The sequence below is a fragment of the Sus scrofa genome, chromosome Y (assembly GCF_000003025.6).
Source record: "Sus scrofa isolate TJ Tabasco breed Duroc chromosome Y, Sscrofa11.1, whole genome shotgun sequence".
Lineage (NCBI taxonomy): Eukaryota > Metazoa > Chordata > Mammalia > Artiodactyla > Suidae > Sus > Sus scrofa.
In genome coordinates, this window is record NC_010462.3 from 9,822,329 (window position 1) to 9,966,507 (window position 144,179).

The 144,179-nt window shown below is 37.7% G+C and overlaps 2 protein-coding genes across 16 annotated transcripts; both read left to right on the forward strand.

Moving 5' to 3' along the window:
- Positions 5,183-25,465, forward strand: LOC100624149 (eukaryotic translation initiation factor 2 subunit 3). Of its 2 annotated transcripts, XM_005657947.3 has the most exons (13): positions 5,183-5,206; positions 5,296-5,468; positions 6,413-6,476; positions 7,365-7,492; positions 7,585-7,706; positions 11,345-11,439; positions 12,858-13,016; positions 14,178-14,312; positions 15,366-15,460; positions 15,702-15,846; positions 17,367-17,536; positions 19,784-19,956; positions 25,035-25,462. In XM_005657947.3, the coding sequence occupies exons 2-13, from the start codon at positions 5,400-5,402 to the stop codon at positions 25,096-25,098; spliced, it is 1,419 nt and encodes a 472-aa protein (XP_005658004.1). In that variant the 5' UTR covers positions 5,183-5,206; positions 5,296-5,399; the 3' UTR covers positions 25,099-25,462. The 2 variants fall into 2 exon arrangements, with proteins under 2 accessions (XP_005658004.1, XP_020936588.1); XM_021080929.1 differs by lacking the exon at positions 5,183-5,206 and having other exon boundaries at positions 5,319-5,468; positions 15,366-15,499; positions 25,035-25,465.
- LOC100624329 (zinc finger X-chromosomal protein) lies at positions 51,720-113,028 on the forward strand. Of its 14 annotated transcripts, none has more exons than XM_021080934.1 (9): positions 52,257-52,638; positions 55,464-55,599; positions 88,622-88,710; positions 94,304-94,864; positions 106,604-106,753; positions 107,072-107,215; positions 107,584-107,739; positions 108,197-108,337; positions 109,314-113,028. In XM_021080934.1, the coding sequence occupies exons 3-9, from the start codon at positions 88,650-88,652 to the stop codon at positions 110,495-110,497; spliced, it is 2,397 nt and encodes a 798-aa protein (XP_020936593.1). In that variant the 5' UTR covers positions 52,257-52,638; positions 55,464-55,599; positions 88,622-88,649; the 3' UTR covers positions 110,498-113,028. The 14 variants fall into 14 exon arrangements, with proteins under 14 accessions (XP_013846511.2, XP_020936595.1, XP_020936590.1 ...); XM_021080935.1 differs by having other exon boundaries at positions 55,464-55,579; XM_021080939.1 differs by lacking the exon at positions 55,464-55,599 and adding an exon at positions 89,267-92,513.

Consider the following 144,179-nt stretch of genomic DNA (forward strand, 5'->3'; position numbering starts at 1 on the left):
ATTTCTACTGGTTGGGCATTCTTTGCTCTTCCTATTTTTCCTCCTATGGCCCAGACTTCTGGGTCAATATCTACTTCCATAAAGGTAGGCATAAACCTTGATTAGGCTCCATTGCCATCTGCTTTTTTTTTTTTTTTAGGGCTGCACCTGTGGCATATGGAGGTTCCCAGGCTAGGGGTTCAATTGGAGCTACAGCTGCTGGCCTATACCACAGCCACAGCAACACAGGATCCAAGCCACATCTGTGATCTACAGCTCAGTTCACAGCAACACTGGATCCTTAACCCACTGAGCAAAGCCAGGGATTGAACCTGCAACCTTATGGTTCCTAGTCAGATTTGTTTCCATGGTGCCGTGATGGGAAGTCCTCCATAGCTATGTGAATGGAGGCTTTAACCTCTTATAAAATATCTCTTTCTAAAAGAGGAGTTGGGCTCTCTGGAACAATCAGAAAGGCATGAGAGAAGAAAATGGATTCCTTGTCACAACTCAAAGGGTGTGTAAAGAATTTTGCAACCGGTTTGCCAGAAATACCACAAATAGTGGCAGATTTATTTGAGGGGGGTCCAGGGTTAGAGAGGAGGACTGAAAAGGTGGCTTCCATATCCAGGAGGAAGTGGATAGGCTGTCCTCCTACATTTAGAGTCACCTGGGGCTCCTGGGTGGTGATGAGGACAGGAGCCAATATGGACAGGCCTGGGTTCCATCAGTCTTGAACCTGGAAGTGAGGGTTCAACCCCAGGGATCTTCACCTTTTCTAGTGATCTCCATGACATATAGGACATAGTCTAGGTGCTGGGGTCTGAGCCTTGGGGCATTCCCATTTAAAGGGTCCCTCTTTTCCACAGAGGAAACAGTCTCCAGGCTTAGGTCTCTGCCCTAGTCCTCTCACCTTGGAAGCTGCCAGGTTGACTCCCTGTAGTGCCATTAACTGGAGCCTCAGCCTTTTCTCTATCTCTCCTCTTGTTCTCCTTTCATGCTTCCTGGCCTGATTATAATATACTCAAGTTGCTACCTTAAGGAGGTGCTCCAGGTCCAGATCAGGGCCAAAAGCCAACTTTTGGTGCTTTCTCCATATATCTGGCACTGTTGAAGCTATGAATTTATCCTTAAGAATTACTCAGCCCTTCATTGTTTCTGGGTTCCTTGGTGTATGTTTTCTCAAGGCCTTTCTAAGTCTTCCTAAGAAAGCTGGTGGACGCTCTTGTTCCCCTAGTTAACCTCTGATAGTTTGGAGTAGTTAACAGGCTTTACTTGTGTGGTTTTTAGTCTCTCAACTATACAAGTAATAAAATGATTTCCATGCCAATAGTCATTATCTCCCTCATCAGCAGACCAATTGCAATGCTCATAGGAAATGCCTGACACCATGTGGAGAATCTTGTTTGTTCCTCTCCTGACCTGCCTCTAGCATTTACAGCATACCATTCATCTCTGCAGTTTTGAGCAGTTTCTAAGACTTTATTTTTTTCACTTATTGTCAATATCTGTTCTAGTAATAACATGACATCCTTCTAGGCTAACTTAAAGGACTGCATGAGACCCTGAAAGACCTCAATATGTCTATCTGGGTATTCAGCAAATTTCCCCAAATCTGTTCTCATCTGTCTTAAGGCCTGAAGTGAAAAAGGCATATGGACCTGTATTGGTCCCCATTCTCCATTTGCTATTTCTTGTAAAGGGAGCAGAGAGGGATATAATTTTGGCACTGGATGGGGAAGAGGAGGAGCCTTGGGCAGTATTGGAGAAAGCTGATTAACTCCTGGAGGGTCTGGCCCAGTTGGGCTAGGATATGGTGAGCATCTAGGTCCTGAGGGAATTGGCATAATGTACTAAGAAAGTCCACAAGCCTTCCTCAGTGTAGTGTCTTTCCTCATTGTAAAGATCTGAACATAAGGCACCTCTAACCATTTCCCTTCTCGTCTACCAAATAGGTCTAATTGGAGAATAGTATTATAATCTAGAGCGCCTTCAGATGGCCATTGCTCTGCATTCGACAAGTTATATAACAGCCAGGCTTTTGTGCAAAAGAAAATTAAATGTTTCTTTTTCAGAGTCTCAGGGTCAAACTTTTTCCAGTTCTTCAAGGCACATGTCAGGAGAGTTGCTATTGAGATGTGCACCAGGCTCAAGGATGTGGTTCCCCTCTGAAAAAGAGAAAAGACCAGCATGCAGCTCCTATTGTGGGGGGTGTGGGGGGCGTCCCCTCTCCTATGGAGTGAATAGACATTAGTGGTCAAATGTTCCATCTGAGCTCAGGCTGACTGGAATTAACCATTCTTTACCACCACAGCCTCTCTTCCCATTGTCTCTGCCCATTGCCTGTCTCTGGACAGAGGTGAAGAAAACCCAGGCATACAGGCCCTGCCCTGAATTTCAAATCCTAAGATGCTTGTTCTGACATGCCCGCTATTAATATTAGGAAAGTTCCTAGGCCACAGTTAACAGGTAAATTGGATGAACCAGCCATCAATTTCTCCAAACAGGGGGAAAGTAAATAGCAAAAAGCACAACTGACTATGCCTAGGCTCTGAGGCTAAACACTTAGCCTAACTTGGATGAATACTAGGTAATAACTCCTTTTCCCCCATAGGAATGGTAACTTCTCAGGGTGATCTTAACATCTAGAGGTCTGTTTCCTTTGCTCCCACAGCTCTATTTGAGGTAACAGCAAAGGAAATAACAAAAGATCAGGTTAGTCTTTCACCATTATCTCCAGAAAATTCTTTTGAAATCTTTGCTTGGATTTCTGGGTTAGGTCCCACCCTGTGTGCCTGCCCTGCATTGGTGTCACAGACAAAACAAGGGGGGGGTGCCCCCTTCTCAGAAGGTGGCCATTCAGATGTCCCCCACCCCCACATTTAGGTGCCTATTAGCAATTGGCTGGTTTGTAAAAGCCCAGAACTTGAACTGAACTCACAGGGAGGGAAGACAACCCTCAGAGTCTGCTACAGTTATAAGCCGTATGAGGTCACCATGGAACTGGTTAGGACCCACTCAGACTCCGTAACCACTAAGGCCGAGGAGCCACAAGCTCAAACCTGAAGTGCAAGGGAATCAGGCCACACATTCACTCATTTGCACACTAAGAAGTTATGACAGTGCCTCCCACTGCAGTTTATCACCCTTTAAAATTCACAAAAACAACATTTTGTTTCTCACATCTTTTAACAATTGCTAACCTTCAGGAATACAGTAACTGCAATTTCCCAAATATTTTACAAAGGCTATAGTACACAGAGAGAGGAGACTTCAGAGTAGGGGGAATGGGAAGGAAAGTTTGCCCCATAAGGCATCCATGTCTGCCCAGCCATACACTCATTCACACATTTACCCTCCTTTTAGAGACAAATGAAACTGAAAAAATGTAGAAAGTGCAAGCTTGCTGCTGCTTACCTTGTGAGCCCACATGTATTGGATCAGGTCCTGGATGAGCCCCCAAAAAGATGATGCTGGAAATATGGTACCAGAATCCAGGTTCTTGTTCACGGTGCTTAAAGAATGAACTCCATGAACACACAGGCAGCAAGTAAGCAAAGTTGTTGTTGTTGTTGTTTTTGTCTTTTTGCCTTTACTAGAGCCGCTACCGAGGCATATGGAAGTTTCCAGGCTAGAGGTCTAATCAGAGCTGTAGCCACCAGCCTACACCAGAGCCACAGCAACACAGGATCCAAGCCACGTCTGTTACATATACCACAGCTCATGGCAATGCCAGATCCTTAATCCACCGAACAAGGCCAGGGATTGAACCCTCAAACTCATGGTTCCTAGTCAGATTTGTTAACCACTGAGCCATGACAGGAACTTCCAAAGTTTTTATTAAAGGAAAGCAGATAGCCTCCAGGGTTACTGGGAGGCGGGAGAAGAGCCCCCACTTCTCTATTGTTCTCACTTTCTTCAGAGTTGAAATATCTTCCATTTTAATTTGACAAACTATAATAAACTTGCCAATTCTAGTGAAAAACTGCAGGCCGTTTTCCCACTAACCCAGTGCAACCCTAATCAGTATCTTTCAACTGAGCACCCTTCCCAAAGTTTCAACAGGGGGTAAACCACTAAGTGTATAATCTAAGCAAAAAATTTCTTGTGTCTTTTCAACTGAGGATAATCCAAGTACCTCCTGGAAATTAAGTTTCAAGATAATCTACTCCTCTACAGAGGAGTTTAAGAGCACTGAATTTTAGGATCATTAGCCAATAACAGCAGCCCCCAGAGCCAGGAAGAACTCAGACAAATTCATCTGGATTCTCCAAGGAGGCAAGTGGGCACAAGAGGCCCCTGCTGATACAGATTCCAGATCCTCATAGAGTTCAGGTGGATGGAATCTGCTCTGGACCCTTAGTGGCAAAAACAAACAAACAAAAAGTCAACTGGAAAAAAAATCGCACAAGCTAAAAGTTAAGAAATAGATTTTTATTTGGCACATATGCCACGGACTTAAGGCACCTCTAAGAGCTATGAAGGACTGCTCTAAAGACATAAGTAAGTAGCAGGGTACACAAAAATGTAGTTGGATAGATAACTGTAAACTAAAGAGAGTTAAGGAATTTAGCCCTTTTCTCTGTATGGGACAATGCAAGAGTGTAGATTCAGTGAAATCATTCCTTCCACATACATCTTAACTACCTTGGACCAGTAGACAGTTTTTTCAACCCTAAGACGGCTCGGGGTTTAACTGTTTATTTTTAAGCCTCTCTGGGTGCACTCTAAGGCCACCCCAAACTCTTAGAGTTCTCCCCTGCAGAGAACTCTAAGAAAAAGCCACAGATTTCCTTTTGGCCACAAGTTGGCCATTGAACCATTCAGTGTACTTATCCAGGAGGGTTCCCCTCTGTCTTCCATCTGTAATTCACCTTTTAACAAAACTCAACACACTGTGTCTTAAGCAAAAGCAGCTTAGAGCAGCAAAGCTGGGTCAAAACGGCCAGACTTTAAAAGACCTAACGTTATTAAGTTATGGGAATTGGTAAAGAACTCCATTTACACTGCAAGAGCCATGCGAAAAACAAAAACAAAAATGTTTCCTCAGCTTTGGGAAACTCTACCAGCTAAAAATGCCAGAAGCCTACTTCTTTGCTAGCAAGATGCTGGTTGACATTACTCTCCCAGCGAGGGTCCTTTACTGGGGCTGCCCTCAATGTTGCCTGCATAAATATCCAACAAGTTCGCTTCCGCTAGATCCTTAGAGTCGGTCTCGCGTTTTACGGTAAGCCTGTCTGCAAACACGGTGTAATCTCAGGTGGGAAGAAGTCCACGGAGCCATTCTCTGACGCACCTATCATCTTCCTTTCCCAGGCGTGAGCCTTAGTGGACCCTCTGGCCCTTACCGCCCCGCCTCTCCACGAAAGGACCTGCGTTCAGTCAGGCAGCTACGGAAACTTCTTTCTTTTCACCGCAAGATGGCGGCGGGAGAGGCTGGTGTGACCCTAGGACAGCCTCATCTTTCTCGCCAGGATCTCACTACCTTGGTAAGGTTTCTCTCTAGAGTGTGCCCAGAAGTGATGATAACTTTGCCTCCGAGGAGGTACTGAGTAGCGGCAAACCCACGCTGTCGGGACCGTGGGTTACGACGAAGGCCTGGAGCGCGGCGCCCTGAGCAGGGTGGGGGTGTTAGATCATGGCACCGCAAACTCCCAGAGGTTTCCGCTGGAAAATCGTGTTAAGTGATAGGTCTACCCCCCCAATACCTGGGAGAAGAGTGGGTGATCCCTTTTGGATCTAGGAAGAGACTGTTTTACTTTTCATGGTAATTCTAAAATTGGGGGTTTCGGCCCTCCGAATCTTCTAGAGTTAATGGGAATAAGAGTGTATAGGGAGTTGGCGCGGTGCGGCGGGAGACGGGGGTTTAGTAAGAATCCGGCTTTGTCTCAGCAAAGGCTTAGGAGGGTGCAGAGGCGATGGGGGTCCATCCCTGGCTAGGGAAGGGGAACTTATGTATGGCCTTGGTGCAGACAGAAAAAAAATTTTTTTTTAAATGTAAAAGAACCTTTACAACTTGTAAGCTCCAAGATTATGAGTTTGCAAAAAAGGGTTCCTAAAAGGAAAGAACACTTTATTTTTTTGCTTTTTAGGGCGAAGTTCCTAGGCTAGAGGTCAAATCCGAGCTACAGCAGCCAGTCTACACCACAGCCACAGCAACCCCAGATCTCAGCTGCATCTGCAGCCTGCATACACGACAGCTCACAGCAACATCAGATCATTAACTTACTGAGCAAGGCCAGGGATGAAACCCCATCCTTATGGATCCTTGTTAGGATTGTTAACTACTGAGCCACTAAGGGAACTTCTGGAGGAACACTGTTTTTCAAAACAAGAGAGAGCTAAATAGGTGGTGGCAAGCCGCATATGCAAAATAATCAGAGTTCTGGTTTGTCCTGAGTGCTTCAGTTTAAACTAAAATGTTTCATTGCAGGATGTTACCAGGTTGACGCCACTCTCACATGAAGTTATTAGCAGACAAGCCACAATTAATATAGGTGAGAATATTGCATGCAGTTCCCATGACTTGGCTGCTCTCTCATATGATTTTTAATACCTTCTTGTGCATTTCAAATTCAGAGGAGGATTCAAATTCGTAAAGAATACGTTTGAGCCCTTCTGAGCAAATCACCTGCTGTATTTCTCGCAACATTTCTCTCCATTCCTGTCTTAAGGAGTAGGTGGAGTGGAATGACAACTATACATAGAGAGACAATGTGCTATATGTGTACCTAGCAGAAGATTAAAGAGATGAAAACTCTTGTTACACAGCATTAAGAACTCAGTTATTAACAAGCCATGAAAAATCTTAATGCTGTTTAATCTTAGAATATTAGGATAATTTATCTGTTGTTTCTTAATTGAGACTTTAAATTTAGAGAAGTTGATTGACTATAAACCTCATATTTTTTATTCTATACCAGCAGTAAAATCTAAAAAAAATTCAGGTATGAAGAATTTATAAAACATTACTCTTAATGTGTACTTAATTACTATAAACTGGGGTTTTCATGAATTCCTCTTATTTATTTTTGGTATGGTATTTTCAGGTATGTTTACCTCCGTCAGAATACTGAAAAGTTTCTTAGAGTGCTAAATTTGTGTTTCTCATGAATCTTTATTTCAACTAGTATTTTGTGAGATTAAGAAGTCAAAATAGTGTTCTACTAGTATTTTTTATATGTCTCTAGGTGCATGAAAAGTAATCTGGTCATGTTTCAGAGAAAGTTTTGTGATGAAAAGGGTATGTAGAGGGTGGAAAATGAAATCACTATTGGTTGAGGATTGAAATATTTACAGTGAGTTATACTTTTGATTTTTCTAATTGTAGTAGAATGTTTGGTGAAGTGGGATGCATAAATACATGTATTTTTTGGTCTTTGTAGGTACAATTGGTCATGTTGCCCATGGGAAATCTACTGTTGTAAAAGCTATATCTGGAGTTCATACTGTTAGATTCAAAAATGAACTAGAAAGAAATATTACAATCAAGCTTGGATATGCTAATGCTAAGGTATGTAGAATTCGGTGGAAGGAGACACCATTTTACTTGAATTGTCAAATAATTCAGATGACTGATTTGATTTTTTTCACTGAAACTTTTAGATTTACAAACTTGATGATGCAAGTTGTCCTCGGCCAGAATGCTATAGATCTTGTGGAAGTAGTACACCTGATGAGTTTCCTACAGACATTCCAGGAACCAAAGGGAACTTCAAACTAGTCAGGTGATCATTCTTGTGCTAAATATACTTTTTTAACATCTTTTGCGTGTTGAACTATTTAACAGAGTAAACAGTGATTAAAACCTGAGTTTAAAGTGAATGTAGTTTGCTAAAACATTTTCTGGCTAAGAGATTTTCAGTTGACTGTATTTGCTAATAACTTTTCCTATTCACTAATGTGGAATATCTCTTTGTTTAGTTCTTTGGCTTCCTTCATCAGAATTTGGCAGTTTTCCTCATAAAGACCTTATAAGTATTTCGTTAGATTTATATATACCCAAGTATATTCTTCTTAGGGATAATGTAAATGACTTGTATTTTTATTATATAAAATTTTTTGTTCATGCCCATGGCATGTGAAAGTTTTGGGGCCAGGGATCACATCTGCACCAAGCAGTGACAATGCTGGTTTCTTGACCCACGGAGTCACCAGGAAACTCCTATGATTTGTGTTTTTAATTTCAAATTCCACTTGTCCATTGCTTCCCTTTAGGAAAGTGATTGACTTTTGTATTAATTAATTAATTTCGAATCTTTCCTTAATCACTTACTGGTTCCAAGAGTTTTTGGTTGCCTCCAGTTTTTCCACTTTAGGTCATTTCCTTTGCAAACAAAAACAGTTTTATTTCTTCAGTTCCAATTCGAATACCCTTTTTTCTTTTTCTTGTTTTTATTTTATTAGCTATGACTTCATTACAGTGTTCAGAAACAGTGGTTAAAAAGGCCATCTTTGCTTTTTCCCAATCTTAGTGGAGACCATTTAGTTTCTCACCATTAATCATTGCATTAGCTGTAGGATTTTGTTAGGTACTCTTTTTTTTGTTTGAGAAGGTGACCCTCTGTGAGTAAGAGGAGATAACTGTTTTTATGATTGGGTGTTGGATCTGCTCTTTCTGCATCTGTTGATATAAAATATAAGATTTTACTTTAATCTGTTTATATGATGGGTTAGTTCATATATTAATTCATATTCAGATACTGCATCAGCCTTGCATACCTGAGTTAAATCCTACTTGGTTGTAGCATGTGATTATTTTATACATTATTGAATTAAATCTGTGCTAACACTTTGTCCCACAGAGTGAGGAAGTATTTCATCTGCTATTATATAGTGCTTCCTGTTTGGGAAGATTATTAATAATTGAATTTTTGATATTGATATAAACCTATTCAGATTGCCCAGATTGGTTTGCAGTTATAATGCAGTTCTTCTCCGAATCAGCAAGGTTTTGTGTGTGTGTGTGTAAATAAAATTGTTTTAAGTAGAGATAATAAGGAGGTCCTGTTGTGGCTCACCAATTAAGGAACCCAACTAGGATTCATGAGGATGCAGGTTTGACCCCTGGCCTTGCTCAGTGGGTTACGGATCCCATGAGCTGTGGTATAGGTCACAGACACAGCTCAGATCTTGTGTGGCTGTGGATGTAGCATAAGCTGGTGGCTGTAGCTCTGATTCAACCCCTAGCCTGGGAACTTCCATATCCTCTGGGTGTGGCCGTAAAAAGCAAAAAAAAAAAAAAAAAGAAGAAGAGAGAAACAATAAAAGGCATGCAGATTGGAAAGAAGAAAGTCTTGTTTCATTTACAGGTGTGCAAGCTACAGGGTTAACACACAAAAGTTAGTTGCATTTTTGTATACTAGCAGTGAACACATATATTAACCAAAATTTCAAATACTCTACTTAAATCTCAAAAATATGAAATACTTAGATCTCAAACATAGTCTCTTTAGAAAATTGAAACAGACAGAATACTTCCTCATTCCCTGAGGCAAGCTTTACTCTATCCCCAAACCAAATAAAGACATTGCAAAAAGGGGAAGATATCTCCCATCAATACGTATGCAGAAATCTGTGAAAATTACACAGTTCTGAAAGGAGTCAAAGAAAATCTAGATAGATACATTCTGTTCACAGATAACTCAGTAAAGATGCTGATTCTGTTTAGACTGATACACAAGTTTAATGCAATTCTTATCAAAATCTAAGCAAGTTTTTTTGTTAATATAGATTAAATATTTTAAAATGTATTTCAAAAGATGAACTGAAGTAGCCACAAGAACTTTGAAAAGTGAATAGCAAAAAATTAGTCTATGTGACTTCAAGGTGTTTGTAGCTACAATGACAAAGATTGTATTGCTGGGTGAAGGGAGGCATTGAATAGTGGAAAAAAATTAGAGAACCCAAAAAAGACCTGGGAGTTCCCATCATGACGCAGTGGTTAACGAATCCGACTAGGAACCATGAGGTTGCGGGTTCGGTCCCTGCCCTTGCTCAGTGGGTTAACGATCCGGCGTTGCTGTGAGCTGTGGTGTAGGTTGCAGACGGGGCTCGGATCCCTGCTTTGCTGTGGCTCTGGCGTAGGCCAGTGGCTACAGCTCCGATTCGACCCCTAGTCTGGGAGCCTCCATATGCCGAGGGAGCGGCCCAAAGAAATAGCAAAAAGACAAAAAAACAAAAAACAAAAAAGACCCAATTATTTCCATCCAACTGATTTTTGGCAAAGTATGAAAAGTAGTTCAGCAGAGAAGAATCGGCTCTTCACCAAACAGGTACTGGAGCAATTGAATGCCTAAAGGCAAAAAAATTAATCTACATTTAAATCTAATGCTTTGCATTTGTAATGTACACTTTCTTTTGACATTTGCCTGTACTCACGCATTTTGATTGCATATTCAAAATATGCACACATTGGAGTATTAAACTAAAATCTTCTAGAAGAAAATATAGACAAAATTTTAGGGCCTGGGGTTTGTTGAGATGTTCATCAAAATTGAGGTGATTATATAAAATTAAAAGTGATCTACAGGAGTTCCTGTCGGTGGCTCAGTGGTTAACAAATCCAATAGGAACCGTGAGGTTGCAGGTTTGATCCCTGGCCTTGATGGGTGGGTTAAGGATCTAGCATCGCCATGAGCTGTGGATTAGGCCGGCAGCTACAGGTCCAATTAGACCCCTAGCCTGGGAACCCCATATGCTGTGGTGAGGCCCCAGAAAAGACAAAAAGACAACAAACAAAGTTATTTTTTAAAAAGTGATCTACGGGAGTTCCCAGTCGTGGCGCAGTGGTTAACCAATCCGAGTAGGAACCATGAGGTTGCAGGTTCGATCCCTGCCCTTGCTCAGTGGGTTAAGGATCCAGCGTTGCCATGAGCTGTGGTGTAGGTCGCAGACACGGCTCGGATCCCACGTTGCTGTGGCTCTGGCGTAGGGCAGTGGCTACAGCTCCAATTTGACCTCTAACCTGGGAACCTCCGTATGCCGTGGGAGTGGCCCAAGAAATGGCAAAAAGACCAAAAAAAAAAAAAGTGATCTACAAAGATCTGCTAGAAGGGTGGAAAGACAGACTGCTGACCCAGAGATAATATATCTCAACAATGTGTGTGTTTTCTCAAGCTTAATAAAGCCTGTTTTTGGATAAGTTATGTGTGTATGTAGCTAATTTTATCTGTTTTGTAATGGATCTTCGGTCACTTAAATTAAAACAGTCTCATTTCAAAATTCTGGAAGCATCAGTGTTATAGCCACTTTATTTTTCAACCAGATTAAATTATTTCAGAGTGATTAAATTTATAGAAGCATGTGACTTGTGTGTTTAAGTGTTAAATGATCTTAAAGCTGGTTGTTATTTCTTGGTTATTAGACATGTTTCCTTTGTTGACTGTCCTGGTCATGATATTTTGATGGCTACTATGCTGAATGGTGCAGCAGTGATGGATGCAGCTCTTCTGTTAATAGGTAATTGATACCAGAAATGGGTTAATATAGTCACTGTGGAGCCAGGCCAGGATGGAAAACTTAAAGGAGAACCTGAGGCTAATGATATCTTACCAGAATTCTTAGTGGTATGGGGGGAAAATTACTTTTTAAAGACAGTGGTGCATTTTCTTACTGTCTTATATAGAATTTTTTTTTTCTTTTTTTTTTGGTGTGGTAGTATGTGGAGAACATGGGAAATGTATTTTTCAAATATCCCTGAGCTAGTCACTGCAGTACTAACATACAGGGACTTTTAAGACAAGAACCTCATTTATGTGAAATGAAGTCAAGGGCTGTGTGGAAGTTTTCAGTACTAGAGTTGTGCTTTCTTACATGAGGTTTTGTTATTGGAATCTTATGTGAATTTTAGAGTCAGATGTTTTAGAGGTCCCTGTGTCCACTCAAGACCACTTTTGCTTCTGACACACAACTACAAATTCAAGGAATTCTCTAAATCGTCAAGTTTGATAATTAGATTTTGAAATCTCACTGAACGATGTTATACTTACAGTTTATTACAGGAAAAAGTATAAAATTAAGGCGAGCCAAAGAGAGAGGCACATAGGGCAGAGTCCAAGAGGGTTCTGAACTTGAAACTTCTATTGTCTTCTTTGGAAGCAGAGATTACTTTTACGGCGTCACTGTATAACATTGCATGGAAAATACTGCTGATCAAAAAAAAACTCAAATCAGTTTTGGTGTTCAGTTCAGGTTCCATAATGAGTGTTATCTATCAGCAGAAACTACAGTTATTTAAAGACCTGTCTGAAGCTAGAGTCCAATTTTTTTAAAGTTTTCTCTGGCCTTGGTTTCTCTTCATGTGGGTCTCCATAAGTTTCCCATCAGTCCTTATGATATAATAGCTCTTTTGAGAGAGACAAAGAGCTTCCAGTTATGAAACGAGTCTTTGTAACCTAACCTGATAGGATGATCCATCCCTTTTGCAGTTTTCTCTTTGTTAGATGTCATTAGATCCCTTCCATTAGATCCTTTAAAAGGGAGAGTTTCACAGGGGTGTGAATGCCAGAAGATGGGTATCATTGAGCCATCTTTGTGGTTGTCTGTATTTGTGGTTGGATAATTACAAATCATAGACTACATTAAGCAACTTTTCTATTCTTCAGTATTCTGGAGCTGGACAGAATCAGAGGGTAATGTGTCATACCTGAATAAATACCTTGCATAGACTGAAAGAAGCCAAATTAATTGACTTTAAGCGTGGTGCTTAAGGCCAGGAAGAGGAAGAAGTCAATCATGGAATTTAAATGGGCACACAAAAAGACTTGGCAGTGGTGTCCAAGAATTTGCTTTAAGATATCCAGAAGTCTCTTTTTTAAGTGCTGACTGATTCTTATTACTCATCTTGTTTGTGTTTTAATTCTTTGTCATCAATTTAGCTGGTAATGAATCCTGTCCTCAACCTCAGACTTCTGAACACTTGGCTGCCATAGAAATTATGAAGCTGAAACACATATTGATTCTACAAAATAAAATTGATTTGGTAAAAGAAAGTCAGGCTAAAGAACAGTATGAACAGATTCTTGCATTTGTACAAGGTAACATGTTGTAGTATTCAAGAAATGTATGAAACAACCTTTGAGAAGCATTTAATCTCTTTGTTAATATAATTATTTTGATACTAATTACAAATAATAACAAAGTATATGTATGGATTGTAAGTCCACTTTTCCTCAGTGCTTACTTAATGCTTTTGCTAGTTTTAGCCTGATGATAGAGGTAGTAAATATGAGTTTGATACACTGAAAACATGTGTTATGTAGAAGAGAAGTTACATGCTATGAATGTTCCAGTTGGGTTTCTTCCAAATGGAAACACATTCCTTGTTGTTGTTGTTTTTAACTCTATAAAAATTACTTGTCACAGTAGTAAAAACATGGAACATTTTAGTTTGAGTGTCATCTTTACATGGAAACTATATTAATATTCCCTGAATCAGTACAATATCTAGTATATATGCTGCCAAGGTGAGCACCAGTCAGATGTTTAAAAAATTATTTCCCAGGTGGTAGTAAAATGAATGAAAGCATCTTTTTTGTAAGTTTATTTTCTAATTATTCAGAGTCAAATCTTTGTATCTGTTTCCAGGATTGCAACTAAAAGTGACTTCTTTCATCTTTAGTGTCCCTTTTTCTAGAACATTGTTTTCTTTATGTTCATTTTCAGCAAGACATGATGCTTTTTTTTCTGTTCTTTTCCTTTTTTTAAGGGCTGTCCTCACCCACATGGAGGTTCCCAGGCTAGGGTTCGAATCAGAGCTGCAACTGCCAGCCTATACCACAGCCACAGCAGTGCAGGATCCTTAACCCACTGAGCAAGGCCAGGGATTGAACCTGTGTCCTCATGGATACTAGTTGGGTTCATTAACTGCTGATCCATGATGGGACTCCCTGATGTATATTGTTTTTGATATTTTACTTTCTTACTTGTTAGAAAGCTGGCTTTATTAGCCAGATTTTCTGATGTAGAACAGGAAGAGTTATGCCAAGCAACTATTAGGTCAGTTTTATATAAATCTTGTCTGAGATTTAATTAGAGGGCAAAAAAAAAATTGTAATCCTTCTAGACAGGATGATAGCGCTCCATAGTTTTCTCACATTTGTGTAGGGATGCCAGTATCTATTTTAGTAATCTCTGGTGATGTATAGAACAGATTCTTTAAAAGTGATGAATTTTATCTTTTGAATTTTGTCATGTAGGTACAGTAGCAGAAGGCGCGCCTATTATTCCAATTTCTGCTCAGTTGAAATATAATATTGAAGTTGTCTGTGAGTATATTGTAAAGAAAATTCCAGTACCTCTAAGAGACTTTACTTCAGAACCTCGACTTATTGGTAAGGACTTAAACTATTGCCTTTTAATTGCTGACTCAGTCTTTTTTCAAAATGTTTGTAATTTGCTTTTAAGGGTATTTTTTATTATTTGTTGTTTGCACAAAGATGATAAATTATAATCTTGTGTTTGGATTTTTAAATAAGGAATGAGTTTATGAGAACCAGGGCAGCATTCCATTTCAGTAGAATTGAAAGTTTATGTATTATAAGATAGATTGGGAGTTCCCATTGTGGCTCAGCAGTTAAGCAACCTGTCTGGTATCCCCGAGGATGTGGGTTCGACCCCTACCCTTGCTCAGTGAGTTGCAGATTCAGCATTGTCATGAGCCATGATGTACGTCACAGGTGGAGCTCAGATCATACATGGGAACCTCCATGTGCTGTGGTTGTGGCTCTAAAAGACCACAAAAAAAGACAGATTGAGTCTAAGATTATATTGGCAGTGCTAGGTTGGTTGAAGAATAGAATTCTATATAAAAGAGGAACATTTATTTCTTTTTTTTTGCTTTATATATGATATGTGATCAAGATTAAGGTGGTATAGTGTTGTTTATGGGGAGGTAGTAAAGATTTTCATGTTCCTTTTATCTTAAGTTTTACAATACCAACATTAATAAAATTAAGTTTATGGTTCTTTTACACCAGTTCATTAAAAATATCAGCCTTTCTGGGCACTCATCTGGGTCTTGTGTGTGTTTTATGGAAAGTTTTTGAGTGATTGGGAAGCACAGTCTCTGTTAGGTGTCACTGTACTTCTTGCAGGTCACATAGTCCAAGAATTATTTTGCAGTTTTAAAACTAAATTTTTATTACATAAATTTAATATAAAAGTATATAAAAGAAAAATTCAGTCCTATAGCACTGATGACATATGTTTTTCCAAACATCTCTTTGTTCCCATAAGCACATAAGCAGATAATATTTGTACAGTCTTTTAAATGACTGGTTTTTTTTCTTAGGTGGAAAAAACCCCCAAAACCTAACTTAAATAAATGCCCTGTTTAAGTTAACAGGATGAGCTTTATGGTTTCTTTTCTTTCTTCCCCATCCCAGTTATTAGGTCCTTTGATGTCAACAAACCTGGCTGTGAGGTTGATGATCTTAAAGGTGGTGTGGCCGGTGGTAGTATTTTAAAAGGAGTATTAAAGGTGAACTTGATTTTGACACTTCTGAATCAGAAAAGTATGGTAAAAATGAAATCTCAAAGTTAACTTTTAAAACAAATTTTCTTTACTATTTTATATTTTAAATGTTTTTTAATCATACTTATGTTGTAGGTTACTGCTAGATAATTGAGTGGTGGTTGTATTTAGCAATTTACCAATTAGAATTCTTTACCTATAAATGGTAATTGTGTTTTCCCACATGTTTTAATTACTCATGTTTCAGGTGGGCCAGGAGATAGAAGTCAGACCTGGTATCGTTTCCAAAGATTGTGAAGGAAAACTCATGTGTAAACCAATCTTTTCAAAAATTGTCTCACTTTTTGCGGAACACAATGATCTTCAGTATGCTGCTCCAGGGGGTCTTATTGGTAAGGGTTTCACTTACATCTGTAAGATTTTGTTAGTACCTGTTCATGTCACTTCCATGTGAAATGGATTTTCTAAGAGTTCATATCTCTGGTTAGATATTTTAACAGAATATGAAGGAGTGGGGTGGTCATGTGTGCATGTGGTTGAATTGTTTATTATAGATTATAAAGTATTATATGTTTATTAAAAATATTTTATACATAAAGAACATTTTAGGTTCATGCATAGGAAAAGTTTGGTAACAGTTTTATGAGTTAACATAAAATGTTTTATTTGTAGTGTTCTCAGTTGCTTTTTATGTGAATTCTTCAAGTGGGAAATTGCTCACAGGTTTATTATTTTCCTTCTCTTTTTCTTTTTTTGTCTTTGTCTTCTCTTTATAGAGCCGTACACACAGCATATGGAGGTTCCCAGGCTAGGGGTCTAATCAGAACTGCAGCCGCCGGCCTACACCAGAGCCACAGCAATGCAGGATCTGAGCCAAGTCTGCAATCTACACCACAAGCTCATGGCAACGATGGCTCCTTAACCCTCTGAGGGAGGCCTGGGATCAACCCTGAAACCTCATGGTTCCTCCTTGGATTCGTTAACCACTGAGCTACCAGAACTCCCTGTTATTTTCTATATATGATTTTGGGGGGCGGTTTATTTGTTTTTTTGATTTTTGATTTGTCTTTCTTTTCTAGGGCCACATCCGCAGCATGTGGAGATTCCCCAGCTAGTGGTCTAATCAGAGCTGTAGCTGCCCACTTACTCCACAGCCACAGCAACGCCAGATCCGAGCTGCATCTTTGACCTACATGGCAATGCTGGATACTTAATCCACTGAGCGAGGCCAGGGATCAATCCCACAGCCTCATGATTCCTAGTCACATTCGTTTTCACTGCGCCACTACAGGAACTCCGGTTTACTTTTTTATGGACAAGGAAATTTAGAAAACATTTTCTGTAACTTTTTATTATACCAGTGTATAAACATATAATTAGAATAGTGTAATGGCATCCCTATATACCTGCCATCCACTATTAACAATTATCCGTCTGTCTTCTACAAAGTACATAGTCACTATGAACTTTGTACTTTTAAATCTTTATACATGCTATTTTAAATAAAATTCATTTGCCTTTATTTATAATTTTAAATTAAGAGGATCTTACTCTTTTTAAATTTCCAGCAACATTTGTTTCCATTGTTCCCTTTTTTTTTTTTTTTTTAAGATAAAACAATTTTAATTGGAATTGTATGGGATTTTGATTATGTAGCTGTTACATGGCATGGGTAAACTGGGTTAAAATGTATATGTGTGCTGGTGGGGCAGTCTTATCTTTGCAGGCTTTTTAAGAAATAACAACTTGGAGAGTTTTCTTACGGTGTTAAAGTCTAGCATGTGTCACCAGAGCAGCTTGGGTCACTGCTGTGGCACAGGTTTGATCCCTGCCCGGGGAACCTTGATGTGCCAAGGACATAGCCAAAAAGAAAGAACAAATTAGAGTTTGTAATATTTATATCTTATATTAGGAGTTGGAACAAAAATTGACCCCACTTTGTGCCGGGCTGACAGAATGGTGGGACAGGTGCTTGGTGCAGTTGGAGCTTTACCAGAGATCTTCACAGAATTGGAAATTTCCTATTTCCTACTTAGACGGCTTCTTGGTGTACGTACTGAAGGAGACAAAAAAGCAGCAAAGGTAAATGCTTTTTGATACTGAAAAACACAGACAACATATCACATTTCAACTAGTTTTAATTACAGTCTATTGTAGTGACAGTGGAATTACATGAAAAAGGGAAATATGTAGCAATCAGCAATAAACCAAGCCAGAGTTTCATTTTTTTTTTAATGGAAAAAATGATTGTGGCATATATGGCAAAGATGTAATACTTCTAGTATACAAATGAATTTAAAAAAGTAGTAGTTCCTGCTGTGGCTCAGCGGTTAATGAACTCGGCTAGTGTCCATGAAGACAAAGGTTCGATCCCCGGCCTTGCTCTGTAGGTTAAGGATCTTGTATTGCCATCAGCTATGGTGTAGGTTGAAGACATTGCTCAGATCTTGCATTGCTGTGGCTGTGGTGTTGGGCCAGCAGCTACAGCTCTGATTGGACCCCCTATCCTGGGAACCTCCCTATGCTGCTAGTGTGGCACTAAAAAGACAAAAAAAAAAAAAAAAAAAAGTAAGGTTTTGTTGGCAGAGATACACTGGAGTAAGCCCTTAATACTTTTCGAGAAAGTATAAATTGGTAAACACTGAGCAGTTTCACTTTTCAGAGTTGTTATCTTAAGTTATTTTCATATTGTTACAGGAAAAATGACAAAAAGGAATGGGGTGTATAATGTGTATTTTGACGTTAAGAGATCTGAAGATAGACTAAGCTTGGTGAGAGAAACAGCAAAATTCTGTGGAATTCTATACTGACTTTTTTTTTTTTTTTGGTGGCATCCAGGGCATGTAGAAGTTCTTGGGCCAGAGATGGAACCCGCACCATAGCTGTAACCAGAGCTACAGCTGTGACAGTGCTGGATCCTTAACTCACTCTGCCACAGGGAATTCAATATGGACATTTTAACATTGCTTTTTATAGTAACAAAGTCTCCTTTGTGTGGCATTATCATTGTGGGATTCTATTCTCTACTTTTTCTTTAGACCTTATTATTGGTTGATTTTGTGCTTAAAATTTCACATTTCTTTTTTTGAGCATATTCCCATTATAGTACTTAAAATTGTGTGTGTGTGTGTATATATGTGGTCATAAATTTTTTTTTTTTTTTGTCTTTTCTAGGACTGCAACTGCAGCATATGGAGGTTCCCAGGCTAGAGATAGAATTGGTGTTGTAGCTGCCAGCCTACCCGACAGCCACAGCAACGTGGGATCCAGGCCACATCTGTGACCCATACCACAGCTCATGGCAACACCCGATCCTTAACCCTTTGAGCATGGCTCATGGTTCCTAGTCGGATTCGTTAACCACGGAGCCATGACAGGAACTCCTGGTCATAAGTTTTTTTTTATGTTAGGAAAAAAGTACGGTCATGAGAAAAGCAGTAGGAAAGAGATTGATTTGAATGTGTGCTTATAAATTTGTATTTGTCATTTTTTTGGAGTTGCTTTAATATTTATTTTCCTTAGTAATTTAAGGAAACATAAAGTCTTTAAAAACACTTATCTGAATTTTGATCTGAGGTCGTAAATGTAGACAGCAGCAAACGGCAGTATAACGGCCAATAATTAGGTAGTAGGTGTTATCCATTTTTACAGAGGCCAGGAAGTTTAAGTACCTAGTTATATTACATGAACCAAATTAGATCTTCAGAAACCAGTTAGCTATGTATTGTGTTTTTGTCTTGCTGCCCTTTTTAGGAAATTTTGTAAATTATTTTTGCCATAAGTTCTTTAGAATTTTAAGTTTCATTGATCTGTGCCATGCTAAGTAGCTTAGAATTAGACTTTGTGTATGTTAGGTAAATGCTAAATAATTATTTAACACTTGTATATGTATATAGTTCAAATTATAATGTAATTTCTGCAGAATTTTTTTTCCTTCATAGCTTACTTATCTCCAGAAGTTATTTTGTAAATTCTCACTGTATTTATTTATTTATTTATTTTTTGTCTTTTTGCCATTTCTTGGGACGCTCCCTCAGCATATGGAAATTCCCAGGCCTAGGGGTCTAATCAGAGCCGGAGCCACCAGCCTATGCCAGAGCCACAGCAATGCAGAATCCGAGCCGCGTCTGTGACCTACACCACAGCTCACAGCAATGCTGCTGGATCCCCAACCCACTGAGCAAGGCCAGGGATTGAACCTGCAACCTCATGGTTCCTAGTCAGATTTGTTAACCACTGAGCCACGATAGGAACTCTCCAATTCTCACTGTACTTTGCAAAGCATTTTCTTAATTTAAGTGTTTATTCTTTCTTAATCTATTTCCATAGGTGCAGAAGCTGTCTAAGAATGAAGTGCTTATGGTGAACATAGGATCCCTCTCAACAGGTGGAAGAGTTAGTGCAGTCAAGGCTGATTTGGGCAAAATAGTTCTCACTAATCCTGTGTGCACAGAAGTGGGAGAAAAAATAGCCCTAAGCCGAAGAGTTGAGAAACATTGGCGGTAAGTTGGTTGGCTTTGCTGCTTTTAATTTAAGAGGAATGTCATATTTACTTGTGGTGCACTAGTTCTTGATAATGCACATACAAACACAAACATACTTTGAATTCAGTGCTTAAGGCTTTAATTCTCAGCTCTGTATTTGGATAACTAAAACCTGTGTTTCCAACTCTTGATTTGTAAAGCTTACTTTTTTACTCCATGTATTGCAGCTGGCTTTCACTTTAGTTTAAGACAGAATCTATATAAAATCAAATGATTCAGAAATAGTATTTCAGTTTTCTTTGACTTTTTATATACATACACTATTCATACTATTTATTACATGTGCACATGTATAAGCATACACATTTATTTTTTCTAAGCCACTGAGTAGTTTGCATAATCTAGAGTTCTTAATGTTTCAGAGTTTGTTTTCCTAGAATAAGAATACCCTCTTATAGAAATAACTCAAGAAACTTAACATTGATAAAATCCAAAACCCGATCTCCTCATTCCAATTTTGATACCCATCTCAACATTGTCACTCATTCAGTTCCTTCATTCATTCATTCTCGTTTTAGGACCACACCCACAGCATGTGGAGGTTCCCAGGCTAGGGATCCAATCAGAGCTGTAGACGCCAGCACGGGATCTGAGCCACATCTGCGACCTACACCACAGCTCACAGCAATGCCAGGTCCTTAACCCACTGAGTGAGGCCAGGGATCAAACCCACTTCCTCATGGATCCTAGTTGGATTCATTTCTGCTGTGCCACAACAGGAACTCCAACGTTGTCCTTTATTACATTTTGTTTGCTCCAACCCAGGATAACACATTTCACTTCCTTTTCATGTTCCTATGGTCTCTTTATTATGGTAGATAGATTTTTAACCTTTTTGTTTTAACATGAACTAAAATTTGAACTAGCCAGTTAATTTATAGAATCTTCTTCAGTTTGAGTTTGATATTTTTATTAGATTTTTATTATGGACTAGAATGCTAAATAGTTTGTGTTGTGTCACTATCAGCAATCACCAGTGCATACAGAACCTGGCTACATCTAATTGGTGAGGCCAATTTTGTTTATATAATCAAGGCATGTGATTTTTCTCTTATGAAGTTTCTTTTTATGCTTGCACTAATAAACAAGTCTATGGGGAAACAGTCTTGACTGCAAGTAGCCTGCTTCTTATTGAATTGCCCTTACCCCTTTCTCACTTGATTTTTTGTACTTGAATTGATCTTCACTTTGGGGATAGCATAAGTTTACATTTATCATTCAGCATTTCTTCTTTTCATATTATTTACTTATTTAGATATTGTAATGCACACTCAAAAATATTTACTTAGTTGATTATGAACATTACTGATTGTATTTATTTTGATGCTCATGATCCATATTGGCCAAGGTTTTCTTCACCCTTATTCCTGTGTTCTTTTGAAATCACCACATCATTTTCTTTCGTGTGTTTCCTTACTTTTTTAAAATTTAATTTTTTTAATTTGGCCACCTCAGGGCATATGATGTTCCCATATGTTAGGGATCAGATCCCATCCATGGCTGTAGCAATGCCACATCTTTTACCACTCTGCTGGCCAGGGATTGACCCTGTATCCTCGTGCTCTGGAGGTGCCCCTGATCCAATTGCACCACAGCAGGAATTCCTTTTGTGTATTTTCTATATATTTGTTGTTGTTATCACGGGATTACATATTATATTTTAGCATTAAAACATTCTATTTAAAACTAGTAACAGCTTGACTTAAGTACAGTAATAGCTTACTCTTTAAATTTATTCATGCATTTACTGCTATCAATAAACAAATTACATCTTTGCATATTGTGTATCTTCTTGTATAGATTTGTCATTACTTCCTGTGTTTTTGTCATTTTTCTCCTATGCAACAAAATTAAATACTACAGGTTACTAACATTTCTGTGGATTTTACTTTAACAAGTATTATATTTTCATAGGGCTTTATTTTGCTGTGTATTACCTTTTCAATTCAACTTAAAGGATTATCTGTAGTATCTCTTTAAAAGGAGGGGTAGGGATAATGAATTTGCTCAGCTTTTATCTCTGGAAGTCTTCATTTTTTCCTTTTTTTCTTTTTTCCGTGTGTGTGTGTGTGTGTGTGTGTGTGTGTGTGTGTGTGTGTGTGAGAGAGAGAGAGAGAGAGAGAGAGAGAGATGGAAGTTCCCAGCCAGGGATCTATTCAGAGCCACAACTGTGATAGCACTGGATCCTTAACCCACTGTGCCACAGAGGGAGCTCCAAAAGCAATTTTTTAAGTAAAATTTCTAGATTGATGTGCAAAAAATTTCCTTCATTTTGAATATATCATCCCACTGTCCTTTGGCCTGCTAGTATCTGCTAAGAAGACCATTGATGATTTTATGAAAGTTCTGTTATAATTTTTTTTTTCTCGTGCTATTTTTAAGTCTATCCTTCTCTTTGACTTGCATAGTTAGATCACAGTGTCTCTTTATATGGTTCTCTTTGGGTTATGCTAGTTGAAGCTTTAGCTTTTTGAATACATTCATAAACTTTCTGAGCCATTGTTTATTCAAATAATCTCTGCCTTGTCTTCTCCTTTCCCCCCAATACATGTATTGATCCTCCTGGTGTCTGTAACTTCTTCAGTTGATGTTTTCTTTTTTTTTTTTCCCCCTGTCTTGCCTTTTCTAGGGCCGCTCCCACAGCATATGGAGGTTCCCAGCTAGGGGTCTAATCGGAGCTGTAGCTGCCGGCCTACTCCACAGCCACAGCAACGCCAGATCTGACACGCATCTGCAACCTACACCACAGCTCATGGCAATTCCAGATCCTTAAACACTGAGCAAGGCCAGGGATCCAACCTGCCACTCATGGTTCCTAGTCAGCTTTGCTAACCACTGAGCCATGATGGGAACTCCGATGTTTAGTTTTCTTCATTGTTTTTTCTTTTTTTTTCAAGACTCAGTAATTTCAGATGACCTGTCTTCAGGATTTGTTATCTGTTTGTGGATAATTTGCAATCTGCTATTTATTAATCTAGTGAATTTTACTATTGTCCTTGTATTTTTCAGCTTCATCATTTCTCTTTAGTTTTTTCATAAATTCTCTTTAATTCTTATTTTGTTCGTATGTCATCTTCCTTATTTATATCTTTATTTCTCCTGCATTTTAGCTCTTTGAAAGTATTTAAAACAGTTCTCTTAAAGTTTTTCTCAATTGAGTATGAGGCCTCTGAATCTATAGGTTGGGTACATAGGTATTTCAGTCTCTTATGGACCACGTTCATGTTCCACTTTTTCTTTATAAGTCTTGTGATCTTTTATTTAAAATTGGGTATTTAGGGAGTTCCCATTGTAGTGCAGTGGAAACAAATCTTGACTAGTGTCCATGAGGATGCAGGTTCGATCCCTGGCCTTGCTCAGTGGGTTAAGGATCCGGTGTTGGCCTGAGCTGTGACATAGGTCAAAGATGAGGCTTGGCTGCAGCTCCATTTTGACCTGTAGCCTGGGAAACCTCCATGTGCCCTGGGTGCAGCCCTAAAAATCACACTGTCAGTCAACCAATCAAATTGTGTATTTAAAGGAAAAAACGAAAGAGCCATTTTTCCCAGTCTTTTGAACACTGGCTTCACTTAGAAGACCTTCACTGATCAATCCAGTATGAAAGGTTGTGGTCTTCTGAGGCCTTCCTGGGTATGCATTTTCCCTGGAACTGTGTCCTTTTGTTCAGTTTTCCTATATACACAATTATTTTATATATCTTAGTTTACTCTTGTGACCCCATTTTACTGTATCCCTCTGCTCAGTCAGCCTCAGTGTATAGTCCCTCTGAAGCTTTTACTCACCTGGTCTCACATTGCTGCTTTGAGCAATCTTAAACCTGTTATGCAACCATGCTTCAGTTCTCCAGGTATTCTTTAGTCAGGCAAGACAGAAACCAGTCCCTTGTGCAGCCCTCAAACAAGCCAGAACTTTGAAAACAAGTTCTAGTCCTTTCCTTTTGTCCAATGGAAAGAGTTGGACATTGGTTGACTTTCTCTTGCTTGTACTCACTGGATGAGTAGGGCCACAAAACTTCCTTCAATTATGAGACTAGCTTTTTTTTGTTTAGCATTTGCTAGGCTACTGCAGATCCATAAAACTGCTTTAGTCAGATGTCATGTTCCTAATAGTTCTGTAGTAAAGCAGGAGTGGAATCTTCAGCCAACCCATTTTTGCTAACCTTCTTCTTCCCTTACATTCTTTAGAATTGTAGTTTTTACCCATATTTACTGTGTTGTGTTTTATAACGTAAAGTTGAAATATCCAGTCTGGTCATTCTCTGAGAAAAGTATTTTTAACTATCTGTTCTATTTCTTCACTTCTTTCTCTCCACCTTTTTCCCTTCAAAGCCATTATAATATGAGTTACTGTCAAAGAAATTTTTCTCAAGGAAAAAAAGGATTTATAATGAGGTGTGTGGGTTTTTTGTTTTGTTTTTGTTATTTTTAAATTAAGTTGATGTGTTTTGTCCATTGATATCATTCCTTAGCGGACCCAAAGTGCTTTTATTTGAGGTTCTCAATGGGTAGGTATTATATTATTTTTTTAGAGAAATGTGAGCATGTTTATGATATGCTTTTCTTTGCCTTTCTTGTAATTTGGGCTAGCCAAATCCAAGTATAAGGCTCTAAAATCTAAGAAAGCAATACAGACTTCTTTTATAAAAGACCATGTTGTGGACACAAGTTTGACTGTAAGAGGAAAGAGTAGTAAAATCAGTTATGTCAAGATTTTGGTGAGTTCCCGTCATGGCACAGTGGTTAACGAATCCGACTAGGAACCATGAGGTTGCAGGTTTGATCCCTACCCTTGCTCAGTGGGTTAACGATCCGGCGTTGCCGTAAGCTGTGGTGTAGGTCGCAGATGCGGCTCGGATCCTGCGTTGCTGTAGCTGTGGTGTAGGCTGGTGGCTACAGCTCCAATTAGACCCCTAGCCTGGGAACCTCCATATGCTGCTGGAGAGCGGCCCTAGAAAAGACAAAAAAAAAAAAAGATTTTGTATTAATGCTAATGAAATGGATTTAAAATTCATGATATATTTTATTTTCATTTTGCAGTTTAATTGGTTGGGGTCAGATAAGAAGAGGAGTAACCATCAAGCCAACAGTAGATGATGACTGAAGATTATCAGTTACATAATACAGTTGGATAAAGTCAGAATTTTTCTTTAACAACCTGGGGATATAATGTCAGAGTAATACTGGAGAAGCTGTTGTTAGAAGCTGTAAAGTTATTTTCATTTTCTTCTGATGAAAATTAGCCTCTATTATTAAAGTAATTAATAGGTCTATAATAAATGTCAGGATTGGTATATTGATGGATTTAATCCACATTTTAGCAGAAATTGATCATTGATTGGTAAACAGTTTCACATTTATGCCTTAATTCAGATTTGAAATGTGACTGCTGTTACAACTAAGTTTTGCTATATAGCATACATAACCATTGAACATGTTTGAAATAAAATTTTTCTCTTATTTTTTCATGATTTGTCTGAGTGTTTCTGGGCCTGGAAGTTTATTTTACCAGTCAAAACCTGAAGACACAAAGTCTCCTCGAAAACCAGATTTCCTTTTTACTCTACATATTATGTTGACTTCTCAAAATTTAGAATGAAAATTAATAGGTTCAAATTAAATTACCCTTTTAGAGCGTATGCTCATTTACACGAACAGAACTTTCCACTTACTCCGTTCCTAGACCTAAGAAAGAAACTTAAGTCAGTTTTACTTAACCTCTCTCTTACAATGCCCTGTATTTGTTTTTCATTCATTCATTCTAAACCCAGCAGTCATTCTCAACCAGAAAATACTGTTTTACCAAATAATCCTACGTAACTAACAAAGAAGTTTCGGATCCTTACTTTATGTTATATCCTAGTTCAGTTAATGTAATATGGATTCTAATAGTAATTTTTTCTATCAAGTAGCAAGTATTTTTTTCTCTAAAATCTTCGTTAGAAATTATTAATATTAATAGTTGTACAAATGCTGGAGAGGGTGTGGAGAAAAACCCTCCTGCACTGTTGGTGGGAATGTAAGCTGGTACAGCCACTATGGAGAACCGTTTGGCGATACCTTAGAAATCTATACATAGAACTTCCATATGACCCCGCAATCCCACTCTTGGGCATATATGCGGACAAAACTCTACTTAAAAGAGACACATGTACCTGCATGTTCATTGCAGCACTATTCACAATATCCAAGACATGTAAACAACCCAAATGTCCATCGACAGATGATTGGATTAGGAAGAAGTACATATACACTATGGAATACTACTCAGCCATAAAAAAGAAAGACAATACCATTTATAGCAACATGGATGGAACTAGAGACTCTCATACTCAGTGAAATAAGTCAAAGAGAAAGACAAAAACCATATGATTTCACTTATAACTGGAATCTAATATATAGCACAAATGAGCATTTACACAGAAAAGAAAATCATGGACTTGGAGAATAGTCTTGTGGCCACCCCAGGGGAGAGAGAGGGAGTGGAAGGGATTGGGAGCTTGGGGTTATCGGATACCACTTGGAATGGATTTACAATGAGATCCTGCTGAGTAGCATTGAGAACTGTCTAGATAACTAGATTGTGACAGAACAAATGGTGGGAAAAAATGTGTACATGTAAGTGTAACTTGGCCCCCATGCCACACAGTGGAAAAAATAGATTTAAAAAAGTAAATGTAGAATTATTAAATATTTTTTTAAAAAATAAATTATTAATAGTTGTAAAATTTGGCATATTGATGATTTTAAACCACATGTGAAAAAGATAAGAGCTTGCAGAAGACAAGATACTAGAGTTCCCATTGTGGCTCATCAGTTTAAGAACCTGACCTTATCTCCATGAGGATGCAGTTTCGATCCCTGGGCCTCACTCGGGGGTAAACATCCAGGGTTCCCACAAGCTGTGGCATGAGATGCAGGTGAAGCTTGGATCCAGAGTTGTGCTGTGGTGTAGGCCTGGAGCTGCAGCTCCAACTCAGTCCCTAGCCTGGGAACTCCAATATGCTACACATGTAATGAGGCTCTAAAAACAAAAAAGACAAGGTACTGATAACATACTGTAAGTTATGTAATTTTACTTAGCTCTCATACATTGAATTGATTTGCTCAATAGCCAGTCATGTTTAAAAAAGTGACCATTTTATGAGTTCCTGTCATGGTGCACTGGTTAATGAATCCAACTAGGAACCATGAGGTTGTGGGTTCGATCCCTGCCTGGCCTTGCTCAGTGGGTTAAGGATCCAATGTTTCCGTGAGCCTGTGGGGTAGATCACAGATGCGGCTCTGATCCCACATTGCTGTGACTGGCATAGGCTGGTGGCTGCAGCTCTGATTAGACAGACCCCTGGCCAGGGAACATCCATATGCTGAGGGAGCGGCCCTAGAAAAGGCAAAAAAAAAAAAAAAAAAAAAAAGACAAAACAAACAAAAAAACCATTTGAGATATCATAGGTTGGGACACTTAAATATTGATTTTTTAAAAGTATTAAGTCTATTACTATTTAGGCTGTTGGAGAGTATAGGTCATAAATTTAAGAACAAAACAGTTAACTCCCCCAAAAAATTCATTTAAGTCTTAAGTTTTCCGTAGCCTCACAATGCCACTGGAGCCTTTCATAAATTTCATATTAAGAATTCCTATAATCTGGGATTTCCTGTTGTGGCTCAGTGGTAACAAACTGGACCAGTATGCAAGAGGACTCAGGTTCGATCCCTGACCTCACTCAGTAGGATAAGGATCCACCGTTGCCATGATCTGTGGTGTAGGTCACAGATGCAGGTTGGATCCCACATGCATGTGTCTGTGGCATAGGTCACAATTTGACCCCTAACCTGGGAACTTCCATATGCTGAGGGTGCAGCACAGCCACAGTAACACCGGATCTGAGCTGTATCTGTGACCTGCACCACAGCTTGCCACAACTTTGGGTCCTTAACCCACCAAGCCACAATGGGAACTCCTGTATTAATTTGCCTCAAAATCCCGCTTAGCTGGGTACTGTTATTCCCACTTTACCACTGAGGAAACTGAAGCACAAGGAAGATAAGAAATTTGTCCAAGTCTCGTAGCTAATAAATAATAGAATTAGAATTCAAACCTAGGTACTCTAGCTCAGAGTTTATGCCCTTTACCATAAAATTACACACCTCTTGGCATATTTTCCTGTTACGGAATGATATTGCTTAGATTTGCCAGTGAGAGAAAATTTCAACTTTGTCATTCAAATTTGTTTCATACATTTTTTCTCTGTTCCTTTTATTCTTATTTTTACCTGCTTGTTATAGTAATGCTCTTTCTATTGCTATTGAGATCTCCTTCCAGGTGTTACCACTATGGCTTAGCAGTAACAAACTTGACTAGTATGCATGAGGATGCTGGTTCGATCCCTGCCCTTGCTCAGTGGGTTAATGATACCACATTGCTATGGCTGTAGTGTAGTCTAGCAGCTGCAGTTCCAATTTGACCCCTTGCCTGGGAACTTCCATATGCCGAGGGTATGGCCCCAAAAAGATTTTAAAAAAAGAAGGAATTCCTGTCATGGGTCACCAGAAATAAATCTGATTAGTATCCATGAGGACTCAGGTTCAATCCCTGGCCTCCCTTAGTGGGTTAAGGATCCGGCCTTTCCATGAACTATGGTGTAAGTCGCAGATGCCTCAGATTTGGTGATGCTGTCTGTGGCTTTGGGGTAGACCAGTGGCCACAACTCTTTTTCCACCCCTAGCCTGTGAACTTCTATATGCCAAAGGTGCAGCCCTAAAAAGACAAATAAAAGATCTTTAATGGAGGAATCCTTGGTTTCCTTTTCTGCTTATCGGTCTTGGTTTTACATGTATTGAGAGTAAGTGGACTAAGGGCATTTTTCAGCTTAAGGAAATAACTTAATATAACTTAATATATAAATGTCTGTTATAAAACTTAAACCTATTGTTGGTATAGCTACCCTAGCATAATCTTGATTAGTATCTACCTCAAGTATCTTTTCATCTTTGGCCTTTGATTTCAACTGTAATTTTAGGCAGAAGTAAAGCATTTGGGAATTTTTGTTTCTTTTACTTCCATAGGTGACAATATTTTCCTTTGTGTGAGAAAAAAAATAAGATGAGCAAAAACACTTGTAAGTTTGGTTTCTATAGCATAACTAGGTCATAGCCTATTGGTTCTTTACCAACAAATCACAGACACTGTATAAATCATAAGTTCCATATTTAAAGTAATACTTGGCCTATAGTAAGGTCATTGGGAGGATATATAGAGCTTTTTTGAAATAAACTTTCCTAAACATTTAGTTTAGAATTTAGTATGAATTATTTTTTTGATTTTTTTGGAAGGACTTATACAGTTGAAATATGGGAAGTAGAAGCTCAACTGTTTGTTCTGTGTGGATATTACCAAGTATCTAAATCTTTAAAACTGGGTTAAAAGGAGATGGTGATTCCAAAGGATAATCAAGAAGGGAAAAATAGTAGCTTTTTCTATTGTTTTTTTCTTTAACATTTTCTCTGAAAAGTCATCAATGGTGAAAACAGTACTTTGGATAATGATTTCTTCTGTATTTGCCATTGGCTTGTTTGAGTCTAATTATTCAGAATAATAAAATTTCATAAAAAAGGGCCTCCTTCTTCCTTCCTTTCTTTCTTTTCCTTGTCTTTTCTTTTCTAGGGCTGCACCCACAGCATATGGAGGTTCCCAGGCCAGGGGTTTAATCAGAGCTGTAGCTGCTGGCCTACACCAGAGCCACAGCCACACCAGATCTGAGCCGCGTCTGCAACCTCCACCATAGCTCATGGCAACACTAGATCCTTAACCCACTGAGCAAGGCCAGGGGTTGAACCGCCATCCTCATGGATACTAGTTGGATTCATTTCTGCTGAGCCCCAAAAGGAACTCCAGGGACTCTTTATTTCACTTTACTCTTTTTTTTTTTTTTTTTTCTTTTTGCCATTTCTAGGGCCGCTCTCAAGGCATATGAAGGTTTCCTGGCTAGGGGTCAAATCAGAGCTGTAGCTGCCAGCTTATGCCAGAGCCACAGCAACGCGGGATCCGAGCCGCGTCTGCAACCTACACCACAGGTCATGGCAATGCTGGATCGTTAACCCACTGAGCAAGGGCAGGGATCGAACCTGCAACCTCATGGTTCCTAATCGGATTCATCAACCACTGTGCCATGATGGGAACTCCAATTTCACTTTACTCTTAAATGAGTCTAAAACACTAGATTTTAGACCTGGGAGTGGAAAAAAATAAAGGTAAAAAGTTTATAAAATCTTACCTTACTCTACATTTAGGGGTGGCGATTTTTAAAATGCTTATTCAGGAGTTCCCTGGTGGCCTAAGTTTTAAGGCTCTGGCATTGTCACTGCTGTAGCACAAGTTAGATCCCTGGCCTGGAAATGTCTGCATGCCTCAGGTGTGGCCAAAAAAAAAAAAAAAAAAAAAAAGTCTTATTCATGTGTGTGTTCACACTATAGTTAATATTTATATTCTTTTACAGAAAAAGATCATATCCAAAGGACTATAAGCATTTGTTTATGCAGATGTATTAATTGAATACATTTAATCAAGGAACAAGATCTTCAAAATAAATATATCCTGGGAAAATGTGCTTTTGTAGAGTGTGGAAAACTAGGTCGAATTTTGCAGTTCTTTTTTTGTTTGTTTGTTTTTGCCTTTTGTCTTTTTAGGACTGTACCTGTGGCATATGGAGGTTCCCAGGCGAGGGGTCTAACTGGGGCTACGGCTGCTGGCCTATGCTATAGACACAGCAATGCAGGATCAAAGCCAAGTCTGCGACCTACACCACAGCTAACAGCAGCGCCGGATCCTTAACCCACTGAGTGAGGCCAGGGATTGAACCCGCAACTTCATGGTTCCTAGTTGGATTCGTTTCCATTGCGCCACGACGGGAACTCCGAATTTTGAAGTATTGATGAAAGGTGCGAAGAGATCAGAATTAAATTTTAGGTTTTAAACTCATTTGAGTTAATTTTGTGTGTGTGATATGATTCTTTTTCTTTGGACAACCAGATATCTCAGCATCATTTGTTGGGATATGATACTGTTATACTGTTACACTGTTTGGGCTAGTAAAAACAGCATGTAGATGTCCACATGGTACTTTGTCCTCAGATCTTTCCTCTGTGTCTGTGCATCCCTAGTATTTATTTGTCTAAATTTCCTGTTCTTACAAGAATACCAGGCAGCAGAGTTCCCGTCCTAGCTCAGCAGAAACAAATCTGACTGGTATCCATGAGGATACATGTTCTATCCCTGGCTTCGCTCAGTGGGTTAAGGATCAGGTGTTGCTGTGAGCTGTGGAATAGGTTGCAGGGCACATCCAATCTGGCATAGCTGTGGCTGTGATGTAGGCTGGCAGCCACACCTCCATTTCAACCCCTAGCCTGGGAACTTCCATATACTACAGGTGCAGCCCTGAAAAGTAAAAAAAAAGTAATAATAATAATAACTGTCAGATAAATTTAGGTCCCACCCAATGGCCTTATTTCACTTTAATCACCTCTTTAAAGGCCCTTTATTTCCAAAGTCAGTCACATTCTGAGGTTGAGGGGTAGGGACATAAATTCACCGCAAAACAATGTGGTATGTTACATTGATTTATTATCATACTTTGATCCATCCTTAGATTCCTTGATTAATACCAGTTGATCTTGTGTACAATCATTTTAATGTGCTGGCTGGATTAGGTTTGTTGAGGTTATTGGCTTTGGTAATCCTGAGGGATATTGATTTATCATTTTCTTGTGATGTCTGTTTGGTTTAGATATCATGGTAATGCTGGCATTGTGGTATGAATTATGAAGTGCTTCCTTTTCATTTTTTGGAAAAATTGAAGAAGAGTTTAGTAATGTCCCCATTTTCTTTGCTGCTGTAGTCATTTGAGGCTTCTTTTTTTTTTAATAAGGCCACTTAAAATTTTGTAAATTTTACTCATCTTTCAAAGGAACAATTTTTGATTTAAATGATTTTCTCTATTTTTCTGCTCTATCTTGGGCTGTCCGCTTTGGGGTTGATTTGTTCTTCCCTTTTTTAATTTTCTTTGAGGTGTAAAGTTAGAGTACTGATTTGAGGGTTTTTTTTTTTTTTTTCCTGATTGTACCCAAGGCACACAGAAATTCCCAAGCCAGGGATTGCACTTGCACCACAGCAGTGATCCGAGTCTCTGTAGTGACAAAACTATATCCTAGACCCACTGTGCCACATGGAAACTCTTTTGAGAAATTTTTTTAAATGTAGGATTTTATGGCTATAAATTTCCCTTGATCACTGCCTTTGCTGCATTCTATATTTTTTTTTCTAAAAATAGAACATGAACATACACGAAGCAAAACTGACAATAATGAAGGAAGAAATCATTGAAAAATAAATAACATTTGCAGACTTTAGTACCTCACTTTCAGTAAGGAGTAGAACAAGTAGACAGAAAATCAATAAAGAAACAGCACATGTGAAAAATACTATAAGCCAAAGACACTGCTGGAACACATTGCCCAACATCAGAATATGCATTCTTGTCAAGTGCATATCAGACATTCTCTAGGGCATAACTTGAGCTAGGCTACCAAAAAAATTTAAAAAATAGCAGTTCCCTCTGTTTTGTACCACAACTCTTTGCTGCAGTGCATTAAAAATCTATAGCAGGAGTTCCCGTCGTGGAGCAGTGGTTAACGATTCAGACTAGGAACCATGAGGTTCCAGGTTTTGTCCCTGGCCTTGCTCAATGGGTTAACGATCTGGCGTTGCCCTGAGCGTGGTGTAGGTTGCAGACGGCTCGGATCCAGCATTGCTGCGGCTGTGGCGTAGGCCAGCGGCTACAGCTCCGATTTGACCCCTAGCCTGGGAACCTCCATATGCCTTGGGAGTGGCCCTAGAAAAGGCAAAAAGACAAAAACAAAAAACAAAAACAAAAAACAAACAAACAAAAAATCTACAGCAGCCTAACGTCACAGCAAAGGCATGGGTTTAATCCAGTTGCAGTGTGTTAAGGCATCCTGCATTTCCACAACTGCAGCATGGGTTGCAGCTGCAGCTTGGTTTCAGTCCCTGGCTCAGACACTTACATGTGCCATGGATGCAGCCTAAAAGAAAAAAAGAAAAATTTAAAAATAAAATAAATTAAGTAGTTCTACTTTTGTGCCGCAGGTTAAGGATCTGACATTGTCATTACAGCGGCTTGGGTCACTGCTGTGGTGCAGGTTTGAATCCTGGCCCAGGAACTTGCAAATGCCATAGGCTTTAATTTTTAAAAATTTAATAAAAGTAGGTAAATTTAAAGGAATCGAAATTAAAAAACATGTTCTTTTTACCACAATAGAATGAAACCACTCTATGTTATTGTTTAAGAAAAAATTCTTATGTTTCACTATTGTAAAATTTTTGTTTTATTGTGTGTCTAGCACATATTCTAATCAAATGTTCATTGTTCCATTGAGAAGAATGTCTGTTCTGCTGTTTGGACATGTGTTCTATATGCAGCTTTAGATCTAGTTGGTTTTATGTTTTTGTTCAGGTCTGTTTGCTTGTTGATCTTCATTGTGTTCTATCCACTACGGTAAATAGGATATTGTAGTTACCAACTGTTATTGTAAAATGTCAATTCCCTTCATTTCAAACATTTTTCTTCATCAGTTTGAAGCCTCTGTTGATAGGTTTAAGTTAATAATATTTATATATTCATGATTTATTGACTGTTACCCTCATACATAATATCCTTCAACTCATGTAACAGTCTTTCACATAATCTATATTGTCTAACATGCATATTACCACTCTAATTCTTTTCTGTTTTTTCCTGTTCTTTTATGCTCAACCTATTTGACTGAAAGTGAGTTTCGGATAGACAGCGTATGAGTGTATTCATTCTGCTCATCAGCTCATAGCTGCTTTTTTTTTTTTTTTTTTTTCATCTTTTTTTTTCTTTTTAGGGCCCTTCCGCAGCATATGGAGGTTCCCAGGAGAGGGGTCAAATCAGAGCTGTAGCTGCCAGCCTACACCACAGCCACAGCAATGCTAGATCCTTAACCCACTGAGCAAGGCCAGGGATCGAACCTCACAGTTTCTAGTCGGATTTGTTAACCACTCCACCACAACCCGAACTCCGTTCATCACTGCTTTTTAACTAGAAAGTTTAATTTATCTACATTTAATTTATCTAAATTTAATTACCAATTAAAAAGGGCTTACTTCTGCCATTCTATCTGTTTTCTATATGCCTTATTATGCCTTTTTTGTTACTCAGTTTTTCGATTACTGCCTTCTTTTAGTTTAGTTTACTTTTTTAAATTAAGTTTTTGTGATGTTCTAATTTATATATAAATTTTGTGATGGTTATTTTGGGGATTAGAATTAACATTTTAAATTTACAATACTCTTAAATGGTTTATCAGTTTATACAAAACTTTTTATAAACACCTCTACTTCTGCTATGCCATTATGCTATTATTATCACAAATTATATCTTTATACATTGATTTTAACATAGATTTATGATTACTGTTTCATGCACTTGTTTTTAAGTCCTAGGAAAAAAAATGGAAGAGTCACAAATAATATATTCAGTACTACTGATAATGATATATTGATATAGCTACCTTTACCAGTATTCTCTATTTCTTTGAATGGCTTCAGATTACTTGATAGTATCCTTTTATTAGAGACTGATTGGCTTCTCTTAGCATTTCTTGTAGGATAGGCCTGCTAGGATTGAGTTCCTCCTTCATTTTCAGCAATGGTTACTGGTTATAAAATCCACCATTGACATTTTAATTTTTTTCCAACACTCTAAAAATACCATCTCACTACCATGTAGCCTAAAGTTTTTCTGATTAGAAATGGGCTGTTAATCTTACTGGAGAGTCTTGTAACTCAAGAGTTGCTTCTGTTTTTCTGTCTTCAATATTTGCTTTGGCTTATATAATTTCATTATAATATATTTGGTGAAGAACTATTTTATTCTGATGCTTTTTGAGTTTCTTTAATTTGTAAATTTCCACCTTTAATCACATGTTAGGTTTTTTCCAGCCTACTTCTTCAAATATAATTTCTTCCCTTTTTTTCCTCCTCTCTTCCTAGACTCTAGACTCTCATTACGTGCAATGTGTGTGTTTGCTGTTTCACAGGCTTCTTGAATATCTTTCTGCTCCTTGAATTGTCTTTTTTTATATCTATATTTTTTCATTTAAAAATTTTTTATTTTAAGTGAGAATTGCAATGATTTTTAATTTTTTATTTATATATTTATTTATTTATATATTTTTGCTTTTTTTTTTTTTTTTAGGGCCACACCCACAGTGTATGGAAGTTACCAGGCTAGGGGGCAAATCAGAGTTATACCCGCCAGCCTACACCACTGCCACAGCAATGCAGAATCCGGGCCTCATTGTGAACTATACCACAGCTCATGGCAATTTTGGATCCTTAGCCCACTGGGCAAGGCCAAGGATCAAACTCACAACCTCATGGTTCCTAGTCGGATTTGTTTCTGCTTCACCATGACAGGAACTCCTCCTTGAATCTTCTTTCTGCTCCTCACACTGAATAATTTCAACTGACCTACTCTCCAGTTCAGCAGCACTTCTGTTGAACCATCTAGGTAATTTTTCAGTTAATACTCTTTTTTTTTTCCTCTTAAATAAACTGTATTTTATAGAGTTGTTTTGTGTTCACAGAAAAATTTTTATTTTTGCTTTTTTGCTTTTAGGGCTGCACCTGCTTCATGCGGAAGTTCCCAAGCTAGGGGTCGAAACAGAGCTCCAGCTGCTGGCCTATACCACAACCACAGCAATTCCAAGCTTGTTTGACCTACACCACAGCATGTAGCAACACCAGAGCCTCAACCCACTGAGCGGGGTCAGGGATCAAACCCACATCCTCATGGATTCCAGTTGGGTTTGTTACTGCTATGCCACAACAGGAATTCCCTCTTAGTAAAATTAAGAAAAAGGTACAGAGATTCCCACATGCACAGCCTCCCCCACTATCAACATCCCACAGCAGATGGTACATTTATTACAAGTGATGAGCCTACATTGACATGTCATCATTACCCAAAGTATACATTTTTTAATAGGAATTACACTTGCTGTTTTGCATTCTATATGGGTTTTACAAGTATAATAACATGTATTCACTATTTTTTAAATACAAATTTTATCTTTAGCAAATGGAAGCCTCTTCTTACTGGGTTATGACATCTTTAGAAACAATCTGATTTTTACATTTTTTTTCCTTAATTTTGTATTACAAGATGTCCTCACCAGTGAATTGCCACTCCAAGGGAATCTGTTTTCTTTTTGTGGAAAATGATATATAAAAGCCTTAATCTGAGTAATGTGGTACTTATTGCCACTGGTCATTTTCTAGGCTTCCTATATTGATTTTTACCTATTTAGTTGTGCTAATTTGCCATCTTTTGTGACCTATAACCATAAATTATAGTTCAGCTGGTGATGATTTTCAGAAATTAATTAAACAATATCTATTTAAGAAGTGTGAAAATACTGCTTGAAAGTCACCTAATTGGCAGTCATTATTTTAAACTAATTTTATTCATAGAGTAAGTGTCTCTTAAATATGCAGGTTAAAATTGATACTTGATATTGTTTTACAAATTCAAAAGTTACAACACAATATGAACTTCACCCACTGTTTAATAATAAACTTTTGCTAGACACAGAGTGATGGTTAATTTAGATGTCAATTCATCTAAGACAAAGTACTCAGATACTTAGTCCAGCAGTATTTGACATTTTTCTGTGAAAGTGTTTTTTAAAATGAGATTATTTTTAGGAAAGCAGATTACCATCTATAATGTGAATGGGCTTTTGTCAATCAGTTAAAAAGATTGCATTCAGACTCAAACCATAGCATTAACTTTCTCTTATTCTTCAGCCTACTGGCCTACCCTGTACATTTTGGATTTACCATGTCTCTCATTCTCCTAGGACAATTCCTTAAATTGTCTTTCTCTATCTCTGTCTCTTTCTCTCATACTCTTTTTTTTCATTCTCCTCCTTCTCCCTCTCCCTCTCCTTCTCTTTCTTACTCTTCTTTTGCCACACCCTTGGATTATGAAATTTCCCTGGCCAGGAATTGAAACTATACCATAGTAGCAACTTGAGCTGCTGTAGTGCTTCATTTGCCTGATTCTTAACCTGCTGAGTCACAGGGATCTCCTTATTTTTCTTTTTAATGTATAAAAAATGAAATGGAGATGGCATACCAGAAGCGAGCTCTCACACTCTAAGGATGAAGAGCCCAAGAGGAAGAAGAAAGTGTCCTCTTCTTTCCTGGCAAGGACGCACCTGGTGAAGAGCTCTGTGTTTATTGCATCTTCCTTTTCTTGTCTACAAAAGTCTCCTCTTGGTGTGGCGGATCTTTTCATGGCTTGCCTACGTGGTTCCAGATCATGAATTTCTATTCTCTGCTGATTTTGAATAAAACAATATTTGCCAGGGAAAAAAACTGGCAGTCTACTTTGGGAGAAGGGGTGCATGGTGTCAACATTTTGGTGGGCTACATGGAGACCAGGGAAGAACCCCCCCCCCCGCCCCGACAGCCCTCAGTGGTTCTGATAGGGATGGAGTAGGCACAGGTAGTTGTAGAAGTCCTAATAAAGGACCATAGTTAAAGAAGGAAACTTAAGGGACATTAGGAGATCACTGTAACTTAATAACTGCTCAAGAAAGCCATCAGAACAAGGCAGGCTTTCTTGATTAATGGAGGTCTGAGAATTGCCTGAGCTCATTGGTGGGATGCAATGGGGTGGGGGATGGGGGGTGAGGCCTGCATTCACATTCAGACAAAGGGCAGGAATTTGAGAGCCACCCTCCTGAAGATCTGAATACCCATCTTACTGGTTACTAAGGAGGAGCTACTACTCCCAGAAAGGAAGAGGCTGGCTTTTCCCACCCCCACTCCCCTTGGAAGATAAAACTGTAGCCCACTGAATCCTCAGGGCAGAGCTTCCTTGCCTGCCCACTTGCATCTCTCATAAGCATCCTATGCTAATAAATTTATTTATGCCTATCACCTGTCTCACTGATTTCCTTCTGCGTGGAGGCATAAAGAACCCGAACCTCGGAAAGTCCAGATACTGGTTGAGTGATTCTAATTTAAAACCATGTGTTCAAGTCCCAATCTGGGTTTTGCCTGGGTTCAAGTCCCAGTATTTGGGTTCCTGTTCTGGCTAGGTTCAGGCTGTTAGTATTGTCCATTTCAGCTCCAGGACTCAGTGACTAAGTAGGAACATTGAATCCATTACAGCCTACTTCTTTTTTTGCCAGCCTCGAGTTTGAAGGTATGTCTATCTCCTGGATTTGAACTAATGTACCCTTGCTTTTCAGCCTTTATTCAGGATCTATTTTAAAGTTTTGTCCTTTCTGGTTAAAGCTTGTTCTGCCTGCAAGTACTCCCTTGTTACTTTGGTATAATTTTGAAATCAGGCTTGCATACGAATTCCACTGGTTCAACTTTCAGTCCACTCCTTTTGGAATAGGGGTTGTTCTGTGGTAACTGAACTGAGAAGCCTTCATCTTGGTTCTTCCGGTACACATGACTGATATTAAGCCTGCAGTTTGATTGAAATAGTTGAACTATTCAAGCTGTTTGACTTGTAAGCTCTCTGGAATATATGAGTTTTTTGAGGTGTTCAAATAAGGTGTTCAAATAAGGTGTTTTTTGAATTGTTTGAATTCTAAGCTGTTTGAGCTGTAAGCTCTTTGAATTATATAGACTGTTGGAAAGTTATTCTTACTCTAGAGAAAAACATTTGAGAAATGGGATCCCAGATGTCTGAATATTTTGAGGGTATCTCCCTCCATTACAACTGCCAACTTGATGTTTAAAAACTTCAGTTCTTCCTCCTTTATATTTATATAAGTGGATTGACATAACCAAAAGCAATTTGGAATATCAGTGGCCATTAGGGACAGCATTTGAAGTTTTTAAACTTACTTTTCTTAAAACTGAATTGGACTACAATAACTCCAAAATTTTCAGAACTGAGTGGAATCTCTATTTCAATTGATATTTTGAGGTTTCCAAAAGTTTTCGGGAGCCTAAGATTTCCTCTGTGCAAAAAAAAAAAAAAAAAAAAAAAAAAAAAGAGTGTAAGATTACCTGAAGCAAACAAACAATAAAGAAAGACAAAATGGCTCCCCAAGCCTTGGCTCCTCTTCCTTGGCTTCTTTGCCTCAGGTTCTGCTTCTGGTTCTGTCTTCCTCCTTTCCTTCCACACCTACCTGTGCCTCAAATCTGCACTCAGATTCCCTATACTAATATTCTCCCCAATTTAATTTTTCCCTGAAACTCTCCTCACCCTCTTTTCCTCTGTACCTATCAGAACCTGCCCCTTTAAAATTAAGTCTTTTGAGGATCCAGAGGCTAACTCTTTAATTTCTTTCTTTCTTTCTTTCTTTTTTTAAGAACCACAGCCACAGCATATACAAGTTCCAGGCGGGAAGTTGAATCACAGTTGCAGCTATAGGCCTACACTTCAGCCCCAGCAATGCTGGATCCAAGACATATATGCAAACTTGACTGTAGCTTTCAGCAACATCAGATCCTTAACCCACTAAGCGAGGCCAGGAATCAAACCCACATCTTGACAGACCCCTGTCAGGTTCTTAACCCAATGAGCCACAGTGGAAATTCCTAAACCTTTAATTTCTTACTGTCCCTGAACTAAGGCTGAATTGCAAGCCATGGTCAAAGATTTTCTGTTTAACTAAACATTCTTAGGTTTGGTAAGAACTTAATATATTCATTCAAATTTATCAATCTGGTTTCTCTGACTTAAATCAGTTATTCATATGCTGTGAAGGCCAACCTAGCAACAGATGAAAACTGATAATTGCCAAAGTTTGAAAGGTCTTTATACATACAACTGGGGGTGTGGGGTGGGGAGTATTTTAACATTACGTGAATAGGTTCAAATAATAAGTAAACAAATTCACGGAGAAATTCATAGGGCTTTTCCAAAGCCTGCTGATTGGAGCAAAATTCAGGTTTACTTACAAAAAATCTGATGAACCCATCATTACAATTGGCTTCAGATGGTTTTTAAAGAAAATTCTATTTTTTATTTATCTATTTTTTATTTACCCTTATTTCCATGAGGGTAGATGATAACTCTATGTTTACTAGTGGACTGAACTAGGATTTTTTTCCTTCCTAGTAAAAAAGAAAAGGATGAAGGTGCCATGGTGGTGCAGCATAAATCTAAATAGTATGTATGAGGACTTAGGTTCAATCCCTGGCCTCTCAGTATCTGTGAGGCATTGCCATGAGCTGCAGTGTAGGTTACAGACAGGGCTTCCATGTCTCCTGCATTGCTTTGGCTATGGCATAGGCTGGCAGCTGCAGCTCTGTTTTGACATCTAGCCTGGGACCATCCATATGCCACATATTTGGCCCTAAAAATAAAAAACAAAACCAAAAACATTAAAAACAGGATGGTAGGGGAAATTATATCCACCCAGATTTAGTTAATCTGGTAAACCATTTCTCTTGATCTCCAGGTAAATCATCTAAAGGAAGTTTGCTAAAATCCTTAATTTATAACTACATGAAATGAAGGCATCTGAGTGAAACAAAAACACTTCTAGTTTCAACTATTATTGCAAAGATCCAGGACATTTGAAATTATTAAAAATTAAGTGCTGAGACACCTCAGCCCTGTAAGCAGCATTCCCAAAATCCTCCCACTTCTCAACCATGGGGTTCCAAAGAACAAGGGGCTCTTCCCAATATTCCCTCTTAAGCAGCTTGGGGAAACACTTTCTAGAAACACCTTCTAAAAAGACTAAGTCTCTTCCAGTCATAACTGACAGTGAGACCACATTCTTGGTGTTCAATTGCACTGGTATAAATAAAAACCCCTACCCTGGAGTACTAAACCATTCAAATAGTGTGAACTCTAAAGAACCTCAAGAGGTTCCTCCTCTGAATTTGTTCCCTTTGTTAACACTCTTTGAGAAGCATATGATGTGCTATTTTCTTTTCTCCTTCACTCTTCCACTTCTGTTTATTAGTCTGAAACTTCATAGATAAGTATTTTGCTAGAATGTCCTTCTCCCCAAAAGGAAGCATAATCCTATATATATATTATTTATTTTTTTATTTTTTTTGTCTTTTTGCCTTTTCTAGAGCCACACCCGCAGCATGTGGAGGTTCCTCGGCTGGGGTCTCATCGGAGTTGTAGCTGCCAAGCCTATGCCAGAGCCACAGCAACGTGGGATTCGAGCTGCATCTGCAACCTACATCACAGCTCACGGCAATGATGGATTCTTTAACCCACAGAGCGAGGCCAGGGATCAAACCTACAACCTCATGGTTCTTAGTCAGATTCATTAACCAACGAGCCACCACAGGAACTCCAGAATAATTCTATATTTAGACTGTAGTAGTGAAAGTAACAAACCAGATGAATTAAATGCCCCTTCAACGTCTTGTATTTGCTCCATCTCTGAAGGTACTATAGTTAATTCTGGAAAGCTAATCATTTGTCCCTATTGAATCAGCTATCACCTTCCTGTGGGCAAAATCTCAAATTGTTATTGCCAAATTCCATAGCATACCACTCATCAAGGTTCAAACAGACCCCTCAAGATCTCTTCCCCAAATTAGTCAATATTCTATGAGTAAAGAACCCATCAAGTCCTAAAGATGATTACAGAATCAAGGTTTCATTATCCATTTTTCTAACCTCTATAACTCTCCTATTTTATCAGTGAGAAAACCCAAGGGCTGAGATTGAAGTTTAGTCCCGGACCTCATAGCAATAAAAACGTTGTTATACTTGACAACCATCATGTATTACTAACATCCATTCTGAGGCAAAGAGAGTCCCTTACTGTAACTGAGTTATGCAGTACCTTCTGTAGTATTCCAGTTAAAGAACTAGCCTTCACTTGGGAAGAAAACAATTCAACTGACAGTAATGACTTGGGGTTTTACCGAGTAGTGGAAGTTCCCGTGTGGCACAGTAGGTTAAAGATCCAGTGTTGCCACAGCTGTGGTATAGCTGAAGCACATGTTCCATCCCTGGTCCAGGAACTTCCACATGTGGGGGTGTGGCCAAAAAATAAAAAAGTGAAAAGTTTTTCCAAATTCTTATTTCTCACAGATCCTGGAGGCTGATCTGGATGGTTGATAGAAAGTTCCCTAGAACCGCTTTATTGAAATATGTGGCTGAATCACTTTATCTCCTTCTCAAGCCTCCTCATAGGAAGACAGCATACTTGCTAAGGCTTTTAGCCTTAAAGAGATACAAGATTGCCAAAGAAAAATTGCAGTTACTCAAACAAAATTTTGATATTTAGGACCTCTGATATTGGAACAAAGGCTACACATAACCCAGGTAGACTTCATGGTACCCCAAGTTTCCCAAAACCCAAGACTTTGTGGTAATTATGAGTCTCTCTTGGACTAGTTGGTAACTGCTGAAAATGGATTCTAAATTTCTCTTTTATGGGTAAATGTCTATGAAGGAATAACAGCAATTCAATTAAGAGAGTTTGATGAATCCATCTCCCCTTGGGAATCCCAACTACTCTTTTAGTGTTTAAAAAGGAGGGAATGCACTTGGAATATTCACCCAAAAAACACAAGACTAGCATGGACCCAGCTATACCCAGCAATTCGAATTGTGGCATGAAGATAACCTCTGGAGTTTAAAATAACTACTCCCTTTACTTTTTTGGTAAAGACCACTAAGAAATATTTCTAGAATTTCCCTTAACTAATTTTTTACCTCAGGCATTCTCCAGAATTCTCATCACACTGCATTTCTTGATTGCTTTACTGCCAATGTAGTCTTGTCCTTTTGGTAAGTCTTCACTTGTTTAGATTTTGCTTGTTATATAAGTCTTCTATGTTGTAATAGCTTTAATCTGTTCCTTTTTTTGTTTTCCTTTTTTTGTCTTTTTGCCTTTCTCTAGGGCCGCACCTGCAGCAAATGGAGGTTCCCAGGCTAGGGGTCAATTCGGAGCTGTAGCCATCAGCAATGCCACATATGAGCGGCGTCTGTGATCTACACCACAGCTCACAGCAATGCCAGATCCTAAACCCACTGAGCGAGGCCAGGGATTGAACCCGAAACCTCATGGTTCCTAGTTTTATTTGTAACCACTGAGCCATGATGGGAACTCCTAATCTGCTCCTTTTTATCCTCCCTTACTAAGTCCCTCAATGCTGATAACTGCTGACTCCTTATGATGATTAAGGAAATTCTATTGGGTGACACTAATTTCTCCTGCGGCAGTGTTGGGTTTTCTTTATTCTTTCTTTCTGTTTTTTTAAGGGCCACACCCATAGCATATGGAAGTTCCCAGGTTAGGGGTTGAACGGGAGCTACCGCTGCTTGCCTTCACCATAGCCACAGCCACAGCAATGTGGGATCTGATCTGAAACGCTGGATCCTTAACCCACTGAGCAAGGCCAGGGACTGAAACCACAGTCTCATGGATACTAGTCACATTTGTTTCCACTGCGCCACAATGAGAACTCCTCAGAGTTGGTTTTTACTTAAAAGTTGACAATGGCAGATATTGTGCTGGGTGTACTATTGCAACTACTTTTTATGTTCTTGAAGCAGCAACTTTATCTATAGCTACTTCAGACCAACAAGCTGAATTGTGTGGTCTTACATAAGGACAAACCTGCCAATATTTACACTGGTAGATATACCTTTGGAGAAGTACATGATTGTGGGATCAACATAATTTCTTTCCTTACAGTGGAAGTAAAATTTCAAATGGACTCTATGTCCAAGAATTACTGAATGCCATATTTTACTTGCTGCTGTGGCTATTAAGATTCAAGGGCATTCTAAACCTGCTCTCTGGAATATAAGGTAAAGCACCTGTTGGTATTTTCATAGGGAGTGCTTTCCTTAAAGGGACCTACAGCAGCCAGGTATCGCTTATGGTTCAAAGGAATATTTCCCTAAATAATAACTTAGAAAAACTCACATGAAAAGTTTCAGAAATTGCCCTCAGAAAAAGAAAAATAGGATTGGAAATTTAACATTTGTTGATTTGATTTAAAAAAATAGAAGGCTCTATAGAATTATAGAGACATCTGTAAAATTCTCACTCCTTACCACTGTACATGCATTAAACCAGTGGTCTACTAATAAAAATGATAACATTCACAAACAAATGTTTGTGGAGAAACATTAACAAGTTCACAAAGAGTCTAGCTTACTTGTCTAATTTGTCTGAAATACAACCAAGGAGAGGAGCCTGATTATAATGCTCACAGATATTTTAACTTCCTTATTGACCACTCAAGATCTGGTAAATGGATTTTATATAACTTCCTCTATCTTGTGGAAATAAATATATTTCAGTAATGGTCTATATTTTTTTAAAATAGTGTGAAGTTTCCCCTGTAGATAGACTCCTGCCTCTTCTGTGGGAAAGATCATCTTTCCCTGGGAAACTCCTCTTGAACTTCATAGAACCAAGAAACTCATTTTACTCATTGGGTGCTGGTACAAGTCTGTGCTACTTGGCTGGCTTTGCAATAGGTATGTAGTGCCTACAACCACAACTACAATCCTTCCTTCTAGTTGAGCATACTAATGAGATTATTAAGACTCAATTGGCAAAATTTGGAGAGTCTTCTCAAATACTTTAGCCAAAAACATTGCTACAGGTCCCTTTAAAGCTCATATCAGTACCCTTGTTAGTACTCATAAACTCTAACCTTTTAAGGTAGTCACAGAGTGCATAATTCTCTTGACTTCTGCTTCTTTTGATCTACAACCAGCAAAAGCAGAAATGCTACAACACTGTGAAGGTCTAGTTGTTTCTATTTTAAAAAGCTGTGCGTTTTTCTGTCTTTCTTTCTTTTCTTTTTTTTTTTTTTTTTTTTTGTCTTTTTGCCATTTCTTGGGCTGCTCCTGCGGCATATGGAGGTTCCCTGGCTAGGGGTCTAATCGGAGCTGTAGCCGCCAGCCTACACCAGGCCACAGCAACACCTGATCCGAGCAACGCCGGATCGTTAACCCACTGAGCAAGGGCAGGGACCGAACCTGCAACTTCATGGTTCCTAGTCGGATTAGTTAACCACTGCGCCACGACGGGAACTCCCAAAAAGCTGTGTTTTTTTAGAGAAATCTTTTCACAGTGTACTCAAGGAAGGTACACACCACATCTTGCAACTTGGAGATTTTTTCCATTGGAAAAGACACCTTCAGAAAGACTCTCTTCAACTAAATGGTAAGGCCTCTATCAGGTACGTGTAAGCCATCATGTGACATCAATCTCCAGGGAATAGACCCTTGGATTCATGAGCACAAAAAAAAAAAAAGCACGATTTAAAAAAAAGAACCAAACCCTGCATACCAAATGGTGACCTGAAAGTGAGGATTTCCCAGACTCGAAGGGGATGATATCTGATGAGACAGCTTTCTGAAGACATCCAGATCAGACCTAAAGTAATTTTGCCACTAAGCCTCTGATGGTGACAGAATACTTCAGATGGTCTACAGTGTCTATGAGCTAGGTTAACGTATAAGCTTTGAATAAAAACTGGCTGAGAGTTCTTCTTCCTACCCCTCCTTGTTGCTGGAATATGACCTCAATGTTTTCCAACTGGTACCCCCTCTCTGATATTAAAAAAACAAAACAAACAAACAAACAAACAAAAACAAAAAACACCCAGAAAAGAAGTTTCCTAATGCAGAGGGTCAAAAACCACAGTAACTAGGAAAGCTGCCTCTTGATCTTCAATGTTTGGGTGAAAAATGTTGATCAAAAGAGGGAAATGTGGGAGTTCCCGTCATGGCGCAGTGGTTAACGAATCCGACTAGGAACCATGAGGTTGCGGGTTCGGTCCCTGCCCTTGCTCAGTGGGTTAAGGATCCGGCGTTGCCGTGAGCTGTGGTGTAGGTTGCAGACGCGGCTCGGATCCCGCGTTGCTGTGGCTCTGGCGTGGGCCAGTGGCTACAGCTCCGATTCAGCCCCTGGCCTGGGAACCTCCATATGCCGCGGGAGCAGCCCAAGAAATAGCAACAACAACAACAACAACAACAACAAAAGACAAAAGACAAAAAGACCAAAAAAAAAAAAAAAAAAAAAAAAGGGAAATGTGAGGAGTTCCCCTTCTGGCTCATCAGGTTAAGAACTTCATGTGGTTTCTGTGAGGATGCAGGTTTAAGGATCTGGCATTACTCCAAGCTGTGGCATAGGCTGCAGATGTGGGTTGGATCTGGTGTTGCCGTGGCTGTGGTGTAGGCTGGCATGTGTAGGTCTGATTCCACCCCTAGCCCAGGAACTCCCATATGCTGCAGGTGTGAACTTAAAAACTAAAAAAAAAAAAACGTTGGGGGGAGATGTGAAATTTTAGTAAATAGAAACTGAATAAAATGAAATTGGGAGACCAAAATGAGGAGCTCTCACATTCTGCCCAGATAGTAGTCCCAAACAGGAAGAGGAAAGAGTCCTCTTCTGTCCTGGTAAGAACTCAGCTGATGTAAAGTCACAGATTCTTTGTTTACTCTCTCTCTCTTTTTTATTCCCCTCTCTATAAAATCAATCTCCTTTTCTTGTACTGGGATTGTGTATGGCCCACTATGACTGCAGACTGTGAATAGCAGTTCTCTGCTGATCTGCAGAAAATCCCCCTATTTTCATCCCCCACCTCTGTTACATGCATAACGTCCTAGGCCAGGGGTCAAATCTGTGCCACAACTGTAACCAGAACCACAGCAGTGACAATGCCACACTAAGTCATGAGGGAATTCCTCCTCTTTTATTTTCTGTAGGAATAACTGGTAGTCTATTTGTTGTAGGTCCAAACGGGGGAACATGGGAGAGTTCCTGCTGTGGCTCGACAGGTTAAGAATCCAATGAATATCTATGAGGATGTGCATTTGATCCTTGGCCACACTCAGTGGGTTAAGGATCTGGCATTGCAGCAAGCTGCAACTCTGATTCAACACTTAGTCTGGAAACTTCCATATGCTACAGGTGCAGTCATTAAAACAAAACACTGGAGAACACTGACTAATAAAGATTTTGGGTATTGAGAAGTGGGGTGCTGCTGTAACAAATACTTAAAAATGTGAAAGTGTCTTTTGAACTGGATACTGAGTAGAAGCTAAAAAAATCTTCAAGACTAAGATAAGATTCCTATATTTTAAATCATGTGTACTTCTGGTACAATGATTTGTCATATACTGGTATTTCCTTACTGCTATCCATAAATCTATTTGAAATACAAGTGAATTCAATTTTTAAAAAGCTGCTGTAATATAGTTCACTTCATCTGTATAGTCATCTATAGAATAATCTTTCTTGAATTCTAATAAAAGTTTATCTAACAAATTAGGCCATCCTTTACTTGAATCCTATCAAAAGTTAAGTCTCTTTAAAAAAATTTTTATTGGAGTATAGTTGACTTAAAATGTATTAGTTTTAGATGTTCAGAAAAGTGAATCAGTTATGCATATATGTATGCCCATTCTTTTTTCCTGTATAGATTATTACAAACTATTGAGTAGATTTCCCTGTGCTATACAGGAGATTATCTTTATTTAATACATGTTATTATTAAATGTAATATGTTATCGTATATGTTATTCCTATCCTCCCAATTCTTCCTTTCCCCTATAATTTCCCCCCCGGTAATCCTAAGATTGGTTTTGAAAACTGTGCATTTGTTTTTATTTATATTTATAAATAGTTCTTTTGTATCATTTTTTACTAGATACTATGCATAAGTGAAGTCATATGATATTTGTCTCTTTCCAACTCTCTTTACTTAGTATGATAATTTGTAGGTCCACCCATGCTGTGCAAATGACATTATTTCATTCTTTTTTTACTGCTGAGTAGTAGTCCATTGTATATATGTACCACAACTTCTTTATAAATCCCTCTGTTGATGGTCATTTAGGTTGCTTCCATGTCTTGGCTATTGTAAATAGTGCTGCAGTGAACATTGGGTTATAAGTATGTTTTCAAATTATGGTTTTCTTTGGGTAGAGGCCCAGGAGTAGTATCTCTGTATCATATGCTAGCTCTATATTCAGTTTTTTTAAGGAAACTCCATACTATTCTCCGTAGTGTTTATAACAACCTACATTCCAACCAACAGTGTAGGAAGGTTCCCTCTTCTCCACACCCTCTCCAGGGTTTATTTTTTGTAGATTTTTTGATATGGCCTTTCTTACTTGTGTAAAGGGATACCTTATTGTACTTTTGATGTGTACTTCTCTAATAATGAGTGATGCTGGGAATTTTTTCAAATGCTTTTGGCTATCCATCTTCTTTGGGGAAATGGCTATTTAAATCTTCTGACCATTTTTTATTGAGCCGTTTGTTTTTTTGGTATGAAACTGTACATGCAATGTTTGTGTATTTTGGCGATGAATCCTTTGTTGATTTATTCCATTTCCAAAGATTTTCTCTCATTCTGTAGGGTGTCTTCTTCTTTTTTTAATTGTTTCCTCAGAAGTTCCCATCCGGGCATAGCTGAAATGAATCCGACTAGGAACCACGAGGTTGCAGGTTTGATCTGTGGCCTCTTTCAGGGGGTTAAGGATCCACTCCAATTGGACCCCTAGTCTGGGAACCTCCATATGCCACAGGTACGACACTAAAAGGACAAGACAAAAAAAAAAAATTGTTTCCTTTGCTGTGCAAAAGCATTTAAGTTTAATTAGGTCCCATTAGTTTGATTTTTATTTTTATCTCTCTAGGAGGTAGATCCAAAAAGATATTGTTGCAATTTATGCCAAAGAGATTTTTTTTTTTTTTTTTTAATTTTTAGGGCTGCATCAGGGCATACGGAGATTTCCAGGCTAGGGGTCCATTTGGAGCCACAGCTGCTGGCCTACACCACAACCACAGCTATGCAGAATTTGAGCTGCCTCTGTGACCTACACCACAGCTCATGGCAACGCTGGATCCTTAATCCACTGTGTGAGGCCAGGGATCGGACCTGAAACCTCATCGTTCCTAGCTGGATTTGTTTCCGCTGCACCCACGGCATGAACTCCTAGAGGGTGTTCTAATTTCATTCTTTTACCTTGTAGCTGTCCAGTTTCCCCAGCACTATTTTATTGAAGGGGCTGTCTTTTCTCCATTGTATATCCTTGCCTCCTTTGTTGTAGATTAATCAACCACAGGTGTTGGGTTTATTTCTGGGCTTTCTATTCTGTTCCATTGATCTTTATTTCTGTTTTTGTGCCAGTACCATACTGTTTTGATAATTGTAGCTTTGTAGTATAGTCTGAAGTCAGTGAGCCTGATTCCTCCAGTTCCATTTTTTTCTTTTTCAAGGTTGCCTTGGCTATTTGGGATCTTTTGTGTTTCCCTACAAATTTTAAAATATTTTGTTCTAGTTCTGTGAAGAATATCATTTGTAATTTGATAGGGATTGCATTGAATCTAAGCATTGCCTTGGGTGGTATAGTCATTTTGACTATATGTATTCTTCTAATCCAAGAGCATGGTATATCTTTCCTTGTATTTGTGGCATCACTGATTTCTCTTATCAGTGTCTTATAGTTTTCAGAGGATTGCTCTTTTGTCTTTTAGGTCAGTTTATTCCTAGGCATTTTATTTTCTTTCATGGCATGGTAAATGGGACTATTTCCCTAATTTCTCTTTCTGATCTTTCCTTGTGAGACTACAGAAACACAAGAGATTAAATTAAATGTATTCATTTAATTTATTTAAAAAAATTTGTTTTTTTGTCTTTTTTAGAGCTGCATCTGCGGTATATGGAGGTTCCCAGGCTAGGGGTCCAATTGGAACTGTAGCTATTGGCTTACACTAGAGTCACAGCAAAGCCAGATCTGAGCTGTGTCTGCGACCTACACCAAAGCTCATGGCAATGCTGGATCCCTAACCCACTAGGCGAGGCCAGGTGTCAGACCCGCAACCTCATGGTTCCTAGGTTGGATTCATTTCCCCTGCGCCTTGACGGGAACTCTGTATGTGTATTAATTTTATATTCTGCAACTTTACCAAACTCATTGATGAGCTCTGACAGTTTTCTGGTAATGTCATTATTAGGGTCATCTGCAAACTGATAGTTTACTTCATCTTTTCCATTTTGGGTTTCTTTCTTTTTCTTCTCTGATTGCTGCGGCTAGGATTTACAAAACTATGATGAATAATAGTGGTGAGAGTGTACATCCTTTTCTTGTTCCTTTAGCATAAATTCTTTCAGCTTTTTACAACTGAGAACGATGTTAGCTGTGGGCTTGTCATATGTGGCTTTTATACTAATGTAGGTTCTCTCTCTATGCTCACTTTCTGAAGAGTTTTTATCAAAAGTGGGTGTTGAATTTTGTCATAAGTTTTTCTGTGTCTACTGTATATTATGTATTGTCAATTTCCAGAGGCTCTTCTTAAAACATCACTATCTAAACTACTTCTCATCTTTGCAATGAGGAAATATCTTTTTATTATGTGGCCACTCTTTCCTAGTGCCTTATACGATGGTCTTACTAGCATATTTTGTAATCATGGGAGATCTAACAATAATACTGACATGGTGCTAGAGTTGTAAGGGTGATGTCAGGCCCATTCAATGTAGAGCACAATATAAAACAAGGCCTTAGAAAATATTTAAACATTTATTTTGAAATTACATTAATTATATTTGAGCTTAAGCTAGTTCTTTTTTACTTGAAAAGTATTTGTTTTATTCACCTCGTGAAATATATTCCAGCACAGACTTTTGTAATTTTCTATAAAGACATGTTGTCTTTTGTGATTTCTGAAAAAAAAAATCTAGTTACCTAGGAAAAAAAAAGCTGAAAATTGAGAGGAAGTTCTCATCAAGAGACTTCTCAGAGGTTATTTTTACTATACATTTATCTTTCCTTTTTAAAATAAAATCTCATTATATTTGATTATTTTATTTTTTGGCTTTTTAGGGCTGCACTCCCAGCATATGGAGGTTCCCAGGCTAGGGGTCTAATTGTAGCTACAGCGCTGGCCTATGCCACAGCAATACCACATCTGAGCTGAGTCTTCTAACCACGCCTCAGCTCACTGCAATGCCATATCCCCAACCCCCTGAGCAAGGCCAGGGATCAAACCTACAACCTCAGAGTTCCTAGTCAGATTGTTCCACTGTGCCACGATAGGAACTCCTATCTTTCCTTTTCTAAAGCATTTCATGATTTTAAGGTGTATGAAGGAAGAACACACATTCTGGGAGTTCTGATAGTGTGTATGATAGGAAACTAAAATATATTTGTCCTCTACATAAAAAGAGATTTGTATACCAGTATTGTATTGGTTCTCTTGCTCCCTTGCTCTCTTCTTTATATTTTGCCTAGGTCCACAGCTTGTGGAAATTTTAGTAGGAATGATGGAACCTGAACCACAGCAGTGAAAATCATGGGATCCTTAACTTGTCAAGCCACTAGTGAATTCCTTAGGTCTACAATTTTTGTATTCTTTGTAATTTAAACTGTCGTTTACTACTTAGTCATACTGAGAAAGTATAGCATGTCAGTTTCCAGATTAATGTAGATTTAAAGCCACTTTTTGCCTTTTAACTAGTATCTTTCAAAGGAAGTTTGGATCCCAAGTTCAGAATGGAGCATAGCATAGAAATTTAAAATAATGAAAGCACAAAATAATGTATTTTTGGAACTTATGTTAACTGTTTAATCAAATATATTTTCCTTTTTGTCTCTTAGACCTTTTTAACTTTTAAAGAACGGTTTATGCAGTTGCTAAAAAATAAAAAAAAATTCCCAATTCTATCTGTATATGCAGAAAAATCATTATTTATGAAATAAGTACACAAGACTTACCTTTCAGCGGGCTCCCAAATCCTCAAACACAAGCTACCTCTAATAGTCATTGTCCACCACTTTAATGTATTGCACCATTACGTTCAAAACAATTAAGGATTCCATTATTTAAAAAAAAATTAAAGTTCGTTGTAAAATAACTCTTCTTTTCCTCTCGCCCACAGCATCCTAGTGCAAGGTTATTTTCACTTTGTTTCAGATTTTTTTTTCTTTCTTCTTTAAATGAAGGCAGGTACGGAGGGGGTTACTAAAATTTCTTCTGCAGCTGCAGGGATGCAGAACACACATATACTGTAAGCAGAATTCTGACGGCTTGCAAATAACTCGAATAGGCACCTTGGTCAGGACCCGGCGCGGAGACCCACCAGGTGCAAACCGCCTCCCTCTCTGCGGGATCGACAGAACGCGGCCCCGCGCGGACTTTACGACCGAGGTAGCGGCAGTGGCGCGTGAGCGGCGGCAGCGGGCGGGAGCGGGGAGGAGGGGAAAAGAACGTTGTAACTCGGGCCGCCGGAGACCCCACCGCAGCGAGGCCAGTGGGCTTCTGGGTGGCGGGCCCTGCGCGCTTTCGGCACGAGGCGCCTCGGGATCCACGGGGCAGAGGAGGGGACCTATCTACCCTTCCGGATTTTCCTGGGTCTCTCTCCCGGGTGGTGACGTGACGTGCTGACGGCAGGCCCGTGCCGGGGAGCTGGGCCGTTTTTGTTAGCTCCGAGCTCGGCCCCTCCTCCCTCCCTCCGCCCGCCCCACCAGCCGGAGCCCGGCCCAACGCTCCAGAGAAAGGCCGGCTTGCAGCACCCGTCACCGTCGCTGACCGCCCGCACCCGGGTCTGGTGAGTCTGGGGTGCGGCCGCGGCCGTGAGGCCTGGTGCGAGCAGGGTGGCCTGATCTCGGCCTGGTGGGCGGCCTGCGTGGAGCCTTTCCGCGGTAGGCCGGGCGGTGTGGCGCGAGGCGCTGAGCAGGCCCCAAGGAGGCCGCAGTTAGGCCTGGGGAGGAGCCCGGGTGCCCCGAGCGGCGGCTGAGACAAGCTCAACAAACGGGCGGGGGTTGGGGGAGGGTCGCCCGGTGGCCTGAAAGGCGGCTAAGGGGTCTCGGGTTGGCGTAGCTGCCGGCCTGGGGCACCGAGCGGGGGTGAGGCCTGGCACATAGGCGAAGGCTGCAGGCGTAAGGTGAAGGCCGTAGGCCTGCCGGGCCGTTTTGCGCTATGTAAATATGAGCGAGCGGGGGAGGGACGGGGGACGACATGGCGGCGGACTTACGCCCGCTGCAGGGTACCATTGGGAGGGGTTGCCGGGAGGGGGAGCCGCCATCTTGAAGGCGGTGTCTGAAGAAAAAATTCCGCTACAACCCGTGAGGGGGTGTCGGAGAGGGGAAGGCGGCACCACTGGCGGATCTGGTGTGGGGCTCGTAGGCCGGGCGCGACATCCTGTGCGCGCGGAGGGGGGGGGGTGTTTCCTCCCCACAGTGGCCGTTACCCTCGCCGCCATCATGGGCGCTTGGGCTCATGGCGCTCGTAGGCAGCGCCACCTGCCTGCCTGCTGCAGCCCGGTAACTGGCTGCTGCTGCTGCTGCGTTTTTGAGCTGTCGCACTGGGTCGATCAGTGTCTTATTCCTCCGAGTTTATAATCTCCCGACATTCTTGGGGCCACTAGAGTTCCAGGCACGTGGCCTCACTATGCAAGTAGAGCCATCAGAAATATTATATTTTTACTTACGTTAAGTCATAAGGTACCTTCCATGCCTTTGTTTTCCAGGAATTTCCTCCCTATCTCAATAGGAAATATTTGGTGGGAAACAAATTCCTACAACCCGTTTGTTTTACAAGCTAAAAACTGCTCAAAAGCGGAGATAAAAACTTTAAGTCTTTTTTCCTTATGTGGAGAAACTTTTAAACCTACGTTTAAGTAATTTAGTGATCATTTTATACCGTATATTGAAAGATGGAAGTGTGGTTTCGTATCGAAGTACAGTAAAATGGGATACATTATTGATTAATTTTTGTACCTTAGTGCTGGTTAGATTTTGTCTTACTTGTAACGTGTTAAAGTACAGCCTTATTCCTTAGAGGGCTTGAGGTTATATATTATTCCGCTTTGCTGAACTCGGAAGCCTGTGTGAGATTTTGTTCCTAAAATCAGGTTAAGCCTTTCCTAAGTTCAGTTCTAGGGTTTGACAGGCATGAGAGGTTTCCATCTGGAGCTTTAGGAAAGAGTCAGGAGTAGGTAGCATTTGAAGAAGGTCCTTATTGAAAATATGTGGGATTTCATTGAATAGAAAGAGGTGGACAAAGGTTATATTGTAAGGGTGAAGTTGCTTCAGAATACAGCAGATGTTTACAGTTTCATTAAAGTGGATGGTATACGTACAGGAGTAGTGGGAAAAGACAGATTCTGAAAGTAAGTGAAGGAAGAGAGCTGTGCTTCGTATTTTTTGGAGTTCTGGGTCCAGGAAAAGTTTAACGTTGAGAAGCAATTAAAACAAGTAGTAAATTCAGCAGTATTTCATTACTATTAGAAATCGTATCAGGAGTTATTGGTGCTTTTTATTTTTATTTTTTTGGTCTGTTTAGGGCGAAACATGTGGCATATGAAATTCCCAGGCTAAGGGTAGAATCGGAGTTGAAGCTGCTGGCCTAAGCCACAGCAATGCCTGATCCAAGCCGAATCTGCAACTTATACTGCAGCTCACTGCAACCCTAGATCCTTAACCCACTGAGCGAGGCCAGGGATCAAACCTGCATTCTCATGGATACTAGTCAGATTAGTTTCTGCTGCACCACCGCATGAACTCTGTTTGCTGCTTTTTTGAATGACTCATATTTCCTTGACAGCTGCTTTTTTTTTTTTTTTTGTATCTGAAGTTCTCACGCCAAATAATTTGCTTAGAAGTTTTAAGCTTCTAACACTGAATGAAATTTTTGCTTAACCATAGTTGGAAGTAATCTAAAGGTTTGAAAAAATAGCTTTGAAGAATAATTCCTGGGAGTTCCCGTCGTGGCTTAGTGGTTAAGGAATCCAACTAGGAACCATGAGGTTGAGGGTTCCATCCTTGGCTTGCTCAGTGGGTTAAGGATCCGGCGTTGCTGTGAGCTGTGGTGTAGGCTGCAGATGCTGCTCTGATTTGACCCCTAGCCTGGGAACCTCCATGTGCCGCAGGAGCGGCCCAAGAAATGGCAAAAAGACAAAGAAAAAAAAAAAAAAAGAGTAAGTCCTGAAAAGTATGAATGGCTTTCAGGGTCTTTTCACCCTGGTGAAAGTAACCCCCTCATGAGAATAATCTAAATACTCTTCTCTAAGCCAAACTTTAAAACTTTTTTTGATGGTGGGGGCCCTGTGTAAAATCCCATGCTGGGGATCAAACCTTTGCCATAGCAGTGACCTGAGCTGCTGCAGTGACAACTTGGGATCCTTAACCTACTTCTCTACAAGGGAGCCCCTTAGCTTATATTTTGAAAATATGTGAATGTCCAACATGCACATTTCAGAAAACATGTTTCAACAGTGATGTTCCATGAGTAAGAGTCTCATGAGGGTTGTGTTTAGAAAACTTTTAGAAACTGGATTGAAGGAGACAGATGAAAAGCAAATTGCTAATTCAACTTAGTTTGAAATGTTAAGGGTAAACAAAATGTAGAAGAAGTTGCTTTATATTTTGACAGCTGGGAAAGACAAAGAGTACTAAGAAGATAGAATTGTGTGCTGCTCAGTAAAGCAGCAGCGTATGTTCCAGTACAGCAACAATGGATGTTCAAGATTAAGATTATGTTAGACTCAGGTGTGTAATTAAGAAGACAGGTAAGTGTATAATGTTAAAGCATCTCCATTAGAAACAGCGAAGCATAAAATGTTTTTTGTGAACGGATAGATCTTAACTATAGGTATAATACTTTATTAGCCTGTTAGTTTTTATTTTGTGTATTTTTTAAGTAGATGCAGTTTTTCTATTCCGAAAACCATACAGTGCTTTTTGTAAATGCTTTCTGTGACCCTTTTTATGTTTGTATTTTCACTAATTAAGCCTTTTTGTGTTATTTGTGTTTGCAAGTACAATTACAAACCTTTTTACATTTTTCAATTTTAATTTTTATTCTTTGTCTTTTTAGGGCCACAGCCATGGCATATGGACGTTCCCAGGCTAGAGGTTGAATTGGAGCTGCAGCTGCTGGCCCACACCACAGTCATAGCAACCTGAGATACGAGCCTTGTCTGTAACCCATAGGTAATGGCAGTGCTGTGATCCTCAATACACTCAGCAGGGCCAGTGATCACATCTGCATCTTCATGGACAGTAATCAGGCCCATCAACTGATGAAGCACAACCAGATCTCCACAAATCCTTTTTTTAAAAAATTCTCTTCTCAACCCCAGTCTTTGAAGTCTTTTATTCTTTTACTAAGAAAGGTAGATGATAATCTGATGTAAATGTTTGTTTTCTTCATTTTCATGCTTTCCCTCTTCCTAGCTAGGCTTTCCTCCATTTTCTTTTGCTGCAGTGTTCTAAGCCCTAAGTTCTGCATAAGCACTTCCCTGACAGTCTGCTGGCTTATCTCTCTCTCATTATAATTAACTTAGATTCTCTAATCTTATAGAAATCACCACTGTTTTTGTTTTTATTTCACTTATTTCTATTTACTATGTCCCAAATCATGAAACTGTTCCACAGCATGTTACGTGATGTGTCACGTAAAAAGTAAGTGTTTCTGAAACCCTGCCTTCTCTGTTTTCTGTGATTCTATTCATAAACTAAATGTAGACTTTTTCTTGAGGTCAGTGCTTTATCCTTTTATCTCCATTCTTATCCCTGGCTTCGCTGTCCCAAGTTATGCCCACCTTCTTGTCTAAATTTCTCATCTAGCATTTCTAGTTGCCTACTGAACAAGTTAGCTGCCTTCTTGATACTCCATTCTCAGTATGGCTGAAATAAAACGTGTCTGATACATTTAGATGCCCAGTAATTTGAACTGGTAATTTGTTTATCTCTCTAGAGTCCTTAAAACCCCTTTTGCTTCCTTCTTGATTTCTTTCTGTTTATAACTTATTTTCCTAGGCCAGTTTTTTTTTTTTTTTTTTTAATAAGGCAACTTATTTTATCAGAAAGTGTTTATGAAAAGGCAGGTTTTTTTGTTTTTGTTTTTTTTGGCCTTTTCTAGGGCTGCATCCATAGCATATGGAGGTTTCCAGGCTAGGGGTCTAATCAGAGCTGAAGCCCCTGGCCTATGCCAGACCACAGCAACGTGTGGTATCTGAGCCGAGTCTTCGACGTACACCACAGTTCACAGCAACTGGGGAACCTTAACCCACCGAGCAAGGCCAGGGATCGAACCCGAAACTTCCTGGTTCCTCGTCGGATTTTTTAACTACTGTGCCACGGTGGGAACTCCAGGTCATTCTTTCTTTGTCACATAGAATAATATAGAGATCTTTAATTTAGTGTTGAATCTATTCTGTTCTAACTCTAATTTATATTTTGTCTTCTTTGAAGTCCTATTAAGGGGAGTCAGTTTCTCATCCTGCTTTGTCAGCCGAACAAATTATCTGCCACATGGGACATTGTTTCTTAAAAAATATTATTTAAAGATTGAATGCAGAGATTTATATGGAGTTGAATACCTTTTCAGTTGAAATTAAGTAACTGAATTCATCTGGCAGGGATGTGGACAGCCCATATTCTTACCACATTTTTCAGAGCAATGTTTTACAAAATGTAGGTCTTTTATTTCTATATATCATAAAATAAAGAAGAGTTGCTGGGTTAGAACCTGGCTAATTGAAATAGGAATTTTAATCAGGGAGACCTACCAAAGAATCTGCAGTCTTGAAGACTTAAAAAATGTAGTAGCAAAGTTAATGTAGTAAACATTTAAGTTATAAAATGTGTCATGATTACTGGAAAATGAGTACCACCTAGATACAAGAAATTAAATTGTAATGTTTTACTTTATATTTGCTTCCTATTTTACTTAAATGAAATCCTTTTAAAGGATACATGTTTCCCTCACTCAGTCTCAGTTTTTCCCCAGAAGTAACAGTGTACTCAGCTGTCTGTACTAAAAATAATCTGATTTACCAAGATACATTGCCTTAAATGTATCATTTAATATTTTTTTCACTCAGCTGACAGTTTTCACTCAACTGAGTGTTGGTTTTTGAAAACAAATCACCTTACGCAGAGATGTAGATTAGTGTTTTCTAAAAATGTGGCTCAGGAATCCCTGGGGACCTTTTCAGGATGTCTTGAGGGGAAAACTATGCATTTTCAAAAATAATAGTAAAAATACTTCTCTTTTTTCTTACATTCTTCCATAAATAGCGTGTAGTATAATGTGGTGTGTAATATTTCCAAAAAAAAAAAAAAAAAAAAAGCAGCTTCAGATAGGGGAATAAAGCAGAAAAGCTTTTCAGCAACACATTCGATTTGCAAAAAATTAAAAAAAAATTTTTTTGGCTACACATATGACCTGCAAAAGCTCCCAGGCCAGGAATCAAACCCAAGCTATAGCAGTGACCCAAGCTGTAACAGTGCCAGTGCTGGATCTTAACCCACTATGCCACAGGAGAATTCCCCCCAAAATGCAATTTTTAGTTTGGAAAATACTTTATGCAAATATTATGTTAGTGTCAATGAGTTACAGACTAGTTTTAAATGGAAGTATTAAGTGTTCTTAAAATTGTGCAGCTTTAATTTTTCCTTGTTTTTAATTATATACACCCATATGCACAAATGCATATATGTATGTATATATGTGTGTGTGTGTGTGTGTGTGTGTGTGTGTGTGTGTGTGTGTGTGTTAACTGTTAGCAGTGGTTTATAGTTAGATATTTACAGGGCCACAATCTAAAATGTGTTTCTTTTGGAGTTTCCATTGTAGCTCAATGGTTGGTGAGCCTGACTAGTAGCCCTGAGGATGTGTGTTTGATCCCTGGCCTCACTCACTGGCCTTGCTCAGTGGGTTGAGGACCTGGTGTTGCTGTGAGCTGTGGTGTAGGTTGCAGATGCGGCTGGGATCCAGCATTGCTGTAGCTGTGGCAAAGGCTGGCAGTTTCAGCACTGATTCCATCCTTGGCCTGGGAACCTCCATATGCTCTGGGCGTGACCCTAAAAAGACCAAAACAACAACAAACAAACAAAAAAAGTGTTTCTTTTTAATAGCTTAGATTCAGAAAAAGCTCGACTCTTTGCACTACAGCATGCTTATTGTCTCTATATAATTTTGTGAATGGTAATTATCATGGTGTAATTTTATATACAAAAACTCTGAGGTCCTCAAATTTTAAAAATCATACAGGAATCCTGAGGTAAATGAGAAGTTACTAATCTAATTCACTCATTATTTAACTTGTATTTTAGTAGTTAAATAAATAGGCTGTGGCTTATTTATTCATTAATAGCTGTAGTTAGATTTCAAGTTGTTTGAAGACAGTGCTACCCTGAAAATCTTTGCACATGATTCTTCTTTGGATTTATGATATGAAAGAATTGGTACATGAAGTATATGTGCATTGTAAGTGTTACTGGGAATTGAGGAATTCTTTCCACAGTGGTTGTATTTATTTGATACTAAGTTGACTGTGGGCTTCTGGTCCTTCATATTGTTACCAAAGATTTAAGAATTTAATTTCTTTGAGTCTTAAGGGATTAAATATTTTCTGATTGTAGCTTTAACTTTGCATTGATCAGAATATGTGAGATGAAGCCTTTTTTTAATTAACCATATATTTATTGGCTCTCCTGTGAATTGCTTATTCTTACTCTTTTTTTTTTCCTTTTTGGGGCGGCACATGGAGATTCCCAGGCTAGGGGTCCAATCCGAGCTACAGCTTTTAGCCTACAGCACAGCCACAGCAATGCCAGATATGAGCCCCCTCTGTGACCTACTCCACAGGTCACGGCAACACCAGATCCTTAACTCACTGAGCAAGGCCAGGGATCGAACCCACAACCTCATGGTTCCTAGTTGGATTTGTTTCTGCTGCGCCACTATAGGAACTCTGCTTATTCTTATTCTTGATGCATTTTTCTTTTTTCCCTCTCCAGTTTTATTGAGATATGATTGATATACAACATTGTAACAGTTTAAGGTATACTGTACAATGATTTGACTTATAAACCTCATGAAACTTATCACAGTAAGTTTAGTGTACATCAGTCACCTCATAGATATAAAATTATGCAAGCGGAAAAAAAGTATTTTTCCTTGTGATGAGAACTTTGAGGATCTAGTCTCTTAACAGACTTTGATGTGTAACATATAGCAGTGCTAATTATATTTATCATATTATACATTGCTTCCTTGATACTTATTTATCTTGTAACCTGAAGTTTGTACTTTTTGACTGCCCTCATCCAATTATCCCTCCCTATACCTCACCACTGGTAAACACAAGTTTTATCTCTTTTTCTGTTTCTTTGTAATTGATGTACCGCACTGTTACTCCCCTCGGCAGACTCCCCTCAGCGATTCAGTATATCTATACATTTCAGTGTGATCACCACAGGGTCTGGTTATAATATGCCACTATACAAAAATATTGCTTAGTTATCGACTGTATTCCTCACACTGTATATTCATACCCATGACTTAACTTACTTTGCAGCTGAAAGTTTGTACTTCTAATCTCCCTCACCTTTTTCTTTCCCCTTCCTCCTACCCTCTGACAACTACCTCTTTGTTCTTTGTATCTTTTACTCTGTTTCTGTTTTATGTCTGCTAACTTTTTTTTTTTAGATTCCACATGTAAGTGATAGCATAGAAGTAATTGTCTTTATCTGACTTATTTCACTAAGCATAATACTCACTAGGTCCATCCATGTTGCTGCAAATGTCATTATTTCATTCTTTTTATGGCTGAGTAATATTCCATTGTATATATACATATATGTAAATACATTGTATATATACTTTATCCATTCATCTGAATGGTGCACTTAGATTGCTTTCATATATTGGCTATTGTAAACAATGCTGCAATGAACACAGAAACACATCTATCTTCTTTAATTAGTGTCTGTGTTTTATTTGGATAAATACCTAGGAATGTAGCCTATGTTCTTTTTTTTTTGTCCTTTTAGGGCTGTACCCACAGCATATGGAGGTTCACAGGGTAGGGGTTGAATTGAATTGGAGCTGTGGCTGGCTGTGCCACAGTCTCGTTTCCCACCTACACAACAGCTCACAGCTACACTGGATCCTTAATCCACCAAGCAAGGCTGGGGACCTCACCTGCATCGTCATGGATGCTAGTCAGATTTGTTTCTGCTGAGCCGTGATGGGAGCTACTATTTCTAATTTTTTTGAGGAATCTTTTTTTTTTTTTTTTTTTCCTGTAGTGGCCTACCAATTTACATTCCCACAACAGTGTTCAAGAAATCCTTTTTTCTTCACATCCTTGGCAACACTTGTAATTTGTTGTGTTTTGGATAATAGCCCTTCTGACAGATGTGATGTGATAATTCATCATGACTTTGATTTGTGTTTTCCTAATAACTAGCAATGTTGAATATCTCTCCATGTGTCTTTTGGCTATCTGTATATGTTCTTGGGAAAATGCCTATTCAGATTTTCTGCCTTTTTGTTCTTTGGGTAAGTTTTTTTTTTAAGTTGAATTTTGTGACTTTTTATGTTTTGGATGTTAACCCTTTATCAGATATATCCTTTGCAAATATCTTCTCCCATGCAGTTGGTGGACTTTTTATTTTGTTGATATTTTCCTTTGCTGTGCAAAAGGTTTTTAGTTAGATGTAGACCCACATTTCTTTTTTGTTTCCTTTTTGAAAAAGAGACATGGGTAAAGAAAATACTTCTAGTATTAATGTCAGAGAGCTTAATGTGTATGTTTTCTTCTAGAATTTTTATGATTTCAGACCTTACATTTATATTTTTGTACATGATATGAGAGTTGTCTGGTTTGATTCTTTTGTATGTACCGGTCCAGTTTTTTTTTTTTTTTTGTCTTTTTGCCTTTTCTAGGACCACTTCCCTTGGCATATGGTGGTTCCCAGGCTAGGGATCCAATCGGAGCTGTAGTCTTCAGCCTACACCAGAGCCACAGCAACATGGCATCCAAGCTGCGTCTGTAACCTACACAGCAGTTCATGGCAATACCGGATACCTAACCCACTGAGCAAGGCCAGGGATCGAACCCGCGACCTCATGGTTCCTAGTTGGATTCGTTAACCACTGAGCCACAACGGGAACTCCGTACCTGTCCAGTTTTTTCAACATCATTTATTAAAGGGGGTTAAGTTCTCATCTGGCTCGTCAGGTTAAGGATCTGGCATTGTCACTAGTGGTCTGATCACAGCTGTGGTGTTGGTTCCATCCTTGGCCCAGGAACTTTTGCATGCTGCTAGTGCAGCCAAAATAAATAAATAAATAAATAAGAGTCTCTCTTTCTCCTGTTGTATTATTCTTGCCTCCTTTATTATTGATTAATTATTCATATAAGCATAAGCATTTCCTTTCTAAGTAACTTGTTACTTCTAATATTGTTTTTGATTTTAAGTTTTACAATTTAAATTACAGTGTGTCTTTAATTACAGTGTTCCTCTTTGGGTTTATTAGGTATGGGACTGTCTGTGCTTCCTGGACTTATACCGTGTCTGTTTATTTCCCTATTGGTAAAAGTTTTTAGCTTTTAGGTCTTCAGATATTTTTTCAGCCATTTTCTTTATCTCTTCTCCTTCAGGAACCTCTAATGTAAATATTAATGTATTTGAAGTTGTTCCTTAGGTCTTTTAAATTGTCCTTATTTATTTTGATTTCTTTTTTTCTGTTCGACATCAGTAATTTCCACTCCTATTTTCCAGCTCACTGATCTGTTCCTTTGTATGATTTAGTCTACTCTTGATTCCCTTTTGTGTACTTTTTCCCCCCCGCAATTATTGTATTCTCCACCTCTGTTTGGTTGTTCTGTTTTCTAACTCTTTGTTAAAAGGTTGTAATTCTTACTGTGTTCATCCAGTATTCTCCAAGGTTGTTACTATTATTTTTTGGCTGTGTCCATGGCATGTGGAAGTTCCTAGGCCAGAGACTGAACTTAAGCTACTGCAGTGACCTAAGCCACAGCAGTTAAAACACCCAGCCTTAATCCTCTGTGCCACCAGGGGACTCCTCCCAAGTTCTTTGATTATCTCTGTGATCATTGCCTTGAACTCTTTATTGAGTAGATTTCCTCTCTCCACTTTATTTCCTCTGGGGCTTTATCTTCTTCCTTCATTTGGAGTATTTTCCTCTGTTGCCTTATTTTGCCTAATTTGCTGTTTTTATTTCTATGTATATGGTAGTTTGGTTTATGTTTCTTGACCTTGGAGGATCTTGGCCTCTGTGGGAGATAGCCTGTGGGTTGCAGCAGCACACTTCCCTCTGTTTACCAGAGCTGTATGGTCTGAGCATGCCCTTTGGATTGCCTAGGTCCTTTTCTTGTGACTACTGTGAGTGGTCTCATAGGCATGGCTGACTTCATGTCCAGTTGGTTGCCAGGCCCTGCCTTGCATAGAGGTTACTGGCTTCTGGTGGAAGGGTCTGGTTTACAGGGCAGCTGACTGTGAAGCATCAGTGGGTCTTGGGACTGGTGTTGGCCCAGTGGTGGTCATAGTAGAGTCCTATGGTTTCTGGCTGCAGGGCCCTGAGTGTCTTGAAGTTGGGATGGCCAGCTGGTGGGTGAGACCTGGTTCCAGTGGCCAGGATCCCTGGGGTTCCCTGATTAGGTAGTCCTGTAACTAGTTCATTTTTATGTGAGGTCAGGTAACAGGGCATCTGTGGGCTCAGGCTCAGAGACTTTAAAGCAGCAGGCCTCTTTGGTGGGTGGGGTGTGTCCTGTCCTGGCTAGTTGCTTGGGAGTTTGATCAGTGGTGCTGACAGGCCACTGTGAGCAAGGTAGGTCCCAGTGCTAATAAACTTGAAGGAGGATTCCAAGTGATCCTTGTCATAGCAACATCTGTATGACAGAGTAAGAGCCCCAAAATGTCTGCCTCAACCAGAGACTATATCCCCAGGTTGAGTTCCAGTTGCCTCCTTTCTCTCTAGGAGGGGCTCTTCAGTATCAGTATGTGGGTCTGATCCAGATGCCTTTCAGATTGCTGCTTCTGCCTGTGTCGTTTAATATTGGAGTTTATTTCCCAGAGCCCTCTGGGTCTCCTGTAAGAAAGCCCTACTGGCCTTTGAATTCACACATATGGGGTACTGCCAATGCAAGAGCCTCCGGTTGTGGAGCCTGTTGTGGTGCCTGAATTCTTTGCTCTCAGGGAGAACCTTTGCAATTGTGATTATGTACCCATGTGTGAGTCACCCAGCCAATGGTATTTGTAGGTCTTAACTGCATTGCATCTCTCCCCCTCCTTCCTGTCTCATTGTGGTTCCTTTTTTATATCTCTAGTTGTGGAAGATTCTTTCTGCTAGTCTCCTGGTTTTTCACATCAATGCTTGCACTGTAGATAGTTGTAGTTTTGGTGTACCTGTGAGAGGAGGTGAGGTCAGGATTTCTTACACCTCCATCTTGGCCACTTTCCACTGACCCTTTTTTTCTGTTGCTGTTGCTTTTCTTATTTATTTGTAGGTATTATTTTTACATTTTGTATAAAAGTGGTTTGCTGATTATTTATGTACTCCAAATACCCTCTCAGTCTCTCACAGACAAATCACAGACTGAGATACTTTACCTTCGTTTCTGTCATATTTTGATCAGTGGAACTAATGTGACTTTTTTTTTTAGTCTTCACAAATAGCTTTTTTGTTTTTTTTTTCCTCTTTTCTTTGTTCAGAGCCTGAAACATATTCAAGTTCCTGCGGTAGGGGTGGAATCAGAGCACAGCTGTAGGTTTACACCATAGCCACAGCAGCGAAAGATCCAAGCCACATCTGTGACCTGTGCTGCAGCTTTTGGCAGCGCCAGATCCTTAACTCACTGAGTGAGACCAGGGATCAGCTCTGCATCCTCATGGATATATTCATATTTTTAACTCGCTGAGCCATAATGGGAACTCCGAGAATTTCTTGAAGACACAAAAAACAAACCAGACGTTCTATTGTGGCTCAATGGGTTAAGAATTCAGCCAGTATTCATAAGGATGTAGGTTCTATCCCTGGCCTTGTTCATTGGTTTTGGATCCAGTGTTGCTGTAGCTGACAGCTGCAGCTCAGTTCAGCCCCTAGCCTGGGAACTTCCACATGCCTAAAGAAAGAAAAAAAAAGAAAACAGAAATTCTCTCCCTACCACCTGTATAGTCTGAATTAAAAAAAAAAAATACAGATTTTAAATTTGCTCTTTTATATGTTAGTTATTAGTCCCTCTGGATTTTTTCTGTATTTTTGTTGTAGAATTGTACTTTTCTCTTTTTACAGGTAAGTTTATTGACAGACGTAGCCTTTCTCCCCCTGCTTCATGTTTAATTCATGATGTATTTTGAATTCTTTTATGTACCAGTGTATTTTCTCTGTTTTAAAACCTTAATGTATATTCTCTGCTTTAGACTTTTCTCTTTTAGCTTATTTTATTTACTTATTTTATCATTATTGTTTACTTATGTATTTTTTGGCCACACCTGCAGCATATGGAAGTTCCCAGGCTAGGTGTCAAGTCGGAGTTAGAGCTGTGCCTATGCCACACCCATGGCAGTATAGATGCTTAACCTACTGAGTGAGGCTAGGGATTGAACTCACGTCTTCATAGATACTCTGTCATTTCTTAAGCCCCTGGGCCACAGTGGGAACTCCCTTCTTTAGCTTGTTTTAGATTTTATCTAAAAAAATTATAGGAAAAATACTAGATTTTTGAGTTTGCATTGAGTTCATAAAATGTATGGACCTATAGATTATGCTTTTTTATTTTTATTTTTTTACTTTTTGTCTGCACACACCTTTGGAATTTGGAAGTTCCTGGGCTAGGGATCACACCCCTACCATAACAGTGACAATATTGAATTCTTAACCCTAGGCCACCAGGGAACTCCTATATATCTGCTTTTAATGAATGTTGTGTGTTTGTTAACTTTTGTGGGCTTTTTTATGTCTTTTCTCCATTATCTTCTAATTTTCTAACATCTAATTTTCTCCATTATTGTCTTTGCCCTTGTTGTCAAACACTTACTTTGTGCTAGCACTGTAATTCAGACATTACTGTTATAATAACCTTTATATATATTAACTTCCTGTGAAATACATATTATTTTATGTTCTAATTTTGATATGAAACTTTCAAATCCAGAGGATTGAAATCCTTAATCTTCTGGGTTTCAAACTTACTGATAGAATTTTAATTTTACCACCTGGCTCCAGAATTTTAATTTTACTGTATAACATAGGTATATGGTATACCTATGCCATACTCTGTGTTGCTTTTCATAGAAATCTTGCAGAATTTGTTAATTGTGTTGTATTATATTGTGTCATTTTTGTGGAGATAGTGAATAGCAATGTTTTAAAAGTTAGTAATTTCCAGTTATAGTAGACTCTGTTGACTTGCAAAAATTTATTATGCACCCTTGCATTATTAAATGCATGACATATATTAATGGATTCTGAGGTGTACTTCCCCCTTTTGTATATTAACAAGTCTGAAATTGAAATGTATTTTACGTTAGCAGGGTCCTGTAATCAACGCTATTCAGACAGTAGACACGGTCTATTTATCACAAACTGTAATATTCACTAACTGTTCACTATTCCTTCAAATGAATTACAGTCATTATTGAATGGTACATATGTTGCTAATGCTTTTCAGATAGTACCACTAAAAGAATAAATTGCCATTGGAAGAAGGGAAAGAAGTTGAAAAGCAATCAAATCCTGATTTGATGGATTCATAATCCAGTGATAGCAAATGTTGTATATTTTGTCTTTTTATTGCAGAATTTCCAACTTTGAACAAAAGGTGCTTAACTTATTTGAGCAAAAATGAAATAGTAACTTTAGGGAGTTCCTGTCGTGGCTCAGTGGTTAACAAATCCGACTAGGAACCATGAGGTTGAGGGTTCCATCTCTGGCCTTATTCGGTGGGTTAAGGATCTGGTGTTGCCATGAGCTGTGGTGTAGGTTGCAGATGTGGCTTGTATCTGGCATTGCTGTGGCTCTGGTGTAGGCTGGTGACTACAGCTCCAACTCGACCCCTAGCCTGGGAACCTCCATATTCCATGGGAGCTGCTTAAGAAATGGCAAAAATAAAACAAAACAAAAAAGAAATAGTAACTTTAATCAAAATATAAAGTTCTAGTGTCACAGTTTGTGAAGAAGGTGTCAGTGACTTGAAAGAAGATTCCGCTAATTAAGGGATGATTCATCAACAGTCTTATTGTTGGGCAGACACTATTGTTAGACATGGATATTGAATATCTTTGAGCAGAAAATAGAACCAGAATGGTTGAATGTAATCTGAAGAAAATTTAATACAATAAGCCAGTTTATTGCAGTTATTTATCTTTTTTCTTTTTCTTTTGGCCGCACCTGTGACATACAGAAGTCCCTCGGCCGGGGATTGAATCCAAGCCACATCTGTGACCTGCACACAGCTGCTGCAATGCTGGATCCTTAATCTCTATGCCAGGCTGGGGATCAAACCCAGCCATCCACAGACACAATGTTGGCTGGATCCTTAACCTACTATACTGTAGCAGGAACTCCAGATTTTTTTTATTCATATATATATGTTATATGTACTTATACATATGTACGCACATATGCATATATATTTGAAATCCAGTATGTAATTTAAAATTCTAAATGATAATTATTTTATTTAGCAGTAGCTTTTCTTAGTGGTATATGAAGTAATGGTTTAACTAATAATTGGGAGCATCTCTTCTGTGAAATCCAGTAGTAGTATTGGTTAATGATCCTTTTGTATTTTCTCTGTGAGTGATAATACTAGATTTATTTTATAATGATCTAGATACTTTAAAGAAGTGCTTCCAGTTTTTTATCTTTAAATATTGATACTGTAGTGTTCTCTTAGGAGATATTTTTCAAGTTCTCTTCTTTTACAGTTTAAAAGTTTTTTTTTTTTTTCACAAGGAGGTGTTGAATTTGAGGCATTCCTCAAATTTTATTGATGGATTTCCTAATTTTATTTATTTATTTATTTATTTATATGTCTTTTTAGGGCCATACCCCTGGCAGACGGACATTCCCAGGCTAGGGGTGGTACCTCTGGACTGCACCATAGCTATAGCAACATCAGATCTGAGCCACGTCTGTGACCTATGCCATGGCCCACGGCAACGCCGTAATCTTAACCCACTGAGCAAAGCCAGGGGTTGAACCTGTGTCCTTACAGATGCTAGTCAGATTTGTTTCTGCTGAGCCATGATGGGAACTCCAGATTTTCTAAAGGTAAATTCTCCTTGAATCTTCTGGATATTTATTGTGTATATCTCCTTGTGCTATAATGTGTCATTTATTTTTCTCAAGGTCTTTTTAAACATTAGCTTATGTAGTACTTATTTGGGCTTTAACGGTAAACATTTTTAACTTGATTTCAGGCAATAAAGGTTTTTAAAAAATTTTTCTATTCAAGTTTAGTCGATTTACAGTGCTCTATCATTTTTTGCTATACCACAAAGTGATCCAATTATACATATGTGTGTGTATATATATAAATTTACACACATTCTTTTTTTTCATGTTATCTTCCATCATACTCTATCACAAGTGATTGGATGTAGTTCCCTTTACTATACAGCAAGACCCATTGCTGGTCCATTCTACGTGTAATAGTTTGCATCTACTAACCCTAAACTCCCAGTCCATCCCACTACTCCCCCCTTGGCAACCGCAAATATGTTCTCTGTGTCTGTGAATCTATTTCTCTTCTGTAGATAGGTTCATCTGTGCCATGTTTTAACTTTGTAAGTTAAATCTTATGATAATTGTCTTCTCTTTCTGACTTCATTTAGTATGATAATCTCTATTAACATCAGTGTTGCTGCAAGTGGCATTATTTTGTTTTTTTTATTTTTATTTTTTAAAGATTTTTCGTTTTTTCCATTGTAATTGATTAATGTTCTGTCAATTTCTGCTGTATTGCAAAGTGACCCAGTCGTATGTATATATATACGTCATTTTTCTCATATTGTCCATCATGTTCTATCACGAGTGACTAGGTATAGTTCTTTGTGCTATACAGCAGGATCCCACCACCTATCTACTGCAAATGCAACAGTCTGCATCCAGCAAACCCCAAACTCCAAGTCCGTGCCACTGCCTTCTCCTCCCCCTCCCCCATTGGCAGCTTCAAGTCTGTTCTCCAATTCCATGAGTTTGTTTCTTTTCTGTAGATAGGTTCATTTGAGCCGTATATTAGATTCCAGATATAAGTGATATCATATGTATTTGTCTTTCTCTTTCTTACTTACTTCACTCAGTATGAGAGTCTCTAGTTCCCTCCGTTTTGCTACAAATGGAGTCATAGTAATTTTGACTTGCATTTCTCTAATAATGATTTTGAGCATGTTTTCTTGTGCATCTTGGCCATCTTCATAACTTATTTGGAGAATGTCTATTCACGTCTTTAGCAGCTGGGGTTTTTTACTGTTGCATGAGTTATTTGTATACTTTGAAGATTAAACCCTTGTTGGTTGCATCATTTGTAACTATTTTCTTCCATTCTATAGGTTGTCTTTTCATTTTTTTAAAATGATTTCCTTTGCTATGCAAAAGCTTGTCAGTTTGATTAGATCCCATTTCTTTATTTTTGTTTTTATTTCTGTTACCTGTGGTGACTTTTCTAAAAAAACATTTGTATGGTTGATGTCCCAGAATGTTTTCCTTAAGCTCTCTTTTAGGAGTTTGATGGTGTCTTATGTTTAAATCTTTAAGCCATTTTGATTTTATTTTTATGCATGTTGTGAGGGTGTGTTTTAGTTTCACTGGTTTATATGCAGCTGTCCAGTTTTCCTAGTACCACTTGCTGAAGAGGCTATCTTTTCCCCATTTTATATTGTTGCTTCCTTTGTCAAAGATTAATTGACTGTAGGTGTCTGGGTTTATTTTTGGGCTCTCTGTTCTGTTCTATTGGTCTGTCTGTTTTTGTACCAGTACTACACTGTCTTTATTATTTTAGCTTTGTAATATTGTCTGAAGTCTGGGAGAGTTAATGCTGCCTGCTTGATTTTTCTCCTCATTAATGCTTTGGCGATTCTGGGTCTTTTATGGTTCCATATACATTTTCAGATTATTTTTTCTAGTTCTGTGAAAAATGTCATAGGTAATTTGATAGGGATTGCAGTAAATCTGCAGATTGCTTTGGGTAGTTTGGCCATTTAACCATATTAATTCTTTCAGCCCAGGAGCATGGGATATTTTTCCATTTCTTTGAATGTTCTTTAATTCCCTGTATTTTTTTCAGTTCTCAGCATATAAGTCTTTCACCTCCTTAGTTAGGGTTATTCCTAGATATGTAATTTTTGGGGGTGCGATTTTGTTTTTTCTTTTTCTTTTTAGAACTGCACATGAGGCATATGGAAGTTTCCAGACTAGGGGTAGAATCAGAGTTGGAGCTGCAGGCCTGTGCTACAACCACAGCAACTCCAGATCCAAGCTGCATCTGCAGTCTATACCTAAGCTTCAGCTTGCAGCCATGCTGGATCCTTAACCGACTGAGTGAGGCCTGGGATTGAACTTGTAGCCTGATAGGTACTAGTCGGATTCTTAACCCACTGAGCCCCAGTTGGAACTTCTGGTGTGCAGTTTTAAAAAGTTCTTTAAAAAAAAATTCCTTTTCTAATTGTTCATTGTAAACATACAGAAATGCAACTGATTTCTGAATATTAATCTTGTATGCTGCTACTTTTTTGAATTCTTTGATCAGTTTGAATAGTTTTTTTGTGTGGAGTTCTTATAGTTTTCTATACAAAGTATCATATCATCTGCATATTGTGACAACTTGACTTCTTTTCCACTTTGGATACCTTTTATTTCTTTTGTTTGTCTGAATGTTGTGGCTAGGACGTCCAATACTATGTTGAGTAAACATGGTGAGAGTGGGCGTCTTTGTCTTATTCCAGATTTTAGTGGGAAGGCTTTCAGCTTTTCTTCATTGAATATCATGTTGGTTATGGGTTTGTTTAAATGGCTTTATTATCTTAGGGATATGTTCCTTCTATACCCACCTTGGTAAGAGTTTTTATTGTGAATGGATGTTGGATTTTCTTAAATGCTTTTTCTGCATCCATTGAGATGATCATGTGGTTTTTGACTTTTCTTTTGTTTATGTGCTGTATGACATTAATTGATTTGTGTATGTTGAACCATCCTTCTGAACCTGTGATGAATTTGATCTTTTTTATGTGATGTTATATTTGGTTGGCTAAAATTTCGTTGAGAATTTTTACTTCTATATTCATCAAAAGAATATTGCGCTGTAATTTTCTTTTTTGGTAGTATCTTTATCTGGTTTTGGTATAAGGGTGATGGTGGCCTCATAGAAAGTCTTTGGGAATGTTCCTTCTTCTTCCATCTTTTAGAAACGTTTAAGAAGGGTGGGTATAAGTTCTTTTTTTTTTTTTTTGTCTTTTTGCCATTTCTTGGGCTGCTCCTGCGGCATATGGAGATTCCCAGGCTAGGGGTCCAATTGGAGCTGTGGCCGACATCCTGTACCAGAGCCACAGCAACACGGGATCCAAGCTGCGTCTGTAACCTACACAATATCTCACAGCAATGCTGGAACCCTAACCCACTGAGCAAGGCCAGGGATCAAACCTGCAACCTCATGGCTCCTAGTCGGATTCGTTAACCACTGAGTCACGATGGGAACTCCGGGTATAAGTTATTTTTATGTTTGTTGAAATTCACCTGTGAAGTTATCTGGATTTTTGTCCCGGGAGTGTTTTTTTGTTTGTTTGTTTGTTTGTTTGTCATCTTGCCATTTCTAGGGCTTTTCCCGCAGCTTATGGAGGTTCCCAAGCTAGGGATCTGATAGAAGCTATAGCCGCTGGTCTATGCCAGAGCCACAGCAATGCAGGATCCAAGCCGCATCTGCAACCTACACCACAGCTCACAGCAATGCCAGATCCTTAACACATGGAGCAAGGCCAGGGATTGAACCCGCAGCCTCACGTTTCCTAGTTGGATTTGTTAACCACTGAGCCACGATGGGAATTCCCTGGAAGTGTTTTTATTACATATTCAATTTCGTTTCTAGTGATTGGTCATTTCAAATGATGTGTTTTTTTTGGTTCAGTTTTGATGAGCTGTATGTCTAGAAAGTTGTCCATTTCTTCTAGGTTGTCAAATTTGTTGACAAGTAATTGTTCATAATAGTCTCTTAAAGTTTTTTGTATTTCTGCAGTATTTTGTGTTTCTGTTGAGATTTCTGCTTTTTCATTTCTTAGTTTATTTGGGTTCTCCCATCTTCTTGGTGAGTCTTGCCCAAGAGTTGGTCAATTTTGTTTACCATTTCAAAGAACTGGCTCTTGGTTTTATTGATTTTTTTTTTTCCCCTCTTGTTTTTTGACTCTTAGTGATTTCCTTTCTGATCTTTATGATTACTTTCCTTCTGCTGACTTTAGGTTTTTGTTGTTATTTTTCTGATTCTTTTAGGTGATAGGTTAGGGTGTTGATTGAGATTTTTCTTCTCTTTTTAAGTAAGAGAACTTCCCTCTAAGAACTGCTTTGGCAGCGACACATAGTTTTTCTGTTGTTTGTTTGTTTGTTTGTTTTTGCTTTATGGAGCTGCACCTGTAGCATATAAAGTTCACAAACTCAGGGCAGAATTGGAACTGCAGCTGCTGGCCTATACCACAGCAACACCAGATCTGAGCACATCTGTGACCTACACCACAGCTTATGGCAACTCCAGATCTTTAACCCACTGAGTGAGGCCAGAGATCGAACCCAGCTCCTCATGGATGCTAGTTGGGCTTGTTACTGCTAAGCCATGACAGGAACTCCCTAATCATTTATTTTCATTAGAACTGTGAATTTTTCCCAGGAAGCCCATGATATTCATTTTCGGGACCTAGGTTATAATTTTCCACATCAGTGTCCTTGCAGTTGGGGGAAGGGAAATCTACTATGAGTTTGAGGTGGTACTAGTTTTACAGTAAAGTACTTTCAGGGCATTGATAATCAAAATGAACATTAGAGTTTGTCCATGTAATTTGAAGACTCTTGGCTTTCTGGTTTATTCTCTTTCTTTAGATTCAATTGATGTGTAGGCCTGGTTCCTTCTGTAGGGGCATGAACAATTTCAGTTAAATCATCTGACTATATTATTTCACCTTTACCACAATTATGGGACTTTTTGGAATATATCCCTTTTAAGGACATGATCTTAACTTTGATTTTTGGAGGGAATTGGCAGTATTAATGCAAGGAAGATTACTAAAGTAAGATGCAGTCAGCTTTGAAGTGCCAAGTTTTTTTTCTTTCACCGATTTGAGGTTTTTTTCAGTGAAGAAAAGGGAAGAATAACTAGTCAAATGCATTATTGAAAAATGATTGTTCATTTTAGTAAAAACAATACAGGTAGGCACCTTTCTTATAGGTCCCAGACTGTGTCTTAGTTAATGCATATGATGTAAATTTGTATGTAAAAAGCATGTGTATTTAGCTTCTTTTTTTTTTTTTTTTGAAGATTTTGATTTAGTAGCTTTGTAGAGCAGAGTTCACTAGAGTGCAGCTCAGCAGTTATTGGTGATTTCTCACCTTGAGCTCTTCTTTCCTTCTTTTTATTGTTAGAATTCAGTTATCTATGGCATGTATGTCTGGATATATGAACCAGTTTTCTCTTACCAATCCCCTAAGTCACTGGCATCAGTATCATCTTCCTGTATGTATAAATATTTGTATAGTTAGTTATTGACCCTGTCTATTACTGGTGAAAAGGTGTAGTTTCAGTTTAGAGACTTCACCTCCCAGAGAGCTTCATGTTGTCAAATACCAGAAGTGGTAAGGAAGTATAAAAGCCTTTTTTGAAGAATGATACACACCATTTAGACTGCAAAATAGGATAATAGCTAATAGGATGTTAGCTTGAATATTGGGAAATTTTGATGTTTCAGAATGTCATGGTCAAAGTTGTGCTTTAGAAGAATTAGTCTTCCTGCAGATTGTAAGAAAACTTCAGTATTTGGCATTGACCCTTTCTGTGGTAGGGTGCCTAGTCATTTTTTTCTGGGAGTGACAGAAGCAAGGCCATTTGAGAGGCTCTTTTCATCACTTAGGATCTGGAAATATGGTGCTGACCATAAATATTCATTATGGGAATAAAAGAAAGGAACAGATAATTAAGAAGTTGTGAGAGAAGGAATGGAAAAGATCTGACATTCTAACTGACAGAGAAAAGAGAGAAGATTGTAGTGTCCTTTCTAGAGGAGGCTAGGTTTTGTTCAGATGAAATAGTAGGTGGTTTCTAGGCCAGGCTTTTTTGGATTTTGAGGACCCATCTTCCTGCAAATGGTAGTTGAAACCTTAGGAAAGCAGATTATAGGGCTGATTGTACAATGACGGGCTGGGCTCTTGTAAGGGCAGAGGGGTGGCACAGTAGCTGCAAGTTGGGAAAGTGAAAAGTATCTAAGTGACATTTTAAAAAAGACTGAGACAGTAAATCATTTCAAAATTGAGGGACTTCACTGAAATATGATTGACACATAACATAAGTTTAAGGCACATAGTGCAGTGATTTGATGGCAGGTATACATTGTGAATTGGTTAGTAGGTTAGTTAACACCGCTGTCTCATCATTTAATTACCTTTGTTTGTGGGAGGGGACATGTGGATATTAAGATTAATAAGTCTTTTAGCGGCTTTGAAGTTTGTAGTACAGTGACCGTGCTATTAGATTCACAGAACTTACTTGTCTTTTTTTAAAATGACTGCACCCACAGCAATGGGAAGTTCCCAAGCCAGGGATTGAATTCAAGCCCCAGCTGCCACCTACAATCTACACTGAAGTTGTAGCAATGCCAGATCCTTTAACCAAATGCACTGAGCTGGGGATTGAACCTGCACCTCTGTAGCAGCCTGAGCTGCTGCAGTCAGATTCTTAATCCACTGCACCATAGCAAGAACTTCAATCTTTTTTTTTTTTTTTTTTTTTGGTCTTTTTGTCTTTTTGCCATTTTTTGGGCTGCTCCCGTGGCATATGGAGGTTCCCAGGCTAGGGGTTGAGTTGGAGCTGTAGCCACTGGCCTACACCAGAGCCACAACAACACCAGATCCGAGCCGCACCTGTAGCCTACACCACAGCTCACAGCAACGCCAGATGCTTAACCCACTGAGCAAGGCCAGGGATTGAACCTGCAACTTCATGGTTCCTAGTCAGATTCGTTAACCACTGAGCCATGATGGGAACTCCAAGAACTTCAGTCTTTTAACCGAAACGTTTATTTGTACTCTTTGACCAACCAACATCTTTCTATTTTTCCAACCCTCTGGCTGCTGGCAACATTGATCCTATTCTGTCTTTCTGAATTAGTTGTTTTATATTCTAGATGTTAAGTAGGATCACATAATATTGGTCTTTCTCTGGCTTATTTTTCTCATGGCCCATTCATGTTGTTCCAGCAGGATTTCCTTTTTATTGCTGAATGATATAACATTGTGTTTATATATGGGCATACCTTGTCTTAAGTGTTTGCTTTTATTATACTTCACAGATACTGAGGTTTTTAGAAACTGATGGTTTTTGGCAATCCTGTGTCAAGCAAGTCTATGGTAATTTTTCCAACAGCATTTTATTGCTTTGTGTCTCTGTCACATTTTGGTCATTCGCTGTGTCCAAATTTTTTGTTATATTTGTTATGGTGATCTGTGATCATTTATCTTTGATGTTACTATTTGTAATTTTGGGGGGTACCATGAACTTCATCTGTATGAGATAGCTAACTTAATAAATGCGGTGTTTTGTCTGCTCCACTTCTGAGCCATTTTCTCTTTGCTCCCTTTCTTTAGGCCTACCTATTTCTGTGACAACAATATATTAAAATTAGGCCAACATGGAAAGATTCTTAATAATTAGAGAAATGCAGATCAGAACTGCAGTGAAGTATACACATCAGTCAGAATGGGCATCATCAAAAAGTTTACAAGTAGTAAATGCTGGAAAGGGTGTGGAGGAAAGGGAGCCTTTGTACCTTGTTGGTGGGAATGTAAATTGGTGCAGCCACTAGGGAAAATAGTGTAGAGGTTCTTTAGAAAACTAAAAATAGAACTACCAAAAGATTTAGAAATCCCACTCCTGGGCATATACCTGGGGAAAGCTATAATTAGAAAAGATAAATGCATCCCAGTGTTCATTGCAACTCTGTACACAATAGCCAAGACGTGGAAATAACCTAAATGTCCATTGACAGATGAACGGATAAGGAAGGTGTGCGTGTGTGTGGTGACACAATGAAATATTACTGTCACTAACAAAGATTGTGATAATGCTATGTGCAGTAATGTCGGTGGACCTAGAGATTATCATACAAAGTGAACCAGATTAAGACAAATATTATATAATATTTCTTACATAATATTATAAAAAGCAATGCAAATGAACTTACTTATAAAACAGACTCACAGACATTGAAAACAAACTTACAGTTTTCTAAGTAGGGGCAAAGAAAGTAAATGAAAAGAATGAGATTAACAGATACACACCCTTACATGTAAAAGAGGTAAATAGTAAGGACCTAGTCTATAGCACAGGGACCTCTATTTAGTATCTTATAATAAACCTATAATGGAGAAGAATATATATGTATTCAGTTATGTACACTTGAAACTAACACAGTATTATAATAAATTGTAAATAAATAATAGTTCAGTTAAAGGGAAAAAAATTAGGCCAGTTAATAACCCTCCAGTGGCCTTTAAGTGTTATAAGTGAGAAGAGTCAGCTGATGTGGCCAACTTTAGTGCTGGCCAACTTTAGTGCTGGCTCACTTAATGCCAGGTTGCCACAGCCTTTCTACAACCAGCAAAGTGCTCAGTCAGCAGCTGTCAAAATCAGGGCAAGACCCTCCATTAGCAAAGATTATGACTTTCTGAAGGCTCAGATGATGGTTAGCAAAAAAGTATAAATTAAGATTTTTTAATATGTAATGCTATTGCACACTTAATGGACTATGCAGTATAAAAATAACATGTATATATTCAGGACTCAACCAAAAATTTTCATGTGACTTCTGAACCTAAAATATCTTCAGGGTTTGCCTGTTCCATATCTTGTGCCCAGTTGGCCATTTTGGGCACTAAGCTGGTTTTCATGTCTGGGCTGTTGCAAAAAGGTACAGTTGTTCCTCCTTTTGTAAGATTCACTTTTCAAGGGTTTTAGTTATCTATGGTCAACTATGGTTGGAGAGTATTAAAAGGAAAGTTCCAGAAATGAACAGTTTATAAGTTTTATATTGTATAGGTGTTCCTGCTGTGGTGCAGTGGGTTAATGATCTGCCTTGTCTTTGTGGAGGTGCTGGTTCAATCCCAGATTGGTGCTGTGGGTTAAGGATCTGGCTTTACTGCAGCTGTGGCATAGGTCATAGCTTTGGCTCATTTGGTTGATTTGAATATGGCCTGGGAACTTCCATATGCCTTGAGGGCAGCTGAAAAAGAAAAAAACTGTTTAAATACAGATACCATTCTGAGTAGCGTAATGAAATCTTTTGCCGTCTTGCTCTGTCCTACATGGGACAGATGAATTATATCCCTTTGACTGGTATATCCTGCCTCCTAATCAAGTAGTTGCCTACTTCATTATCAGATCTCCTGTCATGATGTCACAGTTCTTATGCTCAAGTAACACTTATTTTACTTAAAGATTACCCCAAAGCGCAAGAGTAATGATGCTGGCAATTCAGGAATAGCAGGTTAGTCCAAAGAGAATCCTAAAGTGTATATTTTAAGAGGACAGGTCGAAGTTTTGGATTCAGGAAGGAAAGAAAAAAAATTGCTTAGGTTGCCAAGGTTTAAAATAAGAATTAACCATGAAATTATCCATGAAATTAATTAACCATGAAGTTAATCCATGAAACTATGAAGAAAGAAGAACTCATCCTAGCTTTACTATTGAACCTCAGATTTAAAGTTACAGCCCAGTGCATGATAAGCATGTAGTTGAGATGAAAAAGGCATTGAATTTGTACAATAACATATTTTGAAAGACATTCCCATAACTTTATGATGCCTTTAGGATTTTTTTCTATATATAAGATTGGATCATCTGCATGTAGACACGGTCTTTTCTTTTCCAATTCTCATGCTTTTCTTTTTCTTGCCTAATTTGTCTAGTTAGAACTTCCAATACTGTGTTGAATGTGAATGGTGGTTGTGGGCACTCTTGTCTCGTGCCTGATCATAGAGGAGATGGTTTCAGTGTTTAACACTGAGTATATTATTAGCTGTGTGTTTGTTACATGTGATTTTTTATTCTTTATCTTGTTAATGTGGTAACCATTTTTAATGTGCTGTTGAGTTTAGTTTACTGGAATTTTAAGAAATTTTGAGTTTGTATTCATCAGGGATAAAGACCTAGAGTTTCCCTTTCTTATATGAGCCTTAATATTTCTTTAATATCAGAGCAATGCTGGCCTTATACATTGATTTGATACTGTTCCCTTCTCTTCTTCAGCTTTTGAAAGTATTGGAGGTTTGTCATGGTATCAGTCTTTGTATTGTCTCGTCCTGAGCTTTTTTTCTATCTTGGGAGGCTTTGTTTACCGATTCAGGCTTCTTTCTTATTTATTGTTGGTATGCTTAAATCTTCTATTTCTTCCTGAATCAGTCTTTCTGCAGCATTTGTCAAAAAAAAAAAAAAAAAAGACAGTATGTTTCTTGGACTATGTACATTTTTTGTAAGTTCTCCTATTTGTGGGCAAATAGTTCTTAATGATTGCATTTCTCTGTTGTCAGAAGTAACGTATACTGTTTCTTTTCTGATTTTATTTATTTGACCATATTTTAAAAATTTTTTGTATTTTTAATCTAGCTAAGGTGGGTCAGTTTTCTTTAGCTTACGAAAAAACAGCTCTTAGGGTTTGTTCATCTTTCTTTCTTTCTTCCTTTCTTTTTTTTTTTTGTCTCTTATTTCATTTATTTCATTTATGTTATTTCATTCTTTCTGCCAACTTTGGGTTTAATTTGTTCTTCTTTTTCTAGTTCCTGACATGGTAATGTAAAGTTGTTAACTTGAGATGTGTTTTTCTTTCTTTCTTTCTTCTTTTTTTTTTTTTTTCCTTCTAATTGCTGGACCTGACGTATATAGAAGTTTCCAGGCCAGGGACTGAATCTGAGCTGCAACTGTGACCCAAACTGCTACTGTGGCAAGTTGGATCCTCTAATCCACTGTTCTGGGCCCAGGATGACACCTGCACCTCCACAGTGATTCTTAACCTACTGTGCAACAGCAGAAACATTGAGATCTTTTTTTTTTGACAGATCCTGCAGCAGGTTTATTTATACAAATAGCACCGGAGGACACAGCCCCATATAGAGAGCAGCCCAGAGGTCACACCAGCCCTTTTGTCCTCACATTGGCAGACAGATGCCCCTAATGTGGAGCCTTTGTGGGGGTCTGGGCACCTTGGTAGGCAGAGCTGGAGCTGCAGGTGTGTATCTCCACCTGTGTCCTTGACATTGGTCTGAGCCTTGGCCTGGGAGAACCTGAGACCCTGGGTGATGTGGGCATGAGCACTTTTCTCAAGTTTGGCATGCGCATTGTAGGCAAATTGACTGTGTTTGCAGCTATCACCCTTTGGGATGTTGGGCTTGACCTCCTTAGGTGTTACAGGGGCCTTGATAGTGTCAGCATGTGTGCTCAGGGCCTTGGTCTTGTCTGTGTGCATCTTCTTTAGGCCTTTCTTGTGCTTTTTGGCAGAGTGCATATTCCTCAGGAACTTGGGGTCCACCCCCTTAAGAGATGGTTGTGATTGGGATTTTTGATGCCGTTTCTGGGACAATTTTGGGACTGATTGTATGTGGTGTTTTTATTGGACTTTGATGAGAGCCAACCGTTCCCAAAGCACCTAGGGCCAGAGGAGGAGATCTTTTTTTCTTAATGTAGGTGTTTATTATCTGCTTTTGCTGAATCCAGTAAGTTTTGGCATATTTTGTTTCCATTTTTGCTTTAGAAAATTTTTAAATTTCTACATTACTTCTTCTTTGACACATTGTGTATTTTGGAGTTTTTGGTTCAATTTCCACATAAATGTCAGTGTTCAGCTTTCTTCCTATTACAGATTTCTCATTTCACACCACTGTTGTAGGAAAAGATAGGGGATAATTTCATTCTTCTTACATTTGCTAAGATTTATGACCTATACAATGATAAATCCTGAAGAATAGTCTGTGTGTGCTTGAGAGGAGGTATTCTGTTCCTGTTGCATGGACTGTTCTGTGTCTGTCTGTTAAGTCCAATTGGTCTGATGTATAGTTCAAATCTAATATTTCCCTTTAGATTTTCTGTCCGGATGATCTTTGTGTTAAAAGGTGAGGTATTAAAATCCTCATCTCTAATTGTATTATTGTTATTTCTCCTTTTAGATTTGTTAGTATTTACTTAATATACGAAAGTAGTCAGTCTTGATTGCAGGGTCCAAGGTAGGCTGCATGTATATTTATAGTTTGTTATATCATATTGATAAATTGACCTTTTATCATTACTTAATGACCTTCTTGACCTTTTTTTTTTTTCCCTGTTTTTTTTAAGTTGTGCTTGGGGCATCCCATAATTCCTGTGCCAAGGATCAAACCCATGTCACAGCAGTGACTTGAACCACTGCAGTGATAATGCTGTATCCTTAACCTGTTGCGCCATAAGGGAACTCCCCTTCCTTACCATTTTTGATATGCAGTTCGTTTTGTCTGATATGTGTAGTAGTTATGTCTGCTCTCTCTTGATTTCCATTTGCAGGAAAATACTTTTTCCATCCCTTCACATTGAGCCTGTGTTTGTCCTTACTTCTTTTGATTGGAAAATTAAATCTATTTATGTTTAGGGTACTTAATGATACATAAAGACTTAACTAATGACATCTTACTGTTTACTGAATAATTTGTAGTTCCTTTATTCCTTTCTTCTTCTCCTACTGCTCTCCTTTGGGAACTGATTATTTTTCATAGCGGTAAGCTTTGCTTCTTTTTAAAAATTTTTAATGTATCTGCAGTATGGTTTTACCTTTCAGTTTCCACAAAGCTTAAAAATGTATAAATTTTCTTGTACATATAATCTTTTTTAAGCTGATAACAGCTTAAACTTGATTGCATACAAAAACTTGTCATTTTACTCCTTGTATTTTGTTTTTTGTTGCATAATTTACCTTTTTTGTATTGTACCTACTAACAAATTGTAGCTAATGTTATTTTAATGCTATTGCCCTTTATAGGACAATTTAATATGTACTTCATTTATGTGCTTCATAAATAGAGGAAAGATATTCTCCCAAACAAAAAGTAAGGTAGTTCATCACACTTACCTGCCTTATAAGAAAGCTGAAAGGAGTTCTTTAGGCTGCAATGAAAAATAATCAGTGGGAGTTCCTGTTATGGCTCACTGGTAATGAACCTGACTAGTACCCACATGAGGATGTGGGTTCTATCTCTGGCCTCGCTCAGTGGGTTAAGGATTGCCTGGCTTTGCCATGAGCTGTGCTCTAAAGAGCAGATGCAACTCAGATCTGGCACTGCTGTGGCTGTGGTGTAGGTTGGCAGCTATGGCTCCAATTCAGCTCCTAGCGTGGGAACTTCTATATGCTGCTGATATGGCCCTAAAAAGACCAAAAAAAAAAAAAATTAATTAGGAACACAAAAACTTAGAGGACAGTAAAAAACACACCAGTAAAAAGTAAGTCTGCACTCATATTCAGAACAATCTCATACTGTTTTAATCTACCCTGCGGTATTTTTGCTGAAAAATTCACACTTCTATGGTTTCATGTTGGTTCCCTTATGAGAGAACTTTTTCCTCTTGCTGATTTAAAAATCCTCTATTTCTCTTTGATTTTGTAATTTTTTCTTTCTAAAAACGGCCTCATCTGTAACATGTAAAAGTTCCAAGGCTGTGGGGTCTGCGCCACAGCCACTGCAACACCAGATCTGAGCAGTGTCTGCTGCTTACACCACAGCTTGCATCTATGCCAGGTGCTTGACCCACGAGTGAGGTTAGGATTGAACCTGCATCCTCACAGAGGCAATAACCTACCAAGCTGCAATGGGAATTCCTGTTTCTTTTTGACTTTACAGTTTGACTGTGTGTCTTGGAGAAGTTAATTTTAGGTTGAAATTCAGGGGAGATATATCTTGGATGGCCAAATCTCTACAGTTTGAGGAAGCCATTATTTTCTTAAATAAGCTCTGTGCCCTCTTCTCTTAGTCTTCAATTTCTGGTCCTCCAGTGATATGTAGATTATTTCCTTTGATGGTATCCCATTGTTGAAGTAGGTTGTCTTTTGTTTTGTTTTGTTTTTTTGTTTGTTTACCTCTATCTAGGTGGATCAAAGGACCTGTCTTCTACTTCACACATTTTTTTCTTAGGCTTGATCCATTGTGCTGTGATGCTCTATTGCATTTTTTTTTCCCATTTCATTTCACTGATTTCTTCAATTTCAAAGTTTCTATTTGGCTATCTTTTATGATCTCTGTCTTTTAAACTTCTTATTTTATTTATCATTGCTTTCCTTACTTTGTTAAATTGTTTTTCCAAGTTTTCTTTTAGTTTACTGAGCTTTCTTAACTGCTTTGAATTCTTTTTTTTTTTTTTTTTTTTTTTTTTTGTCTTTTTAGGGCCAAATCCACGGTTTATGGAGGTTCCCAGGCTAGGGGTCGAATCAGAACTGTAGCTGCTGCCCTGCACACAGAACCGTGGGATCTGAGCCGCATCTGTGACCTACACTACATCCAACAGCAGTGCCAGATCCTTAACCGACTGAGCAAGGTCAGGGATCAAACCCGCATCCTCATGGATACTGATTGGGTTCATTAACCACTAAGCCACATCAGGAACTCCTGCTCTGAATTCTTTATGGCAAATTACAGATCTCCATATCTTTGGGGTTGGTTACTGAAAAATTTTCATGTTCTGTTAGTAGGTAAATTGTAAGAATAATAAAAAGGTAGTCAGAACTAGATCCTAAGATGCTTGTGTCATGTGTCCTTGATTTTTCAAATTCCTTCAGGTCTGTCACTTTCTTTGCATTTGAAGAGTTACTTCTTCTAGTCTGTACTTAATTGGCTTTGAGAGAGGAATACCTTCCTTCATCCCTGTGAGGGATTCTAAGGCTTTTTCGTACCTTTTCTATGAATGTGCCTGTTTCATCTTTTTTGCTCCCACTTTTGAGGCAGTTTTTAGATTGTGTGGCCTTGTCTATTCTACAAAGCTAGCCTGGGTGCTGAGAGCCTTATGTTTGCTTAACTGAGGGTGGTGCTAAATCCCTTAGTTTGTGTGGAATCGCCCAATCCCACAGAATCAGGCCTGCTCTTGGCCACCCTTGGCAGTGCAGACAGGGAGTCAGCCATGGGATGGGAATGTGTATGGGTAAGTCGGGTGCATCGGTAGGAGAAAGAAGCAGGGGGTCCTTGCAGCTCATGAGTGGGTTTTCTGACAGAGCTGTGAAGCAGTTAGGAGGATCATGTTCTTTTGATGCCCTCTAAGGACCCTGGCACTGTTCTCACAGCTTCTCTATACCCTCTAATCCTGTAGCACATCTCTGTGTTGCAGATATGGTAAGAGTAGTAGATCTCTAGAGCAGGATTCTGCACCACTGGGAAAGTGAGACACTCATTCACAGGCTAAGACCTTGAATACTTGGTACTGAGCTGTGCTATCTTAGGGGAGGTTTAGTGTGGTGAAGTGAAATCATTTTTAGCTACTTTAGTGCATCCAGTCTCAGATTTTTTGCTTAAAAGAGTCCTAGAATTTCTCTGTTGGATTCTCAGACTTCCACAAAGGCTTATCCATGGACGATTGTCTCAATCTTCTTTTTTTTGTTTGTTTTTTTCCCATTTCTTGAGCTACTTCCACTGCATATGGAGGTGGTTCCCAGGCTAGGGGTCGAATTGGAGCTGTAGCCGCCGGCCTACACCACAGCCACAGCAATGCAGGGACTGAGCCTCATCTGCAACCTACACCACAGCTCATGACAACACTGGATCCTTAATGCACTGGGCAAGGCCGGGGATTGAACCCACAACCTCACGGTTCCTAGTCGGATTCGTTAACCACTGCACCACAACGGGAACTCCCTCAGTCAATGTTCTTTGGGGCGAGAATGGTATAAAATTCTTATTCCACCATGGTAAGTCCAAGTTGAAGTTTTATTAGCTCAAATGAGATTGACTTCTATGGGGAAATTCAAAGACTCCCGTAATAAATTAGTTTTAATTATGCTCACAGAATGTTGTCTCATTTATTATTTTGTAGTCAGATTTTAAAGAAGGGGCAAAAATGTACATGCCAGAAAGTTTTCAGCAGAGGAAGCTGTGAAATTTATTTAGAGGATGTATTTTTTCTGTTTTTATGATTGAAAATATATTTATTAGTGTACCCTTCATGTCCTCTTTATTTAAAGTATTTTGACTAAATGTCATAAGACTTATTTTTTTAAGTGAATTGGGTATGTCTCAGGGGTGACATGTTGGAAACTAATTTTTTAATGATATAAATTAAAATTGAGTTTCTTACCTGTGTATTTCCCTAAGGACTGTGTAGTTTAATATCAAACTTTAAAACATAAAAACTATGACATATGCTTTAAAAAGACAGGGATAAAGTGCTATGTAAATTCAGTGGTGGGAGGGGTTGTTTCTAGCATTTTCTTTCCCCCACCCCCATAGGATGCAATAGTTTTATTTTAGGTGTTTGTTTTTTTGGTTTTTTTTTTTTTCAGTATGGGGGTGGTCTTTTTAGAGTTGCACCCATGGGACGTGTAAGTTCATTAGCTAGGAGTCAAATCAGAGCTGCAGCTGCTGGCCTACACCACAGCCACAGCAATGCCAGATCCAGGGGCATCTCTGATCTGTGCTGAAGCTTGCAGCAATGCCAGATAGGTTTTATTTTTTAAGTTTATTAAGGTATAGTTAATTTACACAGTTGTGATTATTTCTGCTGTACAGCAAAATGATTCCAGTTTTTATACACACACACCCACCCACCCACGCATATTCTTTTTCCCAATTCTTTGTCTGTATAGAATATAATAGAGTATTGGGTAGAGTTCTCTATTCTATACAGCAAGTCCCCATTGGCCAGTCATTCCATATACCATAGTGTCCATATGCAAATCCCACACTCCATTTCATTCCTCCCTTCACCCACGCCTGTCCCCTTTGGTAACCATGAGTTTCGTTTCTTTTCTTTTCTTTTCTTTTTTTTTTTTTTTAGGGCCTCACCCACGGCATATGGAAGTTCCCAGGCTAGGGGGAGAATTGGAGCTACAGTTGTTGGCCTGCACCACAGCCGCAGCAATGCCAGATACAAACCACATCTGTGTCCTTCACCGCAGCTCATGGCAACATAGGATCACTGACCTACTGAGCAAGGTGAGGGATCGTGTCCTCATGGATACTTGCTTTTGTTTTCACTCTACCAACCGGGAACTCCTGTAAGTTTGTTTTCAAAGTCTATGCGTCTTTATTGGTTCTGCAGGTGAGTTCATTTGAATCCTTTTTAGATTCCACATATAAGTGATATCATAGGTTGTTTGTCTTTCATTGTGTAATTTCACTAGAGTATGAGAACCTCTAGGTCCATCCACATTGCTGCAAATGACATTATTTCATTCTTTTATATGGCTGAGTAGTAATAGTCCACATCTTCTTTTTCTGCTCCTCTCGATGGACACTTAGGTTGTTTCCATGTCTTGGTTATTGTGAATAGTGCTGCAGTGAGCATTGGGATGCATCCATCTTTTTAAATTATGTTTTTTTTCTGGTTAGATGGTTGGTAGTGGGATTGCTGAATCATATGATAGTTCTGTTTTTAGTATTTTGAGAAACTTCTGTACTATTTTCCATAGTGGTTGCACCCATTTACATTCTTACCAACAGTTCGGGAAGATTCCCTTTTTTCCACACACCCTCCAGCTTTTATTGTTTATGGACTTTTTGATGCTGCCCATTCTGACTGCTGTGAAGTGGTATCTCATTGTAGTTTTAAGCATTTCTATAATCATTAGCAATGTTGAGCATCTTTTAATGTGTTTTTTTTTTTTTTTTTGCCATCTCTAGCTTTTTCTCTGTGAGAGGAAATACATGTAGGGGATAAATTAAAGCAGAAGTGATGTGGAAAGACCTTTCACATTGGACAAATCTAAAACCAAGGATAGATGGAGACACTGAGTATTTTTGTTTGGCTAAAGACAGACATAAACAAATTATGGTAGTGGTAGAGAGGGGGGCAAGGTGAATTGAAGGTAAATTGTAAGAATAATAAAAAGGTAGTCAGAACTAGATCCTAAGATGCTTGTAGGCCAGGGAGTTTGAATTTTATTTGGAGTCGGCAGGGAGCTGTTAAAACATTTTGAGTTGAGTTCTAACATCATTTAAATTATGCTTTAGAAAATCACTCCTTTTTATGATTACATACAGTAAGATATTAGATACAGCAATGATTGGCATGAAGGAAGAAGTTTATATGCACATATATAAGAGGAGAAGGAGGATGGCATCCATTCCATGAAGGGCACATAAGGGAAGGAAGCAGAGGAGATATTATGGCCTAGAGCTTTTGTTAGGGTTCAGTAAGGAAGAAAATGGGCAAGGAAGGGTAAGTATAATAAATTTAGGATTGGATTGAACAGTTTTGGTAGGTTCTGAGCTTTAGGAAATGTCTCTAGTTGTTTGGTACATGACCCTGTGTTATTTTCTGGTAAGCAGCATCTTGGCTTAGTATGTAGGTTTGATGGTTGGAGGGTATGCCCTAATTGGTTGGTTTATATATCAAAGGCACATTCACTGAGGAGACTGTTGCTGTCCTTAGGATTTAGCTAATTCTGGGAGGGGCAGTCCCTCTAGGATCAAGGCCACAGAAGAGAAAATACAGTGAGTACACTACATTTACTTGAAATTTTAACAAGCATCTATTTTGTATATAAAAGTGATAAAGATTAAAGAAGCTGCATCATATAGCATGTTGAAGGGTAAATTAGAAAACAAGAAAGTAGAAATAGGAGTTCCCTTCATGGCTCAGAGTTCCCTTCCCTTGTGGCTCAGTGGTTAACAAATCTGACTAAGATCCATGAGGATGTGGGTTTGATCCTTGGGCTCACTCAGTGGGTTAAGGATCCCTTGGTGGCTGTACCTCCAATTTGACCCCTAGCCTGGGACCCTCTGTATGCTGTAAATATGGCCCTAAAAAGCAAAAAAAAAAAAAAAAAAAAAAAAAAGTAGAAATAAAACCAGTTAGGAAGTTTTGTATGATACTTTCAGCATAAGTAAATTATGGCCCCTAATAAACCTTCCCTTTCTGCTCTTTTTATCTACTCACTTGCATTTTACACATGTACTAGGTTCTTTTTTAAGTTTTTTTTTTAAACTGGCTGTTTCTTCTGCTAAGCTGGATTTGATAGATGATTTTCTTCAGCTTTTGTTTTCCTGTGTTAGTTTCATTTAGCATGAGACAGAAAGACAGAGGGTAACTCTTCTTCACAGTTTCAGATACCCTGTAAATGGGACCTTGATTTTATTGTTTTCAAAGATGAACTTATTTTTTAACTTTTTGTAACTGGTACCTAATCTGCTTTGACGTGGAAAATATAAATATACCATGAGAATTACTTCTTCATTTGGTCACTTAAGGAAGGTCAGGAGTGTTTACCATGCATTTTGAGTTTTTACCTCTTTGTAATATATTGGTAGGAAGATTGTAGACTATATTAAATTTAAATATGTAGTAAAATCTGGCTGGAATTCCCCCAGTAAGTACAAAATGTGTTAAAGTTGATGCATTTTGGATGGAGAGAAGCAAGTGGGAGTTTTCTGTGGTACAATAAATGTTCTATATCCTATTTTGAATAATGCTAATATAAATGTACATGTATATAAGTTTATTAAGCTAATCACTTGAGATTTATTTGCTTTAATATGATAAATCAGTATGTATAACAAAAAGGAAACCTTCACACATATACTGAACAAACTAATGTTTATCAGTGGGGAGAGGAAGGGGAGGAGGGACAGTATAGAGGTGAGGGAGTAAGAGGTACAAACTACTTTGTATAAAATAAATAAGCTACAAGGATATATTGTACAACACAGGGAATGTAGCCAATGTTTTATCATAACTATAAATGGAGTATAATATTTGAAAATTGTGAATCACTTGCTGAACACCTGAATCATAGAATAATTATACATCAACTATACCTCAATTAAAAAAAGAAAAAAATGTATGTACTTTGTGTAGCTTATACGTAATTAAACAAAATCCCCAAACACTGTCAACTTGCCTCATTTAAATGATAAAGATAAAGCTGCCGAAATATTATTGTAAATCATTATGTTTCCTTTTATTTTACATTGGTAGGCTTTTCTCGTCTTTATTTTATTTTATTTTTTGGTCTTTTTAGGGTTGCACCCATGTCATATGGAAGTTTCCAGGCTAGGTGTCAAATTTGAACTGTAATCACCAGCCTATGGCATAGCAATGCCAGATCTGAGCCACTTCTGCAGCCTATACTGCAGCTCACAGCAATGCCAGATCCTTAACCCACTTATTGAGGACAGGGATTGAACCTATATCCTCATTGATAGTAGCCAGGTTCATACCTCCTGAGCCATAGAAGGAGCTCCTACACTGATAATTTTTTGATAAATCAAGAAATATAACCATTCCTGAAGTATAATATCATGATGATATTTTAAATGTGTGATATGTAAAATAATTAATGTTTGATATACTTTATTTCCTGGTTTAGGAGCTGTGACTGATGAGAATCAAAGGCCATGGATGAAGATGAACTTGAATTACAGCCACAAGAGACAAACACATTTTTTGATGAAATAGGTATATGTCTTCCTTGGGTTGTTCCGCTTTCATCTGCCAGTTTGGAGTTATCTATCAAGAGGGTGAATTGCTTTGTCTTAAACTGATTCTTAATAGGTATCTTATCATCCTGTCACAGTCTTACTGCCAACTCATAATCTTGTCAGTAACATCATCAGCATCAAAATCTTCCTGTTATCTTCAGTTATTCTCATTTTTCTCAGTTATGCCACTAAATTCTATAGTTTTCTCTTTGAAAGTATTTATTTATTTCTGCTGTTGGTTTTCTCTTGTTGGGTAATACATTTCCACAAATTAGTGACCTAAACTAACATCAGAGTTTCACAAAGCCAAAATCAATATGTTGATAGGGCTTCACTCCTGTCAACAACATTCCTGGAGCTTCTAAGTGAGAATTCTCTTTCAAGAATATTCAGACTTTTGACTTTTTATTAGTTCTTTATGGTTGCATGATGGAGGTTCTTATTTCCTTATTGACTATTAGCTAGAGCCATTTTTTGCCTGTAGAGGATGCTTATATTCCTTCTCATTTCTTACATGTGGTTCTCTTTTGCAGCAGCAAGTTTAGTCCGCATGCTCCTGACTCCAGCCAGAAACCCCACCCAGGATAATCTACCTGCTTGGATTTAGAACTTTCATTCCATCCACAAGATTTCTTTTACAGTATCATACAGCATACTTAACCTAATCTAGGAATTAGGGTTTGGATGTCTATGGGGGACCATTCTGCCTGTCACTGTCTGCATTATTCTCTGGAAACATTTAAGTCCCTAACAAACATAAAATCCATTTACTCTCTCCTGATGTTCTCAGACTTAGCATCCAAAATACTTTTCTGAAATTAGGCAGCTCAGAAATCTAAAATGTCATCTAAATCACATGTACATGATACTCTGGTTATAGTTCAGTTAAGTAAAATTCCAGGAAATAATTCTTCTTCATCTGCCAGTTTATAAAGCGAGAGAAGCAAGTGCCTACAATATAAGTAGTAGGCAGGTTTTGAATATTCTGGTTCAGCAGGGTGAAATGGAAGGTAAAATGGAGTTTTAAAAAATGTTGAATTCCAGCTGGGTAAAAACTCCATTAGGTTTCAAGTCCTAGGCTCTCTTTACCTGGCTTTCCTCCTGAGTCATCCTTACCCTTTTTTGATAAAAGACGGCTGGTGTTTTTTAGCTGAGTAGTTTTATTCACATGCGTCCTACTCCTAGAATTTGCAGTACCATTCTTCTTTGTATTGTAATTTTTCCTTTTCTTTTAGTTCAAAGTAGCAGTCCAAAATAGTATTGATTCTGATGAACTAAGTTTTTAAAGAATTTTGTGAACCTCCTGTGTATCATAGGAATATACTTCATTAGAAAAGAGATTTGTTTCCATATCTTTTAGAGATAATCCCATCTCATTTTGACTTCTGCTGGATACTTAAGGTACAATGCCTTAATAAGCTTATTTGAAGCATCCTCTTTTGATTAAGGCTATCTGTGAAGCATACCCTTAACAGCCTTAGAAGATGTTATATGACTGAATTCTCAGACCTTTTGGATTTTAGGAAAAGTCTGAGAATTCAGTCCTGAGAGACAATAATTTTTTTTCTCTAGAAATAACTTCCTGACAGCAAATCACCCCAATTTTAACTTTTTTCTTTCTGTCCTTTCTTAAGGCTGGTTTCCCAAATTGTTAAATCCTGCTATCTTTTTATTTATTGATTCTTCCCACAGTTTTTCTTTTCTTGAATTTGCCATAGTAGCAAGAAAAAACCAGGGAACATCATCAACACTTTGCCAAAATATCCTGAGCTATAAATGTCTCAGTTCACTGTTAGAAGTTATGCTTTTCACATAACTTGGAGCATACAATTTTTAAGTTGTCTGCTACATATGATAAGAGTGTTTCTTCAGTTTTGGTTAATGTGTTTTCTCTTCTTTTAACCTTAGCTGTGTGCTTTTTTTTTTCCCCTCTCAATTCTTTGAATGATGATATATTTTCAGAATGACTGGGTTATTAGAAATATTTTTACAGAATTCTGAACCCTTAGAAAGCTATTTTAGCAATAGTCCTGCATTTATATTAACTGCATATAGTGACTTAGAAAGTCCATCTAAAAATTTTCTATTTTGGTGGTTTCCTTTTTCTGAATTCCCACTAGTATGAGTTGTTAACATTGTATCTCTATTAGTAGTCTATTCAAGTGAATACAAAGCACTTCACATGTATATATATTTGCATAGCAGCACACCACTCTCTAGTACCAAAAATCTATATTCATTTCTATTAATGTTCCAAACATTTGACAGACCTAGCGGTTTAGAACAATAAAAGTCATCTCACTTCTCACTTCTCATCTTATTCGATAGATAATAAGTCTGTCATGGCATGACTCTGCTATCTGGTCTTGGTTTCATATGGCTGAAATAAAGTAGTGTGCAGGGTGTTGTTCCTTTCTAGGGATTTTGGGGTGAATCTAATTCCAAGCCAATTTAGATGTATGGTGGGAATTCACTTCCTAGCATAGTTATATGGCTGGGATCATTATTTCTTTGGTCACTGTGAGCTGAAAACCTTTTCTTTGCTGCTCGCGGCTACTTGTGTGTATTCCTTGTTATGCTTTCCATGTGTCCACTTCCAGCACTAGTGAATTGAAACTCTCCCAGACTTAACATTCTGCTTCAGCTCTATGATGCCAGCCTTTGAAATTTTTCTGCTTTGAGGGTTCGTGTGATCAGATTGGACCCTTACAAATTATCTAGTAAAATTGTCCTATTTTAAGATTCATAACTTTAATTTTATCTGTAAAATATTGATGGCATAAGGCAGCATAATGCGAAGGAGTCACAATTCCAATCATTGAAATTTGGACATTTTTCAGGAAGGTTGAGGTGGAGTGGATGACCCTGGGAGTCTTACATACTGCGCTGGCTCCTCATGCCATTGCCTCCCACTTAACCCAGGCACTATTAACTCATTCTTAATAATATTAAATTATTTTCCTCATAGTTTCTTTTTTCATTAATGATACCAGTACTTATCCTAAAATAGCACATGGTTGACATCATTTCTGTTTTCTGCACTACTTAGGAGATAATACAAGGTCCTTAGTATTTTGACAGTATCTTAGTTATGCAATACTGTGTCTTCAAAGGCTTTCTAGAAAGAGCCTTCTGCATTGTTGCAGATGGAATCTTGCTTCATTCTTCTAACTGTCCAAGGAAAATTATATTCATGAATTTGTGATAATGAAAAAAAAAATGACATTTATGGATGCCCATGGTTCTAAGTACATCATATTGTAAAGTGATTTATACAGCTACTCCTTTAAGTTAAAATTTTAAGGATTTAAGTTGTTGAATTTTATGTGGTCATATTGCCATATATTAAAGTAGAATTTACCAAGAAACATGAAGATTTTTAATATGCTCTCTAAATCCTGTGTGTGTGTGTGTGTGTGTCAAACAATTTAGGGTAGTCTTTTGATAGATGTTTGATAATTTCAGTTTGATAATGCTAAATACATCTATGTTCATTTGAACATATTGGAGGATGTAATGTACTTGAAAGAGAGATTGTGCGTTTTTTGGAAAAAAAAAAAAAAGAACAAACAAACAGTATTTAAGCTTAAAGCCATAAGCCTCGTGCAAGTCTGAGTCATGGGCTAAGTGGTAGATTGAAAGACTCCTGCATTTTAGCCACAAATCACTTAATCTTCCAGGACCTCTATGTTCACATGTCTAATAATAATGAAACCTCTCATTAGTTTTTCAGAATACTTCCCTTACATTTCTGCTTGATCATCACAACAGTCCCGTGAGGTATGCATGGTAGATATTACTGTCCTCATTTTACTGGTGAGGAAACCAAAACTAAATGACTTGAAGAAGTTAGCAAAATGAATATGTCTAAACCATTGTTTCTGATTTAGATCTTTTTATCAGTGCTCTTGGCACTAAGTGCTTTAAGAGCTCTGTTTTTAAGATGGAGATTAAAGTCATCTATTGCTTCATGTGAATGATCACAGATATTGAAGGCAAATTATTATATATTTTGTAGAAGTTCTGTAAAAATGGAAGAAAACATCTCTCGTTATTGTTTCTCTGTGTCACTCAAGTGAGTATTAACTGGCTTTAAAGACTTCCTGTAGCCTTATTTTTCTTTGATCTTTGTTAATCATTTTTTTGTTTGTTGAAGAATCTGTTTGTTTCTTGGACAGCCTAGTCATTGACATACAGTAACTGAGGTAGACCTCTGCTTAAATTCAGCTTCTCCGAGTCACAGCCAGGGGCACTAATCAACTAAATAGCATTTTAGTTAAGACTCCTGTGTTGACTTTTCAACAGAACCAAGATACCAGAAATCTTTTCTTTTCTTTTTGTCCTTTTAGGGCCGCACCTGGAACATATGGAGGTTCCCAGGCTATATATCTAATCAGAGCTTCAGCTGCTGGCCTTTGCCAGAGCCACAGCAACTCAGGATCCAAGCCAACTTACGCCACAGCACATGGCACTGCCAGATCCTTAACCCACTGAGTGAGGCCAGGGATCGAACCCGCATCCTCATGGATGCTAGTTGGGTTCGTGAACCGCTGAGCAATGATGGGAATTCCGTATGTAAAATTTTTGATAAGGATATTTTACTTATTTTCCCGTTGATGGCATTCGTTCAGTACTTTGTCTTCTGGAAATGACTGTGTGATCTTGGTGAAGTCATTTAATCTCATTGGACTCCAACTGATTCACTTTCTTAATGGCACAGTGGAGTAATGTAGGTTTCTTATATTTTGAGGAATTGCCTTAAAGAGAGGTGTAGGGGGTCATTAAAAGACTAGATGTAGGTGAAATACCCTGGTAAACTTGTGAAAAGGCCCCACAGCAACTGACCTCACCTTCCACTGCTCTGGTACAACTGTACATTTTCTCATCTTATCTAAGTGGTCATTAACCAGTTGTCTTTCTCCTTTCTTCTTAACTCTGGTCTTCTAGTCTTCTTTGCATTGATGAGCCAGTCTTTTTATTTCTTAAATTCAGAGGATAATTTCTGAATTTCCAGTCTGGTAAATGGATACTGGTAGAATGTTACAGCAGAATAGAACGGGATGATTACAGAGGATAAGTTTTTTTAAAAGGAAAGTAATAAAATGGAAAAAGGAAGGAGAGAAATATGAAGAAAACTGTTACGTTAAAGGAGTGGGGGGGAAAGGAAAAAAATGGAACAGATGTGAAAGAAGATCATTAGTTTTCAGAATTTATATTACTTGCTTAATTTTCATAATTATCATAATTATTGAATTTTTTTGCCTGTGAACTTTAATGTTCTTTTTTAATGAATATTTTTCTTTTGTGACTGCTCTGCATTTTTTGTCTATCTAGTATTTCTTTCCCTATTAATTAGAGTTGAATAAATACAGTGCATGTGTAAAAATTTTGTGTTTCTTGTATGACTTAAAAATACAATAGATTCACTCTTTATTTCTTAAAGCTGTTTTACTATTTGCGAAAACTAAGGCTATGTTTTTTTCTGGTGGAAGTTAAGTAACATTTATATCGTTTGAGTTAGTCTTGCATGCCTACCTGAAATTTGTCATTTTAATTTTTGTTTTTTTAAGGAGCTGATGATACACACATGGATGGTGATCAGATTGTTGTGGAAGTTCAAGAAACTGTTTTTGTTTCAGATGTTGTGGATTCAGACATAACTGTACATAATTTTGTTCCTGATGACCCAGACTCAGTTGTAATCCAAGATGTTATTGAGGATGTTGTTATTGAGGATGTTCATTGTTCAGATATCTTAGAAGAAGCAGATGTGTCTGAAAATGTCATCATTCCTGAGCAAGTGCTTGCCTCAGAGGTAACTGAAGAAGTTTCTTTAGCACATTGCACAGTCCCAGATGATGTTTTAGCTTCTGATATTACTTCAGCCTCAATTTCTATGCCAGAACAAGTCTTGACAAGTGAATCCATACATGTGTCTGAACACATTGAACACATTCATAATAGTGTAGTTGAAGCAGAAATCGTCACTGATCCTCTGACAGCCGACGTAGTGTCAGAAGAAGTTTTGGTAGCAGATTGTGCCTCTGAAGCAGTCATAGATGCCAATGGGATCCCTGTGGACCAGCAAGATGGTGACAAAAGCAGCTGTGAGGACTACCTTATGATTTCCTGTAAGTCTTGGGGTATAGTGATTGTCAGAGGTATTTTTGAAGGCTGTCTTTTCTAACATATATCTTTTGACTTATGTAAAAATAAGATAAGTCTCATAAGCATATTTGTTTTATTGTTTTAGTTTGGTTTCTATAAAATAAGCCATAATTAAGAAAAGTGAAATGATAACAAAGTAAACACTTACTTCTTCATAAGGATTGTAATACAAAAGTAAAGGATGAAAAGAATAGGGCTGAACTATATGAAATCATGAAAGATGATAAGGCTCTTACCTGCTTTATTAGAATTTCACTGAAATTATTTGAATTTCAGTTTCACTTGCAAGGGTTTCACCTGGGGTAGGGGTGGGGTGGGAAACTTCTGTCTTTATAATGCAGTCATCTGCGCACTTACTGTCTTTCTCTCATATAATGTCTTTGTCCCTTTCAAAGGTAAAATCATATTTTAAAAATAGGTTCACTTTGGTTTGGAATTATATTAATTAGTTTAATGCCTAGCTTCTGGTTTAAAAAACTTATTTTTCCTACATCACCAGGTCATGGGACAAATAGGGTCTTTGGAATCAAGTTTTGCAGTATAGATAGAGATCAGAGTGTTCCCAGTAACTCTTGAGTATATTTCCACTTGGGTCTTTGGGCATGGCACAGCAAAAGTTATTACAGAAATTTTTGGGTCAGGGAAAATAGGCATTTATTTACCTCTTATGTGATCAAGTAAAACATCATGATCCAGCTTTATGATAATGATACGTTTCTGCATTCAGCTGAATTTGCTTAAAACCGTCAAGAGCCTGATTCTCCTGATTTAGTAACCATTTGATGAATTTATTCTCTGTATGAAAGCTTGTTCTAGATTGAAGATGTTGAGATAATTAATAAGTATTTCCAGTTATTGTCCTTGAGTTTGTATTCTAAAGAAAAGGGGGTAAAGGTAGTATTTATCATAACTGGTTTAGGATTTAACTTTAATATAAATTTAATTGAAATATTGTTTTAATAAGGTGATTTTATTTAAAGACTTAATTTTTTTGATATCCTCTTGTTTCTGACTTCTGTGAAAGATACTTCCTGTAATGCTTTCTTATAATTTAAAACACTATTTGGAGAGGAGGGTGGTTGGAACCTATTTTGGTAAGTTAGCTAGAGGAATTATGGACTGATACATTCTATACATGATAGAGAAAACTGAGATGCTGTTATCGACCATCTGCTTCAGTGCTTTTAATAATTGCATGAGATGTGGGAGTATTTCAGTCCCTTTGATATATTTATTCAACATATATAGGTCAAAGAATGTAGATGAATGTCTCTTCTCTTCTTGTTAGAAATGTCAGTAAGTTGTTAGGTCTAAATGCCTAGTAGTTTTTATAATCTTTAGTGTCCATCTTGGCAAGTTTCTTCCCTTTGAAGATCTCACCTAAAATAGTAACAAAGAATAGTTTTCATAATAGTGTATCTGGACATAAATGCTCATTATTACAGTTGCAGTATATTGTCTTCTATTCTGTATGCTACTGTTGCTTAGAATTGGTTATATCTTTCTTGAAGACAATCTGATACATCTTACTTAGCTATCTGTCCCATCAAACTCTATGCATATTAGATTGAAATATTTGTGGATTGTTGCATATATTAAAATTCTGTGGATAGCATGCATCCTGCAGGGCCATCTAGTTTAGATGTTTTAATCAGTTGACCTGTTACTAGTTTCTCAGTGACTGGTTATAGTGAACATTTAATAAAAAGAGATCCAGTGCATTCTCACATCTAATGCATAACTTTTGATGATCAGTATAATTTATGAGTTTTTTCCCTTTTAGTAGTTAGTAGAAGGGATGGTAATTTTTTTTGTAGGGGGGGGTCTTTTGTATTTTTAGGGCCACACCTGTGGCATATGGGGGTGCTCACACTAGGAATCTAATCAGAGCTGTAGTCACTGGCCTACGGGTTCCTAGCCACGTCTGTGACCTATGCCACAGCTTACAGCAATGCCAAATCCTTAACTCACTGAGCAAGGTCAAGGATTGAACCCTCAACCTCATGGTTGCTAGTCAGATTCGTTTCTGTCACAATGGGAACTCCAAAAGATATTTTTAACTTGTATTTTTAATGTACATATTTATTCCTTTGTTCTGTATTTAGTTGTTGGATATGTGTATACCTTACCAGGCTCCCTACGAGGTGGTTTTGCTTAATTTTTTTTTTAAACTGGTAAAACAAAATTTTGAAGTTTTAAACATAAATATACACAAGAAAGTATTTCTGAAAATTGAGTAATATGTTATAGGACATTTTTTTTTTTTTAAAGGTTGTTCTGATAAAACTTTAGAAAGGCTTCTGTTCATTGGATGAGAGTTGATGTTTTTTAATGTAAGGACTCTGAAGTGTATTTAGAAAATATAAATCCAGGAGTACAGTATATCAAAGGAAATAGGCAAAAGGAGGTGAAAATTAAACTGTTAGATTCAGGAAATAAGCAGTAGGGAAAATAAAGTCATCATTAAGATAAAAAAGCCACTTGTAGAAGCAACAGTAAGAATAAATAATCTGCTATCAGGGATCTTATAATTAGATTTTAGAAAATTGCAAACATGAAATAAAAAGGTAGAATTAAACTTGATTATGGAGAAAATTGATAGGCACAGGAGATGGAAAGTAGGAAATAAAACCCACGTACAGAAAGGAAGGAAACAATAAATGTATCAAAGTTATGGGAGAAAAGTTTTCCTGATTACTATTAAACATTCACTCCTCTATAGAAATAAAGAGAATACTAGTAAGAATGTCAAAAACAAGCTTTTTCAGAACTGTGGAAACTAAGGGGCTTTGCAGCATTATAGAGAGTGTTTATTTAAGATAATAGACTTGGAATTCCCATTGTGGTACAGCAGAAACAAATCCAACTAGGAACCATGAGGTTGAGGGTTTGATCCCTGGCCTCACTCAGTGGGTTAAGGATCTGGTGTTGCTGTGAGCTATGGTGTAGATTGCAGACATGGCTCGGATCTGGCGTTGCTGTGGCTCTGGCATAGGCCAGCAGGTGCAGCCCTAAAAAAGACAAAAGACCAAAAAAAAGAAAGGAAAAAAAGAATAAAATAGACTGAGTCTTGGTAAGGTAAGAAGGGTGAGCTTTGTGGCCTTTTAACTTGCACTATTTACATGTACCCTTCCCAAGCTGTGTGAGTTAAACTTAAAATCCAGAATCTTTCCCATGGTAAGCATCAGTTGCTTGGCAGTTACAGGAGGGGACAGGAAGGCGTTAAAATTCCTTCAAGGCCCATTTCCAGAGAATTGTTATTGTTTGACTTGGGAATGGTTCCCTGGAAGACCCCACTTTTTTCTAAACTCTAAGGTTGCCTACTCTTTCCCTGAGGTTGTTCTCAAAAAACATCAGCGGAATCAGAGCAGAGAACATCACTCCTAACTGAGGCAGTAGATGTCATTAGGGCAAACAATAGACGTAACCATAAAGTTTAGGAAATGCTTTCGTGAGAAGCTCTGAAGAGCTGGGACATTTTTCTTAGAATCTTGATTATGTAAATGCCCTGGGCTATACCACTGTTAAGGAAAGACCTAGCAAGATGCTGAGCTCAGATCTTTAGCAAACCTTGAAACTCTGCCCAAGCAGGAAGTAAAAGCCATGTGGAGTATGAATTTCCAGACTGTTGAAGATGTGTTTCAGTGTGCTCACAGAACTCCTTGGCAAACATTAGAAGAATTATTGGTGACATGAATGTATAGAAACCTTGATCCAATCAATAGCTAATCATTTATCTGACAGAGCAGAAATTTTATTATCCACATAGAGAATACAAACTTTATGGAATTCATTCAGAAAAGTTTCTAAACAAGTAGCAGCAACAAGTGGGAAAAGGCACAACCTGATTTAGAGCTGCCATGTTGTATTATTTTAAATCTTTTCATTTTCAACAAAAATTGTAAATATGCAAAGAAACAAGATGTGGCCCAAACAGTAAACAGAAAGTCATGCTGAAGAATTCCAGACAGTGAACTTGTAGAGCATTAATGAGCTATTGTTTTTTCTTGTTTTATTATTTTAATATAATGAGCTATTTTAATTGTATTCACAGAGCTAAGGGAAACCTTATATGTATAAAACTAAAGGAAAATATGAGAATGGTGTCTGGTAAGATTGAGGGTATCAATAAAGAGATATTTTAAAAGAACTAAGTAGTAATTCTGGACTTAAAAATTATACTTGAAATTTATACCAAAGGAGCTCAAAAGTAGATTTGAACAGGCAGAAAGAAAGAGTTAGTGAACTTAAAGATACATCAAATGATACTGTCCAGTCTGAGAAGAAAGAAAAAAAGAGTCATGTAAGATGAATGTAGTTTACATAGACCTATAGACCACTCTCAGGCACACCAGCATAAGCAGTCCCAGAAGGAGAGAAAAGATGGAAATGGACTGAAAGAATATTTCAAGGAATAACAGCTAAAACCCACAAATTTGGTGAAAAATATTAATCTACATATATAAGCTGAGACATTTGATGAACTTTTTAAATTGTTAAAAGACAAAAAGTCTTGAAAGCTAGACAAAATTGACTCATCACATACAAGTGATCTTTCCTCAAAAAGTGTAATTGCAGATTTTTCATTTGGGAATTTTGGAGATAAGATGGCAGTAGGATGATAGATACAGCATATTGAAGGAAAAAAGACTGCCAACCACCTGTGGAATGAGAAGAATTAGAGAAATGAAGCTTGGAGAATTAATATCAAGAGAGTGGAAAGTGGTTCTATTATTGTTTTAAGAGGGAAGAGAAAGCTTAGTTGTTTACTGGATGGAATGTTCTCGGTGAAAGATGGTGTGTAAATTAATGATGTAAAAGATAGTTCTTGAACAGTAAAGAGGAAGTATAATTTAGTGCTTAAGCAGAGGGATTAATCTTAAATAGGAGCACAAATAATTTGTGATAACATGGTAAGTCAGAATTTATAGTTGGCAAATGAGTAGAGCCAAATTCATTGGGTTGTGAAAGTGATACATCAGTTGTTTTTGAGAAAATAGGAAGTAAGATTATTAGGTGGTGATGGAGATTTGAGGAAAAAATATGAAATATAATTCATTTTAAGGTTTATGGCCAAGTATTTTTAAATGAGACCATAGAAGTTGTGGTATATTTTGAAATCTAGACTTAGTTGCCTAAATAATAGGGGCAGAGACAAAAAATTGCATTTGACAGGTAAGTGGTTCTGTAAAGCATGTGGTTATATGAAATGAGAACGGGCCACAGGAATTGGGAAAATATTCAAAGGAGTAGCTAGAATGGTCAACCATGGAATTAAACTGGTTTTATTGTTGGACTTGGCTAAAAATAATCTTGTTATAATTTTTGAGCATTTTCCCATCCTTTTACAAGTGTATATGCATAAAAAATATATGAATAATATTCTTGTATATTGTATTGATAGCTCTGACTGATGGAATTAGAGCACAGTAAGATGTATCGTTAGCAAAAGGTGATCTTTTTTTTTTTTAAGTTGCTTTTTAAAGGAATGAGAATTGCTTAAACTTAGGTGGGATGTTTTTATAGGAGCAAGGGTATTGGGAAAGATAAGACTATATAGGCAGTATGCAGTTTGAGCAGATGATGGTAGGCTGATTTCTAATTTATTTGCATCTTTTTTTTTTTTTTTTTTTTTTTTTTTTTTAAGAGGGCCGATTGATAGCAGTGTTAGGTGGGAAACCTGGAGGGGGGAAATCAAATACATGATTGTTAGGTTCCTGAAGTATGGGCAGTGATTGGTAAAGTTTTAACACCAACCTGATCTTGAGAGATTAGGTGATACATGTAAATGGAAAAATAGGCCAGATACTTTTATGCAGAATGCTAAGGATGATGAAAGTTTTCTCTGTTTATGAGGTTAATTTAGACAAGATGCAATTCCAGTGCACATTTGATACTATTTTTTCCTTCTAAAATTATAAATAAGTTTTCCTAGAAGCTTAGGGAAATGAGGTAACAGAACCAGCTGAAAATGAAATGAAGGTCTGAGTTCTGAAGACATCTTTATTACTTCTCCTTCATTCTTTTTTTTTTTTTTTTTTGTCATTTTGCTATTTCTTGGGCCGCTCCTGTGGCATATGGAGATTCCCAAGCTAGGGGTCTAATCGGAGGTGTAGCTGCCAGCCTACGCCAGAGCCACAGCAATGCGGGATCCGAGCCGCGTCTGCAACCTGCACCACAGCTCACGGCAACGCTGGATTGTCAACCCACTGAGCAAGGCCAGGGACCGAACCTGCAACCTAATGGTTCCTAGTCGGATTCGTTAACCACTACACTACGACGGGAACTCCTTCATTCTTTTTTTTAAAAAAATACAATATCTCTTTATTTTTCTTTCTTTCTTTCTTTTTTTTTATTATTTCCCCAACACAATTTTTTTTTTCCCCATTGTACAACATGGGGACCCAGTTACACATACATGTATACATACTTTTTTCTCCCCTTGTCATGCTCCATTGTAAGTATCGAGACATAGTTCTCAGTGCTACACAGTAGGATCTCATTGTTAATTCATTGCAAAAGCAATAATTTGCATCCATTAACCCCAGGCTCCCCATCCATCCCACCCCCTCCCCCACCCCCTGGAAAACCACAAGTCTATTCTCCAAGTCCATGATTTTGTTTTCTGTGGAAAGGTTCATTTGTGCTGTGTATTAGATCCCAGATATGAGTGATACCATATGGTGTTTGTCTTTCTCTTTCTGACTTATTTCACTCAGCGTAAGAGTCTCTAGTTCCATCCATGTTGCTGCAAATGGCATTATTTCAGTTTTTTTTTTTTTAATGGCTCAGTAGTATTCCACCACATCTTCCCAATCCAGTCGTCTGTTGGTGGACATTTGAGTTGTTTCTATGTCTTGGCTATTGTCCTTCACCAGTCAGTAGCTCACTGACTTAAGACAAATCACCTGCCACCCCAAAACTTTCATTTCTTTATCTGTAAGTGATACAAAATATTAAGAGTGCTAAAGCAATTGTAAAATGCCATGCAAAAAAGGCAGTTTTAATTTCCAGAAATTACACCTTTGTATCTAGAGAAGCCTTATTATTCTAAAGCTTTAGCTCTTAATATTGCTACATTTTTTAAAAGAGAATTATGGAAAAATCATTTATCTGATGACTCAGTTTTGTGCAAGCTTTTCCCTGTTTTTAAATTTAAATTGTTTGTTTGTTTTGCTTTTTTAGGGTGGCCCCTGCTGCATATGGAAGTTCCCAGGCTAGGGGATGGATTGAAACTATAGCTGCTGGCCTATGTTACCACAGCCACAGCAATGCCAGATCCGAGAGCTACATCTGTAACCTATGCCACAGCTTATGGCAATGCCAGATCCTTAACCCTCTGAGCAGGGCCAGGGTTTGAACCCACATTTCATGGCTCCTAGTCTTATTCATTAACCACTGAGCTACAAAGGGAATTCTGTAGTGGGATATCTTTTGAAGGTGAAATTTTTAAGGTGAATTCCAGTTTTCTCTAGTAAAAGAATAGGTTTGCTCTTCTTAGAGCTTATATGCCATGGTGTCTTTATTCCGTATTTTAATGATTTTTTTTTAATTTTTAAAAATATTGTGGCTGCATCATGATAGGTGAAAGTTCCCCGGTCAGGGATTGAATCCAAGCTGCAGCTGTGCACCATCAGATCCTCTAACCACTACACTAGGCTGGGGATCAACTCATGCCTGCCCAGTGACCCAAGTCACCTCAGTCAGATTCTTAATCTTCTCTGCATGGCTCGAATTCCTCTAAATTTTTAAAACTAGAAGGTCATTAACAAGCTGATGGTAAATGTGACATTTTGCAGACTCTGAAATTACTAGATTTTCCAGTCCTGAGGAGTTTTATTTTAGGGATACCTACAAACTAAGATTTATAAGAATATCTAGTATGTCCTGGTAAACACAGGACATTAAGTTTTTCAGTACCTGTTTGGAAACACTTTTTACAAACTTGCCTGAAGAGGCAAGCTTCATCTTAATCACTGTTCTTAGGGGTTAGTATTCTATAGAGAATTATATATTTATATATTTAGTCTGAATTTTCCTGCGTCATTTGCTGAGATCTCCATCCTTCAATGCTATCTCAGTTTAATATTCCAAAGTTACCTGTAAAAAAGTCTTAATTAGGTCAGTTAGCTTCATATGTCATGTAAATATTTAGTTTTGAAAAAACATCAGACCATGATTAATGGCATGATACCTCTTTCTCCTTATGTATATATTAAACATTGTCAAGCTATTTTCTATAGTTAAAATCAGGGTTTAGGGAAGGGTGTGTGTGCATGTGTGCGGGTGTGTGCAAAGAATTTAATTAACCACTTGGGCTTTTTGAAGCTTGATACCATTAAGTTCTTCCTATACCAGCTCATTGTCCCTCATTGTCTCATGTTCTTGACCCAGTCTGCCATTCTCTTACTTTTCAACAAAAGTCCTTCCCTTCTCTTGTGTATTTATGGTAGAAGCCACCAGTCGAGATTTTTTCCCCCCTACTTTGTGCATTTTTAGTTCTTTTCCAGCCCTCTCCCTTAAACAACCTTCCTATTGATACTTATTCACCATTTTTAGTCTCAAATGTAATAGTATTTGTTCTCCCATATAAGGAAATTTTCTTCATCTTTGTGCTTAAGTTTCATCTCCCTTCTGAGATCTTGAACCAGCAGTTTACAATGTGCTCTATCTAACTCTAGCCTCCTCCTTGACTTTGTATATGTATTATCTTTGTAAGAAGATTTCAGGATATTGCTTAAAAGTAGTTAATGTGTAAGTAATTTGTTGGGAAGGCAATGGTCTTGATTTGTCGTAAGAAACTGAAGAGTAATATTTTTACTTTTGAAATACTAATTTTTTTTCTTATATGTATTTTTTTCTACTATACAGCATGGTGACCCAGTTACACATACATGTGAAATAACTAAATTTATTTGGACGTCTATGCAAGAATGTTCTGTAATTCTGTGTAACAGTTTGTTTACACAACTCCAATTTTTGGGTTTTTGAAGAAAATGAATATGGGGAAGATGGGGAAATATTTCAATGATAAAAAAATCTAAATTCTATCTTTATAAGCACATTAAGAATTTAAGACATAAAAAATTATGTAGTGATCAAAACTATCACTGTGGCTTCAGCTGAGTTGTACTTGAGTCATGAACAACTCATCTGTAGCTACCTATGGAAATCATCTAATTGTACTATTCTAACAACTTAAATCTCATAGAATACATTCTTAAAACACTAAAAGTTGATGAACATTAGATGTAAGTCACATAGGTTTTCTATTCTGGCTGAGGTTATTAGCTGTGTCCCCTCAGATAAGTCATTCAGCTGTCCTGAACATCTGTTTGCTCTCCTTTAAAATTCTGGCAGTACTTTAGCACTTATATCATAAGTATGTGGTGGCCAGGTAGGTGATCACTTAATAAATGGTACTTATATTATTTGTACTATCACATTTAAAAATAATCACATATTCACTATTTATTCCTACTAGAATATAAACTTCTTAATTAGTACATGAGTTTTTTGTGTTTTTATTTTTATCTCTACCTAGCCCAAAGTCTGATTTATAGTTGTGATTCATTGTTGAATTTAATAAAATATAGTCATTCAAAAGGATAATAGAACTCATTGGGGCACCAACAGAACCAAAAAATGGAATAAAAAGTCTTTTTTTTTTTTTTTTTTTTGTCTTTTTGCTATTTCTTGGGCTGCTCCTGCAGCATATGGAGGTTCCCAGGCTAGGGGTGGAATCGGAGCTGTAGCCACCAGCCTACACCAGAGCCACAGCAACGCAGGATCCGAGCCGCGTCTGCAACCTGCACCACAGCTCACGGCAACGCTGGATCGTCAACCCACTGAGCAAGGCCAGGGACCGAACCCGCAACCTAATGGTTCCTAGTCGGATTTGTTAACCACTGCGCCATGACGGGAACTCCTGGAATGAAAAGTCTTAATGGCAGTACTGAAGACAAGCTAAATCAACTTACTTTTCTGGGCTTTGGTTCTGTTCTGCTATGCTTCTCCTTCTCTGTTAGATAACACCACCTGTGCCTAGAGAAGAGAGAATATTCCTTTTCATTCTTTCTCTAATGCACACAACATCAGTAAATCCTACTTTTGTGATGAATTGTACTGGCTAAGTTTTTATCAGTCTTTGCCAAACTTTCTTTTGTGCCAGAGATAACATGAATGACCACAAGTGGGTAGTAGTGGATCAAAGGTTATATTATTTGGGAATTATATTTTTGGTATTATTACAATTTAGAGTCAGTTTCTTCGAGACATTATTTTTTACTTTTGTTAATTTTCCAAGTCCTAAGCATAATGCTGCCCTTTTTTTTTTTTTGCTTCTTTCATAAAGTTTAAAATATGAAAATGTTTGTTCTGTATTCCCTCAATCTCTACTGTTGGGAATCATGTGAGCCTCTGTTGGTAAGTAAAGGTATTTTTCTTTTCAAAAACATAAAAACAGCCTGCCTTCATTAAGGTTTATAAGAGTATTTTTAAGCATAGATTTGCTGCATTTGTGAGCACTGCGTCAGGCTCTTTACTTTTATGCACTTAAGTATGTTTTTGCATATGTTACTTTCATGTGTACACTGTGTGTATGTAGTTTTACAGTAAACAGTTTGATATTTACATTGATCATTGGGTACGCTTTTGTGAAAATTGTTAGGATTTTTTAATGCAATTCTAATAGAAATAGACAAAGTCAAACAATATTCAGGAGTAGTACATATAAGATAGGATTGATAAAATGTTTACATTAAGACTAGTATTTGGTATAAACCAACTATAACGGAAAAATAAAAGTCATTAAAAAAAAAAAACACTAGTTTTTACTAGGACATATTTTACTAGGGCATATTCCACAAAATCTTTGAGGATATAATACTGCTTTACCTTATGAATGCTATTATATCCAAGGATAAATTGTGAAATTTCATTACTTTAGCTAGTTTCCTAGATTTCCAGCATTTTGCTTTAAGTACCCTTTTTTTTTTTTTTTTTGGTCTTTTTGCTATTTCTTTGGACCGCTCCTGTGGCATATGGAGATTCCCAGCCTAGGGGTTGAATCAGAGCTGTAGCCACCGGTCTACACCAGAGCCACAGCAACTCAGGATCTGAGCTGCGTCTGCAACCTACACCACAGCTCACGGCAACGCCGGATTGTTAACCCACTGAGCAAGGGCAGGGATCAAACCTGCAACCTCATGGTTCCTAGTCGGATTCATTAACCACTGCGCCACGACGGGAACTCCGCTTTAAGTACTTTTTATCTTAATATCTCATCCCACTTTTAGAAAGCTTTCAAAATGTATTTATTAAATCTTATACTTTCTAGGTGGAATCATACTTTTTTTTTAAAGGGCTGCTCCCACAGCATATGGAAGTTCCTAGGCTAGGGGTCGAATTGTAGCTACAATGGCAGGCCTACACCATAGCCACAGCATCACAGGATCTGAGCTGCATCTATAACCTACGTCACAGCTCATGGCAACACTGGATCCCCAACCCACTGAGGCCAGGGCCCAAACCTGCATCCTTGTGAATACTGGTTGCAGTCATTTCCTCTGTGCCACAATGGAAACTCCTCGAATCATTTGATTTCATGGTTAAACTAGAGATTATATTTGTAAAAAGGGACTTTTGAAAATGATAATATCTGTCTGCTGTTATTATCTGTAACGTGTTTCCTGCCTTTTTAGTGGATGATGCTGGCAAAATAGAACATGATGGTTCGTCTGAAATGACCATGGATGCAGAGTCAGAAATCAATCCTTGTAAAGTGGATGGTACTTGCCCTGAAGTCATCAAGGTGTACATTTTTAAAGCTGACCCTGGAGAGGATGATTTGGGTAAGAGTGATTCAATCAAACTCTTCAACTTGATTACTTTTCAGGGGTTTAGACTGAGAATATTTGAGTTTTTAATGAAGGTAACTTTTATTTATTTTTGGCCATGCCCACAACAAGTTCCTAAGCAGAATCAGACCACAGCAGCTGCTGCATTGACAACACCAGATCTTTAAGCTACTGCACCACAAGGGAATTCCTGAAGACAACCTTTAAAACAGACTTTCAATGTATTAATAAAATGTTGAGTATTTATTAAGGTGAAACAGGTGGAAATGAAGTTTTCATGTAAATTCTTGGAGCTCTCATCTTCCTTGCTAGGTGGCACTGTAGACATTGTGGAGAGTGAGCCTGAGAATGATCATGGAGTTGAACTGCTTGATCAGAATAGCAGCATGCGTGTGCCAAGGGAAAAGATGGTTTATATGACTGTCAATGACTCTCAACAAGAAGACGAAGATTTAAGTAAGTAGGTGGCCTTTTTGTGGGAGAGGCTATAGGCCTTTATGTTCCTGTAGCTTTTTTTTTTCCTTTTAAAAAGTACGGCCAGTATTTGAATGAAAGAACTAGCATTGTTGTGGAGATTATTATGCTGCTGTATTCCAAGGGAAAAAGCAGTGACTTGTTATGTGTGCTTAAAATGTTGCTTTAAAAGCAAATTATGGTGAAATCCAGAATTGTAAGATTCACAGTATTTAGTATGTAAAAGTAATATGTAGGTGTGTAACGTTTGAATCTTCTTTGTGCATACTAACTGAATTCAAATAAAAATATATTTTCTTTCTCATCTGTAAACTTCGTTACAAAAATGGTTCTATTAACCTTTCACTTAGATGTTGCAGAAATCGCTGATGAAGTTTACATGGAAGTAATCGTAGGAGAGGAGGATGCTGCTGTTGCAGCCGCAGCAGCTGCTGCTGTGCATGAACAGCAAATGGATGACAGTGAAATCAAAACTTTCATGCCAATAGCATGGGCAGCAGCTTATGGTAGGTCGTGTTGCAGCTTGAGGGATTGCATGGTTCTTGAACTTTATTATTGAAAAACAGTTTCTGTGGTCTTAAATTAAAAAATGTAAAGTACTCATATAGTGATTTAATCAAAAGAGAGGAAGATGATATAGTCTACCTTTTGCCTTTTAATAGGAATTTTCTCCATGCTTATATTACATAAGACATATGTAGTACATAGCACTGAAGTGTATCTGGCTCATGACCTTTAAGTGACAACGAGAGAGTTTATGGGGAAGAGTGCTCCTAGATTGCAAAGCTAGACATTTCCTGTAGTTTTATATATAAATATGCCCAATAAAAGCCCAATACCTAGATAGGAAATTTTTGTCATTCATGAGTATCATATCTTTTAATTGTTGTACTTAATAAAAAATCCCTAGTTCTTTATAGTTTATAATACTGTATAATTTTGTTTTTTAATACACATTGTTAGGTAATAATTCTGATGGAATTGAAAACCGGAATGGCACTGCAAGTGCCCTCTTGCACATAGATGAGTCTGCTGGGCTTGGCAGACTGGCTAAACAAAAACCAAAGAAAAGGAGAAGACCTGATTCCAGGCAGTACCAAACAGGTGAGGGCACTTGAGTTTCACAGTGCAGTGTGCTCTGCAAGCTCTCAGATGAAACTAGTGGGTATCCACAAAGGTGTTATGATAACATTTTAGCTTTGAGAATACCTGTAACTTTTGTGTATTGAATTTGAAAATATGATTTTAAGAATTCAGTGATATTCATGAATGATTTCCTTGGATAGAAAAAAATTAAGTTTTGAATCAGAACCTAATTCAGGAAGAAGAATTAAAATATCAGATTATTTTAATTAAATTGAAAATAAATCACTTAAGTATGTTAGCTTTAAATGAACAAATTTAAATATTGTTTGTATATTAACTTAAAACAGGCATCATTCACAGAGGAGCAGGACACATAGTTCAGTTCAGTGTTCCTTGAACATAATCCTTTTCTCTGTATCTTGTACAGTGATTTGCATAGTAGAATTTTTATGGGTATGGTTGACTTTACTATAAGCTAGTATAATTTAACTTGGCATATTTAAAGCTGAAGTGTTGAACTTTGTTTTGATGCATGATTTTCTGTAGATATCTAAATTTTTATGGCTTTAAAAATTGCTTCTTTATTTTAAACTGGGGATGAGGGAGAACCCTGGTGGCATAGTGATAAGGATATGGCATGTCCCTGCTGTGGCTCAGGTTACTGCTGTAGCCTGGGTTTAATTTTGGCTCAGGAACTTCCACATGCTGCAGGCTTGGTCCATATAAACAAATAAATAAATATTAAGAACACTAGGGGGAAAAACACCAAAACTGGGAATGAGATTGGTATAGTCATAATGAAATTTCTGGACATAATGAAATAATAAGGTTCTTTTTATTACTAGATTGTTGCAGCTTTTATTGAAAAGTGGTGAAAGGAATGTTAACGTAGGAGTACTTGTAAATAATGATCAAAACACATGGTTTAAATGCTTGAAGAAACTGAAACAGAGCTTGGTTTGACACTCATGCCTCTTTCTTTTTCATTTCTTAGCAATAATTATTGGCCCTGATGGACATCCCTTGACTGTCTATCCTTGCTTGATTTGTGGAAAAAAGTTTAAGTCAAGAGGTTTTTTGAAAAGGCACATGAAAAACCATCCTGAACACCTTACCAAGAAGAAGTACCGCTGTACTGACTGTGATTACACTACCAACAAGAAGATAAGTTTACACAACCACCTGGAGAGCCACAAGCTGACCAGCAAGGCAGAGAAGGCCATTGAATGTGACGAGTGCGGGAAGCATTTCTCTCATGCTGGGGCTTTGTTTACTCACAAAATGGTGCATAAGGAAAAAGGAGCCAACAAAATGCACAAATGTAAATTCTGTGAATATGAGACAGCTGAACAAGGGTTATTGAATCGCCACCTTTTGGCGGTCCACAGCAAGAACTTTCCTCATATATGTGTGGAGTGCGGTAAAGGTTTTCGTCACCCATCAGAGCTCAAAAAGCACATGCGAATCCATACTGGGGAGAAGCCTTACCAATGCCAGTACTGCGAATATAGGTCTGCAGACTCTTCTAACTTGAAAACTCATGTAAAAACTAAGCATAGTAAAGAGATGCCATTCAAGTGTGACATTTGTCTTCTGACTTTCTCAGATACCAAAGATGTGCAGCAACATGCTCTTATTCACCAAGAAAGCAAAACACATCAGTGTTTGCATTGTGACCACAAGAGTTCGAACTCAAGCGATTTGAAACGACACATAATTTCAGTTCACACAAAGGACTACCCCCATAAGTGTGAGATGTGTGAGAAAGGCTTTCACAGGCCTTCAGAACTCAAGAAACATGTGGCTGCCCACAAGGGTAAAAAAATGCACCAGTGTAGACATTGTGACTTTAAGATTGCGGATCCATTTGTTCTAAGTCGCCATATTCTCTCAGTTCACACGAAAGATCTTCCATTTAGGTGTAAGAGATGTAGAAAGGGATTTAGGCAACAGAATGAGCTTAAAAAGCATATGAAGACACACAGTGGGAGGAAAGTGTATCAGTGTGAATACTGTGAGTATAGCACTACAGATGCCTCAGGCTTTAAACGGCATGTTATTTCCATTCATACGAAAGACTATCCTCACCGTTGTGAGTACTGCAAGAAAGGGTTCCGAAGACCTTCAGAAAAGAACCAGCACATAATGCGACATCATAAAGAAGTTGGCCTGCCCTAACAGTACTTCTACAGAGAGGTGTTGGCCTTAAAGCAGAAAATTCATTTTAAAGCCAATCAGTCTTGTCACATATAATACTGTACATTGATTAATATTGTGCACAGATAGGATTATTCCTTCTAGTTAACATTACATTTTATTCAGTAGGGTGTTCTGTATCCTGTTCAGTTTGTTCAGTGAGGAAAAGTAACAACAAAGAAGTTGCTTTTAATAAAATAACCCATGATTCTTTATTGCATTTTTAAGTCTTAGAAGTTTTATTATTTAAGTGTTTACTTTTCACCTTTTCACTCTTCTAAGACCACTTAAAGATTTAAAAATAGATTGGTAACTCTAAAAGTAATCATTTGATCCATTTTGTTCCCTACAAATTCTTTGCATTTAAATAGAAGCATCTGCTAAGTATCGGTGGGAGATTTTACTGTCAGGTCCAACTATAACGTGAAAGTTACTCCTTGTCTTGCTTAACATTTTCAAGTCACATGACCATGAAACTTTTCATTTGAGCCTCTATATTTGCTAAATATGGAACAATGTATTTCATTTTCTTTCATTTAGCAAAGTGTGCTTGTTTTTACTTTCTTTGTAATGTTTATATTTTCTGCCGCTCCAGCATACTTACAGAAAATCTCTGAAAAGTTTTTCCTGTTTTTCATTCTCTGTATTATTTTGTTTTGGAATTCTTGTGTTCTGCAAATGAGACTTACTATGAACTAAGTTTTGGAATTTTTTAGAGATAAATGTGGCTTATATGATTTTCTGTAACTGGATGTGTAAGTGTACCTTAAATTTTACATGTGCCTGTGTGTTGCTTATTTTACACACTTAAACGCACAATCCCAAATTTTATGTTTTTAATGATAAGTATTAAATGCACAATAAACGGAAAGATCCAGGGATGTATAGAGCATTTTCGCCAACTTTTTATTCAGAGAGTTTAAAATTTAAGCGAATAATTAGAAAACAAGGACAGTAGTATATTTGTGAAGTAAAGGTATTATCTTTTAAAAACTTTGGTAATTGGTAAAGCAAAGTTAATGTATTTCAGGATAAGAATGGTTTCATACAGCCTCATCTTTATACCTTAAAATTTTATGAAAAGCTAATGAGTATGTAGAAATAAATCTCGGTTCTGAGAAGCCTATAAAGAAAAACTGTCTTTTAACAGAATAAGGACTATTAAGAGGAAGCAGTGGCTCTATATACTAGAGAAAAGGTGCTAATTAAACTTGACAAATTCAGGCTGCGTCTTTATTTCTCAATTAGCAAACTTAAAAATAATTTAACACTCAAGTTGGATTTTATTAGAAGATAGAAATTGTGTTTAAAGCATGTAATAAAATGTAAGGCTTTATTTGAAATAGCAGCAAAGTTTTCATAGGTTTTTTTATTATTTGAGAGTTGTATTTTAAGCAGTGAGTCATAAACATACAAAATGAATTCAAACAGTTAATTAGAATATGGTTATTTAATACAAATTTTTGAGAACAGGAGACATTTTTTAGTTTGCTTCAATTATCTATTGGCACACATGCGCTGGCACTCTGTGGGAGGTTAGAAATTTTCTTCCCTTCTGATAGGTACCTTACAACTTCATTATGGTGCTTTCTTTACTTCCGCTTTAAATAAATTTCACCTTCTGCCTTTCTCTGTGCCATTAATACTCATTCAGAAGTTATAGTAATAGGGTTAGATGTCTAAGTGTATGGGGGTTTTCGACAGCCTCTAAAGGCTAGTTTAGTCTAGTTCTAAATCAGGTTCTTCAGATACATGGGAATTTAAGCTTAATGCCAACCAAAGCCACAGTATGGATTTTGGAACCGCCTCCTTCCTAGCCCCTATTTATGTCCCCACCTATTTCAGTGTCCGTCTGTTGGCCTGTTCTGGAAAACTCTCATTTTTATGCGTGAGAATCTTTTAAATCTCCCTTGAATTTGTTTTTCCCTAAGTAACAAAGAAATGTTTAATGAAAGTTTACATTTACTGAAAGTTTAAAAAGTTAAGAATTGTAAAACATTCTGTAAAATTAATATAGATAAATAGTTATTTAATTATATTTTAAAGAGAAACTGAAAGATAATGCAACACTTGACATATTCATATTTCTCATATTCTGGAGTCATACAGAATTGTTTTGTTTTTAAGCACAATATTGAAACCTTTAAAAGGTACTTAAGGATTTGGTCAAGTAAATATGATACCACATTTGTCTTTAAAAGAAAATATGAAATTGTACTTACTGTTATGTACTGATATTAATTGAGTGTTTTAATTCTTAAAACAATTTGATTAGCAAAGCTAAAAAGTGGATATTTCAGTTTAATGTTTTAAAAGGTACCAATTTTTAGAACATAAGTTATTGTTTTGTTGAAATAACCTGTTAAATACTGTATGTTCCTTCCTCTGTACACATTGTAAAATACTTAAAGTAAAATACTTAATAAGAAATTCATACAGAAAAACGTGACACTATTGTAAATGTGTACTTGAGAGTAACATGCAAAAATAAAAATCATACTATTTTCCTGTTAGTGTTTAGTCTATTTGATACCAGTACTGAGTTAACACTTTTACTTAAGAAAAAAAAAGTACAGTTTTGTTAAATTTAACAAACATAAAATAGTGCACTATCAGAGATCCCATCGTGGCTCAGTGGAAGTGAATCCGACTAGTAACTATGAGGTTGCCAGTTCGATCCCTGGCCTTGCTCACTGAGTTACAGATCTGGCGTTGCCCTGAGCTATGGTGTAGGTCTCAACATGGCTCAGATCGGTGATGCTGTGGCTGTGGTGTAGGCCGGCAGATACAGGTCTGATTAGACCCCTAGCCTGGGAACCTCTATATGCCATAGGTGTGGTCCTAAAAAGAAAAAAATCCCAAAAAAACAGTGCACTATTTTTGTTTCCCCATGTCTTAATTCATTTTGTATAGAAGTGAAATGAATGCAAAATACTTAACGGCTTTTCATTTTTTGACATGGATGGAAATGTTCATCCTTTGAGTCTGCAAGTAGTATTTAATTTTGAAAAAATCTTTTAAGATTGTTTTCATCTTTTTTAAAGGGTGGGGGGGGTTGCCTTTTTTTTTTTTTTTTTTGTCTTTTTTGGTCTTTTTGGCCATACCTGTGTTATATGGAGGTTCCCAGGCTAGGGGTTAAACTGGAGTTGTACCCACTGGCCCATATACAGCCATAGCAACACAGGGTCTGAGCCTTGTCTGCAACCTACGCCACAGCTCACGGCAACACCAGGTCCTTAAAACCTACTGAGCAAGGCAGGAATCGAACCTGTGCCCTCAGGGATCCTAGTCAGATTTGCTTCCGATGAGCCATGATGAGAACTCCATAAATTAAAGTGTTTTTTTTGTTTGTTTGTTTTCTTTATAGGACTGCACCTGAGGCATATGGAAGTTCTCAGGCTAGGAATCAAGTTCACAGTCTGTGGCTGTGGCCACAGACACAGCAACATGAGATCTGAGCTGCATCTAGGGCAACTGTGACAATGCCAGATATTTAACACTTGAGCAAGGTCAGGGATCAAACCCACATTGTCAAAGACAATATGTTGGATTCTTGATCCACTGAGCCACAACAGACACTCCTCAGGTAGTATTTTAGAGTACTTAAGAGCTATCATTGCTGAGTTTTTATTAGTATGTCCTGGAAATGTATTTATTTATTTATTTTATGAAGATTTACTGCAGCAGCTCCTGTCGCTGCAATGGTGCGGGTTCGATCCTTGGCCTGGGAACTTCCACATGCCATGGGCATGGGAAGAAAAAAAAAAGGAAACATCACATTGCTGTTGTCTTAAGATTTGTCAGAGACATTCACCATATTCTTTTTAAGTCAAATTTTTATTATTTACTGTTTAAACTATTGGGTAAAACATATGTTCCTATAGAGTTGAACTGCAGAAGCTTTAACCTTAAAATCAAAGATTTTTGAAATTAAATGGAGGTAATTGTTGCAAAATATTTTCAACATATTAAAGTGTTTCACTTAAGTAAATTTTCATGTACAAAGTTCTTTAGAGCAGTTAAAAATTCATTTTAGTGATGATTATTACTGTCTTCATAGAAGATCCTATCGTTGAGTTTTCCTTTTGTGCCCAGTTTGGAGGTCTCTAATAATAGATACTGACATTCTATAGAATGGGTTATTGTCATAGTAAAAAATAGAAGCTAGATAAGGTCATCAAGAGTTAAGAATTATTCATTAACAAGAATTAATTCTTAATTCATTAAGAATGCTGTAACAGTACTATAGATGCTAGGAAATCCAAGATCTTGGTGCTGTCAGATTCAGTGTGTTGTGAGAACCTTTTTCTTTGTTCACAGACTGCCATCTTCTGATTGTGTTTTTACTTGGTGAAAGGAGTGAGGTAGGTCTTCTCTCTGAGGGAAGGCACTAATTGCATTCATAAGGGCCTCACCCTAATCAGTTTCCAAAGTTCCCACTTCCTAGCACCATTACATTGGGATTTGGTGGCAAATAAAAACATTGGAGTTCCAAGAATATGAACATTAGGAGGGGTCAATAAAAGGAGTGAAAAAAAAAGGATTGAGACATTTAGATTTTTATTCATATAAAATTGACATAACTTGAAGTTACTAAGTTTTTCAACTAGTAGCATTTTATGTTGAAAATGTTTTGCAACAGTTACCGCCATTTAATTCCAAAGATTTTTGATTTAAAGCTTCTGCAGTTCTTCAACTCTATAGGAACATATGTTTTACCCAATAGTTTAGACAGTAAATAATAAAAATTTGACTTAAAAAGAATATGGTCAATGTCTGACAAATCATAAGACAACAGCAATGTGATGTTTCCTTTTTTTCCCCCATGCCCATGGCATGTGGAAGTTCCCAAGGCCATAGATTGAACCTGCGCAATAGCAGCGACTGGAGCCATTGCACTGACAATGCCAGATCCTTAACCCACTGAGCCACCAGGGAGACCTTATGTCCAGTTTCAGAGCAGTTGGTCTTTTTAGAGCAGCAGTCTGTGTGGGTCACTGACTTTTCCTATCAGCATTAATGAAATTTGGGGCTGCAGTATATATCTGCTACATTAAAAACTGCATAGGACCCAGCAACCTTTTTTTTTTTTTTTTAATTGTATATAACACACAACAAAATTTACCATACTTTAATAGTGATTAAAATTTGTTAGCATTTTCTTGAGGGTTTTTGCATCAGTATTCATCGGGGATATTGGTCTGTATTCTTATAATCCCATTTTCTGGTTTTGGTATTAGATAATAATGCCACTTCACAGAGTTTGGAAGTATTCTGCTCTGTATTGGGGTGTGCTTTGACCATTAACTGGTATTATGTGTTGATCATTATGTGTTGTATATTTTCATGTGTTTATGTATTTAGTTAGTGTTGTATCAATTCAGCTTGACAAATTCCTTCTTCCTTTTTTTTTTTAGGCCAAATGATGATGAGTTCCTTTCATTTGTGTTCTGGGAAAGTCTTTATTTCACCTTCATTGTGAAGAATAACTTTGCCATATTGAATGTATGGCACTTAAAAATTTTTCAGTACTTGCTATAAATAATATCTCAATCTCCAGGCTTGTGTTTTTTGCTGAGAAATCTTCTAATAGCAACTTATGGTTTCCTTTGTAGGTTATAATCTTTTCTCTTGGTATTTTTAGGATTCTGTCTTTGATTTGTGACAGTTTTATTATAGTAAAACTTCCTACTATAAATATAAAGTAATAAAAATGCCTACTATAATAATACTGATTGGAATGATGAGGCTTCCTGAACCTGGATGTCCAAATGTCTCTTCAGATTTGGAAGAGAAGAATGCTTAGCCATTATAAGTCAATTTTTCCCTTTTTTCCATCTCTTTTTTTAGAACTGAACTATTTAAATATTTGAGTCTTTGTGGACTTTTTTTTTTCTTTTTTGTTTGTTCTGACTTATTTTAAGCTTTCAAACATCTTATTAATTATTTTAAAATTTGATTTGTTGTTGCTGTCTTGGTTTTTCCAGATCACTCATTGAATTCTTCTCTTTCAGAATGTCTGGTTTTTCCTTTATGATTTTTGTCTTGTTAGATTTCTTATTTTTGATCATGTATGTTTTCTTGATAGCAATGGACTGTCTGTTACAGTAGCTCATTGAGTTTCCTTAAAATACCTGGTTTTGGAGATGCCGGTGTGGCTCAGCAGAAAGGAATCCATGAGGACACAAGTTCAATCCCTGCCCTAGATCAGTGGGTTAGGGATCTGGAGTTGGGTGACGCAGGTCACAGATGCAGCTTGGTTCCTGAGTTGTTGTGGCTGTGGCATAGGCCTGTGGCTATAGCTCTGATGCAACTCCTAGCCTGGGAACGTACATGTGCTGTGGGTGCAGCCCTAAAAAGACGAAAAATTAATAAATAAAAATAAAATGCCCATTTTAGGCATTCCTGCTATGGCACAGTGGGTTAAGAATCTGACTGCAGCAGCTAGGGTCATTGCAGAGGTGTGTATTTGATCCCCAGTCTGGTACAGTGGATTAAAAGGATCTGGCCTAAGTTGTGACTATGGCTTAGATTCAGTCCCTCACTGGAATGTTCCATGTGCTATGGGTGCGGCCAGAAGAAAATAGCTCTTTTCAACTTTTTATTGAGTAAAACCCTAGATCTCCAGGTCTTTTAGTTGGTTACCAGGAGATTATCAAAGTACTTTGGTTATCATTTTTCCTTGATTTTTCATGTTCCTTTTAGGTTTTATTACTATTTTCACATTTTAAGTAGCAGACACCTCCTCCAGCTTTAACTAATTATCCTCAGAACAAATTCTTATGTTAGTCCTATAATAACTTTTGAGGATTTTCAGACCTTGTTTGAAATACTTGTGCTCCAAACCTCTCGTTTTCTTTTGTGGAAGAATTTTTAAGCTTATGTATTTTCTCTTACTCCTACAATGTATAAAGCTAAATTCTGACAGATTCCTTTTTTTTTTTTTGTCTTTTTTTGCCTTTTCTGGGGCCACTCCTAAGGCATATGGAGGTTCCCAGGCTAGGGGTCTAATCAGAGCTGTAGCTGCTGGCCTACGCCAGAGTCATAGCAACGTGGGATCCTAGCCATGTCTACGACCTACACCACAGCTCACGGCAACGCCGGATCCATAACCCACTTAGCAAGGCCAGGGATCGAACCTGTAACCTCATGGTTCCTAGTCGGATTCGTTAGCCACTGAGCCACTACAGGAACTCCTGACAGATTCCTTTTTTGATCTCATAAATGTAGAACTAATGTTTTCTCCTTTACTTGGACATCCTGGCTTACTTTCTGCAATGGTCCTTGTTTACCAAAAGTCGCTTTTATTGGCGCCTCTGGAGACACACAGGGACACTACCACAGAGTAGGGGAAATGTGAGTTTGTCATATGAGGTCCTCAGGGCTGGTGGGTAAGTTGAGAGTTTCTGGAGGTTAGGGTTTTCCACAGGTTTATGGAGCAGGCTTCTTGATGGAGTTGATAGCACAGTGAACAAATTGTAATCCCTTTACGAACTGTATTCTGAGAATCATCTGCTTCTCTCCTAATTGGCTTTTTCTCCATTGTAAGGGAGCTCCGAACTTAATAATATGATGCTCTGAGAAGGAAATGAGCTTCTTTGACAGATTCCCACAATCTGGGCATCCATAAGTTCATTTACCATGTGAGAGAAAAACAGGCTGAGAGGATTTCTTTTTTCTTTTTTTTTTTTTTTTTTTCTCCTATTTCTTTGGGCTGCTCCCGCGGCATATGGAGGTTCCCAGGCTAGGGGTCGAATCGGAGCTGTAGCCACTGGCCTACGCCAGAGCCACAGCAACGCAGGATCCGAGCCGCGTCTGCAACCTACACCACAGCTCATGGCAACGCCGGATCGTTAACCCACTGAGCAAGGGCAGGGACCGAACCTGCAACCTCATGGTTCCTAGTCAGATTCGTTAACCACTGTGCCACGACGGGAACTCTTTTTTTTTTTTTTTTTTGAGAGGATTTCATTTAGCTGTAAATTGTGACCCCTTATGCAAGGTGTAATATGAACAAAGTCAATCTGTTCTTCTTTCCCCCTCCATGCATCATAGATCACTTTCTTTTTTCACCAACGGAGTGCTAAAAGTTCTCCTCTAGAAAACTGGACTTCCACAAAGCTTCTCTTATTTATGAGGACTGACCAAGTCACAGTTCTCCAGGTGCTCCCAGACTGTGGCCAAGAAGGACTGGTACTTGTTGACATTCTCATTCACTTTCCACAAGTTGTATCAATGTCCATCTGACTATAACCCATTGCATTGGTGGGTAAGAATACTCCTGGATCCCATGTTATATGGTGTGGATCCCACAATTCCCAGAGAGGTACTTTTTTTTTTTCCATGGACAGATGTTAAAATACAGCAAATTTTTGTTGATAAAGGTGCGGGCAAAAAATTAACATGTCTATACAATACCATAAAAGATATCAACATATATATTATAGAAGTTCCAAAAGGAGAAAAAAGAGATAAAGGAGCAGAAAATATCTCTGAAGGAATAGTGGCAGGAAACTTTCCAAATTTGAGTAAGATGGGGACATACATGTTCAAGAAGCTCAAATTACAGGCAAGATAACTCAAATGTATCCCAAATCAAAATGCTTTATAATCAAAATGTCTAAAGATACAGAATTTTAAAAGCAGCAAGAAATGAGATACTCAACACATACAAGCAATCCTTAATAATATTAATACTCCTTGGTGAAAAAATGAATTAATTTCCCAACAAATCAGAATTTAGAATGCCCACTCTCACCATTTCTATTCAACATCACACTGAAAGTTGAAGGCAGAACAGGGAAGAAAAGCAAATAAAACTATTCAAACCAAAAGGAATTAGTAAAATGATTTTTGTTCATTGATGACATAAACATGTATGTAGAAAACCTGAGGATTCCACACGTAAAAAACTGTAAAAGTCAATAATAATTAGCCATGATGAGCATCTTTTCATGTGCCTACTGGACATCTTTATGTCTTCTTGTGTGAAATGTCTTTTTTTTTTTTTTTTCCTTTTTGTGTTTTTAGGGGTGCACCCGTGACATTTGGAGGTTCCCAGGCTACTTGCAGCTGTAGCCACCGGCCTACACCAGAGCCACAGCAACACCAGATCCGAGCTGTGTCTGTAACCTACACCGCAGCTCATGGCAACACCAGATCCTTAACCCACTGAGCAAGGCCAGGGATGAAACCTCATGGTTCCTAGTTGGATTAGTTTCTGCTGCACCACGATCTGAAATGTCTTTTAAGATCTCTCCATTTTTTCAACTGTGTTTTTTGTTTTTGTTGTTGTTGAGTTTTATGAGCTGTTTATGTATTTTGGAAATGAAACCCTTGTCAGTCACATTGTTTGCAAATATTTCCTCACAGTCTATAGATTTTTTTTTTTTTTTTAAGGCATTCTTTGCTGTGCAAAAGATTACAGGTCTGATTAGTTCTGTTTGTTTATTTTTGTGTTTGTTCCTGTTGCCTTGGGATACTGACCTAATAAAACGTTTTTATGTTGTGTATCAGAGAATGGTTCACCATATTCTCTTCTAGGAGTTTTACCTCATCATATGTTCAAAGCTTTAAGCCATTTTAAGTTTATTTTTGTGTATGGTGTGAGAGTGTATTTGAACTTCATTGATTTACATGTGACTATCCTTTTTCAATACCACTAGCTAAAGAGAGGTATAAAGGTGTGTTCTAGTTTCATTGATTGTCGGGAGCCATAGGGCTGCTCCAGTAAAGAAAGCAAAGCCACAGTCGGCACCTGCATGAGGCTTGTCTGGTTAGCAGAGCTACAGACAAGCTGAAGAAAGAAGAAGGATTGCGGATGCGTGGGGCTTGTCTGGTTAGCAGAGCTACAGACAAGCTGAAGAAAGAAGAAGGATTGCAGAGCAATCCCTTGAAAGACATCGGTTCCAGGAAAATAAAAATGCTATCCCCTAAAAATATGTTAATCTATTTTTCTGTGTTTATCTTTCCTTTTCTATCTCTATTCACAGCTTTCTTACTGCTAAAGATTTGCCCTGGGTACGTAAAACACTTGAACCAAAACAGAATGAAGTTGTTTAAACAATGTAATGGAAAAAGCCTTTGTTTTGGAGTAACAATTTATGGCACCTATTTTGTGAGAGTATACAGGGGAAACTTATGATTTCAGTCCCTTTACTTAAAAAGAAGTTTGAGGCTGGGAAAATGTTGTTTGGCCTATAAATTGCTATTTTCTATAATAGATATATTTTTAACAGTGTCACTTGTAACTTTCATCCCTTGTGGGGGCATTTGTTAATTTTTGGGTATAATACTCCTTTCTATTGAAATTGGTGTTTTGGAACTTACGTAAATCAGCACAATAGGTTAAATGCTTAGCTTGCTGGCGCCAAATAAATCGTGGTTTTAAGAATGCCATGAGCCCAAAGCTTTCATGCGTTTTGTTAACCACATACACCTTTAGTTAAAGAATGTTAGGTATCATAGTTTATTACTTATTAAAGCTTTGTTCTTAATATAGAATAGAATAGCTACTGTTGTTGACCTTTTAAGAAAAATACAGTGTGAAACTTTAAGTTTGTAATCTTGTAGGAAAATCTGAAGTTGAAAGGAACATGTTTTAACTAACCTTCTTTTTTGTATCTCGGGTGGAGGGAACAAAAGGGCTTTAAATCAATTGTTAATGTTAAATCTTACACAAAATCTGATTGTGAAATGGTATAAAAACTGATGATTTTCATTTAATAAATTGGGTCATCTGCAGCATGCAGCTGAGGAGTTGGCTCCAATTCTTTCCGCGCCGTTTGTAGCCCATCCTCTCCTTCGGCACTCCCTGGACGTAGAGGCTGGACCTCGGCAATTGATTTATATGCAGCTGTCCAGTTTTCCCAGCATCACGCTAAAGAGACTGTCTTTTTCCCACTGTATATTCTTGCCTCTTTTGTTTAACTATGGATGGGTATGTTTATTTCTGGTCTCTATTCTGTTCTACTGATCTGTATGTCTGTTTTTGTGTCACTATCATCTTGTTTTGATTACTGTAGCTTTGTAATACTGTCTAAAGTTTGGAAGGGTTATTTTCTCTGCTTTGTTCTTTTTTCCTCAGGATTGCTTTGGCAATTCTGGGTCTTTTCTGGTTCTATTTAAATTTTTGGATTAGTTATTCTAGTTCTGTGAAAAACGTCATCGGCAACCTGAGAGAGATTGCATAAAATCTGTAGATTGCTTTGGATAGTATGGCCATTTTAAGAGTATTAATTTTTCCAATCCAGGGGTATAGAATATCTTTCTATTTATTTGGATCATCTTCAATATCCTTTATCAATGTGTTATTATTTTCAGTATATGTGTCTTTCACTTCCTTGATGAGGTTTATCCTAAGTATTTTTTTAAAAGAGGATTCAATTTTAAAAGGTATATTTTACCTTTCCTTTCTAACATTTCATTTTTAGTGTAAAGAAATGCAACTGATTTCTGAATGTTAATCTTGTATTCTACTTTGCTGGATTGATTTATCCATTCTAGTGATTTTTGTGTGGAGTCTTTAGGGTTTTCTATATATGGTGCCATGGTCATCTGCGTGTAATGACAGGTTTTTCTATTCCTTCCAATCTGGAGACCATTTATTTCTTTTGTTGGTTAAGTCGCTGTGGCTAGGACTTCCAATACCATCTTAAATAGAAGTGGTGAGAATCCTTGTTTTGTTCCAGATCGTAGTGGTAAGGCTTTCAGCTTTTCTAGTGTATGGTATGAGGACATGTTCTAACTTTATTGATTTATAGGTGGCTGTCCAACTTTCACCACTGAGAATTTGTATTGGCTGTGTTTTTGTTTGTCTTAAGTAGCTTTTATTATGTTGAGATACACCCCCTCTATACTTTCCTCAGTAAGAGTTTTTATCATGAATGGATGTTGAATTTTGTCAAATGCTTTTTCTGTGTGTGTCTATTGAGATGACCCTGTGATTTTTTTTTCCCCCTAGCTCAAGACTAAGTTTTTTTTTTTAAGCTATCTCCTGCCATAAACAAAGGGATAAGAGATAAGTATAATGGTTATCACTGGATACAAGGTGAGCTTCAGGTCCTAAACAATTTTCTGGTCCATATGTGCAAAGTAATGGTCCAAACCAGTGCTGAGGTCCCCACCGGGTAGTGGTCCAGTGGAAGTAGATTCACATGTGTATTATGGAATAGGGTATGGTTACCATCTCCCCAGGGAACGGACTTGGATCTGATGCTGAGATGAAGGTAGGCGATGAACTCAGATCTCTCCTCCTCTGTGGTGTGACTTCAGGAAGACATTCAGCATGCTCGCTCATACTCCTGGAAGCACCATGAAGCAGGTGATATGCCTTCCACATTCACCTTGCAGTGGGCTCCTCTTGACATGGGCTACCCCAGCTACAGCCCAGAAACCAGAAAGCCAGGAACTCAACATGCTGCTGCCATTTTTGACCTAGATCACCATGGGAAGTTGATCTTGTAATTTTTATCCTTCATTTTGTTAGTGTGGTATATTACATTGATTAACTTTTTATGTTGAACCATTCTTGTCAACTTGAGATTAATCCCACTTGGTTGTAGTGGTTTTTTTTTTTTTTTTTTTTTTTGTCTTTTTAGGGCTGCAACCATTGTGTATGGACGTTCCCAGGCTAGGGAGCTGCAGCTGCAGGCCTACATCATAGCCACAGCAAAGCTGAATCTGAGCTGGCACCAGCGACCTAACCCCCAGCTCTTGGCAACATCTGATCCTTAACCCACCAAGTAAGGCTAGGGATCAAACCCGCATCCTTGCTCATTATTGCTAAGCCACAAGAACTCCCATATGGCCATTTTTAAATGTGTCATTGGATTTAGTTTGCTAATATTTTGTTGAGAATTTTTATGTCTATGTTCATCAAAGATAGTGGCCTGTAATTTTCTTTTTTTTTTGGTAATATCTTTGTCTGGTATGGTATTAGGGTGATGGTGGCTTTATAGAATATTTTTTGGAGTGTTTCTTCTTCTTCAGCCTTTTGGAAGTGTTTGAGACAGAGTGGTGTAATTGCTTCTCTGTATTTTTGGTAGAATTTGCTTGTGAAGCCATTTGATCCTGGACATTTTTTTTGTAGGGAGTATTTTTTATTACAATTTTTAAAATTTATTTTTATTTTTAAAATTTTTATGCTTATTTTATTTTTTATTTTTTAAATTACATTTATTTATTTTATTTCACATCTTGTAATTAGCCTCTTCAACTATATATTTCTTCTTGATTCAGTTTTGATGGGCTGTGAATTCTTAGAAAGTTGTCCAGTTGTTGAAATTTAACTGTTCATAGTATTCTCTCTCTTTGGGGGTTTTTTGGTTTGTTTGTTTGGTTGGTTGGTTTTGGTTTTTCTGCAGTATCAGTTGAGATTTATCCTTTTCATTTATTATTTTATTTGGAGTCTCTCTTTTCTAAGTGAGCCTGGTGACAGAGGTTTGTCAATTTTGTTTACCCATTCAAAGAACCAGCTTTTGCTTTTGTCATTTTTTTTAATACTTTAAAAAATATCTCTTGTTTTTATTTCCTCTCTGACCTTTATTTTTTCCTTCCTTCTAGCCCCAATTTCTTGATGGTTCCAATGCTTCCAATGACAGGGTGACCAAAGTGGGAACATAACCCAATGTCCATCAGCTGATGAAAAGATAACCAAATAGTAGTATGTATAAGCAAATGAAATATTATTCAGCCACAAAATTGAGTGAAGCACTGACATATGTTACAGTGTGGATCAACCTTTCAAACACAAGATAGATATACGAGGCAACATATTTACATGAAAAGAAATGAAGTAACCAATATGATGCGAAGAAACAGAAATTATCAATGAACAGAGGGAAAAATGTTGAAATTTTAAAAAGGCAACCCAAGAGTTCCCGTCATGGCGCAGTGGTTAACGAGTCTGACTGAGAACCATGAGGTTGCGGGTTCGATCCCTGGCCTTGCTCAGTGGGTTAACGATCTGGTGTTGCCGTGAGCTGTGGTGTAGCAGCTCAGATCCCGCGTTGCTGTGGCTCTGGCGTAGGCCAGTGGCTACAGCTCCAATTTGACCCCTCGCCTGGGAACCTCCATATGCCGTGGGAGCGGCCGAAGAAATGGCAAAAAGACAAAAAAAAAAAAAAGCAACCCAAACAATTTACCCATCGAACTGATAAAGAGGGATAAAGGATTGGATAATGAGTGCTCATGCTTTGTTTCAAAGGTACAAATTAATCAACTTTTGAAATGATAATATTTACTAAATATACATGCATATGTAGTCTTTGAGTAAGTCTTTGAATTTATACTTTAAGAAATATAACTTCACAATGCACATACTCATATATCTATACCCACACATACAAATGTTTATGAGTGTACACGTGTCATATTCATTTCAGCACTGTTTATAATTGCAAAAGCAGAAACTATAAGCAATCAAGGTATATAAACTGGATCAAATTACTAGATATTTATGTAAATAAGCAGGATTCATTATAGATAAGGAAGCAAGAACTATTAAAACCAAACATAAAGTCAGTACCAAATTGTATAAAACCTCTGTACTGCTCCATTTGTATCTTCCTGCCCAGGATATTAGGAATTCAGATCAACTGTAAAGGGAGATTATGGGTGACTTTAAATTGATCCTTCTTAGATTCTCTAAAATTTTATAGTGAACATGTATTAATTTTTAATAATAAAATTTCTGAGTCTGACAATATGTAAAGAAGAGTATTTCATTTTCATTCATAAAATAGTCGAGATTCTCTTTATCCACAAAGAGGCACAATAAGCAAAAAAATAGAAGCAACAGTACTTTTTTTTTGTATTTTTGTGTAAACTTGAATAATGCTGTTAATTGCTCAGTTGTTTATTCTGACCTACTTGTTCACTTGTTATTTTTCTAATAAATGACTACATGTTTTTGGGAAGGATGGTTTATTAGAGAAAATATAAATCATCTATACATAGTCACACTATTAAGAGATAGCCATGATTTAAAAGCTTGTTGTGCAGCTCCCACTGTAATATAGCAGGTTAAGGATACTGTCACCTCTGCCAGCCTTCAGTGGCTGCTGAGGCAAGGGTTTGCGCCAGGCCTGGCACAGTGGGTTAAGATCTGGTATTGCTGTGGCATAGGTCACAGCTGCTGCTTGGATTCAGTACCTGTCCTGGGAACTTACATATGTCACACTATAGCCAAAAAAAAAAAAAAAAAAAAAAGAAAGACCTTGTTATTACCTTTAATTTCAAAAGTGAGTGATGAAAAGACAAATTTACATATTTTAAAGCAAAAATATGTTGCCTTTATACAGTTAATATAATTAGTCTTTTATTCCATAGGTGTCTTGAGCATTTACCCATATCCCTGAATATTTTTTGATATAGTGATCATAAAATTTGGATGGTGTTCCAGCCTGTAGATGCATTGTCCTTTGTTTAATGTATTTAAAATTGTCATTTAAACTGTTTCAACTGTTTATAAAATATTTTGCATATACAAAATACATAGTGAAAAAACATCACTGAAATACTACATAAGTTTGATCTATTTTTTGGTCACCTTTCATTTCAGATTATATAATAAAATTTTACACATAGAGTTGAAGCTTTATTCAGTTGTTCCTATCCTGCAAACCCCAAATTAATCTCTAGCCTTAAACTGATGATTATTCCTCCTGTTTTTATTTTTATCTTTATTTTTTGTCTTTTTAGACATATGGAGGTTCCCAGGCTAGGTGTCCAATTGGAGCTGTACCTGCTGGCCTACACCATAGCCACAGCAACGGAAAATCTGAGCCAGATCTGCAATCTACATATACCACAGCTCACAGCAATGCCAGGTCCTTAACCCACTGAGCAAGACCAGGGGTTGAATCTGCATCCTCATGGATACCGGTCAGATTTGTTTCCTCTGAGCCATGGTGGGAACTTCCCTCCTATTTTTAAAAAAAATTTTTCTTATTTTTTGTTTGTTGAATTTTTCAACTGTGCCCATAGAAACTTACAGAAGTTTCCATGCCAGGGCTGGAAACTGCACCACAGCAGTAACCCAAGCTTAACCTGCTGAGCCACCAGCAAACTTTTTTTTTTTTAAATTCTTGATCTAATTATTTAATTACAAGGTTAAAATTTTGGTCTATGTTTTAAAAATTCTACTCATAAATTGCAATTTTATATCTTTAATTGTCTTAACACTATGACTTTGATATTTACCCATGTTGCCACACATCAAGTTCACTGTAACTGTTTTATTATAATTTACATAAATATAAAATTAATGTAATTTATGCACAGATTTTCTACTGATAAACATATTGGTTGTTTCAAGTAATTTAGAATCAATGCCTTATGATTGAGTAGGTGTGCAAGAGTTTCTCTAGAGTATTTTTAGGGGATATGCCTAGAAAAGAATTAAGAATTAACTGTTTCAGCTAAAAGAGTTTGAAATTCCAAGGAGAGGAACTCTCATTAAAAGTATGTTCTGTTTTAGTTTTTATACATACTGGAAAATTGAATAGTTCAGGCAGTGGTGAATGAAGATTTCATTTCTTCATATCCTTGCCAGCACTGTATGTTGTGAGATGATGCTTTAAGCATCTTTGCAGTTAAATATCTTTAATGTTTCTTGGCCAGCAAGATTCCATCTTTAGTGAATTTGCTGTTCATAACCTTTGCTCATTATCTTTTTGGCTTGTACATCTTTTTATTATTTGCTTAAGACAGGGTCTCTTAGTTAGGTTTGTGTAATATGCACAAATGTATGGTGAAGGACTATTAAAGGACTAGTGCACAAGTAAGAGCAGGTTTGGAGGAAAACCAATTAGGGGGTCATACAATGCCAAGGTGAGTAACCCTGAAGAGTTCTTACCACTTTAGGTTTGTTGTGAAAAGGAGCTATTGCGGACAATTCTTAATAGATTTTTAGTATTCCTTAATGCAGTTACAGTTTGGTGAGCAAAAGGCACAGACTGGCTTTGTTCATGGGTGGCAGGAGAGCAGGCAGCACCGGGAGCTGGAGGGAATGCGCATAGCAGACAAAGAACCGGGCGCTCCGGGACCGCCTTGTCCTTCCTGTGCTCCCCTTGCAGGGTGACAGACCCGGGGAAACCTTCCCCTGGACCTGGGGAATCTCAGGAGGGAGGAGGGCAGCCCCCAGCAGCCTCACGACAGCCACCTCCTAACTCAGGGCTCCTCTGCTCTGCTGCGTGCTCCACACGTGCAGGTGGACAGCGTCATGGTCATGTGGCCCTGGGGGAACCAGGCAGATGCCCTCAAGTCCAGACTCTGTCCTGGCTGCTGCTTTGGCTGGAATGCAGTCTGTGTCTCCACACTCGGGGGCCTCAGCCAGGACGTGCCCCCGACACCTGGGCTGGCGGACCCCTTAGCCTGCAGGAGGAGGCACACACAGAGCCTTCGCAGTTTGGGACAGGACAGCAGTGAGCAGAGCCCAGTTCAAGCCAGCTGTCCTCCCATGAGCTAAGCTCTGGTGCAGGCGGGAGCCAGGCCCTCAGCACACCCCCTGCCTTCAACTCTCCCCTGGGAGGCCTGCCTGGAACCAGGGGGTCGGGAGGGCCCACCTCGGCCATCCTGGTCCCGAGGGAATGGGGGATGGTGGGACCAGACAGGGCCCAGGCAGGCCATCGGGCACTGTGCGTGGTTTGTGCTCTGTTCAGTTCTTCTCTCACCACGAGCCTTGTCTCTACCTCCGTAAGCACGGTCTGTGTGATGTGATTTTTTTGCTATGTGTTCAAACTTACTTTGTATACTTTTATATTTATAAATGTCCCATGTATGCACTGAATAATTATTGTATATTATTTATTTATTTTGTCTTTTTGCCATTTCTTGAGCCACACTGTAGCATATGGAAGTTCCCAGGCTAGGGGTCTAATTGGAGTTGTAGCGGTGGGCCTATATCATAGCCACAGCAACAGCAACAACAACAGCAACAGGGTATCTGAGCTGCATCTGCGACCTACACCACAGCTCACAGCAATGCTGGATCCTTAACCCATGGAGCAAGGCCAGGTATCAAACCTGCAACTTCATCGTTCCTAGTTGGATTTGTTAACCCCTGAGCCACTATGGGAACTCTGAATAATTTTTATATATTAGCTTCTATATATGTCTGCTAGCTAGAAAAGAATGACAGTAATAGTGTTGTAGCTGGAAAAATATTGAGGAAGCTGGCTAAAACAAGGTGGAACTAAAATACTCAACAGTAACAACATGCAGGAGGGAGGGCACTTCTCTGAGAATGCTTCGGGTTGCAAATGCCAGAAACCGTAACTAACTGAACAAATAGTAAGGTAATTTATATCTCTTTTAAGAGGACGTCCTATGTAGTCAACTTCAAGTTTGGTTGAATCATCATCAGCTTCATGATGTTGTCATAAATCTGTCCTTAATTCCATTACTCTTCTCTTATATGATTAGTGTTTAAGTTTGACAATGCAAAGAGGAAGAGAAATGTTTTTCTATAGCTTTCTGAAAAGAGAGGAAACTTGTCTTAAAGCCCCTTTTCTTAGATTATCTATTTTATAATGGTTGCTAAAGTTGTGTCACAGATTTTCCTGGGAACATTACTAACATAACTTCACTAACAAGATAATAACATTAAAAATATATCAAGACGGAGTTCCCGTCGTGGCGCAGTGGTTAACGAATCTGACTAGGAACCATGAGGTTGCGGGTTCGGTCCCTGCCCTTGCTCAGTGGGTTAACGATCTGGCGTTGCCGTGAGCTGTGGTGTAGGTTGCAGATGCGGCTCGGATCCCCCGTTGCTGTGGCTCTGGTGTAGGCCAGTGGCTACAGCTCCCATTCAACCGCTAGCCTGGGAACCTCCATATGCTGCAGGAGCGGCCCAAGAAATAGCAACAACAACAACAAAAGACAAAAAGACAAAAGACCAAAAAAAAAAAAAAAATATATATATATATATATATATATCAAGACCCAGAACAAATGAAACAGTTGGCTTTTCCTTCAAAAACACGCCATACAGTAGAGGGGTAGATACCTAAGCAAGACTTAAATTATCTTTCATGGAAAAACAGAGTGAGTGGATGCTGGTAGGTAATCCCTATCCTTCACTACAAATCAGACTAAAAGAGTCCTAAAGTATTGTAAACAGGAGAAAACTGATTGATTCTGAATTTAAGTCAGGTATGTGTGTTAAAATCTTAAGGTTAATCATTATCAGAATGAAAAGGAAATGAAAAATTTCTAAATAAGTAGAAACAGGAAGCCAAAAAATAATGTGGAACAAAGTCTTGAAAGGAAATTCAATAGATGGCAGTAAAAAAGTGAAACAAAATTGCATGATGAAGGAAATAATAAATAGAAATAAAACAATGCATTGATAATATCAATAAATATAAATGGATCAAATCATCTTGTTAAAAGTCAAAATTACAAAATTGGATTTAAAATTCCAGATATGTAACACTGACAAAAAAATATTCCTGAATTACAATGTTAGAAAAAACCTGTGAGTGAAAAGATAAAAGCAAGTTAAAATTATCAATAGATAAACTTCTTCAGAGCAGCCATGTCAACTTATAATAAACAATGAGGAAGAGTAATTTCCCCTACTTTCATCTAAATCTTGTATTACATAACTTTTTTGGGGCATCTCATAAATGGTCAGAGTTTATTTAATCTATATTTCTTTTACTGTGGGTAAGACTGAATGTCTTTTCACATATTTAAGAGCCATTTGTTGAGTTCCTGTCATGGCACAGTGGAAACAAATCTGACTAGGAACCATGAGGTTGTCGGTTTGATCCCTGGCCTCACTCAGTGGGTTAAGGATCAGGCACCATGAGCTGTGGTGTAGGTCACAGACGTGGCATGGAGCCCACATTGCTGTGGGTCTGGCCTGGGAACCTCCATATGCTGCAGGTGTGGCCCTAAAAGAAAGGACAAAAAAAAAAAAGAACCTCTTGAATCACTTTATCCATTTTCCTAATTTGTGGTGGGATTTTCTAATTGTTTTATAAAAATTCTTTATATAGAAAATTAATCCTTTTTTTGGTCATGTTAGTTACCACTAATTTTCCTCAGTTCATTAACATGATATTTTTATGTTTTTTTTTTTTTTAGTATTGTGATATAATAAATTTGAAATTTATGCCCTGACAGATAATTTTATTTTTGTGTAATCACATCAGTCATTTCCTTTGTGGCATCCAGAATTTTAGAATTTTGAGAAAGATCTTCCCCACTTAGAGATGATAAAGTCATGCATGTACTCCCCCCCCACAGCAATTCTACACATCTTTTCCCAAAAATAGAAGAGGATGGAATACTTTTCACTTAATCTTATGAAGCCAGTATTACTACAAAACCAGACAAAAAATTACATATCAATTAAAATTACATATCATTATCTCTCATGAACTTAGAAACAATATTACTCAATAAAATCAATCTAAGTAAATCAATCTAAAAGTGAATTAATAAATTTTATACATGACTAAAGTTAATTCCAATGGGGCAAGACTATTTTTCTCTCTATATATATAAACATACATTTTTTTTTAAAGTGGCCACACCTGTGGCATATGGAAATTCCTGAGCTATGGGTCAAGACACAGCCACTGCAGAAGCAAGGTGAAGTCGTTATGTTGTGAGCCACACAGGAAGTCCTGTTTCAATATTTTTTAAAAAAATTGCTCAATTTAGTTCACATATTCACAGGCTAATGAAGAAAAAATCCCATGATTACATTGGTTGATATAAACAAAGCATTTGACAAAACTCATCAGTTATTTATGATAAGGAATTTTAACTAAGCTAGAAATAAAAGCAAACTTTTTGTACTTTATAAAGGATATGTACAAAACTCCAAAGGATAATATATTATTGGAGAAAGAAAAAAGGATGTCCTATCTTATCACTGCTTTTCAGCATAGTACTTTGTAGGTTTTGTGTAAGGCAAGAAGAATTGTAGGAGTTAAAGAGGTAAGAAAGGAATAAAACTGCTTCTATTTGTAAATGTCATGATAATCTAAATAGAAAACACCCCTGAGTCTGTCCAAAATATTCTAGATTTGGTAAGTATAGCAAATTTTCAGTATAAAAGATTAATATTCAAAAATTACTGTGTTCTTATAATGTAATAATAGCAATGAATACATGAAATTAAAAATAGAATACCATTTAAAAATAAATAAAAAACAAATTATTTAAACAAGGTATAAATTTAAACAAAACATATTTAGGCCTTGGAAGATGAAAGCTGCAAACTACAAAGAGGATTTAAATAAATGGAGATACTGCATTCATGGATTAGGATTCTCAATGTAGCAAAGATGTTAATTATTCCTAAATTAATAAATTTAACCCAATTCCTATAAAACTGTGGGCAAGACTTTTTGTAGATTAAGGTGAGGCTATTCTAAATGTATATGAAATTAGATTTGTTAAAACAGAAGTATGAAGAAAAATCAGTCTACCTGGTTTCAAGATGTTTCATTGATTTGGAAGCACTGGAGGTATAGTGTTGGAGGAAGGATAAATATACATATAAATGTAACCTACTAGAGAATTCAGAAAGAGAAGTAGGTATAACTATAAAGGCGTGTCAGGAAGGAGATTTTCATCCTGATGAAATGGTTCTGTAGTTGTTAAATCTGTATATGTTATAAATAGCACTCTAACAATGTCAATTTCTCATTGTACTACAGCTACCTAAAATTAATTATTGGGGTAATCTTGGATAAGGCACACGAGGATTTCTATTTTGGGAGTGCAGAATCTCTGTGTACTGACTTGGCAACTTCCCATGAAACTATTATTTCAAAATGAAAAGGTTTTTTTAAAGCCTCTTTTTTTTTTTTAATTTGAAAGTTTGATCCACCTAGAATTTGTTTAGTTGAGATGTGAATTAAGGATCTCTACGATAAAGCATGAAAGTTTTATTTTCCCTAGAAATGAGATTTCAAAATGTTCAGTAGTTTAAAATATAAATCTCATAAAATGTGACTTAGGGTGGCTATAACAAAAGGCCACAGACTGGAAGTAACATGCATTTTTTGTCATAGTTCTGGAGACTGTGAAGTTCAAAATCAAAATGTTCACATATTCTGCGTCTGGTGAAGGACTTCTTCCCGGTTCTTAGATGTATTCTCTCTGTCTTCTTTCTGTATTCTTACAAGGTGTGAGGACTGAGGTGGCTCTCCGGTATCTTCTTCATAAGAGAACTTATCCCACTCATGAAGGCCCTATCCTCATGACCTCATCACCTCCCAGAGGATCACCTATAAATACTATCATATTGGGGGTAAGATTTCAAAATATGAATTTGGGGGAGATGCAAATATTCAGTTCATAGCAATGACTAAGATGGTCATTCCAGACCAATGGCTGGTTTGCTTCCAAACTACATTGAGAGATCCAGGTTCATTTTTCCCTCCCTCCATTCCCTCTGCTGTCTCTTTTTCAAATTCTGTGGTTGACTCCATCTCTGAATGGCAACAAGTTGGAAAAAATATGAGAGTAAGTTGGAAGTATATTCAAGGTCTTAAGGCTAAGTTGGAAACTTACCTTTACTCACTCTCTATTTGCAACAACTTTGATCTACAGTTAGTTATACCCACTCATGAAAGGGTCTATTAAATATATCTGGGTACCCAAAAGGAGGAGAAAACAGTTTGGTGGACAACTACCAGTCTTTGGAAAGAATTTGGCATAATTTTTTCCTAAGTGACTACATATTTGCTATTTATTAAATAATCCCATTTTACATGCACTTCCACGACACTACTTTGTTATAAAATGATATTTATACTATGCACTAATTTCAGGCACTTTTACCCATTAATATGTTAATTAATGTTTCCGAACTATATTCATAAAATTAAAGAATTCATAATGTGTTTATAATGTGTTTTTCTTTTCGTTTTTTGGGGAGGCCCCACCTGTAGCTCATGGAATTTCCCAGGCTAGGGGTTGAATTGGAGCTACAACTGCCAGCCTACACCACAGCCACCATAACACTAGAGCTGAGCCACATCTGTGACCTACACCACAGCTCACAGCAGTGCTGGATCCTTAACCCACTGGGCAAGGCCAGGGATTGAAGCTGCAACCTTCTGGTTACCAGTCAGATTTGTTTCCATGGTGCCATGATGGGAACTCATATAATGTGTTTTTCCGTATTCATTTTTAAAAAAACCTACATATTTCTAAAATAAATTATCATTACATTTGAGGTTTTGAAAAAATTAGATTAATTTGTGGATTTCTTATTGAATGCCAGATATGCTCATTCGTCTTTTCAGGCTTTTGGATTGTTTAGTAGTATTTTTAAGGTTTCTTTACAAATGTCTTGCACATTTATTTTTAACTTCTTAGTTGTCAGAATTCTAAATTGTTGGCACTTGTAGATATTTATTCTATTGCTGCTTTTTTCGTTTGCTCACATAATTCATACTATTAAGCTACTTCCTTTTTCTCTTTTGGTAATTTTTTCTCTGTTCTTAAATTTTTCTCTTGGCTCTTATGTTAGGAAATTTTATTCTGATTTGTATACCCCAGATTTTGTTTTTCATTTACCTGCTCTAAGCATTCATACCTTTCTATACTGATATATTCCTTTTTTTTTTTTGGCTATCTTTAGCGCTGCAGGTGTGGCATATGGAAGTTCCCGGGCTAGGAGTCCAATTGGAGCTTCAGCTTCTTGCCTACACCACAGCCACAACAACATCAGATCCAAGCTATGTCTGTGACCTACACTACAACTCATGGCAATGTTTCTGATTGAACCCACATCCTCATGGATCATAGTCAGCTTTGTTAATTGCTGAACCATGATGGGAACTCCCTGTGTTGATATATTCTGAGTTATTCTTTTTTTACTCTGTAAAGAGATTGTGCTTTCAGACTCCTGTGTTATGCAGGCTTGAGGTTTCATTTTTTCGTTGGATTGTTTACCATTTCCCTCTCTTAGAGTAACAACAAGAAATAACCTAATTTGCTACTTTAGTGGGGGAAGTTTACTTAGTCTTCCCTTTCATGAAGCAGGGTCAGTTCTTGATCAAGTTTTAGCAGAGGCCTCAATTCCACCTCCTTTTCTTGTTGGGTCAACATCATATATTTTATTCCCATACTGGTATAAAAATCTTAACCTGTAAGGCATATTCTCCCTAAATAATATTGTTTGTTCCTAGATAACTGCAATAATAGGGAATATCTTTTGTAAAAAAAAAAAAAAAAAAAAAAAAAAAGAGAGAGCGAGAGAGGAGAGGGGAATATGCATTAACTCAAACTGCCAAATAGTAATAACTGAAATTTGTATTCCTTTTCCAAATTTTCAGCATTGTAAAAAAGACCATAGTGAAATGGTGACAGAATGATCTTGATTCACCTCCTTCCACAATATGCATAAATCTGAAAATAATTTACAAACTGGCTAAGCAATTCCTACACACTGGGGGAGGGAGGTGTTCCTAGCCCTTTGTATAGGCTTTTCTAGGACTCTTAGTGGAGGATGAAACTTGTTGTTAGGCTAGAGAAGAAAGCAGGACTAGATGAACTGGAGGTAAATGCGCAAGGAAGAAAGAGGTAGGAGTTTTCAAGAATATTTGTATTATTTCCTGTGGTGAATACTGAGTGCATAATTTAGTATGGTAAATGCTAAACTCTGAAAAACCTTGAAGGCATATTAGTGTTAATTATTACATTAGTCTTTATTTGTTTAAATGTTTTAAGGAAGGTGAAAAAGACTGTAAGTGCTTTCTAAACTGTTAACACAGAACATATCTCAAATTCTTAATCATGGCATCTTAAGCTTTAGCCCCCCAGGTCCATATTGACTTCTGTCAATGGAAAATTTAAAGAAATTAAATTATTGATCAGAAGCTGAATACAAGATAATTTAAGGAATAGATATTTACCTATGATAGAGAATAGAGACAGGATTAAGACAGCAGAGTAGAAGGACTGGAGATCACCTTCTCTCATAAAAACAACAAAATTACAACCAAATGCTGAGCAACCTTCAACTAAATGGACTGGAAACTTTCAAAAACCACATCAAGAGGTAGGAGGGGTGATTATGTGATATAAGCAACCCTATACTTCCCAGGTGGGAAGTCCCACAGACTGGAAAGTAACTGCATCATAGAGACACACCTACAGGAGTGAGAGTTCTGAGCTGGATGTCAGTCCCTATGCCTGGGGATCTGGAATGGGGAGAAGGAGCACCAGAATACCTTGCCTTGAAGGCCAGTGGGACTTGTTGGCAGGAGACCCCATTCTTAAAAGGCTCACACAGACTTTCACATGTGCTGGGTCTCAGGGCAAAGCAGAGGTTCCATAGGAATCTGGGTCAGGCCTGACTGTAGTTCTTGCAGGATCTGCTGGGAAAACATAGAGTGACAGTGACTTGTGGGGGACATGGGAGCAAGGTTCTCAGGAATATTCAGCAGCATACCTTTTTCTGGAGGTGGCCGTTTTTGGAAATCTGGCCCCACCTATCAGTGCTGAGAAGCCCCACGCCCAACAATAATCCATGTGGGATCACAGCCCCACCCATCAGTAAACAGGCTGCCTAAAGACACCGCCCAATCACACAGCTGCCGCTAATCTCACCCAGAGACAAAGCCCAACCCACCAGAGGGATAGGAATCAGCTCCTCCTCCCAGGGGGCAGGCATCAGCCCCTCCCATCAGGAAGCCTACAGCAAACCCCTGTGCCAACCTCAGCTACAAGGGGGCAGATACCAGAAGTAAGAGAGGCTACACCTCTATTATCTGTAAAAAGGTCACCACATAAAAAACCTATAAAAATGAAAAGACAGAGAACTATAACTCAGATGAGGGAGAAAGGAAAAACCCCAGAAAATCGGCTAAGTGATCTGGAGATTCTCAGCCTTCAGGAAAAAGACTTTAGATTGATGATGCTGAAGATGAGGGAAGACATTGGAAATAAACTAGAGGCAAAGACTGATAATTTACAGGAAACATTGAGCAAAAAAGCTAGAGACTATTTAGACTAGTTTGCTAATTAAAAGCTGAAACTAAGTCCTAAAAAATAACAAAAATATAAGTTTTTGAGTTCTCTACTGGGTAGAAACAATTTTCAACTATGGCAGGCAAAAATTTACAGGCCAACATTTAACTTCAGAGAGTCTGGTTTGTGAGTGGTTGTAACAGCAAGTCAAAAGTAGTTAAATAATAAAGTTAAACAATAAAGTTAAAAAATATTGAAAGGGTACACAGTTATCATTTTGCCTTATTACCAACTTTATATAATTTTTCTTTACATCTCCCCTCCACTTCCCTTAATATTCTTCAAAGATTCTTTTTGATTATTCACAAAAAGGACTAGCCTTACTGTGTTTTGATCTGATTAATTTATATAAGGCAGCAGTAACTCTTCTTTATAGAAATATGGTTTTGAGTTACTACTAAAGGTAGACTTTTTTTTTTTTTTTTAAGTCTAGGAAAACTTCATAATGTATCCAGGATTAGGCTTTTAGAGACTTTTATTTTTTGATTTTCAATCTCATGACTAGAAAGCACCCCTAGTCATGAGATTGGTTTTCAGTATGTTTCACCCCTACTGCCTAAAGGTGGCCTGCCAAGAAGTGACCTTCCTTACTCCCTGAAAGACTACAACTGTACAAATCATAAAACATATAAAAATCCCACTTTAGTTTCCTGGTGGGTCGTTTAGAATTTGATTTCACATGTAAAATAGAACTGTTGCTGCTTAATCAGGTTTGCTTGGTATAATGATATACTCCATGGATAGAAAATAGGTTTATCTATATGCTGGTAGAAAGAGGACATAACTTCTTGAAACTATGCCAACATTACTTAACAAATAAAGTTTAAGATTGAGAAAAACAGACACTGATATGCCAACGTTCAATAAAGTATTACTCACTATAGCCAAAAGATGGGGAAAAACACCCAACACATGATTATGCATAAAAAATGTATATTCATATAATGGTATACTATTTAGCCATAAAAAGCAATGAAATTCTCATATACACCATGTGAATGAAATTTGAAGACATTTTGGTAGGTAAAAGAAACCAATCACAACCCAGCAACCTTCTTTCAGCTAGAAGAGTGCAACCTTAAGAGTTAGTAACTTACTTCCTTTCCTAAGCCAGCCTTTACTCTGAAAGAAAGGCTCTATGCTGGGTGTGACATAAAGAAAACTGAGGCCTCTAGTAGTCTTCTACCCCTAAGAGCAGTTTCTGAAGAGGCAAGCCAAGAAGACCTTGGGTTAGTGCTCCCACTAGCTAGGCACTCAGCTCTTAAAGTAAAGAAGTTACTGAGAGAAATGAGTCATTGATCCCACGCCCAAATACAGAAAATTTGCTAAGAGAATGCCAGCAAGAAGATAATTTCAAAAAAGAATTCCTATCTCTTAGTAGAATGTACACTTAAATATAAGTGAAATCAATAACAGGAATGGTAACTGGAAAAAATCTCAAAATATGTGGAAGTATAACCCCACTTTTCACATGTAACATGGGTCAGAGAAGAAATTGCAAAAAAATAATATTTTTAACTGAAAATGACAACATCTTTATTAGAAAAAATGTCACACACCATGATCAAGACTGATTTATCCCAGAGATGCAAGGATTTTTCAATAGCCACAATCAATCAGTGTGATACACCACATTAATACACTAAAGAATAAAACCATATGATCCTCTCAATTGGTACAGAAAATACAACAGCCATTTCTGATAAAAATCCTTCTGGAGGGCATAGAGAGGAATGACTTCAACATAATAAAGGCCATATAGGACACACCCACAGCTAATATCATTCTCAATAGTGAACTGAAAGTATTCCTGCTAAGATCAGGAACAAGACAAGGATTTCCCCTCTTGACACTTATATTCAGCATAGTTTTGGAAGTACCAGCTATGGCTATCAGAAAAGAAAAAGAAGTAAAAAGCATACTATTGGAAAGGAAGAAGTAAAATTTTTTCTGTTTGCAGATGACATGATATCATACACAGAAAATCCTAAAGACACTACCAAAAAACTATAGAGCTCATTGATTAATTTGGTAAAGTTTCAGGATATAAAAATAATACACAGAATTTGTGTGAATTTCTATACAGTTAACAACAAAAAAGCAGAAGAGAAATAACATTTCTCTTTATTTATCATCATAACAACAAAAAAAAGAACTACCTGGAATAAAAGTACCTAAGGAGGCAAAAGACTTCTACTCTGAAAACTATAAGATACTGATGAAAGGAACTGAAAATACACAAACAGATGGAAAGATATTGACTCCTCTTGGACTTAAAGAGTCAATATTGTTAAAATGCCTGTACTGCCCAAGGCAATCTACAGATTGAATGCAATCTCTATCAAATTACTGAGGACATTTTTCACAGAACTAGAAACAAATATTTTTAAATTTTGTGGAAACAGAGAAGACCCCAAGTTGCCAAAGAAATCCTCAGAAAGAAAAATGGAACTGCAGGAATTAGGCTCCCTGATCTCAGACTATACTACAAAACTATAGTCATCAAAACAGTAATAGTACAGGCAGAAAAGCAGACATTTGGTTGAATGGAACAGGATAGAAAGTCCAGAAATAAACCTATACACCTATGGTCAACTAATCTATGACAAAGGAGGCAAAAACATACACTGGAAGACTGTCTCTTCAATAAATGGTGCTGGGAAAACAGACAGCCTCATGCAAAAAAATTAAATTAGAATACTCTCTAAACCATAAACAAAGGTAAAACTCAAAATGGATATAAGACTTAAAGGTAAGGAAGTGTACTATAAAACTCTTAGAAGAAAACATCGGCAGCACACACTTTGACATAAACCCCATCAATGTCTTCTTATATACACCTCCTAGAGTAATGAAAATAAAAACAAACAAATTAAGAAAAAACAAATGGGACTTAATCAAACATGTAAGCTTTTGCACAGCAAAGGGAATCATAAGCAAAATGAAAGGACAACCGGTGTTCCCATTATGGCTCAGTAGAAATGAATCTGATTAGAAATCATGAGGTTGCGGGCTTGATACCTAGCCTCACTTAGTGGGTTAAAGATTGGTGTTGTGGTGAGCTGTAGTGTAGGTTGCAGATTCAAGGCTGATCTGGCATTACGGTGGCTCTGCTATAGGCTGGCAGCTGTAGCTCCAGTAGGACCCCTGGCCTGGGAACCTCCATATGCCATGAGCGAGGCCCTGGGAAAAAAAAAAATAAAGGACAACCCACAGAATGGGAGAAAATCTTTGCAGATGAAGCAACAAACAAGGGATTAATCTCCAAAATATACAAATATCTCGTGAAGCTTCATATTTTAAATAAAACACAAACCAATCAAAAAATAGGCAGAAGATTAAGTAGACATTCCTCCAATGGCTAGATAAATGGCTAAAAAAAAAAGAGGAAGAAAAGAAAAGAAAAGATGCTCAATATCACTCATTAACAGAGAAAAGCAAATTAAAACCACCGTGAGGTACCACTTTACACTGGTCAGAATGGCCATCATCAAAAAAGTCTACAAACAATACGTGCTGGATAGGGTGTGGAGAGAATGTGAGCTGGTACAACCATTATGCAGAACAGCATGAAGCTTCCTTAAAAACCTAAATATAGAACTACCATATGATCCAGCAATCCCACCTCTGGGCATCTATCCAGAGACAACTGTAATATTAAAAAAAAAAATCATGCATCCCAGTGTTCACTACAGCACTGTTTGCAATAGCGCAGGCATGGGAGCAACCTAAATGTCCATCAATAGAGGACTGGAAAAAGAATATGTGGTGCATATATACAATGGAAAACTACTTATCCATAAAAAGAATGAAATAATGCTATTTGCATCAATATGTATAGACTAGAGATTATCATAAATTGTGAAGTAAGTCAGAAAAACAAATATTATATGAACTCATATGTGAAATCTAATAAACATTATTCATGGGAGCTTATTTATAGAACAAAAATAAACACAGATTTCAAAACCAAACTAACGGTTACGAAAGGGAAACTCTGGAGGCGAGGGAAGAATTGGAAGTGCAGGAATAACATATACATACTACTGTATGGAATACGTGATTTTTAAAAAAATATTATTTATTTATTTATCTATTTATTTATTTATTTATTCCTGCTGTGCAGCATGGGGATCAAGTTATCCTTACATGTATACATTTTCCCCCCAACCTTTGTTCTGTTGCAATATGAGTATCTAGACATAGTTCTCAATGCTACTCAGCAGGATCTCCTTGTAAATCTATTCTAAGTTGTGTCTGATAAGCCCAAGCTCCCGATCCCTCCTATTCCCTCCCCCTCCCATCAGGCAGCCACAAGTCTCTTCTCCAAGTCCATGATTTTCCTTTCTGAGGAGATGTTCATTTGTGCATAGATTCCAGTTATAAGTGATACCCTATGGTATTTGTCTTTGTTTTTCTGGCTCATTTCGCTCAGGATGAGATTCTCTAGTTCCAGCCATGTTGCTGCAAATGGCATTATGTCATTCTTTTTTATGGCTGAGTAGTAGTCCATTGTGTATGTATACACCACATCTTCCGAATCCAGTCATCTGTGCATGGACATTTAGGTTGTTTCCATGTCCTGGCTATTGTGAATAGTGCTGCAATGAACATGCGGGTGCATGTGTCTCTTTTAAGTAGAGTTTTGTCCGGATATATGCCCAAGAGTGGGATTGCGGGGTCATATGGAAGTTCTATGGATAGACTTCTAAGGTATCTCCAAACTGTTCTCCATAGTGGCTGAACCAGTTTACATTCCCACCAAGAGTGCAGGAGGGTTCCCTTTTCTCCACAGCCCCTCCAGCACTTGTTATTTGTGGACTTATTAATGATGGCCATTCCGACTGGTGTGAGGTGGTAGCTCATGGTAGTTTTGATTTGCATTTCTCTTATAATCAGTGATGTTGAGCATTTTTTCATGTGTTTGTTGGCCATCTGTATATCTTCCTTGGAGAAATGTCTATTCAGGTCTTTTGCTCATTTTTCCATTGATTGATTGGCTTTTTTGTCATTGAGTTGTATAAGTGGCTTATATATTCTAGAGATTAAGCCCTTGTCGGGTGCATCATTTGAAACTATTTTCTCCCATTCTGTCAGTTGTCTTTTTGTTTTCTTTTGGGTTTCCTTTGCTGTGCAAAAGCTTTTCAGTTTGATGAGGTCCCATGGGTTTATTTTTGCTCTTATGTCTATTGCTTTGGGAGACTGACCTGAGAAAATACTCATGACGTTGATGTCAGAGAGTGTTTTGCCCATGTTTTCTTCTAGGAGTTTGATGGTGTCCTGTCTTCTATTTAAGTCTTTCAGCCATTTTGAGTTTATTTTTGTGCTTGGTGTGAGGGTGTGTTCTAGATTCATTGCTTTGTATGCAGCTGTCCAGGTTTCGCAGCAATGCTTGCTGAATAGACTTTCTTTTTCCCATTTTATGTTCTTGCCTCCCTTGTCAAAGATTAATTGGCCATAGGTGTCAGGGTTTATTTTTGGGTTCTCTATTGTGTTCTATTGGTCTGTCTGTCTGTTTTGATACCAGTACCACACTGTTTTGATGACTGTGGCTTTGTAATATTTCTTGAAGTCTGGGAGAGTTATGCCTCCTGCTTGGTTTTTGTTTCTCAGGATTGCTTTGGCGATTCTGGGTCTTTTGTTGTTCCATATAAATGTTTGGATTGTTTGTTCTAGTTCTGTGAAAAATGTCATGGGTAATTTGATAGGGATTGCATTGAATCTGTAGATTGCTTTGGGTAGCACGGCCATTTTTACAGTATTGATTTTTCCAGTCCATGAACATGGAATATCTTTCCATTTCTTTACATCTTTGATTTCTTTGATTAAAGCTTTATAGTTCTCAGCAGATATGTCCTTCACCTCTTTGGTCAGGTGTATTCTGGGTTTTTGATTTTTTGAGGTGCAATTTTAAAAGGTATTGTGTTTTTGTATTCCTTTTCTAATATTTCAATGCTGGTATACAGAAATGCAACTGACTTCTGAATGTTAATCTTATATCCTGCCACTTTGCTGAATTTATTAATCAGTTCAAGGAGTTTTGGGGTTGAGTCCTTAGGGTTTTCTATGTATAGTACCATGTCATCTGCATACAGTGACCATTTTAACCCTTCTCTTCCTATTTGGATGCCTTCTATTTCTTTTGTTTGTCTAATGCTGTGGCTAGGACTTCCAGCACTATTTTGAAGAGCAGTGGTGAGAGTGGGCCTCCCTGTCTTGTTCCAGATTTGAGTGCGAAGGCTTTCAATTTTTCTCCATTGAATATTATATTTCTGTGTGTTTTCCATAAATGGCTTTGATCATGTTCAGGAATGTTACCTATATATGCACTTTGGTAAGAGTTTTGATCATGAATGGATGTTGGACTTTGTCAAATGCTTTTTCTGCATCTATTGAGATGATCATATGATGTTTGACTTTTTTTTGTTAATGTGGTGTACGATGTTGATTGATATGCGTATGTTGAACCATCCTTGTGAACCTGGGAGAAATCCTATCTGTTCAAGATGTATAATCCCTTTGATATGTTGTTGGATTAGGTTGGCTAAGATTTTGTTGAGAATTTTTGCATTTATATTCATCAAAAATATTGGCCGAGAGTTTGGTTTTTTGGTGTAGCTTTGGTTTTGGAATGTCTTTGGGAGTTTTCCTTCTTCTTCAACCTTTTGAAAGAGTTTAAGGAGGATGGGCACCAATTCCTCTTTATATGTTTGGTAGAATTCGCCTGTGAAGCCGTCTGGTCCTGGACTTTTATTTGTAGGGAGTGTTTTTATGACCTCTTCTGTTTCATTTCTAGTGATCGGTCTGTTCAGTTGGTCTGTTTCTTCTTGATTCAGTTTTGGCAGACTCTAAAATTCTAGAAAACTGTCCATTTCTTCCAGATGGTCAAACTTGTTGCCATATAGTTGTTCATGGTATTCTCTTATGGTTTTTTGTATTGCTGCAGTATCCGTTGTGATTTCTCCTTTTTCATTTCCAATTTTGATTATTTGAGTTCTTTCTCTCCTCTTCTTAGTGAGTCTGGCCAGGGGTTTTGTCAATTTTGTTTACCTTTTCAAAGAACCAGCTCTTAGTTTTATTAATTTTCTGTATTGTTTTTTGAATCTCTATTTTATTGATTTCCTCTTTGATCTTTATAATTTCCTTCCTTCTACTGACTTTAGGTCTTTTTTGTTCTTCTTTTTCCAATTTGTTTTGGTGAAGGGCTAGGTTGCCTGTTTGGGATCTTTCTTCTTTTTTGAGAAAGGCCTGTATTGCTATAAATTCCCTCTGAGCACTGCTTTTGCAGCATCCCATAGATTTTGAGAGGTGGTGTCTTCATTATCATTTGTTTCAAGATAGTTTTTAATTTCCTTCTTGATTTCCTCATTGACCCATAGGTTTTTTAGTAGCATGTTGTTTAGTCTCCATGGAGTAGATTTTTTCTCTTTGCTTTTCCCATGGTTGATTTCTAATTTCATGGCATTGTGGTCAGAGAAGATACTTGAGATAATTTCTGGTCCTAAATTTATTGAGGTTAGCTTTGTGTCCCAATATGTGGTCGATTCTTGAGAATGTTCCATGAGCATTTGAGAAGAATGTGTATTCTGATTTTTTTGGATGTAGTGTCCTGAAGATATCAATTAAGTCTAACTTTTCTATTGTTTCCTTTAGGATC

Coding starts and splice junctions, on each gene's coding strand:
- LOC100624149 (XM_021080929.1), top strand. CDS start 5,400: ATGGCGGCGGGAGAGGCTGGTGTGACCCTAGGACAGCCTCATCTTTCT. Junction 11,440..12,857: donor TGCAGCTCTTCTGTTAATAG/GTAATTGATACC, acceptor TCATCAATTTAG/CTGGTAATGAATCCTGTCCT. Junction 15,500..15,701: donor TTCTGAATCAGAAAAGTATG/GTAAAAATGAAA, acceptor CTCATGTTTCAG/GTGGGCCAGGAGATAGAAGT.
- LOC100624329 (XM_021080936.1), top strand. CDS start 88,650: ATGGATGAAGATGAACTTGAATTACAGCCACAAGAGACAAACACATTT. Junction 94,865..106,603: donor GGACTACCTTATGATTTCCT/GTAAGTCTTGGG, acceptor CTGCCTTTTTAG/TGGATGATGCTGGCAAAATA. Junction 107,216..107,583: donor ACAAGAAGACGAAGATTTAA/GTAAGTAGGTGG, acceptor CCTTTCACTTAG/ATGTTGCAGAAATCGCTGAT.